General features: G+C 36.4%; 1 protein-coding gene and 1 non-coding gene across 7 annotated transcripts; both read right to left on the bottom strand.

The window, feature by feature from the left end:
- Positions 1-16,574: 16,574 nt before the first annotated feature.
- Positions 16,575-16,681, bottom strand: LOC113264175 (U6 spliceosomal RNA). Its single transcript, XR_003319577.1, has one exon. It is a non-coding gene; the product is annotated as a U6 spliceosomal RNA (small nuclear RNA).
- Positions 16,682-25,825: 9,144 nt separating this feature from the next.
- GABRG2 (gamma-aminobutyric acid type A receptor subunit gamma2) lies at positions 25,826-121,815 on the bottom strand. Of its 6 annotated transcripts, XM_044388488.2 has the most exons (12): positions 121,709-121,815; positions 96,494-96,645; positions 94,928-94,995; positions 92,213-92,433; positions 89,130-89,212; positions 86,239-86,376; positions 84,951-84,953; positions 56,311-56,346; positions 41,232-41,384; positions 29,595-29,800; positions 27,560-27,583; positions 25,826-26,186 (listed from the first exon to the last, which is right to left on the bottom strand). In XM_044388488.2, exons 1-12 carry the CDS (start codon positions 121,813-121,815, stop codon positions 25,911-25,913), a joined length of 1,467 nt encoding a protein of 488 aa, XP_044244423.1. In that variant the 3' UTR covers positions 25,826-25,910. The 6 variants fall into 6 exon arrangements, with proteins under 6 accessions (XP_044244423.1, XP_044244424.1, XP_044244425.1 ...); XM_044388489.2 differs by lacking the exons at positions 56,311-56,346; positions 84,951-84,953; XM_044388490.2 differs by lacking the exons at positions 56,311-56,346; positions 84,951-84,953 and having other exon boundaries at positions 41,232-41,381.
- Positions 121,816-144,179: the final 22,364 nt, after the last annotated feature.

Raw genomic sequence — 144,179 nt, 5'->3', positions numbered from 1 at the left:
TACTGCATAGTCTTCACATTCATTTGGCATATGCGTGCTCTGGAAATAAGGTCTCAGGAAGAGATAGGAAGGGGATTCTGCATATCCATAGCCTGAGATAGATATGTGCAAATACTATTTTTCTCTGGCATTTTAAATTATTATTTTTAGACCTTTCAACCTTAGAATTAATACCCACTGGTCTACTCAGCATAATATCATGGCACTCCTTCTGTACATTGTGCTCTGCCAAACATAGGGAATTTTTTTGTCAAAGAGTCTAACTCCATTTTTGGTGCGTGACTGCTGAGGGCTTTTAAGCCAGTTCTCTTTCTGCACCACATCTGGGAAATGTGACGATAAGCTTGGGTACTCCCTCCTTTGGGGACAGAGAGGGTTAGAATCATACAATACTTGACCTCTGCATCCCCCAGCCTCACCCACTAGCCACCATTAAGCCAGTCTTTCCCTACTCTCATTTTTGGACCATTTGGGAATCTACTCCTATTCTCCCCCAGAAAGACCCATTATGTGTAATAAATCTTTTCATACCATTGTAGTGCATGTGTCACATTATCAGTCTCAACATCCAAACCAAGTTCGGGGCGGGGAGGGGCTCCATCCTATCTCTGTGAGATAATCAGAACATCTTGTAGGTTTTAGTTATAAAATATGACAGTAATATTTTTTGAAGTTATTAAGAAGGGGAATAGGAATTCAGAAGAGATTAACACATTGGCTAAAAAGTCCTATTTCTTATTGCAAAGTGGCATGGACACATGCAAGATCTTTGGTCTTTCAGATAATGTTCTCTTAAAAGTAAATTACAAAGAAATCAACAAAGGAAAGTGAATATTTATTAAAAGGTTAACTGAAAAGATTAATAGTACAATTATAGACTATTGCTAGTTCTACTTTAATACCACAGAATAAGAAGCAAAGGAAAAATAATATGCAAATTTCCGAATTTTGTCTCCATATTGATCATTTGTGAAGCCGCAAATTCTAGTGGTTGATTTTGGCCTTTCATTAAATGGAAATTATGTATGTATGCTACTGTTTTTCCATTGATTTAATTAAGGAACTTCATGAAAAACTCTCTTGTTAAGAAAAGCACTAGGATGATATGAAGGAAAAAATAACAACCAGATTCCCATAGCTAAAAAATTAAATCCTATACTTCCTTTTTATTGCATCGTATTATTTTATTTTATTTTATATTTTACATTTTATATTTTATTTTTATTTTATTTTATTTTAGTTTAGTTTCAGTATAGCTAACCTACAGTGTTATATTAGTTTCAGGTGTACAATACAGTGATTCAGCACGTCTACACAACACTTAGTGCTCATCACAACAAGTGCACTCCTTCATCCCTATCACCTATTTCACCCACCTCCATTCTGGTACCATCAGTTTGTTCTCACTAATGAGTCTATTTCTTGGCTTCTCTCTCTCTCTCTCTCTCTCTCTTTTTCCTTTGCACATTTGTTTTGTTTCTTAAATTCCACATATGAGTGAAATCATATCGTGTTTGTCTTTTTCTGACTGACTTATTTCACTTAGCATAATACTCTCTAGCTCCATCCATGTTGTTGCAAATGGCAAGATATTCTTTTTATGGCTGAATAATATTCCACTGCATATATAAATATACCACATCTTCTTCATCTATTCACCAACTGATGGACCCTTGGGCTGCTTCCATGCTTTAGGTATTATAAATGATGTTGCTATAAACATAGGAGTGCATGTATCCCTGTGAATTAATGTTTTTATATTTTTTGGGTAAATACATGATAGTGTGATTACTGAATCCTAGGGCAGTTCTTTTAACTTTTTGAAGAACCTTCATATTGTTTTCCACAGCAGTTGCATCAGCTTGCATTCCCACCAACAGTGTAAAAGGGTTCCTATTTCTCCACATCCTCATCAACACTTGTTTCCTATGTTTTTGATTTTAGCCATTTCGACAGATGTGAAATGACATCTCATTGTAGTTTTGATTTGCATTGTCCTGATAATGAGTGATGTTGAGCATCTTTTCATGTGTCTGTTGACCATCTGGATGTCTTCTTTGGAGAAATGTCTGTTCATGTCTTCTGTCCATTTTTTAACTGGATTATTTGGTTTTGGGCTGTTGATTTATATAAGTTCTTTATATACTTTGGATACTAATCCTTTATTGAGTGTGTCATTTACAAATATCTTTGCTCATCCAGAAGATTTTATTTTGTTGTAATCTCAGTAGTTTATTTTTCTCTTTTATTTCCCTTGGACCAGAAGACATATGTAGAAAAATGTCGCTATGGCTGATGTCAGAGCCGATTGCCTGTGTTCTCTTCCAGGATTTTGATGGTTTCCTGTCTCACATTCAGGTCTTTCATCCATTTTGAATTTATTTTTGTGTATAGTATAAGAAAGTGCTCAGTTTCATTCTTTTACATTAGCTGACCAGTTTTCCCAACACCATTTATTGAAGAGACTGTTTTTTTTCCCATTGGATATTCTTTCCTGCTTTGAAAATTAATTGACTCATATAGTTGTGGGCTCATTTCTGGGTTTTCTATTCTGTTCCACTGATTTGTGTGTCTATTTTTGTGTCAGTGCCACACTGTTCTGATTACTACAGCTTTGTAATATAACTTGAAGTCTGGAATTATGATACCTCCAGCTTTGCTTTTCTTTTTCAAAATTGCTTTGGCAATTCAGGATTTTTTTGTGGTACTGTATAAATCTTAGCATTTTTTCTAGTTCTGTGAAATGCTGCTAGTATTTTGATAGAGATTGCATTAAATGTGTAGATTGCTTTGGGTAGTAAGACATTTTAACAATATTTGTTCTCTAATCCACGAACATGGAATGTCCTTCCATTTCTTTATACTGTCTTCAATTTCTTTCATCAATGGTTTATAGTCTTCAGAGTACAATTTTTCTCCACTTTGGTTAAGTTTATTCCTAGGTATCTTATTATTTTTGGTGCAGTTGTAAATGTGATTATTTTCTTAATTTTTATTTCTGATGCTTTATTATTGGTGTAAGGAAATGCAACAGATTTCTGCACATTGCTTTTTACATTTTGTAACTTTACTGAATTCATTTATCAGTTCTCATGATTCTTTGACAGAGTCTTTAGGGTTTTCTATATAGATTATTATGTCATCTGGAAATGCTGAAAGTTTTACTTCTTTATTGCCAATTTGGATGACTTTTATTTCTTTTTGTTGTCTAATTGCTGTGGCTAGAATTTCCAGTACTTTGTTTAACAAGAGTGGTGACAGTGGGCATCCTTGTCTTGTTCCAGAACTTAGGGGGGAAGCTGTGAGTTTTTCATCATTGAGTATGATATCCACTGTGAGTTTTTCATAGATGGCCTTTATTATGTTGAGGTATGTTCTCTCTAAACTTACTTTGTTGAGGGTTTTTATCATGAATAAATTTTGAACTTTGTCAAAGGCTTTTTTTGTCTACTGAAATGATCATATGGTTTTTATCCTTTCTCTTATTGATATGATGTATCACATTGATTGATTTGTGAATATTGAACCATGTTTGCATCCCAGGAATAAATCCCACTTGATCATTGTGAATGATTTTGTTTAATGTGTTGTTGGATTATATTTGCTAGAATTTTGTTGAGGATTTCTGCATCTGTGTTCATCAAAGATAGTGGCCTGTACTTCTCTCCTTTTTTTTTTTTTTTCCTTTTTTTGTGGTGTCTTTATCTGGTTTTTTTATCAGGGTAACTCCCACCTACTTCTTAACACTCTTGGCAAAAGTATCATAAACTGCTAAATTATACAATGTCTTTTAACAGTTATCCCTTTAGAAATCATGTACTAATCGTGCAAGACATATACTAATGATGCAACATAGTTGAATTAAGAAACTTACAATCCATATAAAAAGTGGGCTTGAGATTTTACAAGAAGCCATTTGGTAATCATTAAAATTTAATGCAGTGGATCACCTGTTATTATATAGTTTATAATGCCAGGCAATATAGTTCACCCTTGGACAACACAGAGGTTAGGAACACTGACTCAAATGCCCCCCCCCCCCCCAACACCATGTAATGAAAAAATCCATGTATGGGGAGCCTGGGTGGCTCAGTTGGTTGAGCATCTGACTCTTAATTTCACCTCAGGTCTTGATCTCAGGGTTGTGGGATCAAGCCCCATGTCGGGCTCCACACTGAGCATGGAAGATGCTTGGGATTCTCTCTCTCCCTCTGCCCCTCCCCCTACCACCCCAGTTGTGCTTTCTCTCTCTCAAAACAAAACAAAACAAACAATGTATAACTTTTTAATACCCCAAAACTTAACTAGTAATAGCCTGCTGTTGACCAAAAGTCTTACCAATAACATAAACAGTTAACACATATTTTGTATATTATATGATTATATATTATATTCTTACAGTAAAGTAAGCTAGAGAAAAGAAAATATTAAGAAAATCATAAGAAAAATACATTTACAGTACTCTATTTAAAAAATCCACATACAAGTGGACACACACAGTTCAAACCCATGTTTAAGGGTCAGCTGTTTATTTCATGCTTTATAGCTTTAAAAAGCTAGGAAAACAACCAGGTAAGCAGGAAAAATATTATAAGAATAGCAATATTTTTATATTTATTTCTCTCATTTAATTAATATAGTCTGGTTTAATTGTAACAGAGATCTACAAAATTATTGGATATATGGTTAAATTAAAAACCAAGCACATTGCAATCTGGCAAATCAAAATGTGCCTTGCTTTCTTGAACTCTTCATCTCTGAAATTGCTTTTCTCAATGAAATTACATCTAATCAATCAATTTGATTAAGCCATCTGGTGTCACATTACTTGGGCTGAAATGAACACAGTTTTCTTCAAGGAAGTTAACTCTTGGTTCTCTACTTCCAAACTGGCATAGTTTTCTGAAATAGGTGGTTTCTTGCAGGTGGTATGCAAAAATCCCAAAGTAATCATGCCATATCTTCCTGAAAGTTCCAATTCCATTCAAACAGTTTTAGAAAAATAAACAAAAGAACCAGAAGGAGATACCTTCACTAGAATGGTAAAAATTAAAAGAAATGACAACAACAAATGTGTCATGAATATAGAACAACTAGAATCCTCATACATTTTTTATGGGACTGTTAAGTATTACAACATATTTGGAAAAAGTTCTGATGGTTTTTTTTTAATAAAATTAAACATATATCTATCCTATGACCTAGCAATTCCATTACTAGATATGTACCCAAGATGTATGAAAGCATATGCCTACAAGTGATTTAAAAAACAGTGTTCATATATGCTTTATTGGTAGTAGCCTTAAACTAGAAAAAAATTAACTTTTCACCAAAGAGTAGATTAACAAACTTAGGTATATTTTTACGAGAAGATACTACTCAGAAATATGAGGGAATGACTGATGTATGCAATAACATGGATGAATCTGAGAAACATTATCCAAGCGAAAGAAGGCTTACACAAAATAATACCCATGGTATATTTCCTTTTACATAATATACTAGTAGAGGTGAAATTCAACTATGGTGGAAAGCGTCATAAAAGTGATTGTCTCTGGGGAGAGGATGGACAGAATTCCCTGGGCAGGGACACGAGGGAACTCTCGTGGGATGATAATGTTACATCTCTTGAAGTTGGTTTGCATTACACAAGTGTATACATTTGTCATATAATGGCACACTCACAATTTGTGCATTTCCCCGTTTAGAAATTTTACCCCTGAAAATGAGTATGGATTAAGATAGTGATGGATAGATGAATTATAGGTTGAAAAGCAAATACAAAAAAATATAAATCATGTTAATGTACATTTTAGAAGGGGAAAGACTATAAAATAAATAGTTTTCAACATGAGATTACATAGAAACATTACTCAAAGTTCTGTCTTTTGTGATCTTAATATCAAATTAAAATTTAAGTACAATAATTTCAAATTATATTTTCAACTGAAAACATGGGCCAATGGTTTGATACAAAAAATTGGGGACTATTAGCTTAAAACCAGCAAAAAAGGAATAGTTAAATATGCTAGGAGAAAATTCAGATATTCTCAAGAATTTTGATGAGATTCTCTATTATAAAGATGAATTGAGAAGAAAGGATACCATAACAGTGTTACACTAACACAATAAAATAATTGGTCTTAGTAGCACTAGTTTAAAACAAAAAAACAAAACAATACAAAAAACAAAAAAGCTACGTTGTCCTTGCATGCTTAATTACAATTTGATTTTAAAACACTGCAAATGAACCTAGATTTTTATGTCCCTTGTATATGAGAACATACTATTCCTCAGTTGTACAAACTCATTGACTTCTGACATGATCATAGCTACAAACATCTAGCAATTCTGAATAACATAAATTATTTTGGAGGCAAAGTTGGAATTAAAAAAAAAGAAAAGAAAATCTATAGGTGACATAGATAAAGAGTAAACAATACCTACCCAGCAAGAGGGGAATGCGGACCAGGGTTATCCATCATTTCAATATAGGAGTTTAGAATTAACAAATGACCTGGGAATAAGAGAGAAGCCATTGGTCTAAATAGGAACTAAGACCCCTGCTTAAAATCATGTCACACTGTGATGGACTATTTTTCCTAGTTGCTTGGGACCCTCTGTGGAAAATATGTAGTGCCTGAATAATCTTAGACATGCTAATTTTCCCCCTCTGAGTTTCCCATTTCCCTATTTACAAAATGGATATTGTAGTTACCAAAGCCTGGACAGTTTTTATCAAAAGAGGAATCTATTATGTTGGAGGATAGAAATGCACTAGATTTAATAGGTAGTCCTAGAATAGTAAGAAGTAAACTCAAGAAAGCTTAGGTAGAGAAACAAAAGAAGGCTGGACAGAAAATTGAAATCTGTATAACCACAAGAGTGAGGTAAATGAGAGTGCAAACAAAAGGCTGGTTCTTTTGAGTGTCTGGTCTTCTATAGGCTTCCGATCAAAATTGGTGGCTTCGTAGCACCTGCCTCTGCCAGTTACTTGTTCTCGTATTTTAGTCTCCTATTTTATGCCTCTTGAATTTCCTACCAGTGTCTTAAATATTTTTGTTCATTAATTTTTTTTATTATCTGTTTTTCCCATTGCATCACACTTGTCCAAACGTATCAACAAAAGATTAAGGTCTAAAGTCCTAATGGGTTCAAGTCCCTTCCTCATATAACTAATGATTGCCTGCCCGCCTTACCTACTGTCCCCAACCATACTGTTCCTGGAGTAGCCTCAGTCACAGACCATGCTCTTTTTGTTCCCTCTGCCTTTAATACTCTTCCCATGATTTATTGCAAGACACTCACTCCCACTCAATACAGGTTTTTACTCAGATGTCACCTCATCAAAGAGGACATTCTGATCACACCAGCTTAAATAACATCTCCCTTGCCTTTCAGTACAGTTCTCCAAAATTAACGCCATCAATGTATCAACATGTGTTCTATTAACATGAGAGAAGAATTCATCTTTTTTGGTTTTTACTTGATAATAGATAGTTATGGCCATGAGTGTGATTATGGAAATTGAGATACACCCATCTAATTATATAGATGGTTCCTGTCTTTCTTATGGTACAAATCATGCTTGTTGTATAATATTAAAGGCATATGTACCAGTAGAAAGAACAAAGTGAGCATTCCTCTTCTCACTGTACTTCCTCCCTCACGCCCATCTATCAGCCCTCTCGTCCTCCCTGCCTCTTTCCTTTTTTCCTGTCTCTCATTTGCCCTTCCTGTCTTTCTTCCTCATACCTCAAAGATGACACGTAGTGCTGAGATCCGCATTCTCAAGAATTTGTGTGAACCCTTCCTTATAGGTATTCTTTTTTTACATATGAAATATACACACCAAATGCAACTTTGTCACTAAATCTATATGCCTATATAATCTTGCAATGTGCTTTTCTCACTTAGCAATATATTATGGATTTTTTATATCAATGAGCTTAGATCCACATTATTATTTCAGCTGCTGCATGGTAATCTATTACATGGATGTACCATGCTTATAATAATTAATTTATTTAATGGTTGTTTCCAATTATATCTATATCTAACCTTATATTAACAAAAATGCAGCAGTGCATATATTATATATAATTTTACATGTCCTTTATAAACTTGTATGGACATTATATTATGTTTCAGTACTACAATAAATGGATCAGAATAGAGATTTCTGGAAAAATCAGAGAGATAGGTAGATAGATAGATGGGTAGATAATAGATGAATTTATTTTATGACAGAAGTAGCAGGCACTTTATTGTGGCAAATAACTGCTTAGTGAATAATTTTTGTTGGGTTAAGTTTAAGCAAATGAAATAACATAGGTCTTCCTTTAAATCATATAAATTCCAATTAGAATAATTAATGTAAAAAGAAAAGTACAAAATTATCATAAGATATACAATTGTGGCTTTTAACTACTGTTTAAGGAAAACTTTTTGAAGGAAAAGTACTCAAACAACAATTGTGAATTAAAAACTTCTGTATGCTTTAGAAATCATAAAGTTTAAAAAACAATGTATAAACAGAGAAGGTAAATATAACATCTGCGCATTGACAACAGAGGCTAAATATGCTTACCACAAAATAAACACAAATAAGACCGAAAAAGAAAACAAAAAGAAGAATGAAAGAAGAGATGAAGGGTGAAAAATATACAGAGGATATGAAGTCAATTCACAAAAGGAATTTGAATGATCACATAGGTAAGGAGAGAGATTGAACCTCATGAACATAAAGAAAAATGCAATTTAAAACATAGCAGCACAATTTCACACCTAGAAGATTAGAAAAAGTATTAAAAGTCTTCAAGTAATATGTATCAGCAGGAATAAGAAAAACATTTTTCTCTCATATTCTTTCTGGTGGGAACCTAAACAGATGTAGCCACTTTGGAGGCAAATATTAGTAGATAGGAAAGCTCAGAATAAGAATAGGATGAACACAGCTACCCAGCGTTTCTTTCAGATGATAGACACTGCATGTAGGTTCTTCTTCGATTTGAGGTGGAAAAAAATATATGTAAATTCACAGGATTTATAAAATCCCTGATATTTATTCACTAATATTCTAGGGTGTCCATTAACTTCTGCACCAATGACCTCTGCTGTAGGACTTCCTTGTTTGCAAACTAATATCATGTAATAAATATCCAAAGACTAGCAGAGACCCTCATAAGAGATGGAGAACAATTGAGACATCTCAAAGCTACTTGTAGAGCAAGAAATGGGGCTTTCTCTGTTATAATTTCACCCTTGGTGGAATTCTAGCTGAGAGGCAGATGACTGACTTATTCCTGATGTTTGTGCCCCTCCAAAGTTCGTATGTTGAAACGTAATCCCAAATGTGATGGTAATTGTGGGTGGGACATTTGTGAGGTGATTAGATCATGAGGATTGGAGCCCTTAGGAGTGGGATTAATGCCTTTATAAAGGCATTAGGGGTGTGTGTGTGTGTGTGTGTGTGTGTGTGTGTGTATAACACCTATTCTTTAATGCCAACTAGGTCACTGCTTCTCAAATGCTCCATAAATTGAATCTACTTTTTTTTTTTAAAGATTTTATTTATTTATTCGACAGAGATAGAGACAGCCAGTGAAAGAGGGAACACAAGCAGGGGGAGTGGGAGAGGAAGAAGCAGGCTCATAGCGGAGGAGCCTGATGTGGGGCTCGATCCCGTAACGCCAGGATCACGCCCTGAGCCAAAGGCAGACTCTTAACCACTGTGCCACCCAGGCGCCCCTCTACTTCTTTTTCATACAAATTACTTGGGAGGTTGTTAAACATAAAATCTTGGGCCCAATATTCGGAGATTCTGATTCTACAGATCTGAACTGATATCTGGCAATCTGTATAATTTAGATGTATTCTGGACTTTTCACTATAACATAGACCTTGGGGTCCATCAGTTACATTATAGTCTTCATGACAGACCACCTTCACATCTCACCACCTCTGCACCAATTTTTTGCTCCTTCTTTAGTCATGATATTAAAGATTTTTTTCCTTCACCTATGGATCTCATTGCATTTAGTCTCCTTAAGAGAGACATTAGTGATACAACTTATTTTGTCTTCAACTTTTTCTTTAGGACTCCTTTCCAACAGTATTTAAACATGTAAAATTTTGTCCCATCTTTAAAAGATAAAAACTTCCCTTCACCTCTTTTAGACCCCCTGGAGCTATTCTCTTATCTCTCTCCTTCCATTCACAACCAAGTGTCTTAAAGGAGTTGTCTGCAATTGCTGTCTCCATTCTTTCACCTTCTATTTGTGCCTTAGACAACTGCAGTCTGACTTCTGCCACCTCCACTCCGCTGAAACTGCTGTAGATAAAATCACTATTGACTTCTTTGCTACTAAATTCAATGGAAACTTCCCGATCCCAGTTTTAGTTAAACTTTGTACGGAACTCGATCTGTTCATTTCCCTCTCCTTGCATTGCACTCTATTTGAGAGGAGGTGAGGTGCTGTGACACCACACACTTCTTGCTAAGTCCTTCTGAGCCTCTTTATTGGATTTTCCTTTCATTTTCCTCGTATTTATATCCACTTTTTTTTTTTAATTCCGAACATCGTCCCTAAGTAATCCTACCCAGTCCCTGATCTTCATGTACTGTTTTCTAATAATTTAGACAATATTTCCAGTCTATATATCTCTCTTTGGCTCCAGTCTAAATATCCAAGTATCTATTACATATCACAACCTGGATGGTAATACTACTACTAAATATAAGAATCAGAATAATTGAGAAATAACTCCAAATCAGGCTCTCCATTAAGCCCATTTCATGAGTTATTGCAGCCTTATAAAGTAGGTTCAAATAAGGTCCCCATTTAAAGATGAGTAAACTGAGGCTTAGAGTTATTTAATTACTCAACACGTACAACTAGAATCCTAGAATCCAGATGTGTTTAATTCCTAATGCCACACTGCTAACCATTTTTTATACTACACCTAAGGTTACATATGCAAGGGATTCTCCACAAAAACTCAAATCCAGTGGATCCTAAACTGAAATCTTCCATTTGGTTTACTACCACAATGATTTTCCACTTCTCCTTCAATTCATACAAGCAAGAAACTGGACTTTCTGGCTTATAGACCAAATCTAATAAATCACAAACTTTACAACTTCTACTTCCTTAATATTTTCAAAATGCAGGACTTTCTGTCTATCCCCACTGTTCAAAACACGATTACCCCTCCCCTGAATCAGCACAGTAGCTTCCTAACTGGTGTCCCTGATTCAGGTCATGACCCCTCCAATCTATTTTTCACAAGGCAGTCTGAATGATTTTCTGAAGTCAAATCCGATCATGTCACTTCCTTGCCTACTTAAAGCCTGTCAATGCCATTCCACTGCCCTCAGGATGGACTCCTTACCAGGGCATGCAAGGTCACCCGTGACCTAGCATCTCTTTGCATCTATGGCTTCTTCCATCCAAACTACTCACTTTATTCTAAACTCCAACCCAATTAGGCTATGCTTCATTTCAGTTCTAAAATTTTAAAAGATTTTCTTCTCCCACCTAAAAATTGTATCCTTCTTCCCCCATTCAACGGGTCCTTCACAATTCAACTTAGACGGAGCTTCCTCTTGTAAGCCTGCTCTCTCCCACCAAGATCCTCCTATGTTCTCCCAGAGTGCATAGCTGTTTCATTATAGAATTCATCACACTGCATTATCATTACTCATTTTCTTACCTGACTCTGTCACTGCCCTTCATATCCCTTCAATGGTGGCATCATGACATTAGTTTTGTTTTCCCAGAAGCAGAGCCTGAGGGAAGGATTCAACAAATAATTTTGGAGGTGATCTCTGGAAACACTGGAGGCAGAGTAAAGAAGTGAGAGAGGGAAGGGAAGGTAGCCAATGAAAAGCTCAGGTGCATTACCACTGTAGGTTAGTAGAGTTTAATACACTACCAGTGTAAAATCTGCATCTCAGAGTTACCCCAAGCTAGGAGAGAGTTTGCGTATTCACATACAGTCGTGGTTGCCCTGAACATTAAGTTGTAGCACTGATTAACCCCTCAATCCCAGAAAAACCAGAGTGGTTAATCTTCCTAACCACCAACTCCTACCAATTCCTAGTTGAAGGCATCTAAGGGAATGGCAAGTGAGTGGAAGAGTAGATATTAACTCCCTGACACTTGTAGCCTGTTGTGTAGACAACAAAATTAATTCCAGTGATCCAAAAGCCCTCAATCAAAGAAATTTAGGAGCTGGTGATTGAAGGTAGGGTCATTACCCACCGGATGTGGGTGATGAACATGAGTGTCCATAGCATTTGCTACAGCCTTGTTTTCTGTTCTAGACGTAAAGCCTCCCAGGGTCTGGCCCATAGTAAGTACTCAAAAGTATTTATTAAATAGGTTTATATATAAATAAGTTACATATATATATTAAGAAGGAAACAAATTTCTGTGATTTTTTTATTGTTCTCTCTGTCCTCAACATGGAGCATTAATTCTAGCTCTTAGTAAATGATTAATATTTTGAATGAATGAGTACTTAAATAAAGATCTTACTGAATGAAGTTGATGATCCTTAAGGTCCTTGTAAGCTGTGAGATTCTATAATATTTAAAAAATCAATATGTACCTTCCACAGTATCCTCTTCAAACACATCACGCTATTATCTGTGTGGGTACTTTGGAGAGCAAAGCACACTATTTAATCATCCTTAACCAGTCCACATTAGGGATGAGGAATGTTGCAGTGTTCTTTCACCAGCCTCATAGCGGAGTGACTGTGACTAATTGGACAAGGGCCACCATGACCCAATTTTTGGCCCCTGTCACTTCAGAAATATTTAAAACCCACTGTGGGATGGTGGAACATAGATCGACTATTGCCACCTGAGCTCCACTAATGACAGAAGTATAAAGAGAACTCCAGTCTCCAGAGCTATTATTCTGGTGCTTCCCATGAGCATTTTCTGTATTAAAGAAAAAAATGGAATTGAAAGGGAGGTGTGGGTGTGGAAGAAGCTGAGTCTTCAAATAGCTTTCTGAAATGCCATCTGAAACAGGAAGGGCTTTGAGGAAAGGACTGTGGGAATGTGTTTAAACAACAATGGAAAGTGGATGCACTCTATTTCTGTTTTTTACAACATTCAGCATTAAAAAAACCTTTTTGTTTATTTGTTTGTTCTGGCTAAGTGGTAGAATTTCTTCTCTAAGAAAGCTCTTTCTTATCCAGACCACATATAATGTATTCTAAAAATCCAGATTTTTATCACAGCCATTTTCTAATTTAATAACATATCCCTTTCCTGATAATGAAATCATGTGCACAGCTAGGGATTTTAGAAAACTTAGAGGGTGATTTTTATTGGCACTTTTTTTCTTATATCTATCATCTACCTATCCATCCATCCATTCATAATTATATATTCTGTCTACCAAATTTGGAAGTTATCTTCATGATTTTCTGACTTAAAATACACTAGGGTACATACTAAAAATTTATTTTGGGGGCCAAGAGTTAGAATCTCAGAGAAGTTGCAAGTCGTGATTTGCTTTCAGTGTGTGTGATTTTTGTAGATGGGTGGCAAAGGACTTGATTCCTATTGGATAACTCTTTTGGGGAGCTGGCTTTCAAAGCATCTGAGATCTAGACACAGCTAGAGGGTCAAGTGACTCTGGTCAGGGGAGATGGATCCACAGGTACTAGAACAGTGAATAGAGAAAACAATGATTTCAGGTCACATGTCACAAAGGCAATTAATTTTTATGTACCTAATTCTCTTTCAGCAAATGGGTACAGCACGTATCAGGGAAAATAGCATTTAGAATTTCCTCATTTGGTGGTGCTTGGCTGGCTCAGGTGGTATGTGACTCCTGATCTTAGGGTCATGAGTTCAAGCCCCACACTGGGGGTAAAGATTACTTAATAATGTAGTTAAAGTGGCAAAGGTTATGTGTACTTTACCCCAATTTAAAACAATTTTTAAAAAAGAATAATTTCATTTGGTGATTCTCTCTCTCTCTCTCTCTCTTTTTTTTTTTTTTTTTAGATTGAGAGAGTGCACGTGCTAACATGCACATACACTTAGGGGAGGGGAGGGACAGAGGGGGAAGGAGAGAGAGAATGTAAGCAGTCTCCATGCCCGGTGTGAAGCCCAGTGGAGCCCTGAGGCAAGACTCTATCTCAGGTCTCTGAGATCATGACCAGAGCCAGAATCAAGAGTCAGACACTTAACCAAGCCACACAGACACCCCCATGATTCTCTTATATTAAGAAATGAAGGCTGCTGTATGGGTACGGATATACTGATAGGTATATTTTCCACAACAATTGGATTATTCTGTTCAGACATCTTACAGAATATTTTCCAACCATGAACATATTACTTTGTTTTTCTACTTGCAACTACATAGTTAAAACTTCTTGTGCACTCACAAAATGCATTTTGTAAAATAAACTAGTATAAACCTAAATAAACATAACAATGGGTCTACTGATACCCCAGAAACTATATCCATTCCCTTCATTTCTTTTTTATAGGCGGTGTTTGTACTTGGGATGTTTATGTGAAATTCTACTCATACCTTATATAAGTTATAAAAAGGTAAACCTGGAATTAATGTGGTCCAAAGTTCTCATGAGAATATTCTGAGCCTGCTCTCTTTTCCTTGAGGTCACAATGCTGGGTAGTTGCAAAAACAGAGTTAGAATAAAATTGATTTGGTTTTCTTTTGAGATTCTTTATGGCTTAAAAGCCAACAGTTATATTTTATTTTTATGGTAGATTAATATAGGTAGATATAAATGAATGTAGAAAATGTATATACGTAATTATAACCCTTTAAGTATTTTTGAGTCTTTTTAAAATAGATATATATACTGAAAATGACACTGATCAAGTAATTTTCACAAAATGACCTACCCATGTACCCGGAATACAGATCAGGAAATGGTATTAGCAGTTCCCAGATGCCTCTCTTGTGCTCAGAAATCTTCTTTCCCATCCCCATAAGAATTCTCCTTCATCACCATAGATTAGTTTTGATTCTTTTTGAATTTTATATAAATGGAACTTAAAATATTCTCTTTTGAGTTTGGTGTTTAGCTCTACATTATACATGGGGATTCATTCATGTTATTGGTAGTTTATCTGATTGTTGTAAATTAGGTAGTATTGAATATGCTGTTGTGTGAATATCCTCCAGCTTTTTTTATTCATTCGGTAGCTGATAGGCATTTTAATGGTTTCAAGACATAAGCTCTTACAAAATAGTGCTCTGAGGGGTGCTTGGGTGGCTCAGTTGGTTGTCTGCCTTTGCCTTGGGTCATGATCTCAGGGTCCGGATGGAGACCCGTGTAGGGTTAGGGTCCAAATTTCTCACGAGAATATTCTGAGCCTGCTCTCTTTTCCTTGAGGTCACAATGCAGGGTAGTTGCAAAAATAGAATTAGAATAAAATCGATTGGATTTTCTTTCAAGATTCTTTCTATTGTGCCTCTGGCTTAAAAGCCAACAGTTATAGTTTATTTTTATGATAGGTTAATACAGATAGATATGAATGAATATAGAAAATGTATATATGTAATTATATCCCTTTAAGTATTTTTGAATCTTTTTTAAAATAAATACATATGCTGAAAAGGACACTGATCAAATAATTTTCACAAAATGAAAGCGGGGAGTCTGCTTCCCCTCTCCCACTCCTCCTGCTTGTGCTGTCTCTCTCTCTTTCTCTGTCAAATAAATCTTTAAGAAAATACTGCTCTGACTAATCTCTTTCAAAATTACAAATATATACATTTTTACATAGATGAGTATTTTAAATTAAAATTTCGCAAGTCATAGTAAGGGGCATTCATCTTACAGATTTTATTTTGAAAGTTCTCTTTATCGCTCAACTGCCTATTATGGGTGAGGATTTTCTGTGCTTTGATAAAAATTCAGAGGTAAAAACTGTAGACCCCACTTTTAAGATGTTTATAGCTTTATAAGGAAGGCCATATCATGTAGACGTTTTGCAACTTTGGGGAGGGATAAAGATTTTGTGACCAGATTTTTACCTCTGAGTTAACGGTTTTTACTTACCTAGTAAATTTCCAACTTAATACTTTTTTGTCATAATTTTATATGTGGCCCTTGTGCATTAGTTTGTAATGTAAAATAATTTTCTGCACAGCTCAACACAAGCCTGAAACCCATAGGTTTCATGGCAATAGCAGGAATTTTTTTCCTTTAATAAATATTATTAATTCTCAGCTGCCAAACTAGGGAGGTGAACAATTTATTTTTGTGTTTATTTACTATTTTTTTTTTTTAGTTTTTATTTAAATTCTACTCAGTTCACATACAGTGTAGTATTAGTTTCAGGTGGACAGTTTAGTGAGGCAACTCTTACATACGGTGCCTGGTGCTCATTACAACAAGTGCGCTCCTTCATACCCATCACCCATTTAACTCTTGACCTGCTCACTTCCCCTCCAGTAACCATCAATTTGTTCTCTGTAGTTAACATTGTTTCTCGGTTTGCCTCTCTCTTTCTTCCCCCTATGATTGTCTGTTTTGTTTCTTAAATTCCGCATGAGTGAAACCATAAAAATATGGAACATTTCACAGATTTGCGTGTCATCCTTGGATCGGGGCCATGCTAGTCTTCTCTGTATTGTTCCAATTTTAGTATACGTGCTGCCGATGTGAGCACAAGAGGTCAACAATTTGATAGAAAACACCTTTCAGGGCACTTTAAGATTCTCTACTATTTAGTTCCTAGGTAATGTCACTGTGCCTAAAAACCAATACATGTTCAAAAGAAATGCATGTTGGCTATGTAACTTCATATAAATGACAGAAATGACAATTTTGAGAGAAAAACTGATTCACTACTCTATTAGGTAAAAAAGCTTCTCTCCTTGACCAAACTTTGTTTAGCTTCTCTGAGCCCTTTATGTAAAATAGGCTCAACTTTTGGACTCATGCATTCCTATTTTCATTGCCCAGTTTCAGCAAGAATCCTGTTGAGTCAGTCTAGCAAAAATCCCTAAGCCTTGAAGTGTCCTTTTTGTAATTTTCCATCCACTGAGCCCTACTGTACTTCATGGCCTTATGGGAATTTATATTCCCACTTGTCCTTGTATTTGTGGTTGAACCCAATTTCTTTTCCCCACTGCAAAGCCTCCATTGCAGTAGTCTCCCTTGAGTAGTCTTTCCTAATGCTATTCACAAGTGTCCTGAATAATTACATTCTAGTGGGGATTTTTTAATGAAAAATGTATTATCCTGAGGAAACCCAATGATCCACCACCTTCTAGTCTTGTTTTCTATCTATAGCTTACAAATACAAATAGATTTAGACAGAAAAGATATAAATACAGTTGAAATTGGAATAATACAAGTTTGTACTGTTCTTATCCACTTATACACAGATTTTTTGATACAGTTCTGTAAATGTGCTCTTATGATTTTTAAAATAACTTTTTCTAGCTTACTTTACAGTAAGAATGCAACATATAATACATATAACTTGCAAAATACGTTAATCAGCTGTTATGTTATCAATAAGACTTTAGTCGACATTAGGAGGCTGTTAAGTTTGAGAGAGTCCAAAGTTATATGCTTATTTTTATTTGCACAGAGCGTCAGTACCTAAAACCCTGAATTTTTAAGGGTCAACTGTATATTAAAATTAATGAAAGAAAACCAGATTAAGTCATCCTCCCCATATATATATACACACACATATATATGCATATAATATATATTATATATAAAATATATAATATTATATGTATATGGGGAGGAGTAAGGATTTGGGGAGAAGTAAGGATTTGGGGAGGGGTTAGGATTTTATGATTAGATCTTTCCTTTCACATTAATAATTCTCACACCTATTGAATTTCAAATACAGTACTTTGTTGTTGTTGTTGTTGTTGTTGTTGTTGGCAATACAGTGTAAACTCTGTAAGGAAAAGCTTGTGACAATAGTTTTTGCCATGATATCTCCAAAGCACAGTGCAGTGCTTGGCAGATGGCAAGTACTCAACATATTTATTGAATTGAATCATATCTTCATTACTTTACAAAAGCAACAAGTGTTTTGGGGGGAAAAATTAAAAGATTAATAGGGGAGAGGCAGAGTCAGTAGAGGCTTAAAGGAGAAAAGGAACTAAATTTAAGTACCAAGTATAATTGCGCTACTATTCAGCAGGGTTCAAATCTGGTCTTCACGAGGACTCAGTTCCTTCTCACTTTCAAGGGAGCCAGAGCACGGTTCACTAAGGAAGTCATAGTCTTGTACCCTGTTGGGCGCTGAGTTCAGAGGGTGTATAAATTGATCCATTTTCCATCTGGTTTTATTTGTGGTTGCTTTAGCTTAAATTGTATCCAATAAAGTCTCAATTGTCCCTATAGTCATTTTATTTACAGAAATAGGACTCTGGCTTTGCTAATTTTAGCTTCAACCCAGTATAGAATTGTACCCTTGGGGTACCCCTAACTCAGAAGCCATGTTTCTTTTTAAACTGAGCAATAGCAGATGAGAAATATTGCCTCAGAAGATCCACATTTTGTTACAATAGCTCCAGGCTGCTTTACCTTATAAATCACTTACTGACTTGGACATTTGCCATAGGACTCACCAGAGGGCCATAGCTATTAGCCCACATTAACTCCCCAAAAAGCAGTTTTCTGAAGGCATTTCCTTGACTATTATAAAGCCAATTGGAAAGTTGTTCATGTTGAACAGAATATATGGTGTAAAATATCTCAGTTTTTAGTACTCATGTGATTCCCTTTAAAGACTACTTTTTTTCATGGATTAGGCATCAACTGACAAGACCTAAACCTTTATAATCAGAGTCTTGATGACTATGAGGCAAATGAAGAGGCATGTACTAATTTTTGAAGATTTACTGGATAATTTCTTTTTCTCTAGACCCATTCTCCAGCCTTCCTCACCATGAGGTATACCCCATAAGGCTAATCTCTCTAGCCCACACTTTCTGGGTTTCCTTGCCCTTCTAGTTTCCATTTGGTTTGTCCAGTGGGATGCTTTAGGTAGGAGAGGAGAGATTTCTGGCTGTTTTTGCCCACCTCCCTCCCTGCCTGGCCACTGTTTGGCGGTGGCTATATCATTGATCTGAAATCACAGCTCCTGTTGTGTGGCTTCTATTCTATGGCATTTTCTAGGCTCCAGTACTCCTTTCTCTTGCACTTTCAGGACTAGAGTGGTATAGAGGCAGAATAACGACGCCCCAAAGATGTTTAGGTTCTAATCCCTGGAACTTGTGAATATGATGCCTTACTTATTAAAAAGGACTTTGCCGATGTGATTAAGTGTAGATCAGAGGATTATCCTAGATTATGTAGGTGGGCCCAGTGTAGTCACAAGGGTCCTTATAAGTGGGAGGGCAGGAGGTCCGAACTAGACGTATGGTGGAGGAAGCAGAGGTTGGAGTGATGTAATTGCTGGCTTTGAAGGTGGAAAAGGACCACTGGCCAAGGAATGAAGGAAGCCTCTAGAACCTGGAAAAAGCAAAGAACAGGTTCTCCCTTAAAACCTCCAGAAGAAACTCAGCCCAGAGAATATCTTTAGCCAGTGAGACTACTGATTTTGAAGTATGATCATGAATTTGTCCTGTTCTAAATAACTAAATTTGTAGTAATTTGATACAGTGGCAATAGGAAACTAAAGCAGACGATAATGGCTTTCCCATGGTACTACACTATCCTTTCACTGGTGAACCTTAATATTGCCTACATCTTTGTGAATAACCCCTTCATTCATTTTTCATTTACCCCCTGAGTGTACCATCTGATTTCTGCCAGGACTCTGTTAAATGTGTATACTTTATTTAGTAAACCACTTTTAGAGATTTATTCTATTTAAATAGCGGGAGATAGACACAGTGCCTGAGGTAAATACAGATATTCATTGTATCATTATAACAATAAAAAAAGACATAACGTAAATTTTCAGAATAGGGACTGGCTAAATAAATTATGGTACAGCTGTATGATATAACAATAGAATGCCAGAAAATGTTTATTACATATGTACATACATACATGTATAACCGTGAAAAAAAATCAGGCTACAAAATAGATCTATATCTATACCTATATCCATATCACGTTTATACCTCTATTATCCATCTATCTTACTAGATAAAGAAAAAAAATAAATGATGCTTTTAGTGGTTAACTCCTGCTAGTAGATAAAGGATATTTTTTTCTTTGCAGTTTTTCATATTTTCAAAATTTTTAAAAAAGTTTTCATTGGTGTTCAGAAAGTTTTAAAGCAGCAACGGGTCCTCCACACATATGGTGGAATGCTTTGTATTACAGAGAAAATCTTTTTGGGTTTCACCCAATTAGAATAATTTCTTTTACCTGCAACTATGTAGTGCAGCTCCATTTTAGGTACTTGTATTCTTATCTGACTCCTTTATCATATTATGGGCATTTTGAATCAGAGAATGCCTTAAAATTTATTTCTTCCCATACTCACCGTACCCTTTGCGAGGCTCTTGATATGTGTTTACTGAAAGTTTTATATTAAATTGATTTTACAGATGCTTAATCAAAACTTCTTTGATGAGGGACCCATAAAAAATACAAGTAACAGAAAAAATTAAAAGGCAAATTTATATAGCAGGGAGAGAGAAGATAACCTGATTTAAGATGCAAATGGTGCTGAATTATTTATATCAGATTCTTGTCACAGAATTGTTCATTTAAAATTTGTTTACTAAGAAGATTGAATCAATATAAGTACTTAGCTGAGGTAAACATTAGGATTAGGCCACTCAACAATCCCATTAAGTACTGGAGGAAATAAAATGGCCTATCATACTTTAGTCGGATTGGAAAGGCTTCATGGACTAGGTAGAATCTTTAATTAGCAACTGTTCATTGTGTGAACAGAGAAAGGCATTCCAGTAACATGGCACCATTTTGGAAAAGACTCAAGGAGGAAATAGGACAAATGAGCCAAGACAACTGTGTGGCGATATCACACAGTTTCAGAGAGTCCAAATGTTAGATGGTATCAATAACATTAGAGTGATAGAATTAAGATGGGTTAGAAGGGACCAAAATAGGAATAGTCAGGTAAATCCCCAGATGTGGGACACCTGGGTGGCACAGTTGGTTAAGCATTGGACTCTTGGTTTTGGCTTAGGCGGTGATTCCAGGGCTGTGAGATTGAGCCCCGCTTAGGGCTCAGCCCTCAGTGCGGAATCTAAAGATTCTTTTCCCTCTCCCTCTGCCCCTTCCCACCAAGTTCTCTGAAATAAACAAATCTGAAAAAAAAAAAAATTCCCCAGATGTGACTTGAAAATGTCCAGTGACATTTTTTTCTTTTTTATGGAAAGAGTCCTAGATTAGGAATAAAAGTCCTCGTGTTCATTTCATTAAGGATCTTATAAATTTAGCTACAAAATAATTAGTTATATTGGAAAAACATATTATATTAAAATGCAATTACACAGCTATTGATAATGTCACTTATGTTCATTTAGCAGTCCAATTAGGCATTTCTATATTTTTAAGGAAAATCATTATTTTTTTTTTACTTTTTAAAAGATATCTACATGTATATCTTTATTTGTGTCATCTACGGCAATTTAAATGATACTATTCCAACTGGGAGTAGTTACCAGTACTTGGCTCTGTAATTTTCTTTATGTACACCAATTTCCCAAGCATGGTATATCAGTAAAGATATTTATTATTATTTGTTTATTCCCACAAAGTGGGAATATATAGTAATTCACTTCACAAATGATTAATCATTCTTAAGCAAAGTAAACTGTGATCCTGTGCCCTTTCTTTTCTGACCTTTCATATATGTGCTGAAGAAAATTATTAATATTCAGTCCTTCTTTGGTATTAACCCAGTTACTCCTCTCCTCATAATAAAACTGTGAGTTATAAAAACCATTATTCCCATTTTCAGGTATAATAGCTCTCGACAGGGCCTGGATTTGAACCTCGGTAAACTGAAACGAGAACCTCTGCTTTGCCATTTTATTACACAAATAAGGGAAAACCTTTATTTATATCCCAAATATGGCAGAAGAAAGTTACAACTGGATTTACAATTGGTCTGTGATTTTTAACCTCAGAACAAGTAATAAATAAGTCCTACCACTTTCTTGATATAGTAGAAATAATGAGCCTATAGAGATGAGTCATGGGAAACTCTTTGGTTATCTATTGTCTCAAGCCATGATGGACAAAGGCCAACTCTGGGTCTGGAAATTTTCAGATAACTGGAGATCTCTTTTTTCAAACAGAATTCTGAAAGCAATAGGTAACATTGACCGTCGATTGATCATTACATTAGGTAGAGAACAAAAGAAATGCAAAATTTATCATCTTATCTCTTTTGCTGGGTATTCTGTCTCATTGCAATAAAGTAGAGCGAGGTCAAGATCAAAGAAAGAAGGCATCTTCAAATATGGTGGATCCTAAAGCATTAATAGAAAGATAAAGTATTCCAGAATTTTACTTCCAAATCCTGAAACGCAAAGACCCAATAGAAAGAAAGAGCAACAGTCAGATAGATGCCTCTCCCAGGTTTGTCATCAACTGGCTGTGTGACCTTTGGGCAATTAAACCAGCACTAAAAAATACAGCAGAGCTTTTGGTCTAGGTCATTCTCCCTTTCTCCTACACATTTGACAAAAATTCATAGTGACAAAGCATAGAGCTAGCAATTTTTGACATAATCCCCAAAGACCGCAGCATTTGGTTAATTTAATTTGACCTTCATCACAGACAAAAATTGTTGTTACAAGTCAGAATAATATTGAGACTTACTTAAAAAGGGGGATGAAGGCCATACAATGAATATGCACTCAGCTAAAGATAAGGGCATTGGGTTAGACAGAAGACAAAACCCAAGTGAAAGCTATTTTTTTTTTTAATGTCTGGAAGGTGAGAAAGAGATCTTTAAATTGGATGCAAGCAGCCACGAAAAGCCAAGAGAATGACAGGCAGAGGAAGGTTAGGGCAGCTGTGCTTGCAAAGGCTTACGCTACTTTCAAGAATTTCAAAGGACTTCAATAAAATATGACACTGTCTTTGGAGCATGTCTCCGTATGTTTTTTTTTAAGTTTGGGGGGTACAGAGAAAGGTTCTTTGGCCTTAAAAGTAGCTAATGCGTAAGATTTCCTCAACAAGAGAGTCTCAGATCTTCAAATATAGTTTAAAGGAATGTTTGCAATACAAATACTCCTGAAAAATGAAACCTCATTCTGTAGAATCACTTTAAGACAAACATGAGCATTGCTGGATTTTTTAAGGAAAACTGATCTGACGGAGGTGGGGGGATCACGGCAGCAGAATATCAGAGGCCCTGGAAATGAAGGAAGACACTTCTGACCACTTGTTGAGTGCTAAGTGCCACTACATGGGGTGGCATCATTATACCTTTTAGCTGGTAAAATGGAGGCTTATAGAGGATGAATTAACAATTGTCAGACAACAGGTAAATAGTAGAGTTGGAATCCCAATTATATCTGACACCAGTGCCCACGCTCTTAACCACACCACAAGTTTTGAGGTTTGAGCTTTACTTATTTGGTGACATTTCTTCCTTCCATTTCCATTCCTTACCCCAAATATCTCTCTTAATTTCTTTGAAGTGGGAATGCATAATAGGATCATACAGCTCACAAATCTCGCAGAAAGGGAAGGCAGCATTGGAGAACGCTACAGGAACCAGGGGTCACAATCTTTACAACAAACAAGTCCAGCCAGACCACTGACGTGTCACCATCAGTTAGAATGCAGCATTTTTATTGTAAAAGTCCACATATTAGGCAATTCCCTTTGTGAAAAGGTTTTTTCAAATACATAGATGGGGAGCAGCTAATAATTAAGAATTAGATTACATATAATGTATATTCATATTGCCAGTACTATGCACACATTGGAAAGCTAGCTTTTTTTGAGTGTCTCCATTACAGAATACATTTCAAGTTGACAATAATGTATTTCTTACCATTGAAAATTTGCCAACAACTCTCCCAAAGAGTCAACATTAAATATGTTAACAATTCAAAACATGAAAATAATTAATTCTATTTACATGTGTTTGAGGTTATATACTAGAGCACTGATATATTAAAGGTTTGTAAAATTGGCAGCTAAATGTGTTTCAAGATTCATCCAGATGACTCAATGAGGACCTTACGTAGTTTTATAACAAAGCTTTCTTTTCTATTCTTTTTAGATTATCAAGTTAATACTGGCTGTGATTGAATTATTCTTAGAGAAATGATTGCCATAAAGAAGAACTGACAACGGGTGCTATTTTAGAAAACTAAGGTTTCAGTATACGTACATGGAGGTGGAGCTCAACTCCTCATGTTTGAAGTCTGGGACAACCACTTCATGTGGTTATCACATAGCTGAATGAGGCCACAGTCATAGGTTCAAACTCCATGTAAGTCACTGATTGATTTGTTCTTTCAATTTTTAAAAATTAATCTTTAGTACTTTTTTCCTTTTTTTTTTAAACAGAGCATAGAATACAACATTCTGAACACCAGTCAGGTATGAATCCTGCTCTTGCCTGTCATGTCTTCAAGTGAAATTGTGGGTGGATGGGTCAAAGCTAACTCATCCCCAAACCTGGAAAAAAATATACAAACTCTAATTATGCCTTAGTAGACCCATTTCTGTGCATAAACATAGGACTTAGTATGGACTTTGGCTATTTTTGTTCATTATCAAAAATTTATTTTAGGCAAAGGTCTTTGGATCCTTCTGTTAATTTTCACAAGACCAAATAACAGTTGACAATGCTTATGTGAAAAGATGAATCACTGGTTCCACCTGGCTCCAAGAGAGTCACAGAAGCATATGAAGCCAGTTCACTTCAGACCTTATCTGTTGAGCACCAACTATGTGCCAGGCACTATATAAGGTGCTGAGGACCCAAAGAGGAAATGACAAGGATTCTGCCCACAAGGCACTCACAATCACTAGAAGCAGATCTTGAGATGGAGAATAAATTCTGTTATCCTAAAAGGAAGAAAAAATAGCTGCAAGCACATACAATTACTTTATACTCTATGAAATTGGGCATATGTAGAGGTGGCAAATGTCAATTATTTAGTTTCTATTTTACTGAAAGTGTTTTAATATGTCCTACATGGAAAAAAATAAGCTGTTCGAATCTTCATGCGTGAGGGAGGAGGTAGAGAAAATTCCTCCCTCCATTTCCAAACCCAAACCCTTATAATTACATTCATGATCCTTTTATAGCCCAAAGACACAGAATAAAAGACAATGCTTTATGATGTTAACTTCATTCCATTTATTTTGGCTCTAAAGAGATGCATGCATTAAACTTGAAGCATTCTACGCTATTGAAATATTTACATCATTGTACATGTGATGTGGAGGAAATTTTCTTCCTATCTTGGGATAGAGGTGTCATAGATTTCTAGTCTAGGCTTTTATAGTTAAAGTGACTTGTGATTTTTTTCAAATGAGGGAGATATCCTACGGACCAAATTTACTACAATCTGCCCCCAAATGAACATAGGGTAGTTTTGGACCTTTGCATCTAATTGTAATTGGAATTGATTAAGGACACCACCACTGTAAGTAGTCATGGCTTCCACTATTCCAATCATTGTAGCTGAAAAATATCTTGTTTGATTTCAGTGTTCTTGCTCTAATTTCACTTTGCCTTGCAGGTTTGAAACACAGCAAACATTAAAGTTCAAATTACACTTACCACAGGAGAGTTGGGCGCAAACAAGATGACATTAATACAATTTAGCAGGTTAGAACATAGAAACAAACTCAAATGATCATAAACCACACAGGGGATTATTTAAGTGGACTTAGGAAGGACATCTTCTCTCCATGAGATTTAGTGAATAAGACCCACATCAATAAAACCCATACCTCTTTCACAGGTAAAGGTAGGAAACCCAATAAACCAGATTGAACAAGCAGAAGGCAGTGGGGAAGAAGATCCGTGCATATGAGTCCATTTTGGCAATTCGAATATGTATCCTCCCGTGTCTCCAAGCTCCTGTTCGGCAGTCTTCAAAACAGCAGAAGAAACTGGCACAGTCCTTGCCATCCAGACACTCATACCCATATTCTTCATCTCTCTCTTGAAGGTGAGTGGCATTGTTCATTTGAATGGTTGCTGATCTTGGGCGGATATCAATGGTAGGGGCCTGAGACAAGGGTAGGGAAGAAGAGTTAGTTATACTTGATAAATCCTAGACTAGGTCTCCACAATGTCACCAAGGTGAATGATGAATCTGAAAATGAGTACTCAGGAATTGCTATGAAATTGTGATCTACAATGGTAAAATTGAACTTAGAAGGATAGCACATTTGCAGATTTCAGATTTTGAGCTTAAGCAGTGCAGCTGAAAATAATACCATCAAGCTAATAGCTATAGCAAGAAGATTGAACACCAAAAGAACTCAAAGTTTAAAGATTTAAATCAAACAACTACATGGAATCTTATTCTAGTAAATATTAGATGTGAGGTTGGTTACATGAAGGCATTTAATGGTGTTGCATGTGAGTAGAACAGAGAAATAAAATGCATCAATTTTGAACTCAAATTTTATGTCATGCTTACCTATAGGCAAATAGTAAACCCCATTACACTGAGCAAATGTACTAAATGCTATTAAAAGAAAATGTTAAAACATATATAAATATAGGAGTTTTATAAATATAGGAGTTTTCTGAGTTTATACCACAAATGGTATGGCTTATGTTTTAAAGAAATCAGTGTTCTGTCTACCATTCAGCATCTAGAAGCTTCAGAATGTCAGCAATGCTTACCTAATGTGAGTGAAAATTCAGAAAAAAAATGCTACTACCTTTTTACTATTTGAGAAGAAACTAATACCAACTAATTGAATGATAATTTAATCTTTGCTGCCATATTATGAAAGTACTATAAATCTCAGTGATTAATTTAATTTGGAGAAGTTAATTTTAGGATATTATAAATATGAACTCCAAGTTATTAGAATTCAACTGGGAAAATAAGTATCATTGCATTATTGCATGATAGAGCCAGAAGGCCCCTGGATTACCGTAAAAGGAAGGGATGGATATTTTAACTTAAAGCATTTCAAAGACAGTGTTAATTTTATACAATTGATAGGTTCAGAATTCAGAAAAATGGAGATTATTAAAGTTACTTATCCAAAAACAATCCTGTTTTGAATTGGGATTTAGCGAGTTACATTTTAAGAGCATTTATGGTATATATGGTAGGTACAGTCAGTGAATTTTATCTGAGAAGAGAGGATAAGTTTTGGCTTTGATATTTAAAGAAGCCCTTTTTTCTAATGACATGTCCTAGAGCATATAGCTTTATAGGGTCAAACCTCTGCGGATTAGTGTAGGGTTGATGATTCAACTCGAGAAATCTAATCTATAGAACTTTCTTCTTAAAATGCTCAAGAATGCTTAAATATCTACTCTCTAAAAAACAACAAAAAAAATCGAAACACCATGTAAGCGTTAATAATTAAATTCAGCAGTTGCATGCGGTGAATTTTCATTCCAAAAACATTATACCTTGAAGGAAAACATCCGAAGAAGCTTTGGGTTTGTAGACAGAAAAGAGAATTGCATTTTTTTTTTTTTAATTAAAAGAAAAAAAAAAAGAAAAAGAAAAAGACAAAATAAGATAAATTAAAAATACATTTCAAAAACATAGTAAAATGAACTGAAATTATAAACACAGAAGGACAATTCTGGGCTTGGAATAAAGTACATGCCTAAAGTTGGAAAACTGAATTTGGGGATTTCAAGAAATTAATCCACAATTATCAAACTGCAAAAGTCAATGTTGTTCACTTGTGAGGAAGCTTTCCATTGCCTGGCTTCCCTGTATAAAAGTACTGATTTGATTTTCTAATTAACATCAAGGAGGCCTTACTAGGTAAGTCTTAACACAGTGAACCAAAGGGCATATTTAATGAAAAAATGAAATTTCATCTTCTCATTCACAGTTTAGGCTCTTTCTAGTTGTGATAAATCATCTAATTGGCTTACAAGAGGGAAATCCATAAAATTTTCAGGTAATTTGATTTTTTCAGTTTCCGTAATCCCCTCTGCAATGATGTAGCTGTTAGAAAGAGTGTAAGGGCTTTTTCCGAAGGACTCTTGTTTAAAAGCTCACCGTCACATCCTTGTTAATGCTGGCATGTAATAATGCTGAGTGTCACAGACCCCTCTTCTTGGGGAAAAATGTAATGGAAAGTGAAAGATGGGGAGAAATAATAATTTTAAAAAAATAAGGAAAATAAAATAAGGATAGAAAAAAATGCAAAGATAGGCAAACAGGGAAGAAAAGGACTGCATAAAGCATAGTGAATATTTGGGAAATTAAGGATAAGCATTTCTTTTTGTATTAATCACCAAGAATAATGATGCTTTTTTCTTTACCTGTTACAGACTCTTACATTCAGATGTAAGAAGGCATACAAATATGCCATTTGTAGAACTTCATCAGGGTTCCTGGAGATCATCAGGATACAACCTAGAATCAGCTGTATTTCCTCATTAAAATATAGTACCCTCCAAAGTTGGTGGGTCAGAGAGCTAGCCACTATCAAGGCCCTCATGGCCCCTATGACAAACCAAGAAGGTATAAATTCAGGAAGCTAGGGTGACTTTCTTTGCCCCTAACTTAGAAGGGAATGGACCTTAACTTCCATGGGGCTTCCTAGAAGCCAGACAGCCACTATACTCAGGTGCATAAACGGGTAGCTACTTGCTCTCTTCAACATCTATATTAAAGGACAATTGCATTAGGCTTGTATATTTGTGCCTTATCATCTCTGTTTAAAGTTTGGTCACAAGGCGAAGTCATCCTACCTTTTTCCAAATCATTGAAATGAATCCAGGTTCAAAACTGTATAAATCATCAACATCAACCATCATCATCAACTATTAACGGTAAAGACTTTCATTTGTAAGGCACCATTAATGCTTTTTACCTTCATTACTACAGCAGCCCTTTAAGATAAGTATTTCTTATATATGAGAAAACAAAGACACAGGGAGGCTAAGTAACTTGCCCAAACAATAGATGGTCCATTTCATTTAAAAACAAAATGAAACATTTTGAGTATGAAACCAGTCGTAGTCCTCTGGTGGTAAAACACACACATACAATTACTTGCAAAAGTGTGGTGATCTTTGAAACTTCAGGAACATTGTGGCTTCCCAGTGGAAAGCCTTGAATGAAAATGTTAATTTAAAACATGAATAATTTAAGAATGTTATAGTAAGTAGCAGAAAGATGACAATCAATGAAACCCAGAGTAACAGCAACTAGAAAATAAATGCATGTCTCAGCAAGGTTTATAATCCCCATGATATGAAGAGAATAAGAGTCTGCCTTAGTGAATCAATCAGGTCTCTCCCAAGTAAATAATGACCAAAACTAATTCTTATGGCCTGGCCAAACTCATACATTCTGCTTTCGTTCTGGAGCCCAAAGTGTTGAGGCTTAACCTGCACACAGGCTAAGACCAAGCCAAAACAAAACCAGGTGGCCTTTTACATAAAAATTTCAGTGATCCCAATGAGAAATGATACATACAGGGTTTTTCTTCTTTTTGTCTTTATCCTTGCTTGGTTTCCGGTTGCTGACAAAATAATGCAGGGTGCCATATTCCACCAAAGCAGAGAAGACAAAGATGAAGCAAACAGATACAAAGAGATCCATTGCTGTAACATAGGAGACCTTGGGGAGTGACTTCCGGGCAATGGTGCTGAGGGTGGTCATTGTCAGGACAGTGGTGATACCTGAAGAAAAGTACAGTAAAACAGCTCATGTGACCTCATCAGCAAGGTGGGTAACTGAGTCACTACTGAGACCAAATTTGTTTTGTGACTTTTGATAAGCAACCTCAGTAATGGGGAAGGAAGCATAACTGTAATCCATTCACTCTGACCACGAATATTTATTGCCTGCTTACTTATCAATTACTCTGATAAACACTGACTACATGCTGACAACTAAGACATGTTCCCTGACCTTATGTACCTTATATTTTAGTGATAGAGAACACTATAAATCAAGTGAGCAAAGAGAAGTATAATTGCAAATTATGGCTTATGTGATGGAGAACAGCAGGGTTGGTGAAAACCTAATTAGATGGAACACTGAGGAAAGACATCTTTGAGGAGGTGATATTTAAGGAGAAGTTTAGAAGACACCAACTTCCGACTAATTGCAAGGTAATTAAAGGAAGATACTGAGGAAGGGACACATTACCTTTTTTAAAAAATTTAGAATACCTAGCATCTGGGGAGAGGCAAGGGTAATGAAGGTGATGTTGAGATAACAGAAGTTATACAGAGCATGCAAAGAAGGTCACACTTTATTTAAAGTACAAGGAGAATCCATTAAGGGTATCAAATAAAGGAGATGACCTAAGTGACATGTTCTGATTAATGAACTTTTTAAAGACTATTAGAGAGAAAATGGTGCAGAAGGATCCTGAGCTCACCACTCCCACAGATATACCAAGGTGTAACAACTACAAGTATTGCAACTCCCTCTGAAAATGACCTGAAGATTGGCAGAACATATCTTCTTTAACAGCTAAAGTCATAAAAAGAAAGCCACATCAAGAAGGGTAGGAGGGAAGAGGCATGGTTAGGAACCAAACTACTGCTGTGACTACCCAGAAGTGGGAGGGACAGCACAAGCATGGAGGAACAAGGGGATGGGCACCCCCATCCTTGGGTGCCTATACTGAGATGGGCCCCCATAATGTCTGGTTTTAAAAATCAGCAAGCCTTAACTCCAGGAGAGCCAGAGTCATAGGAAACCAAGTCTCTACTTCTTTTAATTAAAGGGCCAACATGCTATATTACTCAGCATGTATTCCAGCACAGAAGAACCAGTTTGATAAGTGCCTGGGTTATACATGATGAAGATTTATTGACTGATTTTTTAACATGTGTCAGAGGGGCAAGAATCTGCAGAAGCTTTCTCCAGGAACAGAAGTGCTGATGGGCACCATTTTTCTTACCCTATTTCAGCCTAGATGGCTATATGCTTGCAAAATCCAGTTCTGAAACTCTCTACTTGCTAGCAGCACTTGCCCCATTCCATCACTCAACAGATCCATCTTACATAATCCACCCTCCCCAGTCCCCTCCAAAAAGACTCCTATCCTGCCATAACTGGGCAGGTGGCCCTTGCCAGAATCAGTGTTCCCCCAAAGCAAACCTTGCGCCAGGGACTGGGGAGCTAACCCCACACACTAGCATGCCCATAGTAGCTATAACTAAGCCTCTCAGCTCATTGTTCTAGGGGCAGATCCTACCCACCACTGTGCCCACAGCAGTCACAGCCACAACAGGAGGGTGTGCACAGCCACAACAGGAGGGTGTGCACAACCTACACAGAGGACATCCCTGGAGCACCGGGTTCTGGTTATCAGGAGGGGATTGTGCCACAGGGCACCTTCAACATCAACATAAGGCTACTACTTTCAAGGTCAGGAGATGTAGGACCCACCTGATAAATGAGGAGACATAGGAGTATGTTTCAACAAACAAAAAACAAGACAAAACCACAGAAAAAGAGCTAAACAAAATGGAGATAAGCAAACTACTTGACAAAGAGTTCAAAGTAATGGTCACAAAAATACAGAACTTGACAGGTGAGTGAATGAACTCAAAGAAACAGAAAATATAATAACCAGTAAGAGCCAAAAATACAAAAATTAAAATTAAAAATACCCTAGTGGAAATCAACAGAAGATTAGAGGATGCAGAATGAGCTAGCTGGAAAACAGGATAATGGAAAGCACCCACGCTGAACAGCAAAAACAAAAAATAATTTTAAAAAATGAAAATAGGTTAAGGAATCTCTGAGACCACATCAAGCATGCTAACATTCGTATGTTAGAGGTTCCAGAAGAAGGAGAGAGAAAGAAGAGGACAGAAACTAAAAACATCCCTAATCTGGGGAAAAAAAAATAACAGACATCCAGGTTAGGAAGCCCCTAGCAAGTTAAACCCAAGGAGGTCCACAATAAGACACATAATTAAAATAGAAAAATTTAAATAGACAATCTTAAAAGCAGCAGGAGAGGGACGAACAATTACATAAAAGGGAAAACCCTCTAAGGCTATCAGCCAATTTTTTTTTCAGCAGAGACTTTGCAGGCATCATATTCAAAGCGCTGAAAGGAAAAAAACCTACAAGCAAGAGGACTACATTTGGCAAAGCTATCATTCAGAATTGAATGAGAGAGAAGGTTTCCCAAACAAAAGTTACAGGAGTTCATCACCATTACACTGGCCTTATAAGAAATGTAAGACAGACTTCTTTAAGTGGAAAATGAAAAGCCATAACTAGAAATAAGAAAATTATGGCAAGAAAAATACATTAAAGGTAGCAAATTAATCACTTATTTAGCTAGTATGAAGGTTAAAATGCAAAATTAGTATAATTGATTATATCTACAAAAATTAAGGAATACATAAAATGAAAAGATTAAAATATGGCATCATATACATAAACATGGAGAGTAAAACTAGTGCTTTTAGAATGTGTCTGAACTTAAGCAACCACCGACTTAATATAGACTGCTATATACTTAGGATGTCATATATGAACATCATGGTAGCCACAAACCAAAAATTTATACCCCCCCCAAAAAAAAACCAAAGTGAGAGTAATTGAAGCATAACCCTAAAGAAAGTTCTCAAACTATAAGGGAAAAGAGCAAAAGAATATAGGAAGAAAGAAGAACTATAAACAACCAGAAAACAATTTTTTAAAATGTCAATAAATACATACCTATTGATACTTTACAAATGGACTAAATGCTTCAATCAAAAGACAGAGTGAACAGATTAAAAAAACAAGACCTATCTAAATGCTGCCCTAGAAGAGAATACTTCAGACCTAAAGACATACAAACTGAAAGTAAAGGTATGGAAAAATATATTCCATGCAAATGAAAGAAAAAAAAGCTGGGACAGAAATACTTAGAAGGGCATTACATAATGATAAAAAGACCAATGCAGCAAGAAGACATAACATTTGTAAATATCTCCACACCCAACATAGGAACACCTAAACATATAAAGCAAATATTAACAGACAAAAGGGGGAAAATTGTCAGTAATACAATAATAGTAAGGGATTTTAACAGCCCATTTACATCAGTGGCTAGAATATCCAGACAGAAAATCAGTTGAGAAACAGTGGCTTTAAATGACATATTAGACCAGATAGACTTAACAGATATATACAGAAAATTCCATTTAAAATTAGCAGAATACACATTCTTTTTCAAGTGCACATGGAGCATTCTTTAGGATGGAGCACACATTAGGCCACAAAACAAGTCTCAATAACCTTAACAAGATTGAAATCATCATTTTCAACCACAACGGTATGAAAGTAGGAATCAGTTACAAGGAAGAAACAGAAAGACATGGAGTCTAAAAGGCATACTACTGAAGAACAAATAGTCAAGGAAGAAATCAAAGAGGAAATTTAAAAATATGTGGTGGGGTGTCTGGGTGGCTCTGTCATTTAAGTGTCTGCCTCAGCTTAGCTCATAATCTCAGGGTCATGGGACTGAGCCCTGTGTTGTGTTGGGCTCCCTGCTCAGCGGGGAGTCTGCTTCTCCCTCTCTCTCTGCCCAGCCCCTCTCTGCTCATTCTCTCTCTCTCTCTCGAATAAATAAATAAAATCTTGAAAAAAAATATATATGGATACAAATGAAAATGGAAATACTATGGTTCAAAATCTTTGGGATATAGGAAATTTATAGCAATACAGGTCCACCTCATGAAACAATCAAGCAAAAAAATCTCAAACCTAACAATCTCAAATCTAACCTTATACCTCAAGGAACTAGAAAGAGATGAACAAAGCCTAAGGTTAGTAGAAGGAAGGAATAATAAAGATCAGATTGGAAATAAAAGAAATAGAGACTAGAAATAAAAGAAATAGAGACTAAAAAAGAAAAGATGAAACTAAAAGCCTGTTCCTTTAAAAGATAAAATTGATAAATCTTTAGTATCAAGAAAAAAATAAAAGACTCAAAATCAGAAATGAAAGAAGTTATAAGCAACAAGACAAATATAAAAAACAACAATATAAAAAATTGTATGCCAACAAATTGGACAACCTAGAAGAAATGGATAAATTCCTAGAAATATACAATCATCTAAGACTGAATCAGGAAGAAATAAAAACTGAACAGACCAATTACTAGTAATGAAATTGAAGTGGTATTCAAAAAACTCCCAACGAACAGAAGTCCAAGACCAGATGGCTTCACAGATGAATTCTACTGAACACTGAAAGAAGAGTTAATAGCTATCTCTCTCAAACTATTCAAAAATGGAAGAGAAAGGAATGCTTCCAAATTCATCTTATGAGGCCAGCATTACCCTCATACAAAAAAGACACTACAAAGAGAGGGACACAGAGAATTGCAGACCAATATCCCTGATGAATACAGACATAAAAATTCTCAACAAAATATTAGCAAACTGAATTCAACAATACATTGAAAGGATCATTCAACATGATTAAGTGAGATTTATTCCAAGGATACAAGGATTGTTCAACATGTGTAAATCAATGTGATACACTACATTAACAAAAGATAAAAATTGTATGAACATCTCTATAGATGCAGAAAGACACTGGACTGAATTCAAAATCCATTCATGATATAAATTCTCAACAAAGTGGGTATAGAAGGAATGTACCTCAACAAAATAAAGGCCATATATGAAAAACCCACAGCCAACATTATACGCATTGGTGATCTAGATCTAAGATCAAGAACAAGACAAGGATATCCACTCTTACCACATTTATTCAACATAGTATCAGAAGTCCTAGCTACAGCAATCAGACAAGAAAAAGAAATAAATGGCATCTGAACTGGTAATAGGTAAAACTGCTATTTGCTGATGATGTGATACTAATATATAAAAAACCCTAAAGACTCCACCAAAAAAAAAAAAAGAAATGGAACGAATAAATGAATTCAGTGAAATTGTAGGATGCAAAATCAATATACAGAAATCTGTTGTGTCTATACATTAACAATAAAATAGCAGAGAGATTAAGAAAACAATCCTCTGTAATTTCATCAAAAACAAAATACTTATGAATAAATTCAACCAAGGAATTAAAAGACTTTACTCTGAAAAAGATAAGAAATGGAAGACAACACAAATAAATGGAAATATATACCATGCTCATGATTTGGAAGAATTAATATTGTTAAAATGTCCAAATTATCCAAAGCAATGTACAAATTCAGTACAGTCTCTATCAAAATACCAATAGCATTTATTGCAATCCTAAAATTAGTATGGAACCCTAAAAGACCCTTAATTGCCAAAGCAATCTTAAGGACAAAGCTGGAGGTATCAAAGTCCCAGATTTGAAACTATACCAGAAATCTATAGTAATCAAAATGGTATAGTACTGGCACAAAATCAGACATATAAATCAATGGATTGGAATAAAAAGCCCCCAAATAAATGCACGCTTATATGGTAAATTAATCTATAAGAAAGGAGGCAAGAATATGCAGTGGGAAAAAGTCAGTCTCTTTAATAAATGAGTGTTGGAAAAACTGGACAGCTACATGTGAAAGAATGAAACTGGATTACTTTCTTGCATCATATACAAAAATCAACTTAAGATGGATTAAAGACCTAAATGTAAGACCTAAAACCATAAATCTCCTAAAAGAAAACATAGCTAGTAAACTCAGGAACCTCAGCGTTTGCAATATTTTTTCTGAATATGTCTCTTGAGCCAAGGAAAACATAAGCAAAAAAATAATTGGGACAGAATCAAACTAAACACCTTTTTCCATAGCAATGGAAACTATCAACAAAACAAAAAGACAACCTAATGAATGGGAGAAGATATTTGCGAATGACTTACGTGGTAAGGGGTTAATATCCAAAATACATAAAGAACTCCTACACCTCAACACCAAAAAAAAATAAATAAATAACCTAATTAAAAATGGGTAGAACCACCTGAATAGACATTTTTCCAAAGAAGACTCACAGAAATAGCCAAGAGACTCATGAAAAGATGCTCAGCATCACTCATAATTAGGGAAATGCAAATCAAAACAATGATAAAATATCACCTCACACCTGTCAGAATGGCTAGCATCAAAAAGATAAGAAATGAAAGTCATGGCAAGGATGTGGAGATAAGGGAGCCCTTACATACACTGTTGTTAAAAATATAAATGGGTGTAGCCACTCTGGAAAACAGTATGGAGTTTCTTCAAAACACAAAAAATAGAAATACTATATGATCTAGTAATTCCACTTCTGGGTATTTACCTGAAGAAAATGAAAGCACTAATTCAAAAGTTATATGCACCCCTACGGTTATTGCAGTAGTATTTAAAATAGCCAAGATATGGAAGGAACCCACGTGTCTACTGATGGATGAACGGATAAGTATGGACTATTTCTCAGCCATAAGAAAAAACAAACAAACAAACAAAAAAACCAAAAAACTTGCCTTCTGTGACAACATGGATGGCCCTAGAGGGCATTATGCTAAGTAAAATAGATCAAAGACAAATGCCATGAATCTAAAAAATAAAATGTGCAAATGAGCAAGCAATAACAAAAATAGAAACAGAGTCATGAGAACTAAGGGAGATGGGTAGGGGTATAGGCAAAATAAGTGAAGGAGATTAAGAGGTACAAACTTCCAGTTATAGAATAAATAAGCCCCAAGAACCATGAGGCTCTCTTGGGTCATTATATCTTAGTTTAGTATCAAGTTTCCTCGTGTATTTTCTGTTATGAAATTCCAAGAGAGGAAAGATTGGTGTTGGTTGAAATAACTTCGCAGAAAAGAATAGCCTTTCATAGACAGGGATGATCAAGAAAACTGCAGTTATAAACTACAATCGTAGCCTTTTTCCTATATTATTATTAGGTAATAGCCCGCCTCCCTTTCTAATCTGTAAACTATGTGACAACAAAAGAGAACTCTATCTTAATGTCCTTTGTCACTTCATAGACAAGTATAGTGTTGGGACTCAATAAATACCCTTTGAACATATAGATGAAGCAATCAATGAATAATGTATCTATGATAGGTCAAAGAGACTCATCCTACATGACTTGTGGGAGAGAGTTTTAACTATACATAACAAGAGCTAACATTTATGGATCTCTTTCTTTGACCACGTACTTTATATTATTCCACAAAATCCTCACAATGAGGATTATCAGTTATGCTTTTTTTACAGATGAAAAAAACTTGAGCACAGAAAGAATAAGGAACTTGTCCATTGTAAAAAGTGAGAAAGGTGAGATACAAGCCTACAAAGTCTGACTTAAAATGCTATGCTCTGCCCCACATTGTTCTATTCCCTCTCTATGAATATGTACCTAATATGCAGCGTGAAGCACCAGACACTTGGGAGCTAGTGTATTTTCCTAACTCAGGATGATATGGACTGTGGGTCTTCCATATTGACATGGTAGAACCTTAGCAATGGTCAAGTTTCTCACCTACAAACTGGAGGTGGTGTGGGGAGGGGCATACCTCATAGTGTTCTTGGGAAGATTAAACTGAGTAATGTTCATTAAGTGTCAATTCCTAGTAAAATATCAATAAATGTGAGATTTTTAGAGAAGAACAGTCTGCTTCTCAAACTAAAAAAACTTCACTCAAGCTGTCCATGCAATAATTCATGGAGAAGTTCGTGACTAGACGTGATGACAGTTGGTATATATTGAGGAGAGAATTTAAAAACTAAATTGGCACCTTGGCCTTCACTTCACATTCAGGCCTCAAGCCACACTTGATCTATGGAGGAGTGACAATGTCACAATTCACAGTAGATACCATAGACAAGTTCACTTAAGAAAATCTGACATATCTAACTTGTAAGTTAAACACTTATCTAGCAAGTTGGGAAGACGTTATTTAGGATACATGGAAGTTCATCACAGCCATGTAAAAGAAGACTCTTGAAGAACCGCTTATGATATTTTCAGGTTTCTGGCTGGAGCCACAGGGAAGAGAACAGTGGGTGGCAGACAAGTGGTAGTTTGAACCGATCCACCCACCAACAAGATAGCTGGGGGTGGTTTTTAAGTCCAGTTATGCTAAGCAAAGAATCAGACTTACCTGGGATAGACGAAAACTATCCATGCTTTTATCAATCCCTCCAGTCTTGCATCAGGTAAGCTCTTCAGGCATGCTACCTCACCTCAGATTACTCGGATGAAAAGTACCAACTGGTGTTTTTATTGTTTCATCCGTCGACACTGAACCATCATTAAGGCTTACCAGCTACCACCTGTGTGCCAAACTACATTCAAGTGTTACAAGCCCCAAGATGACTGCTTCCCACGCTCTTGTGGTCTGAGCTCAGAAAGCAGAGTCTGAGCCCCGTAGGTACACTTATCTCACTCATCCAACAACTTGGCTTTGACTATTCTGTGACAATAAACTTAAGGTCCACAGGTGTTTAGGGTCATCTGGTTTAACTCTTGACTGTAAACGTTGGAAAAGGTAATGTGATCACACATTAGAATCATCTGGGGAATTTTTTTTTTTTTTTTAATCCTGACATGTGGGGCAAGCTCTCAAAATTTAAATAAGCATCTTCTGTGATTGGACAGAGGCAGCTATACACGTAAAGGCACCCTAGCGATGTAAACGTGCAGTTGGATTTAAGCACTGATCTAGAGAAGTGAGACAGCAAAGTTAACACAAATCGTCGTAGCTCAGCTGCCCCCCTTTCCCACAACTGGCCTTCAACAAGGCCTCACGCACAGAGCAAATCTAGACCCCATTAGCCAAGGTACAGATAGACCACCTGCTGGCCCTGTGACCTTGTGAATGTCATTTAACTTTGCAGCACCTCGGCTTCCTTAGCCCTACAAAATGTGTTCATAATTTTTATTATCACCACAACTTCTATATGAAGTTGTGAAGAGTAGAAAAGGCATGGGGACTCTATTACACATGTGTGACTTGCAGTAAAAGATCAGCGAATAGGAGCACCTACCTGTTATTTGTTCAGGGGCCTCTCCCTCATTCCTCATTCTTTAGCTCACTCACCTTGATCCTTTCTCCTACAGCAGTCTTTTGCCAGTGAGCACTCACTTAATGACTGGTTAAATGAATTATCAAAGTAGCCATTAGAGGCGTTTTGACCAGCAGAAGTCTGGACTTCAAGAGAAGAGACTGATCTGAAATCTTTCCCTTAAAATACTTTTGGTGTGGGTAGATGGGAATGTATTAATGCATTTGTTCCATCCATTCATAAGAGCATACGTTACTTGAATCATCAATGAAGTATCAGCTATATGCCAGGCACTATACCGGGAATGAAAAAAAAATCTATATTCTGATGTGAGAGACAGACATATTAACAAATAATGCAATACATTCTACTTACAGCAACAATAGGCTCGACATACTTTGGGTTTGTTTCAGCTGGTAGCATTAAACAAGATATTCTCATTGTTGAATAGGACTTGTTACAATGTACCGCATATAACAGAAAAATCCAAACAAAATTATTTTGCAACAGATGGGAGACTAAATTAGGTTTGGAAAAGGACAAACATGCAAATGATGTCTTCTTCCCAGTAATCTCTTTTGCCCTCAGTTTTAATAACCTGGTACAGAGCATTTTGTCAGAAAATGATCTATAGTTGACCCTTGAACTACATGGGTTTGAATTACATGGGTCCACTTATATGCAGATTTTTTCAATAAATAAAGCATAGTACAGTAAATGTATTTTCTCTTATGTTTTTTTAATAACATTTGCTTTTCTCTACCTTTATTATAAGAATACAGTATATAATACATGGACATATAATACATGTGTTACTGGTAAGGCTTCCAGTCAACAACAGGCAATTAGTTTGGGGGGAGTTAAAAGTTATATGTGGATCTTTGCACAGGTGGAGTTAGAGCTCCTAACCCCCATATATTTCAAGGGTCAACTGTAGGTGCTAACATTTCTAACGTCTTACTATGTTTCATGCGTGTTGCATGGAATACCTTATTTTCTTATTTTCTGTACCTAACTTAGGGTTTTATTAGATTAATTATTAATCTAATTAATTATTAGATTAATCTAATAGAAACCAACAGAAAATGATATATGTTTTACATTTGAGGAAAATATGATTTATAGAAATTAAGGAGCATTTCCAAGGCCATACTCTACATGTGGGACGAAATCCAGATTTATTGGATTTTAACACCTGAGCTCTTAACTACTGCAATTATATTTACTCACTAGCCAAAGAGTGAGCAAGAGATGTGGTTCTAGTTTCCACATAAAAAGGACTGTGATTGTAAAACTCATCTTTCAACAGCTTTATTCTTAGTTAAGTATTTAAATTCATGGACCTAGACCATGAATTTAAAGAACTAGTCCTTGTGAGTCTGTGGCTGTGTAATAATCTATGTGAACCTTCTTCCTCACATGAGGAAAAAGATATGAAAATCTAAGGTAAGTTTCTCTATATACAATACATCAAGCAAGATGCAAATAATCTTACAAGTGTATGTGTTTGTGGTGGGGAGGGGCGGTGTTCCCAAAACGTCACAGGTATTTTTCCAAAAATATTTCCAATGGTTAGAGCCAATTGCTGTGTATGCACATCTTCAAATGTCATGATGATAATTATGGATGTTGGAATTAATCAACAGCCAGTCATGTGCTGGTAAATGTGTAACAGTTGACTCTAGGGGAAAAAAAAGGCAGTTCTGATTTGTAGTGTTTGCCTATTTCCATGATGTTAATAATTTCACCTTGGCTGACTTCAATCTACCAATGTGACATCTCTCAATACATTTGGAAAGAATAAACACAGCCAGCTCTCATGAGCTTGTGTGAACAGCTCCGCATATAACTGCCCAGAGACCAAAACACAAAATCTACTGAAATTAGAAGTTTGGGCTTTTTTCCCCTAGTCAAACTTAAATTTATTAAGAGAATTTACTAAAGAAAGTGAATTGTGGTAATTAAGGAAAATGAGAATTGGCAAACTTGTAAACATTTTTTAATACGCTAGTTTTCTTTAAAATGAAATAATGGCATTTCTATGTAATTGCTGACTGAATTAAAAGCAAATCAACTTAGAAAGGGGAATGAAGATTACTGATACTGGATACTTATCTTGGAACACTAAAGCAAAAATAAATGTGTCTCACCTAAAGAAGTTCTGGCTGGAACAGCATCCTTATTGATCCAGAAAGATACCCAGGATAGGACAACGATGAGTGTGCAGGGGATGTAGGTCTGGATGGTGAAGTATCCCATCCTTCTGCTCAGGTCAAAATAGACAGACATGACCACATAATCTCCTGGAACAGAACAAAGATAGCATCATGCAAACCCTTATCAAACTTGGAAACCATTTAGAATAGGGAGCCCAGATATAAACCCATGCTTATATGGTCAATCAATGACAAAGGAGGCAAGAATATACAATGAGAAAGAGACAGTCTCCAATAAACGTTGTTGGAAAAGTTGGACAGCCATAAGCAAAAGAATGAAACTGGATGACTACCTTAAACTATATACAAAAATAAATTCAAAATGGTTTGAAGACTTGAATGTAAGACCTGAAACCATAAAACTCCTAGAAGAAAATATAGGCAGTAAGCTCTTCAACGTCGTCAGGCTTCATATATTTTTGAACCAGTGTCAGGCAAGGGCAACAGAAGCTAAAATAAACAAATGGAATTACATCAAACTGAAAAGCTTTTGCATAGTGAAGGAAACCATCAACAAAATGAAAAGGCAACCTATTGAATAGGAGAAGATATTTGCAAATGACGTATTTGATAAGGGGTTAATATCCAATATATATATAAAGAACTTATGCAACTTAATATAAAAAAATCCAATTAAAAAATGAACAAAGGAACTGAAAAGACATTTTCCAAAGAAGACATACATATGGCCAACAGGCGCAAGAAGAGATGTTCCACATCACTAATCATCAGGGAAATGCAAATTAAAGTCAACTCATACCTGTCAGATTTGCTATTATCAAAAAGACAAAAAATAACAAGTGTTGGCAAGGATGCAGAGAAAAGATAACCGTCCTCATGCACTGTTGCTGAGACAGTAAGTTGGCACAGCCACTATGGGAAACACTATGGAGGTTCCTCAAAAAATTAATAGAAATACCATACAATGTAGCAATTCTACTTTTAGATGTTTACCCAAAGAAAAAACACCAATTTGAAGAGATCTATGCCTCCCTGTTTTCATTGGAGCATTATTTACAATAGCTAAGATATGGAAGCAACCTAGGTGTCCATCCATAGGTAAAGATGTAATATATATACAATGGAATATTACTCTGCCATAAAACAAAGAATGAAACCTTGCCACTTGTGACAGCATGGATGAACCTAGAGGGTATAATGCTAAATAAAAGGGTCAGAGAAAGACAAATACTATCTTCGCTTATATATGCAAACTAAAAAACAAAACAGAAACAGACTCATAGAAGAAACAAACTATTGATTACCAGAGTGGGGAAGGGTTGGGGGTAGGTGAAATAGGTAAAAGTGATTAAGAGGTACAAACTTCTAGTTATAAATAAGCCATTGGGATGTAGTCAATAATATCGTAATAATTTTGTATGGTAACATATGGTAATTAGACTTATTGTGGAGATCAATTTGTAATGTATAAAAATATCAAATCACCTATATATATCTAAAACCAATAGGATACTGTATGTCAATTAAACTTCAATAAAAAACTGCAAAGCATGGAAAAATAAGCCTATATTCAACCCTCATGTTCACACTATACAAGGGGTATGTTGAAAACTATCTTCTACCCTTTTGATTTAAAAAACAAAAACCCAAACTAAACTGAATTCTGATCCTTTTATAAGTAATGTGACTACCAGATGAAAGCAAACATTTTGAGTATATTGATAATAATTTCTTCTTTCAGGTGTTCCTGGAGGGTGCCTTCTCTGGCTGCTTCTTGTACACAAAATAAAACTCTTTGGCGGGGGTAGAGGGAAACAGTTGTTACTATGTTGTGTTTCTCTCACCTGCAATGAACCCTAAGGTTTGTAACAATTTCCTCCTGTTCTCAGAACCTTTCTCCATACAAACCACAGAGGAATATACTGGTGCCTGATGCTAGTAAATGCCCGTTTTACTCAATTTATAAGCAAATTCCTATGCTGAGACATTTTCCTAATGTTTTGATTGAATCATATGGTTTTCCTTCATGGCAAGTGCAATTCTTAATTTAATTTCTCATTTGTGTGGCTATTTTCATAATCTCTCTCCTGTTAGGATTTATCTACGAGTTCACAAACAGTGCCTATTTTAACATACCACTATACGACCAGTACTTAGCATTCTGTATGACTCCCAATAGGTATTCAGTAACATTCGTTGAATAAATGATCAAATAAATAACATTTATAAATTTAAACAAAGAAGGGAAAAAAACATAAAATCAAAAAGCTGTATTCTGAAAAAGTTTATGTAAATAATCCTGATAGAGTAATAAAGGAATCAAAAAATACCATATGGCTATGCATGAGAACAATTTAATGCAACACAACTTGAAGTCTCTAATTTTTTTAAAATTCTATCTTTTTCATTTTGTATGATTCCAAGTGAAATTTCAGGAAAGTAAAAATTTTAAAAAATATCCTATGGAGGCACATCCCGGGTACTATGATTTATGCTTTCTTATATACTCTTAGGGAATATTAGTGTCAAAGACTATATCTGCTATGGCAACATGAGATGAACATGAGACCACTCTTCAAATGTTACTTCTTTTATTCTTTACCAAATTATAATTTGTCCTAAAACACATGAAGAACAAATACAAATCCTGTGCTTTGGTTTAATTATTTGGCTTCGTGCCTATGTTTCTCTACTTACTTGGCTGATTTAGATTTGATTTGAAAATCAAGTACTTTCGAAGCCACATGCACAGAAGACTGACTTAGCAGAGACGTTCTCACTCCTCAGTCCAGGTCTTCCTTCCTACTTGCAAGTGTCATCCACAGCCTTCCAAGCTGCTGAGACAGAAAACTCTCCATTGGCTACTCTTCCAAGGAGTCAAGAGTCTCCCGCTAACCCTGCAGTGTTTCCTAAGTGGAGTTATGAAAACCTCCTAACAGCCTTTCGGCAAATTGATGCACTGTCACTTGTTTGAGCCCGCTTACGACAGCGATAGGGACCCAGAACTAGGGATTCAGCTCCCATTCGAACATCAGTTCCCACTCAGATCAATAAGTAGCCATTATTGAGCAACTATCCCTGAAAACTTAAAAGGTGGGAATTTCTTGTTGGGAGTAAGTAGGTTCTGATTAGTTCTCTGAGATTATGCTTCTCTGTGTTGATTTATCTGGACTTAAGCTACTTAAAATCATGGCATTTCATAAATTAGTTTGGTCTCTGCTTTTCTTCTGGTTGAGAATATAATAGACACAGGCTATAATTGTGGAATAAAGACATTTCATTTAAGATGATGCCTATTAATGTCTGTTTCTTTCCTGTTTCTTTGATCTGAATATTATAGGCAAATGCAAGTTCTCATATACTAGATAGGAAAAACAAGGAGAGGTTTTCTTTTTAAATAATAATATTCAGTGGCGCTTTTTCCCCCTATTTTCAGAGTCCTTGAGAGTTTTCTGCATATTTTAAACATGTGTTTAAGTGAGACTTTACAAAGTATAATATTTTAAATCTAGATAATTTCAGTAACTTCTTTTTACTTATCATGTAAGTGAATGAGGATCTACACTTTGGCATTAATGATCTGACTCTTTAAAAGGTGAACTTTAATTTTGTCTCAAGTTAACAAGATAATTATCTCAATTCAATACTCCACTTCCCTTTAGGTCAGAACCTAAACTTCCAAAGCCTATTTATCCATCAATTTCTATTTTAAGGTAATAGCTTCTGAGCATCTTTCATCTTTGCCAGCAAATGCAAAGCTCTTCTACCACTAGGTTATGAATTCCAACTTGGAAACAGGCCATTTAAAAGCAAAACAGCTTCACAGTGACAGCCTGATGCCTGTCTTATCTCTAAGGCCACATCCCTTTTTGTATTTTTAAAAACTCTGGGCCAAGGAGCCTATAAAATCAAATCCCCTGAAAGTGCCACATCAGTGATTCCTAAGCCCAAAAAGTTTAAATGCCAACCAAATCAAAAGTGGTTATTTCAGCCACTTCAAATATATTCCTTCTATTGATTTAGTCTAACATATGATATTTAAAGTCATAGCATTTAATAAATTAGTTTGGTCTCTGTTTTTGTCTTAATTTAGAATGTAATAGATACAGGCTCTGATTGCAAAGAGAAGATATATAACTTGAATAACACCCGCTAATGTCCATTCTTTCTTTATCTTTTATAAGCTTCTCATGTCTGGTTTTAGGAAGAGACTATCAACATTAATGAACAATGAATTCCATTTTTTTTTTTTTAACTGTGGTGTGAAAGTATTTCCTAAAAACTTTAAGATTCCAATGGTAGAAAAGTCTTCTACCCGGTGAACACCTGAAATAATGACAAGAAGTATTTTCTGGTTACCTGGAATGAGAACTAGTATATACAGAGACTGGGGTTGAATGGTTTGCATGTATTCTTTTTTTTTTTTTTTTATGAAGATTTTATTTATTTATTTATTTGGCAGAGAGAGAGAGACAGCCAGCGAGAGAGGGAACACAAGCAGGGGGAGTGGGAGAGGAAGAAGCAGGCTCATAGCGGAGGAGCCTGATGTGGGGCTCCATCCCATAACGCCGGGATCACGCCCTGAGCCGAAGGCAGACGCTTAACCGCTGTGCCACCCAGGCGCCCCAATCTGTGCTGTACTTCTATGAGGTTGCTTTGACCACAGGAAAGCAGGAGAGTTGACGGACTACATTTTTATTTGGGGAAACATAAAAGCATAAAGGAGGGGCGCCTGGGTAGCGCAGTCCTTAGGCGGCTGCCTTCGGCTCAGGGCGTGATCCTGGCGTTCTGGGATCGAGTCCCACATCGAGTCCCACATCGGGCTCCTCCGCTGGGAGCCTGCTTCTTCCTCTCCCACTCCCCCTGCCTGTATTCCCTCTCTCGCTGGCTATCTCTCTGTCACACAAATAAAATCTTTAAAAAAATAAAATAAAATAAAAGCATAAAGGAAAAATATTTACACATTTAGCATGTAAAACTTAGAAATCCTATATGCTTTAGGGGTGCCTGTCTGGCTTAGTTAGTAGAGGTTGCAACTCTTCATCTTGGGGTTGTGAGTTCGAGCCCCATATTAGGGATAGAGTTCACTAAATAAATAAATAAATAAATAAATAAATAAATGCACAGCTTTTTCAAAAGTTTAAAAAAAGAGAATGCTTTAGGTAATTTTAAAAGGAAAATACCACACTTAAATACTATATCTACAAAATAAGAATTGAAAGGCCAATATCACTGATATATAAACAATTGCCATTAATCATTGAGAAAAGAAACCCAAATTTTTAATTAGGCTAAACAAAATGAATGGACAATTAATGGATATATGAAGATTCTCAGCTTCGATAGTAATCAGTAAAATGCCAAGTAAAAGAATAGTATTTCACTTTTAGCCTATTATATTAGCAGAAAGTACAGACAGGATGTGGACAAAGAACTACACACTCTTGAGAGGGGTCTACATTGACTTTTTGAAAGATAATCTGGAAATATCCTTTTTTTTAAGATTTTATTTATTTATTTGAGAGAGAGCGAGCACAGGGGAAGCAGCAGAGGGAGAGGGAGAAGCAGGCTCCCCACTGAGCAGGGACACCAACAGAGGACTTGATCCCAGGACCCTGGGATCATGACCTGAACTGAAGGCAGACGCTTAACCAACTAAGCCATACAGGTGCCCCTGGAAATATCTTTTTAAAAATATATTTAACTTCAAGATATATGGAATAAACACTGCCCCAAAAACGCTTTGTAAATATTGCCTTTTAATTGGTACCACATTTTTCTCCAGTTTTGCTGTTGTTCCCAAAAGAATGAGTAGAATACCTAGTCCTTGGGCAGAATCATAATCCCTGAGCTTATGGATTCTAGAGCATTACGGATTAAGTAATGACTTTCAAGTTAAATCAGTTGCTAACTTCTATACATGCCACTCCCATGTGTGTCTGCATCCATCACCTGCCTACCATTCCCAACGGTGTCTGAGGCGCCTATTAACTTTTCTGGAATTACATTCAACATTCTTCCAACAGCTAGGTCCTGTGAGTTTTGAAGGAAAAACATAGCCAAACTGTATTTCTTGCCATCAGAGCGTCCTCAGGCTAAGAAAGACATAGGGATATACCATCAATACTCAATGGCACAAGGGCTCTAACAAAAAATATACATGCTAATTTATCTTACACCCCATAATTAAATGAAGTTTCTCGTAAGCACATTTCTGAAAATTCTGCTTAAATAATTCCAATCTTTGCAAACCTTAAAGAGATCATGTTCCTCTTCACCAAAAGTCCAAGACCCTTAGTCTGTCATTATTCCCTTCAGGTAGACAAAGTAAATTAAATATTTCACTTCACACTTGTATGATTTTTCTGTCTTTATTCTTCCTGACCTCTCTTCCCCAGATTCCTAGCTCATCTGCTTTTCCTCATTCCAACTTCCAAATGTCCCTAGCACCACACACTACCACACACACATACTCTGTACGATGCCTAGACTTGTGCTAAGATGGTAGTTACCTTAAGTTAAATGCAAAATTAAATAAAATTTAAAAATCTATACCCCCAGTTCAAGGGCATTTCAAGTGTGTGGCTAGTGAGTACTATATTGTGATGGTACAGGTTACAGAAAAGCTGCTTCATCATAGAAAGCTCAGTTGGACAATGCTAGTTTAGACCAATCTTTCTAAAATGTACCTCTACTCATACCATTCCCTTCAAGTTTCTCAGTATAAAATCCATACTGCTTAACGTGTGTTTCTGCTCCATTTTACCTTGATCCATCCCCACTGTATCTCACACCATTTATTATCTCCCCCTTTAATGCCCACCCAACCTAATTTACTTTCTATCATCCTAAGGGGTACTGCTCATTCTTTTGTCTTCATTTGCCATGTTACCTCCAATTTCAGGAATACCCCGTGTTCCTGTATTCATGTCACACACATATATATTCCTCCAAACCCTTCAATAAGTGTCCATTGATATCAGGACACACTAAAATCCTTTAACTTGTCCTCTAAGACTTGGTATAGTCTTTCTCCTGACTACATCTCTAGCCTCATTTTAAATAGTATTTCTGCACACTCTGACTGGTGTTCTTGTGGTTCCCTCAATATCTCTGCTACTTCTTGCCTTAGGACCTTTTCACATGCTGATTCTCTTGGCTCAAAATCTAATACCCCCATCTTTAACTCCATACTTTCTTCCGATGCCCATTTAGTCCATCATCAAAGATGTCCTTAAGAGATCTAACGTCTTCAGTAAAACTTCATAGTATCATTTGACAATTAGAGAGCTGATCACAATTTAAAGAATATGATTGGTGTGAATATTAGATAACAATTTACAGTTGGTTCACGAGTTCCATGAGGAAGTAGCTATGCTTAGTTAACTATTTTATTCTCAGCATCTAGTAGAGTGCCTGGTACACAGAAGGAGTTCAACAATTATTTGTTAAATGAATGTTTTAGCTTAGAAAACAATTAAGAAAACCCTGGCTAAACCCTATAGCAAAAACATTTAAGACCAAGACAGAGATCAACATGGGCTTTTGAAATATTAAAACTTCACTTTAGAAATTATTGCTTCTGGAAATATTTTTACTGGATAGCTTGCTGAACTTAATCGCCAGAGATGTGAATATAAGGTCACAGTGAGCTGTTAGCAATCCTAACTGCTTGCCAAGAAGAAAAATCAGCTATATCAGAGTGCCCACATTATGCTTATTAAAGAATCGATTGGTGATTTGAGTTTCTCAGCCAGATCCAATTACTGAGAGGAGAGAACAAAGGGACTTGGCTGCTGAAAGAGATCAATCAGTCTTTCACCTTAAGTCTAATAGATAGGTGTGTTTTTATTTCATCTGTTATTTCTTTAAGCTCATATATTGGAAAAAACAAAAAAACAAAATAGCAATTGGATAAAGTACAATGGAAAATTAAAAGTATAATTTATAATTTTTTTCTAGGCTAAATCTATCTTTTAAAGACTCCCTCTGACTTTTCCACTGACCAAAGAGAGCACAGAATTGTGGTGAAGACCAGGAACTGCTTCAAGTTAGATTTCCTAGAAGCAGGGATAGAGTCAAGAATTCCTGCAAGGGTGATTTACTGGGGTTTAACTGTTAGAAAAAAGGGAGTGAGGGAAGGAAGCAAGAACTGGCAGTGGAAAAAAAGCTAAGCATAAATAGGAGAACTTCTAAGAGGTTCTGGAACAAACCATCCCACAGAGTAAGTGCCACCTTAAGGCAAGAGCAGCAGTCATTTGCACTCCATAGGCTGAGATGGGGTGCTCCTAATCTCCTGGCTGGGATGGTTCTATTTCGGTCAAAGGCAATTCTGTAGAGAAGGGGACAGTGGTGGGCTGTCAGCAGCCACCTCTTATGGCACCTGGGGAGTGGATACACCAGTTCACAGAAGACGGGAAGGAGGGATCATCAAAAATGTCCACTACAGGGGCGCCTGGGTGGCTGCCTTCGGCTCAGGACATGATCCCAGGGTCCTGGGATTGAGTCCCGCATGGGGTTTCTCCGCTGGAAGCCTGCCTCTTCCTCTCCCACTCCCCCTGCTGTTTCCCTCTCTCGCTGGCTGTCTTTCTCTCTGTCAAATAAATAAAAATAAAATCTTAAAAAAAAAAAAAAATGTCCACTACAGGGATGCCTGGGTGGCTCAGTTGGTTAAGTGTCTGCCTTCAGCTCAGGTCATGATCGCAAGGTCCTGGGATTGAGTCCCACATCCAGCTCCTTGTTCAGTGGGGAGACTGCTTCTCCCCCTGCCAGCCACTCCCCCTGCTTGTGTGCTCGTGCTCGTGCACGTGCACACGCATTCTCTCTGACAAATAAATAAAATCTTTAAAAAAAAAAAAAAAAGTCCACTACAAAGACTGTGATGTCAAACTGGCTAGGTTCAAAAGTCTTCTGTCACTAACTGGTTGTGTGATTTGGGGAAAGTGCCTTAATTCTCTGAGTCACAGTTTCCTTATGTGTAAATAGGGATAGTAAAAAACCGCACCTCACAGAGTTATTGTGAAACTACACTAAAAACAGTCAACATATGTGAAGTGCTGGTATAATTCCTGGCCAATAGTAAAAGGCCCATTAATGTCATATATTATTACAAAGTAGCATAATCTTTGTAATATTATTAACACCATTCTGGCACATATAAACATAGAAGAAATAGTACTCCACATCCAAAAGAGAATTGGTTAGAAAGGGTCCTAGAATTTATCCATATCAACCAATTTTATCCTCTTAAAGACCCATCAAAGAAGACAGTGTGTTAGCCAAGGACACAGAGCTGCCTAGTGGCAGACCCCTGTCTCCTTGCCTCCCAAAGCAATACTCCTTTTGGACTAAATAGCCTGTTCATTTTGAGCCAGTGGTTAGGATCATGGAAATAAAGGGGGGGGGAGGAAAGCAGAAAATTGAGCAATTACCGAATGTAGTAATATAGAAAACTGGTTTGGATAACTGCAGGCCCCAACCACAAAGAGAAAAATTCCTTTCATTTGCTCTTGAACCTATCGTGATAGGCATGTTACCTTTAGGAGGATGGAAACAATCATACTAGAGTTGTCCTCCTAGAGAATAGCTTTAGATAGAAGAAAGCTTAGTATTTGTAAAGCCTCCAGAAATTAGCATTTTTCTCTAGGTTTACACAGTGAACCTAAGTGCTTGCTAATATCTTAGCCCTCTGCATTTCTGTACTAGAAAATTCTCTGTACTAGATTTACTAGTGTAAATCGCTTCTCGTCTTCACTTGCTTTGGAAGCCAACCAGTCTCTTAGCTCATTGTGACCTTTTGCAATACAATTCATTATTTTGGGTGCATTACCAAATTCCAACAATGTTGCAAATAAATTCACCTTGGGACTTATATAAGTAAAGCAACTCTGGCTCGGAAATCTAAAGCTGAAGATACAAATGAATGCCTTTGCCACTTTGATCCATCAAGGAATGCAATTTCTCAGCATAATTAAATCTAACTCCTACAAACATCTGACTAGACACTAAACATGTTTTATATAACTGCGGAATAGGTTGTGGTAGCAGAAAATACACAGAATCCAGTCCCAGAATTCAAGTACTAGTAATGACACAAACAGGGTCCAGAGAGTAGGGCGAGTTGTTTAAATTCTCCTAGGAAAATAGGGATAAACATTCCTATTGCTAAGGCTGTTGTGAAAAACACATTTGCTAATGGTAGGCAAAGTGCTGTGTAATTTTTCAGAGACGATGTATACATGTCATATATTCTTACAAAATAGCATAGTCTTCATAATATTATTAACACCATTCTGGCGCATATAAGCATAGAAGAAACAGTACTCCACATCCAAAAGAGAATTGGTTAGAAAGGGTCCTAGAATTTATCCATATCAACCAATTTTATCCTCTTAAAGGCCCATCAAAGAAGACTGGTATGGACAGTCTATGGTATTGGTAAGTAAGCTTCCTCTTGAGTGCAATGTGTTTACCCTTTGTTACAAGGTTACCTGCAACCATCAGGAATAACAGTAAAGCACTCAGTCTTATTTACATGAACATCAGTGTATCCATGAACAACATTAAGACTATCATTTCAACATAGGTCACAGATTTGTGTCACAAAAATCATCTCCTCTGTTCAACGTGACACTGAAATATGGACTAATGACATATCAACATGGCTTGGTAGTCAAAGGTGACAAAATATCGTTTAATGTATGGTTACTCCTCACGTAAAGTATTACTGCAACACCACCAGAGCTCCTAATTGATCCCTCTGAGAAGTCCCATTTCAGGGGGAGTTTTAAAACGTGAATTCATATTCCACTCTTTGCTCTCTTGGCTCTAAGTTGCTGACTGGAAGTATTTTCAACGGCTCAGGAGAGAGACCAATAAGAAGCATGTACCACAGTATAGTTAAATCTGTCACCTTTGATAAGAAAATTAAACTGGCTTAATAGAGGTATGGCTGGGTATTTGAGAAATCCTAAGAAAAATAGGAGTTGTTTACTCCCAGTCAACCACAGCTAAGTGCTAGATAAGGATTTTTTTTTTTTTTTTTTTTTTTTTTGCTCCTTGTAATTACAGATTACAACTGATTTGTCACAGTTGTAATTCCAGAGCCACAGAAAAGGAGTCAATATGTTACATTTTGCCATTCTGACATTTACATGAAACTGCACTTCACAGAGGAAAAGAAGAGAAATCCTACTTGCAACCTGCAGAAAGAAACAAGATTTCCCAACATGAAAAGGCATGGTTCTGTCCATGAAAAAATGGGAGTCTTTGGCCATGGGCAGCCACAGTTCCCTCTATTTCTCCTCACCTATTATACAGGAATTTCCACCCTTTTAGAAAGTACCGGAAAGAAGAGATTCCACTCTGACTTTCTCCCACTTCATTCATTCTGTTACCTGATAGGCAAAATTGAGATGCTTGCCCACTTAGGAGTTTCCTTACTAGATAGATCTAATAATTTTTTCCATCTGTTCTCCATTTGGTAACATCTGAATCAGGGGGCGCCTGGGTGGCTCAGTCATTAAGCGTCTGCCTTCGGCTCAGGGTGTGATCCCAGAGTCCTAGGATCGAGCCCCACATCCCTCTCCCTGCTCTGCTGGGAGCCTGCTTCTTCCTCTCCCACTCCCCCTGCTTGTGTTCCCTCTCTCGCTGGCTGTCTCTCTCTCTGTCAACTAAATAAAATCTTAAAAAAAAGAAAAAAAGAACAAAACAAAACAAAAAAACATCTCCTGAATCAAGTCTGGACTAATTCTTAGAGGTTAGTCTAGAAGTTTGTTTCACCCAGTCCCTACTTTAGGTACTCAATTGTTGCCAGTCTGCTATTCTAAGCGAGTACTTGGTCTTGTATACCAACTTCTCCTCTGAGTTGGGTAATAACAAAAATTAGATTTGGATGAGAAATAGTACGAATCTTCCAAATCAATGCTACCAGCAATAAAGATGGTATTTGAATTCTATCTGTTGGATTTATGAATGTATTCTCACAAATGGTTTCAAAATCAGGAGGCAAAGAGAAAAATGCTATTAATGATTTTAATTCAAACCCAGAAAACTTTTCTAGAGAAATAACCATGTCAGTAAAAACACTGTAATTTCTTGTTTTTGTTCATTTGATGGGCCTGGCATAATTTTGTGTTTGAAGCCAGGTCTGATTAATCTAACCTAGGCACTGACATTTTCTTAAAGAAAAGACTCCACAGAAGTTGAGAAACCTAATGTTATCAGAATACCAGGCTTTCTAAAACAGCTTTGAAAGCAGCTGGAAAAAGAACATCCAAATTCAGGCAACTGCAGGCAATGGCTGGAAAAGGTCAAATCACAAAATGTTCCCCACGACGTCAAATCACTCCTGGGGATACTCTGCAAAATTATAAGCTTAAAAACTTGACCTCACTTGCTCTTTGCTCTATGCCCAACCACTCAATTTTAAAGCTTTCTTCCCCCTGCTGGAATTCTCTCCCCCAGGAAGTTTTGCATTTTGTGATATTCAAGATAATTTTTAAGATGTCTGTTAAAAATCATTACTAATATATTTTTTTAAAACTCTGTGAATTATATCAAACTACATAGAGTTGGTTTTAAAAAGCTCAACTTCTCTGAAAAAGGAAGCTGCATTTTTGGTAGGGAAAGCACTGGGCTCAAAGTCAGCAGACCTGTGCTCTAATTCCTGCCTGTTTATGATCTTCTTGTGTAATCTTGGGTAAATCCATTTTCCTTTCTGGTTCTTTTTGTCTTTTTTATAAAATAAAACTAGTTCACTTAGATAATGGGTCTTATGGGGACCCTATGTAAAATGTTAAAATATGATTTTAATATTAAATTTATTAGTGATATTATTTAAATCTACATATTTGAAACACATCCAAATTTCACCAAGAGCTCTAAAATTTATGAAAAATGAAATATATGACCAAAAAAAAAAAACCAACCTGGTGATATCTTAGTTTGACATGAATTCGCTCTATGACCTTAAGCAGGTTACTTAACTTGCCTAGTCTCAGTGTTAGCACATAGAAAAATAGGGATAATAGTCATCCTTCCCTACTAGAATTCTGGTGAAGTGGAATGATTCCTGTTGAGTGTTTAGAACAGGGACTGAGACAAAGTAGGTGCTTAATGAATGTTATTGAACATTATTACCATTATTTTTTTCCTTTTCCTAACATTTCCCCATAACTCAGAGGATCTTATGACCTTGAGAATCTAGTTTCTATCAGAGCTGTTCATTTGGATTTGTATCCACAATAAGCATCCATTTTTCTCCACCTGTCAGGAAGTCAAAGCTTATTCCCATTCCTTCCTCCCCTGATTTTAAATTTAAGGATTCTATAGCTGTACACCTTTTCTTATACTGCAATGACCTTGGAGTCAAAGACAAGAGAGCAGAACAATCTATCCTTTTCCTTCCCCCAACAAGACTCCATTACAGACATAAAAACATGAGAAGGTCACAGCATAGTGGGGACGCAAGAAGGCCCCCTACTGCGGGGCTACAGATCTTGTACTCAATACGTGATACTGCCACTCAAGAGCACCTCAGGGCTGGTGAGATGACATGTGTCCTGCCTCTACTCAATTATCGGACACAATCACCTCCTTTTACCCACCACAAAGCCCTTGTTGTAACTTGAGTAATAAAGGAAAATTACATAAAGATTTGAGAAAAGCATGCCACCACATCCATTTGCTGATTATATTTGGGATTCACATCTCATGGCTTTTTGATTTATATGTCAGAGAATGAATTCTAGCATCCACCTGTTTGCCACATGGAGTCTTGTATCTCTTTCATTTGCTAAAGGACAGTCTAGATCAGGGGGCAGATGCTCAGCATTCTCTGTCCACAGGGAAGATAAGGTATTGTGTTTTTGAACAAAATGGACCTCCAGGAGCAAGTGTTCTGGGAGAAAGATCTTGTGAACCAAGGTATGTAGGTATCTGCCTCATATCTGGCTTCTGCTATTGCAGAATTGATATAGGAGATTATTAAAGGCTCTCCAAATCCTTTTTTTTTTTAATTGGCACTTGCTTTCTTTCATAGATGGTATTCCATGTCTAATCAGCATCAAGAACAATGGTTTAATGCTCTGCTCACCAAAACTGAAAGTGTCTTTGGCCTCATTATATAGGGAATTTTCAGTACTTTCATTGCTGAATTTGGATTTGATCCTAGGGTGTCATAGCTGAAAGAGAATTTAGAGATCAAGCCAGTTTCTTCATTTTCCTGATGAGAAAGTGAAGCTCTGAGGAATACTGGAGCTTGCCAAAGGTTATACCACAGAACCTTCCCCAGAAGCTAGGTCTCTCAATTTACCCCTGAGAGCTTTTTTGTTTTCATTAATACTGTCATTTGAATAACTAAACTGTGAGTTGGAAAATTGAAGTATAGTTTTATGCATTAAAGATTTAATTAGATGTTCTCTCTCTTTTCCCATGCTTGAGTTCCTAAATAAACTTCAGAGTTAACCAATTCTTTCTGTGGAATAACTGCATTTATGATTTGCAAATAGAAGGGAAAAATAATATTAACTGTAGAGAGCTATTATTTGCTAAGCACTATTGTTCTCTCGGCATTGAGGCAACAACCTCTCAGCAGCTGATCACAAGAGATCTCTCAAGGAGGATTTGATGTTAACATCATTAAAATTATAGCCTAGTTGGAATCTGGTGTTTAAATAATGGCAAATCGAAGTGCCTTGCTTCCCCTCTACAGCCTTCTTGGCAGGGAGGAAAAAAAACCAAAAAGCCTCTCTTCTTTTTTTCAAGCAGTTTCTAAAGGATGTGCGCTATGCAGAACTCATTAACGTCATTCTATAGCCCCTTGGGCTCAACCAGCTCTTTGACGACATATTGGATTTGGTGGCATGAAGTAGTAATTGGAAAAATTTATAAAACCTGGTTTTCAAGGCTATAAATTTTCAAAGATATTGAAGAATTGAAAATAGCTGCTTTAAGTTAAATATTTAGTATATTTAATCTTTACAATGCTAGGGAAGAAACTCTTGGTCATGTTCTAGGACTTGTGTCTTTGGTGGACAATCTGCAGTCAAGCCCAAAGTCAAATTCACCAAGCTTACATGTAGCTCGTCTTTTTTTTTTTTTTAAGCTAAAAGAATTTAATTTCGTTAATAATTAGGGGTATATTGATATGTCTATCTCAAAGACACAGAATTATTTAAGACATACTCCTATAGTAGTCATACAATTAATAGAGAGGGAACAGGAACCAGCCTGCTGGACTAACACATCTGTATTATACACCAACATCAATGGCAATTATTTCTCTAATTCTTCTTAAGAGAAAAATGCCAGAAAAGTTAGAAGTAGAAAAGGTTTGCTTAAAAAAACCCTGCATGGGGGCACCTGGGTGGCTCAGTCGTTAAGTGTCTGCCTTCGGCTCAGGGCGTGATCCCGGCGTTCTGGGATCGCGCCCCACAACAGGCTCCTCCGCTAGGAGCCTGCTTCTTCCTCTCTCACTCCCCCTGCTGTGTTCCCTCTCTCGCTGGCTGTCTCTGTCAAATAAATAAATAAAATCTTAAAAAAAAAAAAACAAAAAAACCCTGTATGTATAGGATAAGTGTAGACCCTCAAAAACCAGATAAAAATTGTCAAAATAAAACAAATGAGAAAAACTGGTTAAACTTCTCAAACGTACTAAATTATACCAAATATATTATACCAAGGCATTTTAGCAAAATAAAGCATTAAACTGTACTTAGTAGACATATACATTTGTTTTCAACGCTACTTCATTATGGAGTGATTGACTTTAATCTCCTCGAATAAAGAATGATCTGAAAGCCATGCTGACTAAATATAAGGTTAGGAAAGCAAACACCCCCAACCATTTTTTGCATGAACATGGATTCTACCATTTAATGCAGACTCAAGGCCAAAAATTTTTAGTGGGTATGTTTTACTTCCTGTACAGATTCTTTTCAAGTAAGCTCATAAAAATGCAATACAATGCGATGAGCCCAATTTAGAAATTACGTGAGGCAGCTCCTATTAACACAGGCAGCTCCAATGAGGGAAAAGGAAAAGCTAAATACGGTGTCACTGGGGCTTATTATGGGAGGAGAATAATCAAGTACAAGGAACTAGAACAGACTGAAAATAGGAAACATCATGCCCTAACAGTCATTTGATCAAGGTTGATTTGATTGTTTTGATGACCAAAATAATCCATGTGAGAACTCCACAATGAGTGTGAAGAGTTCAGTGTCCCAAAAACATACAGAGTGCTCAAAGATTAGCAGCATGACCTGTCTCTGCAAAACTGAAGAAAACATGGCTTGAAATGAAAGATAGGGGAAGATCTGTTTTCAAAGAACATAATTTTAAAGGAAATGTTGACATTTAACTTTCAAAACTGAAATTAAAGATGAAGTAGAGCCTGGTACAGGATATGTCTGAAGTGAGTAAGAGCCTTGATTTCCTAGTGGTGTAACTGAGACAGGACTTGCACTTAAAAACTGTTCAAGATTTTATGAGTGCCCTAAAATTATGAACAGAATGGCAATCCTAAAATGACTTTGGCCAAAATGAGCTACCAAAGACCTGCACTAAGAGAGACCCCAGTGGCCTGGAGCTGATGTATAGATGGGAGGGGCTCAATGACTGCCCAAAGACCCCGACTGCCTTTTGACCTCACTATCCAATGAACCTAGAACATTTCTAGTAGGAAAGACATATCAAAGTCTTTTAATTATTGGGCAATACAGAGACAAAGTGAAAATATGTTTATGACTACAGTTTTGAGATCTTTTAGACATTTAGGGCCATTCCTTTACTTATTTTTAGCGGTTTACACAAAGTTACCAAATTAGTATCTCTGGAAGAAAATAATAGATTACTACAGTTCAAAAGGTGTCTCCTATAGCTCATCTTTTTTTTAAAGATATTATTTATTTGAGAGAGAGCAAGTGAGCACGAGTTGGGGGGGGGGGTTGAGGGTAAGGGAGAAGCAGACTCCCCACTGAGCAGGGAACCTGATGCAGGACTCAGTTCCAGGACCCTGAGATCATGATCTGAGCCAAAGGCAGATGCTTAACTGACTGAGCCACCCAGGCACCCCTATAGCTCATCTTTTGTAGAAAGACATTAACTGTGGTGACATAAACCTTCCCCACATTCCCTCATCACTCCTCTATATAGTTTGACCATTATTAAGAAAAGACAGTGATAAAGAATAGACTATAAGCACATTCCCTTTTCTCCTAGTTCTAAAGTAATTTCTTAAAACAACTATCACTTTAAAGTAAGTGAAAGATGCATTAATAGAAAAAGAGAATGCATATAACTCAGACTTTAGAATCAGAAGAAATGTCAAGGATCATCTAATCCAGCTGTAACTCAGAGTTACAATGATACACCCAGGGCCACACAATTAGTTAGCATCAGATCTAAAATGTAGAATTCCAGTAGCTTGATTCTCGATTTGGAATTCTCTCATGGTGAATTTTTACTAAAAGTGTTACACCTATTTTTTGTGCACTGACATCATAACTCAATAACCAAAACCACAGAAATATACAATTCTAGATATCAACCTGTTCAATACCTGCATCTTAGGATGAAGAAAATGAAGCCCTCAGTCCTCAACCTTCCTCCCAAAGAACTGGAAGCTATCAGTGTTCTGTTCTAGGTCACCACGTGCAATGTGGTGTAAGAGGGAGAGGAGAGGAGAGAAAGTGACTTAGTGATGGAGAAAATTGATTATCTGCCAGCTGGGAGCTGAGCTTGGAGCAATGTTTCCTCCCTACGTGTCACAAGAAGGGAAACCAGGGCAGTTTCTAGCATTGTTCCTTGAAGAGCTGTGGCATGTTGTTATGTAAAACAAACGCAGACAAGGGAAGAGATGCCAACACACAGTCTGTCCGCACTTAGTCAACTGTCCTCCAGGGAGACACTGACAGTGTCTCTCTGCCTCCAGGAGTAAAATAATGCCACTTGCTGAATGTAAGTTGAATGACTGAGATGCAAATCTGAGCCGAAATCAATACACCTCCTCACTGTATCTCTGCCAGGGAAGAGGACTCAGGATAACTAAGCAGGAGAGACACGTGGCTTGGCATGTAGCCATGTTCTCTAGTCCCCAGGAAAGGAAGAGCTTTCAGAAAGTTGGACCAGCAGTTACAGGAAAACACAATCCCCACCCCCTCCCCGCCGCCTTTCTTCTCATTAATTATGAGGATATAAGCAAAAGCATGGTAAAGGCTGAAATTATAGCTCATGTTTTCCACTTCTCTGGTCTTTTCCTCCTGATGCTCTCTGACCTGTGTGACCAAAGATCTCCTTCCCGCCCCCTGCTTAACTTCACACAGAGCCTCTGCCTTTCCTGCTTGCCCTGAAGAACAACACTCTTTGCTCTAAACAAGTTTATGCAATGAAAAGAGTGTGGGCTTTGAGATTCAATCTGGATCCGCACCTTGACTCTAATTCTTACTAGGTATTCAACTTTAGGTGTGCTACTTAACTCCTTGGAACGTGTTTTACATCTACACTCAACTCTCTTCTGTGTCACATTTCCTCCCTTCTGACTGATCTGGTTGAAAGGTAGACAACATGATAGACCAGGTATCTAATGATTATCTTTCCTAACAGCATTGCATTTTATAGGGGAATCCTGTAGACACAATGCTTTAACTCAGTGGACAAGATTCTCAATATTGTGATTTTTGGTGTTAAGGCATTTATGAGTCTAGCATCATATCCAGAGCCACTAAAACTACCCTGAGAAGATGGTCTGATCCACCACTAAGGCCAAACTTCAGTTTTGCTCATGTTTGGTGATGTGAGCTTCCAATGATGGTTGGATTACATGATAAATAAGGGTATTTCTAATCCTATAATCTTACGAAAATTTTAGATTAAGTCTTAAACCCTAAAGCAGATCATATAGATGATAAGATAGAAAAGATAGGCTAAAACATCCTAATATCAACCTAGAATAATCTTAATTTTTTTAAGCATAGTTTTAATTTTGGAGGAAAATTCATTTACCCCCAAATATCAAAAGTACAGGCAATAGTGAAGATTTTCATGACAAAAGAAATGATTTATATTCAAAACACACACTTTGTCAGTGTTGGAGATTTGATAACTTAGCTAAAAACAATTCTTAACACAAATCAAGGAGCTTCAGGCAATCATGGTCTCTTAATCTCTATTTCTTATGTGTCTGTACTTAACTCTTTTTTCTCTCTTATCATCCCTTAATAGTGCCACTGTTGAATTCTAGTGATAGTAGGTTTGCAAAGGTAATGATGTCTGGGAATTTCCTCTGAAATTTTAGAATTGTAAGTTTTAAAAAGTTAAGATTGATTATCAGAAACTAGATTTATAGTAACCAATGTTTATTGATCATCTGCTCTAAGACACTCCCAGTGGGAGGAACTGAAGATACAAGGGTAAATGAGAAATTCTCAGCTGACGAAGTGCCACTCATGTACAATGAGAGGTAATTAGGCAATTCATAGCACTGTTACAAGTGCCATGAATGAGAATAAAGGAAGAGAGGTGCAAACATTCTCAGGGGTTGCTTCATCTCAACTGAATCATGAAGGAGAGAAAGAGTTATCAGGTGAAGAATGCAAGTAAATGATACGTAGAAGAAACAGCAAGTACAAATTTCCTGAGGCACGCAAGAACCTGAAATATTTGGGAAATTACAAACAGTTCTGTGGGTATAATGTAGAGTGTCAGGACTGAGTGAAGAAAAGGCAGAGGAGGAGTGCTTGGAGAAGTCGACATTGAGAATCATGTATATGACGCTAAGGAATTTGGAATGCAACCTGGGAGCAATGCAAAGCATTCCCTAGGCATTCTACCAGGATTATCAGGGTGAATAGGGAAACCTCATGATAACATTTGCCTTCCTCCAAAGTTTCAACTCTATTTAAAGGTATCAGAGTCTCAAACTTGGTATAATCTCATCTACTCATAACAGAGGTCAAGAGTGAATCCACATACTAGTCTAAGACAATAATTTCCCTAGGCTTTTCCAATCATCAATTGGGGAGGGGCCTGGATCACATACTGGGGTAAGCATCTGATTCTGCAGAATGACTTTTCTCATCTATAAGGGTGAAGATGGAGCCACAGATACCCTCAGCATATCCTCCTCACCAGCCATATTCTCAACAACCCCAGCAGTGGCTGCCTTGAATGTTGCAAGTCTAATCCATATGCTCAGATCATTTTCAACTAATTAAAAATGTTAACTCTTGGTTCACTATCACACTCTCTGACATCCCTTATATAAATTCTCAGAATTTTCAAAGATCACTGTTACGATCTTTACAAAACTTTGTTCTGTGAGTTCCTTGAATTCCTCTAGTCTGCTGATACAATGACATTGACTTCATTGCTACTTTATTCCCTCATTTGTGTGGTATATGCAACGGTACTCCTTTAATGAATGTCAACAAAAAATTATAAGGGAAATGTATGAAAAATAATAAAGGTAGGGCCTAAAAGCATCAAAGATTGAGGACAAGCTATTATTCAAAGCTAATTTTGACTTAACTGCAATTGAAAAAAATTCAAAAATAAATGTTTAAGATATGTTAGTAATGGTTAAGAGTAAGAAAAAAAATAATCAGACGTGCATTTCAAACTATAAGGAAGAAACTTATATCACACAAAACTTCCTGATGAGACAAAAGTATAAGACCATTTTTAAAAAGGAAATAATAACAGTCTTCTTATGTAGCACTAAGTAGATGTGTCAACACCTTGATTACAATTTTACCTCCAAGATTGAAACTGGACCACTTTCTTATACCATACACAAAAATAAACTCAAAATGGTTAGAAAACCTAAATGTAAGACCTGACACCATAAAACTCCTAAAAGAAAAGATAGACAATAATCTCTTGGACATTTACCTTAGCAATATTTTTCTGGATCTCTCCAGGTAAGGGACACAAAAGCTAAAATAAACTATTGGGACTAGATCAAACTAAAAAGATTTTACACAGCAAAGAAAGCCCTCAACAAAACAAAACAAAATGGGAGAAGCTATTTCCAAATGATATATCCAATAAGGAGTTAATATCCAAAATAAATATATTTTTAAAAATCATACAACTCAACACCAAAAAACCCCCCACAAATAAGCAATTATATGGGCAGGCAGCATGGGTATTTTTCCAAAGAAGACATACAGATAGATAAGAGACACATGAAAGGATGCTCAACATTACTTATATATGCAATCTAAAAAACAAAACAAATGAACAAAAAAACAGAAATAGACTCACAAATGCAGAGAACAAACTGGTGATTGTCAGAGGATGGGCAAGATAGGTAAAGGGAATTAAGAGGTACAAACTTCTTGTTAGAGAATAAGCACGGGAATGAAAATTACAGCAAAGGATATATAGTAATATTGCAACAATTTTGCATGGTGACAGATGGCAACTACACTTCTTATGGTGAGCATTTCGTAATGTATATAATTATGATAGGGTCCCTGTAGTGAATAGAACACCGTATACAACATAAGAGCATGTTGTTTTATCCTAGCTCTGCCACTATTAGCCCAGCATTCATTAGGCCTCAACTTCCCCATTTCTATTGAACAGATCGGGCTTCAACTCTAAGAATTCAAAATACATACATAACATGGTTATGAAAGAATGTTAAGACAAAGACACAAATGAGCAACTTTTGAAATTGGACACTTCAGAATTTTTTTTAAAGAATTTCTGTCTTACACTTCTTAGCTTATACATTCATATTTTATCATTCATGTTGCTGATTTCAACAGTTTACAAATAACCAGTTGGATAAACAATTTTATTCTTTAGCCCACATTCATCTCCACTTCACATTTCATGCTGTCACGGACACGCACAGATGTTACTCATAAATTGTTCAGTAGTTTCATTTTCTTGGGGTAGAAACTTACCTTTGAGCTTTGTATGAAAACGCTCACAAGTGTATCCCAGTTTCCTATCTGCAGCTATTTTCCTAAGAAAATTATCCAATTCTAGAATGGGTTGAAGAGAGTCTTCTGTTAAATAAAATACAAAATGCCAAACACTATATTTTGCCCTATTATTCATGTAGTCCAACTAAACTTTGAGGTAAATATTTTTTGTTTCCATTTCATATATGAAGAAATGGCCATTTAAAATAAACAACATGAGTGACTCACTAAACCGCCAATTGTGGGTTTGTGGCTTAAACCTCCATTTTTCCAACTATTGAGCGCATATTTTCCCCATACTTGTCTGAAGACCCAAGGTCAGTTTGAAGTTATAATTCTAAGTTAAATTAGTGTCTTCCTAGATGTTGGTCTTTGAAATATTTGAAGCTTTATAGTATTACTTGACCATTGAGACTCCCATATCATCACACGGCTCTTAATTATTTTGGACAGATGTGTAGTAAGAAAGAAGCCATACCTTTTGTTACATTCCTGCCATTTCTAAAAAAAAGAACAAGAGTTTCCCCAGTATCCTTGCTCTGTTTGGACTAATTTTCTGAAGAAGGTCAATGTACTCTCCTTTTCTAGGAGCTATTCCAAGACCTCTACTTAGAAAGCCCCGGTGGTAACCATAGGCAATAATAAAGACACAGCTAAGTATGCCAGGGGACTAAAAAGCCTATCAAATATATTAGAAGGGACTTCAAATGATAGCAAATGGGAGGCAGAAATACAGAATGCATTACACAATCAATGTAATATGGGAAGAAATGTGTTAGGGTTGGACTGAATCACTTATGCAATAGGAAAGAAAAAGGCCAGCTTATCCTTAGCATCTGAGGCAGCACTTCTCAGACTTTGTTATGCCAAAGAATCACCCTGGGATCCTGTTTACAATGATGAGTCTAGGGCCACACTCCTGGAGATTCTAATTCCACAAATAGGGGGAGGGGTTCTGGAAGTTTGTATTTTGAGTACGTAGCAGGAGCAATGCTGGGGTATTGATAATGTACTGTGAGAAATCAAGCCCTAAAAAATCAGAGGAGTAAAGGACAAATTAACAAGACAATTCTACTTTATTTCAGAGCGCTTACGTTGCTGTAAAAGGAGAAAGAACCAGTTGTCTTTCTAAGTCGTCTTAATGACTGACATATGAGAAGCACAATCATCTGGATCAACTGCAGAGATTTAAGTAAAGACGTAAACCACGGACTTTCCCCCACACCTCTTGCGGATAAATGTGTTCCTGAAGCCATTTTCTGAAAAGACTTTACAAAACGAACACTGTGCATCTGACGTGGGTTATGGAACAATTCAGAAGGGACTGGAGCAGTAGCAATGATCAAACATGTTTGTTTCTGCAAGAAAATATATGAATATTTGTACTAAATAGGACATGGTCTATACCAAGTCCATGTCTTTTCAGGTCAGTTCTTACAGCCAAATGAGTTGAGATCAAGTTGCATTACCTTTGCGGTAATGAAATAAAAACTTCAACTGTCAAATTAATACTGTAACTTGAGATCAAATACTGTGAATAAGACACTGTGAACTTTAAAAGCTATACTTCATTGAATACTTAATATTTGTCTGCCATTGTATCTAGTGTATTACATATGATTTTGTTGTTTTTTTCACTATTTTCCTATGAAAAACATCTTAGGGCTCTTATTGTAAAGGTGAGGAAACTGAGACCCAGAGGGTTCAAGTGATCAGCTCAGAGACAGGCAAGTGAGCAGCGGAGCCTGGAGAGGAATAGGGCTGCCGCTCTAATGACAGTATTCTTTAGGCCATGCTATATTGCTTTTCTTAAAGATTCTCTCGTTCACAACTAAATTAAAAAAGAAAAATGTGCTTCAGTGGCCATGTAAATACAACTTTGAAATCCTTCTTCATTAATTCCTAAAATGATTTACTAAGTGTCTGTTATGTGTCTGCATAGTTTTTATGCAGTTTACAAATATTCCCATTTCCCTTTCTTTCTGGACCAGGGTAGAAAACCTCTCCTTCACCCGTTTGAAGTTAGACATGGCCGTGTGATTGCTACTGCAGTATAATCTAACCTCTCTGGATGGATACAGCACTCAGAATCTGCTCTTACCCAGCTTTATTGCTTTGTATCTATTTTATTGGCTTCAGTTTTCATTCCTTGTTTAGACAATGACCAAAGTAAATGTTAATAATGCTGTGTGATAATTTTGCTACTGACAACACTACTCTTTCCTACCTTGGACCATTTCACCAACAATGCATTTTTTAAAGAATACAAGCAAATACATTCTGTTTAAGATGTGATACCAAAGATCGTTCTTAATCTGTAGGTTTAACAGTAAATGAGAAGTAGTAAATTTGGTGCTAGCACATTTTAAACTGACTTTTCTTTTTACCTATTTTTCTTATTACTAGGATTTTATTTGAATAATCTCTAGGTTTAAGAAAAAGAGCATCACTGTAATGGATGTTTACTGGTCTTTTACTCACTATCTCTTCCCTCCCTTCTTCTTTGACCAAAGTGCCTTACTTTCCCTTTGGGAATTTACTCTTCTTTCTCAGCCTCTGAATTTGGGTGATACTCATCCCATTAGATCCTAAAGTGGGGATTAATGTGTTGATCCTATCCTCATGGCTAGAGCAATTGGTTCAGGGATGTGAATTTGACCAAATTTAAAGTTAATAGAAGAGAAACATCAGGAATTCCAGGGAGAGATTCTGTCTTTGACAGTGGTGGAAAGATATGAAGTCTGGTCTCACTGCAGGCATTTACTCCTACAATGTGAGGAGTCAGATCTCCATGGCGGCACCATGTTAAATCTGAGGGTGAAGCCAATGCCATGGATAGAAGATGGAAGACATGAAAATAACCCAGATCTTTGGCAAACATTTTTTTTTAGTTACTGTATTTGATACTCATGACTTAAATAATCCTGCATGACACATATTTTTTTTTTAAGATTTATTTATTTATTTGACAGAGAGACAGCCAGCGAGAGAGGGAACACAGGCAGGGGGAGTGGAAGAGGAAGAAGCAGGCTCCCAGAAGATGAGCCTGATGTGGGGCTCGATCCCCGAACACTGGGATCACGCCCTGAGCCAAAGGCAGACGCTTAACAACTGAGCCACCCAGGCGCCCCATGCATGACACATATTTTGATCATAAAAGTAAATTTTACTTAGACTACATTGAGACAAAGGGAACATGAGTATCATTACATAACTTGGAAATACGAATTGAATAGAACCAGTATCTAATGAGGCTTTAGACATTCCCTAAATATCCACTGAAAATTGTGCCACAAGGGGAGGTCATTTAATACATTTGTGTTTTTGATGATTTGCAATCCTTTTGGAGAGCCAGGAAATGTGTGTCATAACTAGACACAAAGCACTTGGCTGCATAGTGGTGAACTTTAAGTACCATAAAATTACTGAAGACAGCAATATGTGCAGCAATAATCAGGGAAAACATCATGCACATAGTATCACTAGATCTTGGGTTTGAAGGTTGTTGTGGTTTGGCCATAGAGAAAGGGGCTCAGTACTTCAAGAAGGGGAATAGAATTGCTGTGGAAGGAGAGTGGAAGAAATGGATAACTCATCATTCACTCGGTCGGTCATGGGCAAGGCCCATTTCCTATAGTGTAGCCCTTTGCATCTTACAATAACCATGTGATGTAGACAATATTAACTTCATTTTATAGAAGAGTTGTCCAGTTAATTTAGTTTGGGTTTGACTTGACTTGATTCTTAGCGGCACGACAGAGCAGCAGACGTCTAACTCAGAGTTATTAGGATATCGGGTCTATGAATTACACTTAACTATTCAACTTCCCCCTTAATTTTAACCAACACAACTTTCTCTTAACACTGAATAATTCAAAGTTACTTCAAAATATACAAGTACACACCTTGTCAGATTTTAAAATAAGCATACGCATCAGTGTGATTGTGTCTGTATGTTCCTCATAAAGTCAGCAGAATACTCCAAGCTCTAAGCTAGTGGAATAAGGAAAGATGTGTATTCAACTCAACCCACTTAACTCCACAAATTCTATTATGCTTCTTTACATACTTTTAAAACTTTTTAAATTCTGACTTTTGCCTTCGAGAACACTAAAATATTTCGAAGTTAGCGAGAACATTAATTTATCCGTGCAAACGTGCATGTTTCTACGTGACTCTTTGATTTCTAGCTCTTCCACATTTTACAAGTATAGACGTTCAAATGCCAAACTAAGATCTTTCAGCAAAAATAGGAATTAATTTTCCTGATGTCATACTCACAGTCTCTGTTGAAGGCCAGTGATTCTGAGTACAAGCCCAGAATTCTGAATCATTTTCTAAAATGTGCCTACAAATCTTAAATTACATTGAGCCACAATCCTTTGCTCTCAAGAAGATACATTCATATTCTTTCTGTTCTGTGCACATCTTTGTCAAACCTAATTTCTCCCTGGTTTCAAGTTTCAGTTCAAACGCTCTGTCTCCATGATTCTTTTTTCTAGCTGTCTTCCTTCAATTGTACAACAAACATTTATGGAGTGTCTACTCTGTGTCAGGCCCAGGGCTAGTTGTTAAGATGACGACAATGAAGTTGGACTTTCATGACATTTTATCCGTATTCACTCTTCTTCTTCTTCTTTTTTTTTTAAGATTTATTTGAGAGATGCAGAGAGAGAGAGAAAGAGAGGCAGAGAGAGCTTGAGCAGGGGAGCGACAGAAGGAGAGGGGTTGATCCCAGGATGCCAGGATCATGACCTGAGTCAAAGGCAGATGCTTAACCAACTGAGCCACCCAGGCGCCCCTGTATTCACTCTTATAAAGGAGAAGCCCTCTCATCAAATATAAAAAGCTTGTGGTAGGCTGTCTTAAAATGCATTTTAAACTAAAAAATCTATAAAAAGTACACTTTATCTACCACTTAAGAAAAATAGAGCCAAGCCTCCTTTTCTCTGAACAAGATTCTGTCAATTGTTTATCAAACTTTTCACACATAAATAAACCCTAAATTTATAGACCGTAGATCTAAATTCACCTACTTTAAAAATTTGAAGTGTAAAACTTGTCTTAGTATCTCTTATGTTTATAATCATTCGCAATTAGCCCACACCTAAATATATGACTTCATGTAATATCTAATATATCATGAAAATAGTAGTTTGACATTCATAAACATATTTGGGCAGAAACACATTCTGAGTAGATATTAAATTCAGCAGAATTATATGGACACGTATTAGAGCAACCCATGAGGCTCAGTGTTCAAATTGCCAAGGACAACAGAGGGAAAGGAAAAAATAGCTCTGCCAACTAGTTTGAAGGGGTTTAAACAGGAGAATAAAGAGTTCCTCTGTAGTTTTATAATTATTAGAATTAAAATAACTAGATTTTAAGCTTCTTGACAGTGAGATCAATGCTTCACGTAATTTTGAACCTAATATCCCTCAGTAAAATGTTTTGTTTACCATATGTGCTCAGGAAATACGAAATGAACAATGGACAAAGTAACTAACTGAACTTGTATCATACTGTACAAATGATCCTGCAACAGTATATAGTGCTTCGAATTGCAAAGCCATTTTTATATACTTTAATCTCATTTAATTATTAGAGAGATTCTGTATGGTTGACTAAATAGAATATTTTAATCCTTATTTATAGGCATGGAAACTGTGGCTCAGATAGGCTAGAAACTTGCCCACGTCCATGCGGCCTGCAGAGATGGTGCCAGAGCTCAGGTATTCGGACTCCTCTTCCAGAATTCACCCAAGTCATGAGGCTAGAAAGATGCATTTTTCAAGTGAAAGCTATAGTCTGGAGTGCTGACTGCAACTTCCCAATATATATCACCACTGTACAGAGAATTCTAGTAGATACGATGCCATGTTTAGACATGAAATTGCAATGCTAGAGCTCTGGGTCTCAAAGAGAGCTTGAGACTCTTCTTGCTGTGGTCTATTATATTCTCCTAGGCCACAAAGAGGAATCCTGAGGGACTCACCATGGATTGAAAGGTTAGATACAACATCGAATGACTATCCTATCTGGAGCTGCAGACAGATCAGATTTTTTCTGGTTGTGAAGTTCATGACCAGTACTTACATGGGCCAAAAATTTAATGAAAAAGACAGGGGAAGGCAAATAGAAACCATACAGCATTTCGCTCAGCACTAAGCCAGCATAGCTATAGAAATACCATAGTGGCTGATGTGTTAGCAACGGCTCCCAAAAACCACTCCAGTTCTCAGAGTGCTAGGCTGTCAGTTAGCCTCTGCAGACACCTCTCTCCCACCAGCCTCTGCCTGGGAGGCGCTGAGCATCACAGGCTTGGGGGCAAGCATCCCCCAGAAAGAGGGGTGGGTGGAGACAGGCAACTCGCTAAATTAAGCCCTGGAGCAGTCACAATTAAGAACTACAATAGCTCTTAAACGAGATAATAACTGTACTGGTACTTTCAAATTATATTCCAAACATATACTAAGGTATTTTAAGATTTGAGATTTTTTTTTTTTAAGTTAATGGTTTCTTCATTCAGGGAGAAAAAAACAACAACTAAGGCTGACATGCTATTGAAGCATGTATACATGAACGTGTTCTGATGTAGTAAAAATATGGATTGTTGTGTGATATTTCATCAGTCTTGTCACATAGAGGTTCATGTAAAAATTACTTAAAATTCAGTTAGATCCAGCTCATTGTCAGTCCATTGGACTGCGGGCTGCTCCAGGGCAAGGACCATGCCTCATTTATCATCTTGAACCCTATCAATAGCGCTGGGAACATTGGAGGTCCTGAATAAGTAAGCAATACACGGAACTTAGCTGACCGCAAAGAGAGGAACTAACCAGATCTGAAAAGGAGCTACCTCTTGGGAGAGGATGGCAGCATCACACAGATGTGCACAGGCGGGCTGTGCCTTCTCAACTGAGTTTGAATACCAGCTCTTCCACTCACTAGCTGTGTGACCTTGGGTAAGTTACCCTTTCTAAGCCTCGATTTCTTCATTCATAAAATGGCTGTATTAATATACCCACTGCATGGGGTAATTGAGAGAGTTAAATAACACTGGTACTAGGAATCAATTATTTCAATAGCAAAAAATGTCTTTTTGGGTTTTTTAAACTTTTCCAAAACAAAATGAGGTACAGTTTCTATAAAGGATCGAACATCCCGGGCCAATTCAAAACAACAACAAAAACCCAGTAAAACCATCTTTCTAGGCAATATGTTTCGAGTGGATTTACCCACTAATTTGCATGCATCCCTCATCTACATTGTGTTTCTGACTATTCCTAGTGTTGGTGAAATTCACTAGAAAAGAGCCTTTAATAAAAGAGGAAGCTGACACATTCAGGGGCCTGGCAGGTGACCTTTAACATTTTTTCTTTTCATCAGATAGCTCGGGGTGAGGTATGCTGCTGAGAAACTCAAGCAGCGCTGTTGAACTTGCCTTTGGCAAAATCTACTGGCATTTTTTTTGGCAAGTGCCCCCGAGGCATGCTGGTCTCAATTTACACTGATTTCTAAAGTAAATTTTAACTACAGAATTAGTTTTCCTTTTTTCTCTCTATCCCTTACCCCTTCCTTAAAGTATTCTCCTAAGGAATTCCACAAAGCAGAATGTTTAAGAACCTGGGATATGTGGCCTTTTCAATCTGATTCCAAATCCCCTATTTCTCTTACTGGTTAAGGGTTTGGACTAGTTACCTAACTTCCTGGAGTTACAGTTTTCTTACCTCTGAAAACAGGGTAGTAATCATATATACTTGGAGGTTTTCATAGGGATCAAAAGAGAAATTTCATAGAAATTGCCATGGGCAGTTTGTTGTACATAGTATGTTTTCAATAAATAAATCATGTTCTTAATTATCACAGTGAATAACTGTGATGTCTTAAAATAAACAGCAATTATCCCAAGAGAAACGTTCAGTGAGGATATTAGTTCATTTTTTTGTGTTTTTTTAAAGATTTTATTTATTTATTTATTTGACAAAGAGAGCACAAGGGGTGGGGGGGAGCAGAAGGAGAGGGAGAAGCAGGCTCCCGCACAGCAGAGAGCCCGACTTGGGGCTCAATCCCAGGACTCTGGGATCATGACCTGAGCCCAAGGCAGATGCTTAACCATCTGAGCCACCCAGACTCCCCAGGATGCTAGTTTTTAAGAAGAAATAAGCTTCTGTTTTTCTTAGCCCCAAGCAGAACGGAGACTACCATTAATGCTGACTTTCGTCATTTTTCTCGCATCCACACTTAGAGTCAAGAGACTGCATTGAATAGTTTGAAAGGAAAAGGTAATTTTTTTGAAATATGTTTCTAAATTTCTACATGAATTTTAATTTCAAAATGTTTCCCATCCTACTTTCCCCATCTAAAAGTTTAACTTTTGATCCCCAGAAAAGTGAAAACCCTGAATTTAGCCTGCTCTGCAATCTCGCAAACCCCCAGCAACTCCAAGATTGTCAAATGCTGCCGGTCTCTTACTGACTTTAGGTGAAAATGCATTAATCCTAGGGAGCAACCGAATTCCATTTTCCTGTGTCTTCCACTGAGTATAACTTTCATTACCCTTTCATTTTTATATTTAGCCTTGATCTTTTAATAGCAGGATCCCCCCAAGAGTAGCCAAAAAAAAAAAAAAAAAGCCAGAATTTTGCCTTTTATGTTGTTTTAATAATACCCTTAATTTTGAGCAGCTTGTCATCTTCATTAATTCCTGATGACAAAATCTGATCACAGGGACCCAGGAGTAAGAGGCAGGAACTTGAGTCACACTCCCAGCCTTGCTCTGTCTGGAGCTGAGGTCAAGGATTCAATTTTTTTTTATTCATTTTTTTTTAATGCTTTGGTTTCGTTACTAGCACAGAGATTTATATACCTTTAAGCCTTACCTTCAAGCCATGACTTTGGAACTTCAGATCTAGAGGGAGCCTTACAGGTAAATGTTAAAGACAACGATGCTTTGGAATGTGCTGCACTCTGAAAATGTTAGGAAGCATTTCCACATCCATTAGCGCACTTGATTCTCCCCACACCTCTCTGAGAAAGGACTGCCGATAAAGCCAGGCACGTCTTACTGACAGAAACTAAAGCACAAAGGGATGAAAGGATTTGATCACGGGAATGCAGCAAGTCAGAGGCGAGCCTGCAAGTGGAACCTGGGTTTTAAGATTCTTATTCTAGTTTTTCTGGCCCCACTCCACGATATTCCAACTAATAATGTACCATCATAGCCACTATCAGCAATGCTAAGCCACATGTGACTTCCTCCTCAGCACCGACTGCAACATCTTCCAGCCAACAGAGAAGTAGAAATCGCTCAGCTAGTCAACTCAGTCATTCCCTCCCTCTTCATTTCATTTTACCTCAATATCTGATAAAAGGGAAAGGACCTGTCTGTAAACTTTTGAGTTCTAGAACTTTAAGGAGAGGCTTGAGACAGGTCTGTTGCAATGAAATCTGGAAACTCATTATTAGATGCTTCATCTCCTGTGAAACTAGTTAGAGTTTACACCAGCCACTTCACTCCCCTGGGCTTTTTTTTTTTTTTTTTTAACCTGGGAAATAAGGGCCCTTGACTAGGCAAGTCTGAAGTCTCTTTGACTTGCATGTTTTGTCTTTATTACATAACCGCAGCACTGAGTATTGCTAGGAGTGTGGAATGGAAAATAATGAATTGCTCTGACATAGCTAGCAAATGTGTGTGTGTGTGTGTGTGTGTGTGTGTGTGTGTGTCTGTGTCTGTGTCTGTGTCTGTGTCCCCAAGCTGGTCATGGTCAGTCAACAAGTCAACTTAATATCCCTTTCTCAAATTCTTCCAAAGTCACTTTATGGGACATCTATTAAAAGAGTATTCCCACGCACACATCTGCCCTTTTTGGACAAATTTCAGCTTTCTTCTCCTTTTTTAGTCTAAATGTAAGGTTACAAACCAAGCAGAAGTGAATCACTGCATCAAGTACTATCTTCTATGAACTTTCAATCAATTATAAATCACTTTTCTTTTCTCAGAGTCATTAAATATGCCTAAAATCTTCGTGTCTGTGTGTGTGTGTCTGTGTGTGTGTGTGTGTGTGTGTGTGTATTTTAATTTCAAGGGTTAAGGAAAGGAATAAGAAAGAAGGGAAAATACAATTATATTATGATCACATTGTCATCTACTTCCAAAGCTATTCACAATTTCCTAAGCATTTTCAGATACTCATAGCAACTGTGGTAGGGAAATTATAATTCTTCCGTTTTACAGATAAAGTGAGGTCTGAGAGGTTAAATGACTTGCCCAGATGTATTCACCTATTAATAAGGTCAGCTAAAATGTAAGACCAGCTCACCTCATCCCTAGCCAAGTATTCTTTCCTTTCAAATTTTACTAAAAAGTCATGTCTTACTAATACACTACACATGTAATTTTATCCAAAATTTTATTTTGAGTCATAGATAATTCTTCTAGTAATAGAAAGCATTTTAACTAGCCTTGTTCAAGACGCTTCTGTTACTTCCTCATTCTTATCTTGTAAAAGAAAACTGACTCTAACTTGATATGTCCGGTTATCAACACTCTCAGTGTGCCATCGACTTGAACAACATAATGTATTAGATTGTTGTGGTACACCAGTGGCATGAAGTCTCTTGAAAACATGTGTTCTTTATTGTGTACTTCACACAATACACACACACACACACACACACACACACACACACACGCACACACACACACCTGTTCATGTGAATAGCCTTTTTCCCTAATCAAAAGAAAATCACTATTTCCTGCAAATGAGACTCAACAAAGATGCTATGGCTCAGTCTCAGAGCACAGGTTCAAATCCTGGCTCTGCCCCTTATCACCTATATAATCATGGAAATAAAAATACTATCTACCTTTTAAAGTTGTTGCAGGTTTATATAAATAAACCTTGTAAAACACTTAGCATTGTGGCTGGCATACATAAAATGTCCAAGAAAAGCTGACTTTAGCATCTCGTCATCCTCCTCATCCTCACCACCACCACTATCACCATCACCATCACCACCACCACCACCATCACCATCCTCACCACCATCACCATCACCATCACCATCACCACCACCACCACCATCACCATCCTCACCACCACCACTATCACCATCACCATCACCACCACCACCACCATCACCATCCTCACCACCATCACCATCACCATCACCATCACCACCACCATCGGCTCATCGTTATCAACACCACTTCTCTGTGTACAGATTAGTACTAGCAGACCGTCAGGACCAAATACCACTAACTGATTCAGCTTCAGCCAATGAAATGAAAATTTCTTTTTATATTAGCTTAGTCTTAGGCAAGTGGCCAGGAGGGAACAGTAGATTGGGGACACAGACGCCTGTCAATTAGTTCTAATTCTACAATAACGAGCCACGCAAAACCATTTTAAATTATCGGTAGCACTATAGTTCACGTACTTCACCTACAAAACAGAGGGACGGAATAAATTTTAAGAATATTTCATAGAGTTTCGAAAGGGTTAAAATTATAGCTTATTGTTAAGATTAAAAAAAAAGGAAGGATTGAAATTTTACTTGCAGCCACCCTCTTTACACTCTTTTCTTACGCAAGACTATTAGAGACATTTTTTTTTTCTCATGAAATAGTAACAGCAATCAAGACAGCCTGACCTTTTCATTATTTTGTGGCCTTTCTTTATTAAATCATGTTCAATTACTTCCTCCTGGTGACAAGAGGATGATGCTGGTTTATTGTTGCTTAGAAGTTCCACTGCCTAATATCTGTAAAATTTAATTTAGTATGGGACCAATATTTACTGACTTGTTTTTCAATGTAATTAATAAAGCTGTCCCAGAAGTATATCAGGGAATATCTCGCCCATGTTTATAAAATGTGACAGTTCCTATCACCCTACAATCATTTTCATGTTAATATTGGGTCTTTTCATCTGCTCCTTCTGATGACAATTTTACATAAATAGGAAATCATGGCTATAGGTCATTGACAAAGCAAGTAAGCTTGACCCAAAACAGTCTCTTTTAAAGAGAATAATGCTCAGAGTCAGAGACATTTTAATGACTGGCTTCTGTTTTCTTTCAGAGAAAGTCGTTCCTTTCCCTTGATAGTGGTGCTTTTCTCTGACCTATTATCGCAAGCTGTACTACTAACTAGGCCAGGTAGATGGGCCATGTACACCATAAAAGATTATACTAATGGTAAATTTTGAGTATGATTTTGCAGTTCCAAATATCTGTGTCTCTTCCTACCAAGTCCGTCCCTACAAAGGCCTTTCCCAGTGGCCCTTTGTGTAAGACAAGCATGCACCCCCCTCCCCCAAGGGCAACAGGCTTCTCTGTGTGACTTGCTTTGGCAAATGCAATGTGAGCCAAATGACTTGTGCTTTCAAAGAAGAAAGTTTAAGAATCATTTTTTTCTTCTACTATTTCTCCCTCAGCCATAGGAATAGCATGCCATGGAATGCAATATAATTTTAATTGAGTTTTAAGTTACTGATATTTAAGGGCTCTTCGCTACCATAGCACAGTCTAGCTTAAACTGACTGACACGGTCTGATTCTGCCATACTAGTGTGCAACTGTCCTTGGATAGAGGAGAGCCGGGTAGACAGCTAGCAGCAAGGTAGATAGATATTGTGCTGTCACAATAAAGAGAAAACAAATTACACAGTAGATAAAGAAATGTGGCCAGGAGCAAGTCTTTCTGTAAACACAAATTCAGAAACAGCCCTCGTCTTTGAGTCACCACTGCATTAGAAAATGAGCCTGTCGGGACACACGGGCGTCTGTTCAGTGACTTACTCTATGATCCTGGACAAGGCCTTCGCCCTCTCTAGATACTTTTCTACAAGGCTGGTTGTACATGATCATTGTACCTGGAAAATGAGTATCACATGCTAGAAATACTGAGAAAAGTGAATGCGATGATTCATATATAAAGAGCTTACAAATGTTGGTACATTATATTATTATTGTAGGAGTGGTTCATCGGTACTATTTTAACGGACTGCCAATTCTCAGCACTATCCATCAGCCCAATTTATATAATTAAGCTATTCAAAATATAATAAATTGAGGTCATACTAGGTACTTTTGATGCAAGTGTTCTATTTGAAGATACAAAGGGTCTTTTCTTTCTCCTCTCTGAAAGCCATGTCAAAGCCACTGTCCTACCTTTGCCCTCTCCTAATTTCTCATTTAGTATAAACGCAGTTAGCATCCACCCCCGTTCCTCACACCCACCACGGGCCTATTTTTCCCATGCCAAATTCATTTTTTCAGACCTTAACTAACTAACCAACCAACCATCTCTATGGCAACACTCTGGGCCTCTTGTCCCCACAGTTGCCACTGAAGTTCTCTGTACATGACAGATAAAATAGATTTGTTAATTTCTATATTTAATAGAATAAGAAAACATGAGGAAGTTTCCGTTAGGAACTTGTGGGGACATAGGAAACCTAAATACCCACCAGAAGTTTGTTTTGTAACAAAGCTGCCAGGTATCAGAAAATATCAGGAAATGTAGCACAGCATTTTAGAGGTGAAAGGAGTTTCAAATTCAATCTAGTCTTGGGGCGCCTGGGTGGCACAGCGGTTGAGCGGTTGAGTGTCTGCCTTCGGATCAGGGCATGATCCCGGCGTTATGGGATCGAGTCCCACATCATGCTCCTCTGCTGTGAGCCTGCTTCCTCCTCTCCCACTCCCCCTGCTTGTGTTCCCTCTCTCGCTGGCTGTCTCTATCTCTGTCAAATAAATAAATAAAATCTTAAAAAAAAAAAAAAATTTCAATCTAGTCTGGTTTTTTTTTTTTTTGAGACAAAGAAATCAAGGGTCAAATCGAAATATGACTTGCTCAAGGTCATTCAATTATATGGCAGCACAACCACAAAGGCAACTCTTAAGGAAGAATCAGGTTTTGCTCTATATCAAGCGCTCACCTCATCAAAGAAAATAAAGAGCGAGCTTTATTGCAGAGCAACAATTGTATCAGTCTTCGGAAAAGTACAACAGGAAAAAGTGTCAATTGGCTATGCAAGACTGCTAATCAGTAATGTGCAGGAAAATTGCAACCACGCTTTTGCCTGCTTAGACGTGAGCTGAAAAAGACAGATACAAACAAGACTAGATGCACAGATGTCTGCATATATAACTTCACAATTTTATGTTCATTGAAAATCCATCTTCCATGAAAGTGGATCATAGAGATAAACCGAATAAACCTAAAATCGATTGGCCCTGCATATGCTAGATACTTATGACAAATAAACCCAGTTGTAGAACGTAAAAAGCAAGTGAAACGTAGGTTGGCCAGGTTCTGGCACTTTCCTACACCTCACTATTTTCAAGCAAAGCTTGGTTGAGTAATATTCACATTCTTTTTTTTTTTTTGCCTATAAAAAAGTAAAAAAAGAAAAAAAAGTATGCATTTCCACACATACATATGTGCTCTCATTTGGGGATTATCTTTCATTTTCCCCATTTTCCACAAAGATACAGATGCACGTAGCTTTTCAAAATAAGGAAACTAATTCACAAAAAAAGACATATAGCCCCAAAAATACAATAGGAAGTGGTAGGGACTTTGGTAAACTGAAGATTATGTGCCTCACCAATTCAGAAATGTCATAATTCAGCTCTATCCAATCATTTTCAAAAACGAATGAAGACCCAGATATTTAAGATGTAAAGATATTTTTTTTTAAAGATTTTATTTATTTATTCGACAGAGATAGAGACAGCCAGCGAGAGAGGGAACACAAGCCGGGGGAGTGGGAGAAGAAGAAGCAGGCTCACAGAGGAGGAGCCTGATGTGGGGCTTGATCCCAGAACGCCGGGATCACGCCCTGAGCCGAAGGCAGACGCTTAACTGCTGTGCCACCCAGGCGCCCCAAGATGTAAAGATATTTAAGATTTTCATATGGAAATTTTCAATTGTTCAATATTGACTAAAATAAATAAAATTAAACTCATCCATGTCTAATGACCCATGCTCTACTGGCTCCCAAGTTTCAACCACTGACTACGTCTTCAGAGTAATTTCCCTGTAAGTAAAATTACAATTGGGCTTGATCTTCAAGATTTAGCCCTAAAATTTTATTTTTCTATGAATCTATTTTCACTCTCAGTCACTGATACTGATAACAAGAAATCGCCAGCTCAGAAAGTGCAATCCTTATGTGGTTATAATTCATATCCACGATTGCAATGCCTCTTTAACAAGGAGCTATTACACAGCTCATGAATTACACATGTCTTTTATATCACATAGCTCTTCACCACTTAGCAATCAAAACCAAGGTGCATGGTGCTGTAAGTCATGTGAGCACAAGCATACCAGAAATCATGCTTGGAAACTACTCCGGTAAACTCCGTTGTCTCAGCTGCAGCTTTCCTATTCTCAGCACTGTCACTTGTTTATTGTACCTCAGTGTTCTTACAGAGCTGGCAGAGCAGCATTTATGGGCAATACAATTAGGTTTGTGATGGGGTTGGGAGAACAACTCTAATTTTAAGAAAATGCTATTTTTTAGTATTTCTTTTTGTTATTATTCTGAGAGAGAACGCATAGCAAGGAGAAGTTAATTCAGGGGTAGACAAATTGGAAGACAATTACGAAAAATTAAACATTTATGATGTGACTCATATGCTAATGAGAAGCACTGTCAATTTCTTAAAGAGCAGAGATATCCATATATAAAAGTAAACAAAAGTAATTAGGTCATGTTTAACATACTTGTCAATTCTCTTTTCCTTGGGCTTTTCTGTCCTTCTGGAATGGACTAGTAATACTAGCTGTTCTTGCTTTTTTTCTAAGCGAGTTAGATTATATGAGATACAGGTGAGAATGGTAAACAACTTCTGGTCAGCCCTAGCTTGTATGCCCAGCAAATTCTTTTCTGGGTTGTTATGTACTGCAATGTGCTGTGACCTTCATAATAACTTCCTTTTGAAAAAAAAAAAAAAAAAGAAAAGAAAAGAAAAGAAAGTTAATAAAAAAAAAATCTTTTTCCTCATTGCTGTTTGCTTCCCTTTTCAGTCTCTGACAAGCTTAAATTTGTGTATCTGCCAGGCTGAATAGCATTGTTTTCTGAAAATGCAAAAATAAGATGAAGAAATTATTCAATTGCATCAAACAGAGTGAAAGGAACTGTCAATGAGTTTGTATGTAGAGCGTGTCTGTCAGCTCAGTCTCTATTATCTCACACTTTTATATTTTTAAAAATTATTTAATGTTTTACATTTATTTGGGGCAGCAACTCGGCAGGAGGGCTTCATTAGTCATATCAGTCACACAGATGAATGTGTCTTTTAAATATAGCAAAATAGGATTTTCAATTGAATTAGGAAACGCCAAAGACTTGGATAAAAATTAACGTCTTGACCTGGTTGGTTTTGATAGACTGTCAAAATAAGGTACTAATCTCCAAAATTACTGTAAATAGTAGTCATGCAAACCTTTTATTAGGTTTTCTTTCTGATGAGAGTTTTATGTGAGGAACAAATTTATACAAATGCACTGGATCTGACAGTTTCTTAATTAAGGCCATATTTGGATGGTGACCAATAGGTCCACTTAGCAAGTGTATAGTATTATATCGTAGGCAGTAAATGTGTTTTAGAAAAATGAAAGGATATCAGTTTCTTACTTGTTGTTATTGCTATATATAAATATAATTGCTATTCATACAGGTTAACATTTTGTTGATACATGTATAGGGTTATATTAAGTGATATTACTTCATTGAGTTGTGTAATATTACCCATTATCAAGCTTAAGAATTAAATTTCCTTTTAATTAATTCATTTCTTTACCTAATATGTTTATGAGAGGCAATAGGGTAAAAATTTGGCATCTGGCTAAATAACTTTATTGACTATCCTTAAACAAATTACTTAGCCCCTCTAAACTTCAGTTGCTTCATCTGTCACATAGCTGAAGAATGTATTTCTCCGAGGCTTATTGTGAGAAATAAAATGAGATCATGCATGATCTAGAGGCTAGAAAGCCATAAAACCCACTGTCCCTTCCTAGCACACAACTGAGCTACATTTCCCAGCCTCATTTTATCTCCACGGGAACATACAACATTCTTGCCAATGGAATATACGCAGAAACAAAGCACGTCACCTTGAAGCCAAACAATTTTCCTTAGATTTCATATGACTTCTCTATGCAACGTCTCTGTCTCTCAAGCCCTATCTCCCCACTAGGTAATGTCAGAGCAACCTTGGAATTTAAAATTCTGATGTGGGATTTTTAAATGTAATATATAAATATTCCACTACTACAACTGAAAGAAAGTAACACATAAAATTTTGAGTTAACATTGTATATAACATCTATCACTAAAAACAAATACATGGGTGGAACTGTCATTCCCCTTAAAAATATAAAGGAGTTTGTTTTTGCGTTTGACTTGCTTTGAAAACATACTGAAAACCTGATGAAGGAAAACATTAATTTATAAAGAAAGTCACTCCTGCATTAGGACATCCATAATGTAACCGTGGTTACATCAGAGGTTCTGGATAGGTCTCAGAACAAGGACATCAAAGGAGCATCTAGTCAAAAGGATTCATTTTATAAACAAGGAACTTTCATCCCAGGGAATGCAAATGACTTCTCCATGGCTACTCCTGGCCCAACTCTCTTTACATTATTCATACATTTTCTTCTCTTGAAACCAATCTTTTTTCCTAAATCGAAGCTTAAAAACAAATAAAAATCAATTATTGTGAAGTCTCCCACTGATTTATTTTAAGACTCTGCATCGCTTCAAGTAGTTTGAAAGTTTATTATTGACTAAAATGAGCTCAGAACCTACTTTGACTCCAAAGTCATGAGAGACTGTGGGATGAATGCCCAGTTGTTTATTTCTCTCCTCACACCTAGGTTTCTTAATATTTTTGTTTCAACCTCTTCAGTGAAAAAAAATAATTACTGTTAACTTGTATCTTTTATTTTAATTTTCCCTTAAAATAGTTCACCTCCACGATGAGTAAAGTTTTAAAGAGTCTCCCTGGTTTGCCAAAGACATCTAAATTAAAACACAGACTGGAAGGTGGGAGCTATTTCTTTTTTCTATTTGGAGCGTTATTTGACCAGTACATATACACTGATAAATGTAGAGAAGGTTCGAGTTGAGCTTGGTATCAAATAAGAAATACAGGATACAAAGACATGAAGTAGGTACAACCTATCCAGAAAACCTCAGGGAGGTTAAGAGTATGGTGGGAGAACTGTGGGCAAGGTTTAATAAATATTTTAGAAATCAAGCGAGGAACATGGACTTTATCCACAGAGCTGGTATAACTAAAACTGTGATCTGCCCAGTACTATTGGAAAGTAAGGTGAATTTAGTGGTACATGGACTTTTTATTTTAATATTTGTGCATTTCTTATCATAGAAATCAGGAAAATATAACTAGCACCTGGAATCCTAGCCTAAAAGGTGAGTTAAAGACAAAAAGAAAGTAAATAATATTTAATGTTCATGGGTTTACCAAAATCTTTTGGGGATATTTCATGAAACACTGATTTTGCACTCCTAAAGAAAATATGGAAGCTTTAATGGTATTCTGACAGAGGAAAAATGTGATCTATTCTTTTCATTCAGGATGATAGCATTTGGATCACAGGTTCCCCTACAAAACTTATTTGCCCACTTTCCTAGCCCACATTTCAGGATGAGAACATGAAGGAACAAAGTTCTGCTTGATACTAAAAATCACGTAGATAATTTGGTAAACTGGCAATGGCAACATGATCGGAAAGAATGAAGTCTTCTACTTGAGAGTAAACAATGAGTAATGGGAACATACATAATAGAATCCGGCATTGCTTATTAAATTGAGAGAAATGTTACCGTGTTATCGATATAATTGTCACACGCAATCAATTCTACAATTGCTGCTAGTCAACAACTCTAAGCAAGCCACCATCCGAATATTATAGATACAAATATGATTAAAACAAAGCTTTTGTTGTGAAATTTGTGATTCATTGCAATGAGGGGGCAGAAGTAAAAAATGCAACACAAGGCAGAAATTATGTTTTTATAAGGTGGGTGAAAATGCTCTGAGGGAGAGTTAATGAAATAATGATGATGATGATAATAATAATTATTATTAATAATGCCATCAATTACAGAGTCCTTTCTGTGTGCCAGGCAAAATTTTAAGCATTTTTAATGGAGTATCTTTATCCTCAGAACAATTCTGCAATACTGGTGATATTGAGCTTAGATATATTAAATAATTAATACAAGCTACTATTCAAACTTGACCTGCCTGACTCCAAGAGCACACATAATTTAAAAATTGCTCCAAATTGTTTTGGTGGTAAGGTAAGTAAAGGCCTCATTGAAGAAGTGCTGTGCTTTTAAGCCCTAAAGTCAAAGAAGGTAGAGATGAGTTGAAAAGCCGTCCAAAAGAGAAAGACTAAGATTCAGTTTGTGTATAGGATTGGCTTGTTATATTTAAGAAAACAGAGATGGATTAGTTATGTCACCAGGTGTGAAATTTTAGAAAACAAAGCTGGAAAGTTCCTGAGATCAGGTGCTTGCATATTAGGAACAATAGCTCATGCTAATTGACCTACTAAATTCTTGAAACATGGTGAAAGTTGTGTGTCCAGAAGACCCACTGGGCCACGGTGGGAATAAAATCGTGTAATAATCAAGAGCACGAGTCCAGGAGCGAGCCATGTGAACTTCCAGCCCAGCTTTTGCAACTGATCCCTGCAGTAAATGAGCCTCTAGAAGTCTGTTTCCTCATCCACAGTGACACCTTGGGTATTGATGTGTAGTAAATAGGATCATAGTTACGAGAATTCAGGTAGGTTGTTTAGATAAAAGGTTGGCTACAGTGCATGTAGTTAGTGCTCAGTAAGTGCTAACCTTTATAATTAATGTGTAAAAGACAGACTGTGGAAGAGAGAGACTGACAGCAGGGACGTAACCTTAATAAGCTACCAACACAGTCCAGATGAGAACAGACAAAATCCTGAACTAGGACAGTGGTGATGGCAAGTAAAAAGAGGACAGTTACACAAGATGCTTCAGAGGCATAAGCGCCTTTGTGATTCATTAGAGGTGGGAGGTAGAGACATGACTCTGAGTGTTCACGCCTGGCTCCCTGGGACAATGATGGTGCTATTCCCAGTTGCAGAGAATTATAAAGACATGATGGTTCGCAGGAGAAATCATGGATCCAGAACCTGTTTTGATCTACTGACTACGAACTAAAAGTGTCCTTCAAGTCTTATCAATGTACCACCAAGGCAATATTTTCCTCAAATATGATACAGATATGACTGGTGGTAAACGAGATGATTCAGGTGGTGGATGCAAAGACTGTCAAATAGATTTACATGGTGAGAAGATTCTTTCCTATGAAATGATCATTCTACTCTTCTGTTCACATCAATGCAATGGTTTGCTTTGGTGACAGCTGCACTTTCCCATTTCTCTAATACCTTCCTTTCTCCCTTTTTCAATATACTCAATCTGCAGAGCACAAATATACGCACTTAAAATTTAAGAACATTTGTTTGCTTTTCATTATATTTTTCTATCAACTTTAATTGTGTCAGATGCTTCTGCTTTTCCCCATTATGGTCCTAATATAAGGAACCAGCAATAGAGTCACTACTTGGGTATAACAAAGTCATGAGAGGTGGCCTTAGATGAATGAAGGTTAGAAATCCCTGCAGATCCCTAGGTCAGATTTTAGACAATATTTTCACTCAGCTTTGACCAAGGCTTTTTAAAAGGACATACATTTACTGTAAGTCGAGGAGAAAAATCACATTGTAATAAGGCTAAGATTTAAAACAAATATAAATTTGATCTTCTGACAATTTCCCAAGAAAGTTGTTTTAAAAACTTCCTAGTAGGTATTAACTACTTATGGAGCTCTATTTTGAAAGTAAGAACAGCATCAGATCAAACAAATGGTCATGCAGAAACTACCATTCATTACAAAATCAATCACAAGAATCAGGCTGCCTCTTAGCATTGGTGTTAAGTTTCGGTTCGGTCCTTTCTCTCTGCAGATGCAATTGAAATGGTGCACACAGAAAATACAAACCAGCAAGAGCAAGGAGCGAACAAGAAGACCAACATGGAGGCTAACCACCATATTAAAATTCACAGAGTTGATGCAATCAATTAAATGATATTACTCAATACCAAATCTGATATCAGTGAAGCTTTGCTTTGATTTCCTCAGGAAGATTAATAGCTTCACGACACCTTGGTAGTTTTTCTTGCCATGCTTTAAGTAAGTAGATCATTTCCTTCTGGAAATATTTCTTGATTGACTGTAAATACTCTAGATCATTCTCAGTATGAGTTATTGGGGAGTTAATGATGTTAGGCCCTGTGATGTAAAGCCAACCCATCCCTCACCGCCATTTGATTTTATTGCCCCTCTGGGATCAAATGACTAAAAAGACCTGCTAGTCATCAATTTTTGGGTTCTGTTTTAGGGTGCTGGAATAATTACAGAAATATGAATATACAACACAATTTAATGCCCAATTTCTCATTCTGGAAGCATGCAGACTTAGAGATTATTTTTACACATGTTCTTCCTTTCACAGATGGAAAACCAGTTCTAAGGCAATCCTGAATCTTTTTTGGGGACCAAATAAAAGACTGTTCTAGTACTTGATGTTCAGGATTTGCAGTGAATAAGGGAACAGAAGGCCACTTTTCAAAAATATACTCAAGCATTTCTTTGACCTTCTTTTATATTCTTTTTGTAAATTAAGAGAGTTGAGAAATCTGCAAACACTGTCGATAACAGTGTTAGGACCAGATAGCTCTCACTTGGAGGATGATGGTTATGAAGATATAATCTTAAATTTCTATTTCTGTGTAGATCCTTAATTTGTTTCTCTAAGTACAATGGACCAAGGCCTTATTCCAAATCCGTCAACACAAAAATATGTCCTATGAATTTCAGGAAAAATAAATCAGGTATGTGCAAATAAGTCAACAGAAAACAACCCACAGAAACACATCATCAAAATACATGTCTTGATAGTAAGTTGAGAACACAATGTTTATATTTGAACAGGGACATAATTAGATTCACATAATTTAAAAAAGAGTAGCTAGAATAATCTGTGTGGAGGGTTTTGTAGAGGGTTTATATTGACCACCCATGAGACAGATCAGGTCTGGAAAACTGTTTAAATTACACCACATGGATTGCTAAATCAATTCAATTAATACCATTAAAAATCATACTTGCTGATATAAAGATTTTTAGCTTCTCTTAAGAAATCTGAAGTCCTGACCACATTAGGTCCCATGCACACCTGAGAATTATAATTAATGTTAGTAAAAGCTACTATTTATTGAATGCTCACTAAGTGCCAGGTATCATTCTAAGCATTTTCCTTTTTTTTTCCCCCCTTCATACACATAGTTTGCCTGTGACACAGGTTTTTTTTTGTCTACATTAGGTATCTGGGAGAGTTGATCCCTGAGCAATACAGTAATTTTCTCAATATCTATAGGTGGTAACTGATAGAGCTAGGATTTGAAACCAGGCCTGTCCCATATCCATGACATAGGCAATTTAAAATGTTAAATTACTGAATGGCGAATCAGTCCATATCCTTTATGATCACATTTCTGCATTGGTAGAAAGTTAATTTTCCCTGTGTGATTACTTTAAATGCTATTATTTCAATATACCATGAAACCTATTTCCTAAAAGAAACATTACACCTATACCTAATATTTTCTGCTTTTAAAATAATTGCTACTCATTTTTGCTTAAAGAAATTACACAAATAATTTACTAATCCAATTTTACTCCATTTTGCTTCAAATTGATTGAATCCATTCATATTTATCTATTACGCTAAAATACCAATTATAATTTTCTCTGGTAACTTAAAACATTTCATTTAATTTTGTGTGTATCATTTGCAGACAGGTATTGAAAAGCCTTCTGAATTATATATATCCCAGAATTTTAACTCTGGAAGGGGTCACTTAAAATTCAAGGGCATCTTACCGGAAGTTGTCTTCACTACTTCAGTGGTATTTCTCAGTCCAACAAATGAAAATTGATAAAGCCTCCAAGATCTTGTGTCACCCACTTCAACAGAACTACGCTTCCATTGGTAGACAATTTCTTCACGTGGATAGCCATCTGCCATGAGATGGGAAAGCACACATTTAAAATTATTTATAAATGAACATTTGTAGCAACCACCTTCCGTGAACAAGACACTGAGGCAGGTGTGAAAGAGACTGATTTATAAATTAGAAGAAGATCCTGAACTAAAGAGCATCACAATAGAAAAAATAAATACAATGACATCTTCTCCCAACAGGAAGTTTAAAAACTATGAGGTCAAAATTACCCTTGAAAGTCACTTAATTTGCATAGAAGGTATACTATACATGGTTTCGTGTATACTACATGCATACTTTGCATTGTCTAGGGTAAGATATAAAAAGTAGACAGTATATAAGCAATAATACATATGCAAGGCATTATTTCACGATGTAGGGGAGTTAATGGGGCAAGGTATTGACAGTCATGCAGAAACAGAAAATAATAGGAGAGGAGCAGACTCAAATGCCGCTCCAGGGCATGCCCTTGGAGTGGAAGGTGACTGGGAAAAATAACCTCAACTTACATTATTCTCTCTTTCTCAATTTGTTGGGACTTCATCTTAATATATGCAGAAATTCTACTTATTGCAATTAAGACTAGTAAGTAGAAATGCCCCAGGGAAGATACCAATGAGCATTATGTAGATTCTGAAGAAGTTATCATGTTCAGCCAGGAGAACAGAAAGCCTTCATGAAAGCAGTATTGTACTGATAATGTAGTGATTATCAGTACAATTTGCTGGCCATAATACCTTAGATAAGTTTCTTCATTTTTATCCCAAATTATTTGTTTCTTTATGGGGATCATGGTAGTACTTATTTTATGAAAATGATGGTCAATGTGTATTTGTTGAATGGATAAACATTATTAAGTTAATTGTAGAATAAACTCAAGTATGGGTGCCAGGCTGGCTCAGTCAGTAGACCATGTGACTCTTGATCTTGAGATTTTAAGTTTAAGCCCCACGTTGGGGGTAGAGATTACTTAAAAATAAAATCTTAGAATAAACTCAAGTAAAAATATATAGATAGATGATAAACAAAACTAGACATCATTTAAACTATTTATCTAGTAATAATGTTATATAAACCTAAGTCTTAATTATGGAGGCTGATTGACTACTTGGAATAAAATCCCTATGGGTCTTCCTTTTCTCTTCTTTCGGTCCAAGTAGTTGTGTAGTATGTGTTTATTAACTAAGATGAAAGAATAAGAAAGCATGATCCTCAGATTAGCATGGAGCAGCGGTAGTGGGGACAGGATGTGCTGAAAACTGAGAAAAAGAAGGATGATGTTAGGGAACTTCCTATGGAGAACATGTTGGTGATTTAACTACTTTGAGACCAATAAGGAACATTAAATAGTGTTGGGTTCAGAGGACAGTTGTCCACCAGTGATCTAAAGACACAGAAATCATCAGTTATTAAATTTTAGCTGACTCAGAAGAGGAGTAGTCCTAGTTGGAAATTAATAGAAATGAAGTCTAATCTCCTAAAGCGTGGGGAAGATTTTACTTAAAAATATTCCATTCTTGGATAAAGTAAAACATATGAAATAAGATTTATAACGGGAACTTTTGTAAATAGATGATATACAGTGATATTTTTCCTCTGGTTCACTCTGGAATTGATGTAATGATGAACAGATGATTGTTTTTCTCATCATTGATTTTTTTTTAAAGTATAGCTATTACGACTTAGTTGACTTTTATAAGTCTGTCAGTCCCTGCCTGAGAAATTCTATTTATAGAAACATAAACTTAAAATTCATAAGCAGTTTTTCATTCTGCCTAGTATGCATAGTTGGCAGACCAAAAATAAGTAAGAGGTGAGCAACCTAACATGGGTGCTGAACAAATAGTGAGGCAAACATCTGGGGGAAACTGAAGCTTGGTTTTGGTTCAGGCAGAAAATACGAAGGTTACTAAGGCTTAATTTGTTTCAGAATCATCATGGGTCCTCTTGGTATATTGTCTATTATCTGATAATAATAATAATGATGATAAATAAAAATAGAGCTTTTTACTGAATCTTATTGTGTGTGAGGTAGCATACCAAGCATTTTACATATATTACATCAACAAAACAATATTGTAGTGAGGCAGGTCTCCTAATCTTTATTGGGCACCTGAGAATATGGACTCACTGCAAGACTTAGTAATTTGTTCAAGTCCACAGTGATGGAGTAGGGATTTCAACTAGACCTGTAAGACACCAAAAATTAGTCTTCCACTCACTTGTAGATAAGCAGTTGTAGATATTGCTTGAACTCCAGATGGAGAAGGTAATTTTCAATTTTGCTATCTTTAACAGGTGTACTAAAATTGAAATAAGCAAATGACACTGTTGAATCTATGTACCTCCTGATGTGTAAGGGAGAAAACAAGTAGCAAATATTTTGCTACTCTTTTCTCCTGCACCAATGGGGGTTGGGGGGCAGTGCGGGGATAGGGCAGGGAATAAGGATGTAAAATCCAACATTATACCTTTAATGTCTTTAACATTATACCTGAAAATGTCTTCAGGCAGCCACTGTGAATTTATTAAAAGTTTATACACCAGTGAAACCTACCTGTAATTTCTGATAAAATAGATCCTTTTGCAGGAATCACTCTAATAGGGATAAAACTGGTATTATGATGAAAGTAACTGTCAAAATCTTCAAAGTCAACAAATTGCTTGATTATGAATTCTCTCTGAGTCTCCCAATTAGTTGGCATTGCAATTAGAAAACTGTTGGTGAGAGAGGATACAGAACACAGAATACAGAATGAGATTACTTACAGCTGGAGAACTCCAAGGGGCAGGAATGTTCATCCATCGGAAAATTGTGTAACTGCAGTTGGCATTCTGCATCAATTGTCAACCTAAATAGAAAGATAGGAAACCTAAATGGAAATCGTTTAGACTTAGTTTTAAGAATGTACATTGGTACAATTTTTAATGACTATTCTTCATCTTTATTCCTCAAGAATACATCTGATATTCTTATTGATAGCACAAGGTGATTCTCCCTGAAGAAACCCACCAAATCCAGGAGAAAATTACTTAAGACTTAATGTAGACCATTTTCACAGACCAAGCGATGGATCTCATTGACAGCAACTCCATTTTTTCCAAAATTTATGATCACATAATTTTTTTGACAAATTAATTGCACTCATGAGATTGTTCGGTGAATATATTTAACTTAACAGAACAGTATTAAGAACTTAAGCTCATTTATTGTTTGCATGTAAATGAATAATGATAAATTCTCAGATCTTATCTGCTAATTAAAGCAGAACCTTCTGTTTATAAGTACTTGTTAGTTGTTAGATTTAAATTACTATCTGTGACTTCTGAAATACTTATATTTCACAATGGAGTAGTATGCATTCTTATAATGGAACACTATGAAACCATAAATAGGATGTTATACAGTAAAAGAATATTTAATGGCAAACAAGAAATGCTAAACACACATACACAGACATTAGAAAAATGTTTGCCAGTGAATCTCAATTAGATTGCATCTGGTGCTTATTAAAGATACAGACTTTCTGGATTTCAGTATGGGCTGGGACTCTAGGAGAGAGAAATTTAATGGAGTTCCAGATGTTTTGACCATCTTTGGAGAAGTATGAATATATTCTAAAATTGTAATGGTGATGTGCTGATGATTTTTAAGATTTCTTATTTGTTAGCTATATATCTTACAGGTATTAATCTTGAGGTAAAAAAATATTTTATAAACATTTTAAAAAATTTTACAATTCAGCATAATTTTTAATTGGGGAGATTTCATTTTTCTATGGTATAATAGGACAGTTACTGATCTTAAATATAAGTAATAATAATATTGAGACTTTAATCATCTATGTGGTAGTAGGTATGGGAAATTGTTCTCTAATTTAGTAAGAGTTATTATGGCTTTATTGTATTTGAGCTTGTCCAAAGTCACAAAGCTAGCAGCACAGCTGAGATTTGAACTCAGGATTATTTGTCTCCAAAGCCACAGGCTTTAATCATTGTCACTCAGTAATTATATGCTCTTCCAAAGGAAAGGTTAATTTTATTCGTAAGTGAAATTATAATCAAATTTGATATTTTACTATTTTCAAATTAAACTGGAATTATTAAAATTAAAAATAATTCAGAGAGATTACAGATACAAAGATACATATATTATCTCTGCACACACAAATATTCATAACTTATTATAGATTAGCTACAAGAATAAAATCATCTCTCTGTATAGATTCTCAACTCATTCAAACTTTGAATCTCATGAGTGGCATTTTTGAGGTGGTTTCCATAATTAAATATTGTACAGAGAGTCTACAAAAGAAAAGAAGTGAAAAAATGAGTGTAGTTATGAGAACAATCGTGGGACTTGGGATAGTGTGAGTGACTTAATATTTCAAAAGCAAAACTGACTCTGATTTCCACTAGATTCTAATCATTACCTTATCTCTCACATATAATGAAACCCATGATGAATACAAACTATATGCCATGGATTTCTTTTGTAATTATGACCATTTTTCCTAGTTGCTGACATAACTCTGATAAAGGTTTTTGAGCCATTTTAAAGTATTTTATTTTGCACGCCAAATGTTATATAAGGAATAAAGTATATGCCACAAGAGTTTTTAAAAGGAATCATTTTGAAGTGAGAAGTTCCAGGATACTAAGATCTAGAAGAATCATATTATTCATAATATCTTTTGTGATTCTATATCTCAGGCTGCATGTGAAGCACTTCACATATTGGCCCATTTAGTCCTTATAGTAATACTAGAAGAATCACTCTATTTTATTTTTTATAGAAATTAAAGAAATGAAAAGAGTTTGCTCAGACTGTCTTGGGTGGGGGCAAGAACCATGGGGGTGGTGGGTGCCTCCTTTCCAATAATCTCCATCAATTCCTACCTAATTTTTTTTTAAATAAAGATGTAACCAAGTAAAAACATCAAGCTTACTAATAAAACTTTGAAATACATCTTCTAGCACCAAGACCCCTGCAGCTAGATAACTGTCTCTAAGTCCTCTACATACAAATTCTGGAGAGTTGCCCTAATTCATATAAATAGTAAGATACTGGTCTAAGAACCAAAGCCAGATTTGTCTGGTTCTTAAGTCTATGTACTTATCTATTATGTTGTTTAATAATATACTCTCACCCATGAGAAACCTCAACATCAAAATATTTTAAATGAATGTAAGTATTAAGTGCTAAGAAAATGGCATAGAGTAATTTAAGTAGAAAATCTCCCAACTGTTACTTAACATTTAAGTTCATAAAAGATACCCCCTCCAAATTATCTCTAAAGAAGTACATTCCCAAAATAGCCAATAAATTAAGTCAAATAGACTATCAGTGTAGTGCAGAGTGGGTGCTGGGAGATAGAACTCATTGTACTTGCTATCGTGCAGCTGGAAGAGAAGGAGGTACAAGAGACCTCCTCATCAAAATTTCTACTTTAGCAATGGTTTCCTTGGAAACAGACATTTCCTAGCATAAAAACTAGTGGTCCCAAGGATAACTGACTGTGTTTTCATTTCCTTATTTTAAAGTAGCAAGACACACATGCAAAAGCCAAGACTGAGGCAAAAACCAGGTAACCTTAAAGACAAGGGAAATTTCCTGGTTTGCAAGAAAACTGAGTTCTCACCTCAGTCACAGAAAGTAAGTTCTACCTATGACTTTGAAAAAGCTCATTGATAAGAGAAAGAAAAACTAATTTTGTACTATCACATACTATTTTGATCACACGTGCCCTGATGTAGGGTTGAAATTTCTTTCATTCCTCTTGTTTTAAGAGTGTGTAGTTGATCTTTGTTTTACTCCCAGAGATTACTCCTTTCCTTTTTCAAAAGCATACCTTAAGGTGTAGAGGACTCGACCATCATTCCAAATCCTCAGCATCCTATTAGGGGTAGTTATCCAGTGTGCATCAGCCTTTTTGGAGTTTCTGAAGAAAGTGTCTGGAATCCAGATTTTCCCTACCATGTTGCTATTCAATCGGAGGACTTTAATGGTGCTGTTAAATTTCAGACGTCTGTCATACCACGTTTGGGCAAAAAATATGTCAATTGTGTATTCCTGTTTTTTTTTAAAAAAAGAAAAATGCGAAATAGAACATTTTTAACACACAATTGTATTATAGAGCATTTGTTTATATTTATCATTTGTATTCTCACTGCTGATACAAAGCAAAGCTCCTTTAGTTCTGAACAATCCAAAAGAAAACAAAAGCTTTGCTAAGGAGACTCACCCATCTTTTGTAGACAGATTGATAGTTTTATGAAAAACTAGACCTGTTTAGATGAATTCTAGCAAAAGATCATAGTTGTGATATAATCATTTGCACTGAGTGTCTCTAGAGCAGCTATTCTTGTTCCTTTGGGCCAGCTCATTCTTTGTTGTGGGGACTGTGTTGTATACTTTAGAAAGCTTAGTAGCATTCTTAGCCTCTACACGCTAGATGCCAGTAGCACCAACACCACCACCACCACTCCCAAGCCCCTGCATTATTGTGACAGCTAAAAACATCTCCAGACATTGCCACATGTATCTCTAGGAAAATAATCAGCCAGGTTCAGAATTCACTGCTAAAGAGTGAAGAAAGTCCATAATATTCAAAATAGTCCTAAACTGGAGCTCTGGAGGCTCAGTTGCCTCATAATAAAATTGGGATCTTTAAGAACCTATCTTGTTGGGACACCTGGGTGGCTCAGTCAATTACGCATCTGCCTTCCGTTAAGGTCATGATCCCAGGGTCCTGGGATCATAGTCCCACATCCGGCTCTTTGCTCAGCAGGGAGCCTGCTTCCCCTTCTGCCTGCTGCTCCCCCTGCTTGAGTTCTCCCCCACCCCTCTCTCTCTGACAAAAAATAATTAAAATAAAATAAAATAATAAAATAAACCCCGTCTTGTTAGGCAGTGCGAAGGTGGAAAAGGGGAACACACATCAAGTAGTCTGTGTGGTGTCTGGCAGATAGCCAACACCAAATGTCAGGTAACTTTTCAAAATTTGTTACTATTGTAGTTGTTCTTTTCTCCACACAAGAGGAAATGAACCAATTACAAAATAATCTTTACTACTGTACTAACTACATCACAAAGCACGTTCGCGAAGTGCTATGATAAGAAATGAATTCATAATGATTACCCTCAAATATATATCACTGAAGTGCCTGACTTCAGTCAAAAGAGAAGTGAGTGTGATGTGAATTCAGACCATTAGACCTGGAGTCAGATATTCTTTAACAGTCTCTTATAACTTGATTTTAATGGTGTCTATAAATGAGAAAATTGAAGAAAAAACCTCAATGTACTTAGAATATGAGAGCTGGGCAATGAGAATCATCCATATTTCCTATTCAGTCCCATCGACCCACCACTATTTCATAATGAAAAACACAAACAGGGAGATTATTTATTTGCCCCAAAATACACAGCCTGTCAGGTTCAGACCCAGAATTTCTTCCTTTGCCTCATTTGCATTGTTCTGTGTTCTTTCTTTGCACCCCCTGCTGTGGTATCTTATTGTAACTAACTACATTTCCGCGAGGGTAAGCGTATCACTTAGTTCACCGCGTAGTTCCGTATTTGCAGTCTACAAGCAGTAAGAAGGGAACCTATTTTATGAAATTCTTTGTCAACTAATTAGTGATGTGCCAGTAGATAAAGTGATTAAATAACTTCTGATCTACATTTTGGCAAGAAGGAAAAAAAACACACACAAAAATAAAAGCGTTAAGCTTCATTGAACCAGCATTTCATAAAATGTGGTCCTGGGATAGCAGTTCTGGGAACTAATATTCCTGAAATTAAAAGTTCTAATTAAATAAACCATCCATATAGCTTTTTCTTAAATATTTATAATCTGTATTAGAATGCTAAATATACTGAAAATTTTAGTTATAAGGAAGACCTGTGTTGGTATTTGTTTAATGGTTAAGCAAGCAAACTTACTTGCACGGAGTAGGCAGGTGGTGGTAGACTTTTTTTTTATCACCCCAAAGGAGAACACTTAAAGTTTCTCATCTCCCTGACTCAACAGAGTGTCTTTACTGCTAGCTTGGTAAACACTATTTCAGAATTATACTATGACTATGTTATGTTTGTTAATGTTATGTTATGGTCAGGGTATGTTCTACTCTATTCTATTCTAGACTCCAGTCTAGTTTCTTATTTCAGATTCAGACAGAAAGTGCCATACAAGAACAAAATTACATTTATTGTTACATCTAATCTATTATTTCTTCTGATAAATAATTCCAATTTGAAGCAAACTATGCCCTCTCCACACCATCAAATTCTAAAAGTTAGTGGAGTACTATATTTTATTTTCTAATAAGCTATGATTGTTGAATTTTAAAAGTATACCATTTTTACAAAAAGTAGTTTATGTACATAGGATCACATTTAATTCTCATAACAAATTACAAAAAATAATTATCTTCATATTACAATAAAGAAAAAAGAACCTGAAAGATTGTTTCTCCCTTACGATTATTTTTGGTGGCATATTTTTGCAATTTTATGATGGCACGTCTCCTACTGTGTTAACAATAGACAATTAGAAACTTACCATATTGATAGCGTTCACGGGACCGATGCTATTCACATACATGTCTGTGTGAATTAATGTTGGTTTCACTGTAAAGAGAACGATAGATACGTGCATGTGGAGACGCACAACATTTTAATGTTTCAGTCTGTGCTATTCTAGAAATAAATTTATTTTGCTACATTAGAAGTGATTTATTCACAACTAATTTGGTGTCAGTAACTAATTCCCTACATTTAAAGAACTCTTTGTTTTCCAAAAAATTCTCCTTTTAAAGCACGTAAATGCAGTAACTAAGCTTATTAGAGTTTGAAACTGATTATCCTTTAAAATTAAATTAAAAATAAGAAACAAATAAAACACTGCTCAGATTTTCTTCAACCTTCTCTCATATATCTCAGATATATCTTTGAGCCCTGGAATCTATTTGGGTGTGGTAACCTGACTTCACCCATGTAGAAAAAAAACTACTTAGTGATCTAGAAAAAAATATGCATTAGAAACACGAAGTAGACATGAAGAGCAACAAATATTGTGAATTGTTTTTGAAACATTGCCCTCTGTTGATTCCTTTCGTAACCACTTTATCCTTATACACCTCAACCAACACAAAATCAATCTTCCTCAATGACTAACTCAATTGTGTGACTCATCAAATAATATGAGGAAACCATATGGAAACCCAATACACACCTATTTGTCAAAGAGGACTGATTAAAAATCATGTAGTATTACATCCATGACCAAATGAACGTACTCCATTTTCATTTAAGATTTAATGAACAAGGATTCGTAGTATCCTTCTGTGCTTCAATTCAACAAGTATGTTTTTCTCATCTTTATCCACTCTCCCTGATAGTGCCATGCCATCATTTTCTGTGTTGGATTGAATTCTTCACTAGTCCCTGCACCTATGCTCTGCATTCACCCCAGTGAGGCTACTTTACTTCGGGCTTGACCATCTGACTTGTGTTGGCTAATACTACATGGACAAGTGACTACGCCAGTTCTAATCTCAAGCATTAAGCCCTATGTATGAGGCTCTACTTTCTGTCTTGCTCTTTGTTATTTTCATGAAAAGGATACTCCTAGCTAGACTGCTGCTCCCAGGAGTAGAATGAGAATATAGGTTTCTTAAATGAGCAGCCCCAACCTGGCTTAATTTAAACTAGACTGTCCCTCGCAAAGTGCTAAATAAATGCTTATTATCATTATACGCCACTGAGATTTGTGATGTTTTGTGACACAGCAGTAGGTAACTAATATATCCTTTATTTACCATTATTTACTAGTTTGTTTTTGATGTTACTTCATAAAGAAGTTGTCACATTCCTTCTACAGCCTTTGTCTGTAGGTAAGATATCTAGGAGAATTTGAATTTCCAGCTCTCACAGCTCACTTGAAGATTATCAATCCTCTTTTCTCATTTTGCATTTATCAAGGGCCCTTCCACCCCGATGCCTGAATGCTACTTACACATTCTTTATTTTTAGAGCATATAATGATCATTTAAGTATTTCTGGTTATTGAAACATACTAATGTTTTCTTCTAATGTGGTAGGCATGTTTTCTTCTATCTCTACATACCTCCTATGTCAGGCCGAAGTTTATTGTCATATCCTTCCAGGAGATTATTTAAGATGACAGTGACATCACCTTCAGGAACTTTTGGAGTCAAGACCCATGTTTTGTTAGAAGCATAATCTTCGTAGTCATCATCAGATTTTTGGCTAGTGAGGCTAAGAAAACAAAAATATTGTTCAGGAAACATATAGACTATATCCAAGAGGACTTTTTACTCACAGACCACTGGGGAGAAAGGAGAAATGAAACAGGATTACAGGAACGTATTACAATGGATGATAGTGAAATTTTTCGCTGAGGCTCCATCTAGCTAATTAAACTGCACAGATGTAGATTCAAATTTATTAGTGTACTCTCCAGTGTTCCAGAATGCTCTGTCTTCCCATCTATAAGCATACCATGTTTTTCAAGCGATTTTTCCTTTCCCATAGTTGATATTCTTCCTGTCCACCTGCCCAACCTCATGAAGGATTCATTAAGAAAAAACTATTTTTGTGAAGGTGCTGCTTAATGATAACGTAGTCTCAGAATTCAGACAGAATGTCTACTTCTTCCTCCCCGAAGAAGTTAACTTGCTTCAACCTGTTAATGAAAGTAAGAGACTGATAATTAGATTCACTCCCACAAACCGCCAGACAAGCCTCTCCCCTCTCAATTGAACTACTAAGGAGAACTCAGTCTTGCTGCTTTTTCTTCCCCCAGGGTGTGTGTATGTGTATTTTTTTCCCCTCACTTGCACTGAAAGCCAGGGCGGTTCATTTATCTTCGATTGTTAAGAACCTGGTACTATGAAGAAAAATGTAGTTGTAGACTTTAACCCACTCTTTATTACAGCAGAAGTTCCTAATCCAGAAATTCATGCCAATAGTTAATATGCTATAATTGTGTAATGGAAATTGCCTACTTGTGGTGATTGAAAAGCTACATAATACCCTGTGATTCAGTTTCCGTGCCCAAACCTGTCATAAAACTCCCACAGTTAGGGCCAGAAGTGACGGCTGACTTTGGAAAGATACTGGATTCTACCTTGCCTCTCTCCCTGCCCCAAGTTCCAACCCCACACAAGAGGATCCTGAGAGTATATTTTCCAGATCTAGGGGCAATGCAAACCTTGCAACAGCTGCAATTTCCATCAGCATTCAGTGATCATTGGCTACTTCTGTGGTTTATGGTAAAATTAAAAAAAAAAATTTAAATATAAAGTTTCCCATCCCCATTTCAGTTCATTTTCATAAATTTATGCTACAGAAGGGATCTTGTCAGAAATCAAACCACTGCCACATTACCTTAAATATATACATGCATGCACAAACCATATTTATCATCTTTCTACAATAATATTCATTTTACATATATACAATATATGTATGTATACGTGCGCATGTATAGATAAATAGATCACTCCACATGGTAGATAACAGCTGATTGCATGATTAATCTGGCTTGAGGATGAGCATGGGAGATGAAGTTTTAAGAGTAATCACTGGCACGGATCAAGCAAGTAATCTCCTCTTTTATTCCTTTAAAGCTTTATAAAGAGGAACCATTATAAAAACCAAGCCACACGTCTGCATCAAACCTCACAGAGCCAGTCTTACGTCTGGCACTTCAATTAGCAGAACGACTTTAAACAACATTTAAATTTCTTAAACCACCCATACAGGGTATGATGGACTGGACAAAACTTCGAAGAGTTCTCAAAGTCCCTGGTGTCGGCAGAGGCCAGTTCTCTGCTAGGAAAATCCTTCTTGGGCCTCAATTCATCATTTCTCTAGAGCATTGCTGCACACTGCCTAAGAGAGTTCTCATTCAATGGCCTGAATCTCACTCGTTTAAGAACAAAAAACAGCTCTCTGACCAAGAGATTTTCAAGTCCCTCCAGTAACTCTGAGAAAAGAATGTGGTTGGCCCCTTGGATACCAGCACTATGAAATGTTACCACCATTTAATTCGTTCATGCAAAAGTGTTTAAAAAAAAAAAATCTCTCCCTCTTCTTTCCCCTCCTTCCTTCTGAGTCTCTCTGTCTTTCTCTCCCTCCCTCAGACAAATGCACTCTAATGAAGTTTCTTTAAGGGAAAGGAAAATATATTAAATCATTTGGTTCACTCGCTTATAGCAGCTCCTCATACTAACAAGTAAATAATCCAAGCACGATGGTGCTGTCTTACTGTTGTTACCATCATCTGGCAGACTAGGAGGAAAAATACATTAAGTGAAAATACAAGGGATACTTGCTTAGAAGGAAGACGACTTTCCAGAATTGCATCAATAAATCTTTTAGAAGCATCATCTATTAGAAGTCAAAACAACAAATGGATTATTTCATATAAAAGTATCAGTGATAGATTCTGTCATAAATTGAGGTTGCCTACTTAGCCAGAGAGAAATTAAAAAAAAAAAAAAAGTTGAGGGGCGCCTGGGTGGCACAACGGTTAAGCGTCTGCCTTCGGCTCAGGGCGTGATCCTGGCGTTATGGGATCGAGCCCCACATCAGGCTCCTCTGCTAGGAGCCTGCTTCTTCCTCTCCCACTCCCCCTGCTTGTGTTCCCTCTCTCGCTGGCTGTCTCTCTCTGTCTAATAAATAAATAAATCTTTAAAAAAAAAAAAAAAAGTTGAGAAATTAAGAGTATATACTTCGGAGTTAGAAAGTACTAGGTTTGCTTTCTGGATTCATCCTGTCTTACCTCTAACATTTACTATTTTATGACCTGGGGCAAGTTATTTAACCTTGCTAATCTTCACAAAGTTTTCATCTTCAAAATAGAGTTAACGCTAGTATTCTTATTTTTATGTAAGGTTAGGATAATGGTTATTAAGTGCTTCACACAGAGCCTGACACATAGCCCTGAAAATAGGTCCATTATGATTACTGTTATAAAGTGACCACTGCTAGATTTATAACAACAGCTCCAACCATGTAATTAAAACCCGAATCTATAGATGTTGCTTTCAGGCTTCTATCTAATATGTGCTGAGAAAAAACTAAAAACAGATGTTTTCCAGGAAGAAAAATAATGAACCCCTACATTATAAATAAATGAAGTTTTTATTATCTAGAGTTTTCCCAGCTGAGGTCTAAATTAATGGGGCTGATGCATAATCTGGGATTGTTTCCAGATTTGTCTTAAAAAAAAAAAGAAAAAAGAAAAAAGAGCCTCTCTCATTCAATGTTGGCTGTTTCTCTAGAATTCCTTGGAGTCAAGACCTCCTCATTTATAGGTAGGCTGTCTAGGAATAATGAAGTCTGATCATTACATGGCATTGTCAACCCCACAAGAAGGCCTGGGCAGAAACAGATTAATGATTCAAGAAAACGGATTTGACAGTTGAGTGCCCTGAGCACAAAGTTGAACTTCTAAAGGCACCTATCCGAATGTAACAGCCTTTACAAGTAGTTATTTCTTGTGCCCTTTAGTTTAAATAGTAATCTTACAAAAAAAGAGAACTAAAATTGAAATTACTCTTAAATTAACTTACCATAATGAAAAACATTTTTTCATAGTTTGAGTGAAAATTTGTCAAAACAGTGCCAGAAAAGGTTGTAAAGCTTTTATCTTTGAAAGCTTTTTAAAAAATGCTAGAAAGCTATCTGCCTGGGACCGTTGAACCAGCAGCATGGGCACTGCTAGGATATTGCTAGAAATGCAGAACCTGAGACACTTGAATCAAAATCTTTAACAAATCCTCAAGTGATTCATATGCATAATAACATTTGAGAATCTCAGTCGCAGAGTGTTTAACCAGGGGTGGGGGTGGGGGGTTATAAATACAGATTCCCAGGTTCCCACTTTAGCTCTTCTGAGCGTCCCTGCTGTAAATCAGATTTTTATTTTCATGTTTGCAGTTTTATGCATGATTTGAATTTATGCATGATTACAAACATGTAATAAGTTCATGTTTACAATCAGAAACAGAAGCTGATTTTATTTAGAAAAAAATGGCTTAGTAAAATGAAAAGAAATATTTGATAGATGCTCAGTGAGAGCTCTCAATTACACAGAAGAATCTAAATATTTGAATTTTGGTACATATTTTGTATGTTTGACACTGAAGATTAATCATGCAGATATGGAATTTTAAATTTTAATCCATGTATTTCAGATTCCCACAAATTCAATAAAGATCTATGTTTTGTTGGAGGAAAAATCTAGTCACTTTACCATCCCAGGGTAGTATAACAGCAAACATTTGGGTGAGATATAACAACATTTGTCTTTTCATTCAGGTATCTTAAAATCCATTGTTATCTGGCATCATAAAGACAGAATATATATATTTTTTCTTTCTCTGACATAGGTAAGTAGAAAAAAATTGAAACTCACTTATTTTTATGTTTAAACTTTTTAAATAATTAGTGTTTCATTCTTTCCTAGTTTCAGTAATATTTTGTTGGTTCAAGTTTCAGTTTCATTTTATAGGTGCAATGAGTTAAATGCAGGGTATTTTATACGTCAAAATAAATCTCTCAAGATATGTAGGTCAGCAAAATGAAACCTTTTGGATCTTTTCTATTAAAAATTCCTATGCATTGGATTTTCTGCTGTGTTAATATTACCTCTACTGCCTATATAACCTAAATCTCTATTCTTCCCTTTTACTACTTTCGCAGAGATCCCCTCTACCCCACATTCTCATCAAGACCATAGAATCCATTGAGAATTCTCACACTCCGAAAGCATCAGTAAGACAAGAATGTGTTGTTCCTCACGTCATCATGTTACTCAAGTTTGCTAAGTTCCAGGAACTAGGCCAACCCCCGGTCCGATTGCATGTATTGTCCTTCCTGCCTGCAATCTTTTCTTCTCTTCACCTCCCAAACCAGTATTTGGCGTGGCTTATGCCTTCTTACTTTTCAACACAAACATCACTCTCACGCGGAGGTCATCCCTTATTATCTTCCTTTGTCACCCACGCCACCCTTCATATGCTCCAGCCAGTCCCTTGATTGCTTCATAGCATTTGTTACCATGTCGATGTATTGATTTGTTTATTGCATGTCTCCATTACTAGACTATAAATTCCATGAGTGCGTGCTTAATTAAGATTTGTGGAAAGAATAAGTGTTCTTGCTAGCTAGTTTTCCTAAGGTTAATAATAATACCAATGATAGCTACTTTTCAGTATTCACTATGCCTTAGGAATAATTTTAAGAACTTCACATACATTCTCTCACTTAATCCTTAATACACTGACATTCCTATAATTATCCCCATTTTGCCAATGAAGAAAAACAATGATATTTACCAACAGGCATTTCAGTTTGCCAAAATCAAAATGTTTAGCCATTATGCTGCAAGGCTTTGAAAAAGAAATTGGGTGCAAAGGATCTGCTACTGTATATTCATCCAAAAATAAGATCATCCAAAAGAAATGGTTGCTCAAGCTCATTTTCCTTTAAGATAATAAATTAGTTTATGCTTGAGCTCATTAAAAGTATGGCACCTTTAGCACAAAGTTAATAACATTCAAATTTCATAAGCTTGCTGTTACAGATACCAATAATTTGATCTCCCCATACTGAGGAATAAAAGCAGAGCCCGCAATTTAACTTGCGATAAACTGTCTCACACTCTTTCTAGGCTTGGAGAACAACGTACACTGCAGGGGCAAGACATACATACCAACCAGTTCATTTGGAAGGATGTCCTCCAGCCACTGCAAAAAGCAGATTTTGGTAGAAAGTGTCAAAGTATATGTGTCAAAGAACACAGGGAACTCATAATCTGATCATGGGAGGAGGGGACTCCACTCCATATTGTCCAGGACTGGCAGCTCTCAAAGAACACTAAGGTATTCTTTTTTTTTTTTTTTTTTTTGGTAAGATTTTATTTATGTGACAGAGAGACAGCCAGCGAGAGAGGGAACACAAGCAGGGGGAGTGGGAGAGGAAGAAGCAGGCTCCCAGCGGAGGAGCCTGATGCGGGGCTGGATCCCAGAACGCCGGGATCACGCCCTGAGCCGAAGGCAGACGCTTAACGACTGCACCACCCAGGCGCCCCAACATTGAGGCATTCTGTGAACAAGAACACTGGGGCACCAATTACTCTTTCACTCAGGGTCTTCAGTGGCCTATGGGATTCTATACCTCCAGTAAGGACATGTAAGGAACCTATGCAGAACCTGTTGGGAAAGGTGCTCTCTGCTTGTGTGTACACACATGAGTGTGAATATTCAAAAAGAGGAGAGGGATAGCAAGAAAGTAAATCCCCCAGCACCAATTCTGATAGTGAATTGTCCTACTTATGACTTTCTTAGCTCTTACCAAGTTCAATTTTTTAATAGTAGATTGACGGCTATTAGTAAGTACACTTATTTGATTGAGTCAATTATCAGACATATATATCCAATGTATAAATGTGAACTATTTTATTAGCAATCACCAATGACCTATATCAAATAACTGCCTGTGGGGTTTTATTAACTAAGATAAGTTTCATTGCAAGTATAATATTCAAACCAAATTGGGAGGCACTGACATATACAATCATAAAGTCTGAGGTAGGATCAGCTTCACAGTGCTCTAGATAGCTTCACGACTATGTATTTGAAAACTCAGATTCTTTCTAACTCACCCTTCTATCCTTCACAGTGTCAGCTTCAACCCCAAAATGGCTTAACTACACAGTCAAGAGATCCTAACGACTTCTTACACCTCTATGCCTCCTTATTTACATCTAAACAGAGATAAACTCTTCCAGAAGTTCCCTCATAAAGAAGAAAAGTCCTCAGAGAGTCTAATTTTGTGCATCATTAGCCAAATACATATGAATTCATACATATGAAATTCAAATCTACGCCTAGAGGATGACATTATGTTAATTATTTTGGTCTAATTATCTATCCTACCATTAGTATCCAAGATGGAAACAGCTTCACAAAAAGCATGAGGACTTCACAGACACCCAATGAAAATTGGTATAATTAACAAAGTAAGGAGGGGAAATGCGGAAAAAGCAACCACAATGCTCATTGGGGTCAAGGGGTGTGCACAGAAAAAAGCCATCAATTAGAGGTCTAGGATTATCCCTAAAGTCCATTTTCCTTGGGTTATTCACCTCACCATACTTGGGTTGTTCGCTTGTTTTAGCAATTCTTAAATAAAAGTGGGAGAATGTGGAGCAACTAGGACTCATTCACTGCTGGAAGGAAAACATTGTGGGATTATCTGCTAATGATAATCACCCTCTATTTCATATCCCAAAAAGTCCATCTCTAGATTGATCTCAAAAAGAAGCACATGCAAATGTCTACTCTAAGACTTGTAGAAGAATGTTTAGTTGTATTATTAGAAATAGATATGAGCATAAAACAAACATAACCCAAACAGATGTGAACATAACCCAGTACAATAGATTAATAAAAGATGGTATATTCATATAATATCATACAACAATACGAATTGGTGAACTCTTGCTAAATTCAGCAACATGAATCTGAAAAAAACTTGAGCCAAAGATGCTACATGTACACCGACCCCCACACGCTATGTTTCTGTTTATATAAAATTTAATAAAAGGCAAAATTCAACTATAGAGCTGAAAGTGAGGACAGTGGTTTCTTTGGGGGAAGAGAAAGAAGAAGAAAATGAAGGAAGGGAGGAGGTTTACTAGGGTGCTAGCAATATTTTATTTCCAGTTGTGGTTGGGGGTTATATGGATTTTGTGATGATTCACTGAGCCATATTTAGGTCTTCTGTACTTTCCTACATTTTACTGAACAACAGCAACAACAACAAAGCATTTGAAAAACTAGGTTTAGGTGTGAGTGTTAAAAGTAGAACAATAGGTTCCTAAGAGCAAGAAATTGTTTTCTGTCTCCAACTGTCATTTTCTGAAAATTTGCCAAGTGCCTGGCACGTAACAAGACACACAATGAATACTTTCCAAAATACTGGAAGAATCATTGAAAGTATGGGTTATTTTTAAAAAATTTAATGTTTGTAGAAATTTACATGGAAAAATTCCCTCTCTTTAAAAATGTACATATGTAACAATTAATGGTTAATATTAAAATGTGCTGCCTATGTAACATGCCATCACTTTTTCTCGAATGCTATAATTCTTTGTAAAAACTCCAGTAACATACACTGAAGGTATTTTTGAGAGTTAATAAGAAAACAAGGCCAAGATCAGCCACAGAAACCATGTGTCTATAACTGTTGGATAAAATAGAAATAGAAGTCCTGACGTTACATTGTGATAAGAAATGTCAATGGATACAAAAATTCTTATGGTATAAATAATGATATTTATAAAGATCTTAATGATTATTAAACTGACAAATTCCTAATGTATCCCTTTATATATAAAATACTTTGAAGTGATTTTTTACTAAGTGATAAAAATAACATTCGGTTTCTTGTTTGTGTACATTTTGCCACAGAGTAGAAGCTATTGGTTTCAAAACCCTGAATGATCTTGGGAAACTGAGACAACTCACCTCGCACACTATACACTGATGTAGAATTTTTAGAAGAAAGTGGGGCCGTAACTATGTTGGTCTCATGCAACAATTTTTTTTCTATGAAGTAGCAGAACTTAGCCACTATATTTGTATTATTATTGGACTGCAACAACATGGTGATATACTAAGCCAATACAATTTGGGGGGCTGCTCTCCCTCATTCTAGAAATACACATGGAATTTGCATAGAGTTGCTATGTTCTGACTATGGAAATCCAAGACCAACTTTAACCACAGAAATATGTAAACTATAAGCTATAGTATCAGAGAAGGTTGTAATTTATATGCTGTCCAGAAATATTCTAATAAGGAAATATTTTGTATCTCTTCCTTTATTTAATAACTAATCATTCACTAGGAATGCACAATGTCCCGCATATACTGAATGTGCAATGCATTATATAGACCAGTCGTTCTTATCCTGACTGCATGTTATAATTACCTCGGAAGCTTTAAAAAAATAACGGTGCTGAAGGCCTGCCTCTTAAGATACTGAATTAATTGATCTAGGATGGGACCAAGACATTGATATTCAGCTAATTCTAAGGTGCAGCCAGAATTAAGAGCTAGTGCAAGAGAATGTGATAGAGCCCTTGGACTTTCTCCTAAAATAAGTATCACTTTGGTGAACACTCTCAAGCAAGTCAAATGTCACTTACTAGTGTTTCATTGTACACTGGATGTTCAGAATAGCCTCATCCTCAAAATTAACGTCCTATTAAAATGATCCCATATCAGTGTTTCCTGAAACTTAGGACACCTGTCCCTGGTAACCAAGACAGATTCAAGCATCACATAGGAATAGCACTGAGACACTGAAGCACATAATTTGACAATTGTTCCCTTTTGAATTTTCTTTCAATACATTCAATTATATTAAGGACAGTATCACAGTTTATTTATACTTTGTCTTTAACCACATTGTCCCACTTGTTAATCTACTTTCTAAGGAGAACATCAAGCTCACCACTTCCGGTAGAAAATAATATATAGTTAAGATGTGATAACATTGTACTGGTTTCATTGTATTTACTTTGCAGGTGTCTTGGGTTATGAAAAGTAAAACTGATTTTCCAGATTTTATTACTTTTATTATTAAATGTATTAAATCAAATAATTACTTTAAAAAGATACTGGTTTTATGAAAAATATTAAGTGAATAAATGACCAGGTGTCACTTAGATGTGGCCAGATTTGGGAAACGACACCTTATAGCTTTAGATTTCATGGTCCTTCAGCTACTTATTTGAGAGTCTTTTGTGCAAAGCACAGTTGCAGATGGAAAGAAGTAGAAGGTTCAGTGCAGATATCAAAACACCTTTGATCTACTTGATGAAACAAACACCTGAACAGCTAGAAGAAACACAGAACAATGCAAGACAAAAATAAAAACGTTGTCACCTGATAGACCGTGACTAATCTCTGTCTGCCGTGCCTCCAACTTGATGTTAAAGTTATTTCTATCAATGTGCCTGTGCATTTAATATGAAATCTCAATTTCTGTAGTAAGAAGGATAGTTTTCTCTAGAACACAAAACGTTTAGAAGAACTGTCACAACTTTTGATCCCTCTTCTAGCAAAATTCAAAGTCACACATATAAACATGCAAAATTGTTCTCAGATTTGCAAGGAGGCCACACGTGTGAATAGGAGAAACTTTGTGTACTTTCTCCCAGGGGTTAAACTGTCCCAGGTTTAGGATAGCTTAAGGGTCACTGAAAGGCAGTGTACAAAAATGAAGGCTGATTCTATTGCATGCAATATCTGCATATATTCAGATGTTTATTCAAATATATTCAAAATATATTAAAAATTCATATCTTTAGAGTCTGTTCTGTGAGAACAGAAAATGAAATATTTCAATTTTAATATTCAAATGTTTGGAAACATAGAGCTAATTTATTCAGGTGGCTGATTGAATTTTCACTGTTCTGGGGAATTCTACCCCTATGTATACATACATCTGAGTGACCATGATTCTAGGAAGTTTTCTTCCTCTTATTTTCTAAAATTGCACTATAGTCTTTAAGTTCAAGTCAACACAAATTTCAAATCTGTCTCTGTGGTCATGGCTACTTCTAGACTACTCTTAACATTTTCATTATTTGGCTCTTCCTGCCTAAAACATGTTCTCAAAATCAAGGTTTTATTAATCATTTTTAAAAAGTTAATCAAATCTTATCTTTCAGCTTTCTTCCTCCTCAGTTTCCCTACCTCTGTTATATGAATAGTCCATGTTTATCTCAATATAATATAAATTTATGTAACTAGGAATTATAAATACTTCAAATCACAGAAAGTTGTGTTTATTCTTTTTTATTGATGAATAACAGACCAGTTGATGCCAGAAGTTAAGGGAGGGGGAAAGGGGTGATTACAAAGGGTGGTAGGAGGGAGGGTTTTTTTCAGGGGGGTGGGGGAGCGAGGTGGGCTACTGAATCACAGAATTTAAGTGTGTTAAAATTCATACAACTGCCTACCAATAAATGTCACTTTTGTTCTACGTTAAAAATAAAACAAAGAGCTATTATGTTGTAAACTTAAATCACTGAACTTTTGAAGATATTCTTTGATATAAGATTTTTGTGAGATTTCCTGATACTAAAATATGAGTCTGAGCATTTAAAAATCTCCTGGGCAGGGGGAGGGGGACGTGCCTGGGTGGCTCAGTCATTGAGCACCTGCCTTTGGCTCAGGTCATGAACCCAGGGTCTGGGGATCAAGCCCCATGTGGGGCTCCCTACTGGACAGAGTGTCTGCTTCGCCCTCTCTCTCTGACCCTCCCCCCTGCTTGTGTGCTTGTGCTGTCTCTGTCAAATGAATGAAATCTTTAAAAATAAATAAATAAAAATCTCCCGGGGAGAAAGAAATTTAATACTGAAATGGTACTGTGGTTTCCTTTTAAATTGCTACATAGATGTTTGGATCTCTTTCAGCCTTTTAGATGGAATATTACCTTTCATGGCTTTGTTGTTCACAGATTAAGTTCAACAACATATTTTATGGATAGGAAATAAGTATACTTTTGTTAATGCTCTCTGAGAATCCCTTAAAATCTAAACTCAGTCATCCAAGTAATTGCTTCTAAATCATATTTATTTGTAAGAGACTGTCTTTGCCATTTCTTAGATACGAAGTACTTATCTTCATAAAAAACATACCTGTTTAAACACATTAAATACAGTGCAATAATTTCATAACAATGCCATAATTACTACACTTCAAATAATTGACATAATAGCAGAATGACTCTTGATTCCACTAAGATTTTATAGCAAAATATAGAATACTATATATAACTCTAAGGAAGTTTAACGTCAAAAATTTAATTAATTGTAAGGAATTGAGAATTGGTAGGTAAATTGCACCCTCACCATTCCCCAAATCATAGAGGCACATGTTTTAAGAAAAAAATTGATGGTATTATTATATGAGGCATTTCTCCTGACACAAACCCCTTATCTCAAAAACAATTCAAATTCTTCACTAAGGTGGCAAGACCATGTAATAGGAAGCAGCTTTCTGCCTCCCAAATCCTATATCCTGACTTTTGATCCTTGGTCACTCTCCAGCCATCTGGGCCTTCTTTTAGTTCCTAAATCACACCAAGTTCTTACTCCATTCAGGGCCCTTGCACCTGCTGTTACCTATGATGAGAACAGTCTTCATTTGAATCTTTTCAGGGCCGAATTTTTTTAATATTCATGTTACTTCAACTTCTTACCCATTAGTCAGAATGGCCTTTCCTGACCATGCTACCTAAAGCAATTCTTTTCTTTTCCCCATCACTTTTAATTATTTCTTCAACTTTTATCTCTATTTTAAGTTTGTTTATTGTTTGTCCCTAGACTGCAAGGTCTAAGAGGATTAAGAAGATGGAAGTTTTTCTCACTGTTTCAACTCCAACCCCCACAGTGCCAAACAAGTGTTAGGAATGCAACAGATATTTAATTAAGGCAGGAAGGCAGGAGACAAGGAGGAAGAAATTTGTCCACTTTGCATTTATTTTCATTCCACATTTAACATAGCACTTCAAAGCTCAACGAGAGTCGAATGACATCCCACGTTAGCCTATTTCCAGGAGAAAATGGACAGAATCACATGGATCTATGAGTTTAAAAAATGATTGAGTGTGAAATGTACAGCTGGTTACACAATTTCCTTAAATCAGAGGCAGTAAGTGAAAAATCAATATAAAATAGAACACTGTCTATAAGTCAATTTATAAGAGTATGATTATAATATATAGTATATAGAGTTTTGCTTTAAAAGCACATCTTTATTTTAGAAAATAACTCCCACAAGAGCAACAACTAGGTTTGCCTAATTCAATGCTTTTCAGCCTCCAGCATAGTGCCAGGAACAGAGTGACTAGGAACTAAACAAAAACGTGATTCCCAAAATAAATATGAATTAAGAAGGGCACTATTCAGATCACCTAAACCAGAGTATGTAAGCACTATGTCCAAACTTCTGTCTTATGCCCATTTTTCTGATAAATTTCATTGATACTTAAACATCTACTAAGCAACGGTTTAGGAGATTACTTGGAATCTGAAGTACAAGAATAAAATGAAAATCTCTCCCTCCTTTTGTGATTCTCTAAAAAGTTCACTTTGATACTCATTCAGAGAAATTGAGCTGCATATGGAAATGGTAGCAGGTCTACAAAAAGGAGCTCCCATCATGTGAGACACTGCTAATGGCCTGTTGACCACAAGAGTACTTGAAAAATTGTATGTTTCAAGGAATATTTGATGGCCAACACAGTCCTGGTTTTATGGCACTGAGTTGATTTTATTTGGTGTTTATTTTATTATATAAAAGATTCTGGTGAGGTCACCTGGTATGACTGGAAAGTTTGTTTTGTTTTTCCCTTTCAGTAGGGCTTTATTACTGAATATTTTTTCATGTTTTCAAATATAATAATCAGCTTAGTTAAATATCATTCAATATGACTGCTCCTTTTTATTCATGAAATAGAAAAGATTTATAATAAAAACGTCTCTCAATCCTAAAACATCTCTCTGATGAAAATTCTGTATTGAAGAATTTCAAACAAATTTGAAAATTTTCTAAAGAAAATGGAAGAGAGGTAGGAAGCTCTGAAAGTAGTACCTCAAAAGGAGGTAGGAAAATGAAGCCAGCATTTGAAGGAATCTAATAAAATACAGTGTGACAGTCGAGTTGGGTCCAATGAAGGATCAGGAACTGACACTGGAGGGGTCGTCAGAGATCAGATCATGAAGGACCATATTAGGTCATCACATGCCCAGTTTGCCTGAGAAAGTTCCAATCCTGGGATCCTGACACAAGTATTAATAATTATACCCTCTTTCACTAGAAAAATGTCTCCATTTTGCATAACAAATATATGGTATATTATCTACAAGGCTAGTTAAGACAATTGGATCTTATGGTAGAAGGGGAGTAATTGCAAATATTTAATATGGCAATAAAACAACCATATTTGTATTATAAGAAGTCATTCTGTAGTAAAACTACTTTTATTTGCAGATAACAATATTGTATATAAAAAATCATAAAGGATCTACGAGAACTACCAGAATAAGTTTTAGAACAAACACCACAGGGATATAAAATATACAAAATAAATTGTTTTCTGTAAAATAGTAACAAACATTTAGAAAATAATTTAAAAGCATATAATTTGAAATAAGACACAAAAAACTTAAGAAAAATGTACAAAGTGCCTACATTGAAATACACAATAAAATAGAAAAATTTAAGAACACCTGAACATATGGAAAGATAAACCATGTCCATGGATTGGAAGACTTAACATTGTCAAAATGTCAATAATTTCTAGTTTGATTTATATGCTCAATACCATTTCAATAGACACAGCAAGACATTTTTGTTTTGTTTTGTTTTTGTAGCAGTAGACAAATTTACTGAAAATATGTAAGGATATAAAAGATGTAAAATAGACAAATCAGATCTTGCAAAATAAGAACACCTATGATTGTATTTCCTATTCATTGCCTGGTTTCAAGATTTACTGTAAGGCTACAATGATCAAAGTCACATAGACTGATATACAAATAATCTAGTAGCTCAATGGAATGGAATACAGATTTCAGAAATAGACCTAGACATATGTTAATAACATTTTGACAAAGTTCAAATGAATGTCAAGAGGAAAAAGAAAAGCTCCTCAAAAAATGGGGCTGAAGCAACTAGATAAATGTAGGGGGTAATGAATCTCATTCTCTAACATATTAAATGAAAATAATAAAACACTGAGATGGATACTAGAGCTAAAAGAGAAAGCTGTAAATACAAGCCTCTAGAAAAAATATGAAAAGATTTTTTTGCAATTTGGAGGCGGCAAATGTCTTAAGACAGAAAAAACACTAACCATAATGGAAACAATGACAAATCATACTTTAAAATTAAACATTTTGCTCACCTAAATAAATTAGTAAATAGTAGGGGCAACTGGGTAGCTGTCGGGTGAGTGTTTGACTCTTGATTTCAGCTCAGGTCATGATCTTGAGCCCCAAATCAGGCTCTGTGCTCAGCGGGGAGTCTGCTTGAGATTCTCTCCCTCTCCTTTTGCCCCTCCCCCCTCAAGTAAATGACTATTTTTTAAAAATAGTAAATAATAAACCCAAAGACTGGAAAAATATTTTTACTACCTCTGACAAAGGATTTTTATACAAAATTCATAAAGTACTCCTACAACTCAACAATAAAATCAATCAAAACAAAAAAACCTGAGGTGCACCTGGGTGGTTCAGTTGGAAAGCATCCCACTCTTGATTTAAGCTCAGGTCATGACATCAGGGTTGTGAGATCAAGCCCCACACTGGCTATATGCTAGGCATGGAAGCTGCTTAAGATTCTCTCTCCCTCTCACTCTGCCCCTCCCCTCACCTGTTCACACACAAGAGCCCCCCACAAAAACAAACAAACAAAAAAAAAAACTGAATAGGTACAATTTTACTCCCACTATAATGGTTTAAATCCAAAAGACTTTAGTTCAGTCTCTGCAGTGTCCCCAGTGATCCTTATCTTTCTGGTATTCACACATTCACCTAAACCTTTCCCACTATGTATCAGGATTGTTCTGTGTTACTAATACCACATAGCAGTAGTGATAGTACACAATTACAAGATTTTATTACAAAAGTCTGTGGCTTCTATCTCAAGTGCTCTCTCTCTCTTCCTCCCTCTCTTTGTATCTTTCTTTTCACTCCACCTCTCCATCACCATGGAGTGGCCGCCGGTGAAGGAAATGGAGATTCCTGCCAATATAGTGGTGAGCTTGAGAATGGCTTGTCCAGCACCTTCAGAGAACTAGAACCCTGTTCAACAACTTGATTACAACCTCATGAGAGGTCTTGAACCAGAATCATCCAGCTAAGTCACTCCTGGATTCCTGAGTCTCAGAAGCCTTATAAGATATGGCTTGGCTTTGGGGTTTTTTGGGTTTTTTTTTTTTAATGTTTTGGATAACTAATGCAAACGCAGATAATACCTAAAGTTTTAAGGATTTGCAGCAACTTTAACTGTCATACATTAGAAAACTGTTCTGATAATTTCTTATAAAAATAAATTAATTCTACATCCCAGCAATTCCACCAAGAAAAATGAGAAAAGGGCCAAAGAAACACTTGTACAGTAATGTTCATGTCAGCTTTGTCCAAACTGCCTCAAATTATATGCATCAAGAGGAGAACGGGTAAACATGTTATTATTCATACCGTGGGATTCCCAAAAATAAAAAGGAACTCAATATATGCAACATTATTGTGTGTCAAAAACATTATGTTTAGCAAAAGAAGCTAGACACAAACTGTTAATTTTGTCAATGTAAGCTCTAGAACAGAAAAAAAAATAGTCTTGTGAGAAAAATCACAAGTGAGACTATCAGGAGAAGCGAGGAAAAGGAGACTAGAGAGGTAGTTAACTGGAAACGAACATAAGAAAACCTGCAGGTGTGACAGAAACTAATATATATTGAAAACTCTGTGTGTGTGTGTGTGTGTGTGTGTGTGTATGCATCTGTATATAGAAGCGGTGGTTATACTACTGCATACATTTGAAAAAATTTCATCTAATTATATACCTAAATTCTGAACAGTTTACTACATCTCAATTATGTCTTTATTTAAGAATATATTTGAGGGATGCCTGGGTGGCTCAGTTGGTTAAGCGTCTGCCTTTGGCTCAGGTCATGATCCCAGGGTCCTCCTATGGAGTCCCGAGCTCCTTGCTCAGCGGGGAGCCTGCTTCTCCCTCTGCCTGCCACTCCCTCTTCTCTCTCCCTCTCTCTCTCTGACGAATAAATAAAATCTTAAAAAAAAATATTTGATAGGAGAAATGTCTCTCTGCTGTGTGGTAAATTAATAAGACAGCAAAACCAGCATCAGAAAGGTAATTTCACTGACTGATTTAGTAACCTAGGTGACAGATGATGTTGATTTTAATTCTATGATCAGACCTATTAGGCACAAAGGAAAACGAAGTTAGTCATGACCTTGAATAATAAAATATCAGCTTGGATTGTCTCCTTCCTTTTTACTCTCCAGATTCAACCCATTGCTTCCATTTCAAATCTAATATAGATGTTGCCATTGAGAGTAACAACACAGGTTTGCTCTGAATAATAGGTTGAGTTAATTTTGCTCAGAAACTCAGAGACAGTGGTTTCACACTATCTCTGGAAAAGATCCTTATTTGCATATCATTAAGGATGCCGTCTTGAAGAAGTTCCATGTGTCAGCATTTATTTTCTTATTATACTGGGATCTAATCTACGTGTTAGAAATATTAAGTTTACAATAATGATCCAAAATGAATGACTGGTATAGGGATTCTAAAAACTTAGGTAACTTTCCCCCATTTTCTTATCTTATACAACTCAAGGTAGGGGACTGAAAAATTAGAGAATTTTTATTAAGAAACCCTCTCCTGGGGCACCTGGGTGGCTCAGTCATTAAGCATCTGGCTTCAGCTCGGGTCATGATCCTGGGGTCCTGGGATCAAGCCCCTCATTGGGCTCCCTGCTCAGCGGAAAGCCTGCTTCTCCTTCTCCCACTCCCCCTGCTTGTGTTCCCTCTCTCGCTGTGTCTCTCTCTGTCAAATAAATAAAATCTTAAAAAAAAAAAAAAAGAAAGAAAAGAAAAAAGAAAAAAAGAAACCCTCTCTTGTACTCTCCCAAAATTCTTATTTTAACAGGGGTGGAGAAGATACTTCTGCTTCTAGGACAATCCCCAGGAAATAATGACCTCATAGTAGTAACAAAAACAATAACAACGACAACATATAAGGGATACTTACCATGGGTAAGGCCCTTATCATGTATCCTATCAATTACTACTCAAACTTCTGAAGTATTATTATCTTCCTTTTTATTTTCTTTTTGTATGAAAAGACAAAGGCTATATGAAGGTAACTGAGGGCCAGAACGTAATGTTAGGGATAGGAATTTAAATTCTGGTCAAGTGTGGCTCCATAGCTTATACTCTTTAAGGACCACACTCCACTGTAGGACCTGTTTCTTGGCTTGTTTTTGTAGGCAGCTATAGATGCTAAACTTAGAATGAGATACTGCTCGGAAGATAAAAAGGTTTTTCTTTCTTTCTTTTTTAAAAGATGCCAAATTTCAGGGAAAATAAAACACAATTTTCATTATTTAATTAAAAAATAATTATTAAGCATTTTTAGAGGCAAAGCACTTCTCTAAAAGCCTGGGTTATATAAGTAGACAAAACAGTGTCTCTGCTTTCATCGATCCTGGCTTCTACTGGGAGGAACAGAAAATAAAAAGTAGAAATAATAAACCAGTAAGCAACATAGTATAAAATTATCCACTTAATTACGAAAGCCCAAAGTATAAGGAAGGATAAAACATAGATGAGAATAAGTGAAATCGTTGAGTGTAAGGTTGGATGTTGTTTGGAATATTACACTGAATGTTCAGTATAGGCCTCATTGGGAAGCTAATATTTGAGCAAAGACTTGAAGTGGGTGAATTAGCCAGTGGGTATTTCGGAGAAATACATCGTAGAGGGAACAGAATATTAAATATACTTTCCCTGTTGTTATCATAACCAATGTCTCAGAACAGGGAAAAAAAAACAGGTGAGGAGTGTTAGACTCTAATTTAGTACAAATGTGGAAGGCTGCCAAAAAGAGGCCGAACTTTCTAGAGAAGGCTAAAAACCAGTTGTGGTTTTCTTTTCTTTCATCCACCTTGTCACCACATAATTGAAGTTTAAGGATTCGATTAGAGAGGCATTCTTGTATAAGAAGTTTATTGGCCTATGAGTAGAAAGAGTTGTACAATTTCATATTCCCTCCTCCGACAGATACTTGCACCACCTCTAGCTCAAGACAATTAAAAAAAGAAGTCAAGAAATCCACTCACGGATGTCTACTGTGATGGAAAACTAACAAGCGCAATTGCTATCTTTACCCCAAATAGAAAACTTCCATACCTGCTTCTTAGTGCTCTATGAACACAAAGTAGATAGAGAACCCTTAGGTAAATATGCCCTGTATTCTCTATAATCTGAGCAGTCCAAATGACTACTGTAGCCTGATTCTTTCCTGAAAGAATCTAAAGGTAATAGGCTGGTTTGAATAACACTAATAGTGATTCTGAGAAAGACCTTCACTTCCAGAATCTGACAGACAGTTCTGCTGAGTCCATCCGTCAGTCCGTGCATGCTTCTTTCCTTCCTTCATTCCTTCTCCTAAGCTAAATGGATGTCAAAAAACAGTTACGTTGGAATCATCTTTTAAAAATTGTCTATTTAGTGAAATAATGCTAGCAGAGAATCCAGGTGGATGTATTTTGGAGTGGAGCTGAGGGGTGTCATTCTGACATCAGCCATCATATAGCATGACTCATGTCAGGGAATAGTGCAATGCTGGAGGTCCTCGAAAGTGGAAAGGAGAAAGAGGGCTATCTTCATGGAACCCATCCAACACCCCCATGAAAGAATAACTCAGCATTTAGGTATCTGTCACCCAGATAACACAACTTAAGATCTTTCTGCTCCTTTAATTATCTTCTTTCCCTCCTTCCAATCTCACAAAAAAGTCAAGAGCAACATAATAAGAGAGAAGGAAAGGCCTAACAAAAAAGTATAGAAATAGTGTCAGACTAAAGAAATCTTAGGTTAAGCCTGATCAGAGAATAGAAGAAAAAAATAAAACAAAACTCAATGGGAGATTGAAAGATGAATTTAGATGAGAGTTTAATACCTAAAAATGAGATTATTCTAAACACTCAAATGAATAGAAAATTTATGGGATTTACCCTAGATATTGTCCAAGTATGGGGAAAAGAGATTCAACAGATGAAATTTGAAGAGAAATGTATTTCTAGACTAAACCTAAGTGCAGCATGTTCAATAAATCCGTATCATCTAATAAAAGACATGAAATTGAAGATCTACAGAAATCATTAGAAAAAAATGGAAGATGTAATGGAAGCAACTATACTAAATATTAAAGTAAAAATAATATTACTATTTCAATATCTGGATAGCTCTATCTTCAGTATATGTATATATATTTTAAAGATTTCATTTATTTATTTTAGAGAGAGATAGAGCACAGGCATGCATGCACACACACCCACAGCCCTGAGTGCGGGCAGGGCGCGGAGGTGGCACAGAGGAGGAGGAGAGGAACAGGCGGACTCTGCACTGAGCATGCAGCCCCACGTGGGGCTCAATCTCAGGATCCTGAAATAATGACCTGATCCAAAATCAAGAGTCTGAGGCTTAACTGACTGAGCCACCCAGGCACTCCTATCTGCAATATGTAAATATTTATAGTTGACATTTTTAATCACCTCAATCATACAAGCAACTGCTTGATTAACTTTGGCATGCGATAATATCAAAGTACATAAGCTTTAATTTTAAAGGAATATGAAGTTACAACTAGAAATTGGGGATTCACTTTCTTCTGAGAATATTTGCTTGCACATTCTTATTCTCTCTCTAGTCTCATGAGTTTGATAAGGAAGATAGGATGATAGCTGTAGGAAATGAGATATGGAGAAACTAAGGCACTAGTTCAAGTCTTCTTGAATATTAGTTGTAGAGCAGGATTAAGCCTCTCCTACCCACATTCCTAGGGCAATAATCCAAACTACACAAGTATAACCAGCCCTGTTCTCTCCAAAGGTAAGAAAATACTTGGATTGTTCTGAGATATAAAAAGCCTCTACAGTTGACTTTACTGGGAGGGTTGTTATTCATTTCTCCCATATTCTAGAGAATAAATATCCCTTACAAAAAAATAAAAAGCCTTCTTTAAGTCACACATTAGTGGCTTAGAGTAAAAATAAGATTTAACTCCCAATCATATTAATCCCTATAGTATTATGATAAGAGTGCAAAATATGGTAATAATTCTATATCATTATAAAAATTGTATAACTCTATAGATAAAGTGCCACGTAAACGCTAAATAAGTAGCACTGATATTACACTCTCCACCCATTCATAAGGAAAACCATATGAATACCAAATAACATAATAGTGGGGAAAACAAGAGTGCTTTTTAAGGAAAGATCCTTTATAGTAATTGAAACCCTGCCATGAACTCAAGTTTGGTTGTAGAACCGAAGACTGCGTAGTGAGACAAAAATATATTATCTGTTCCCCTTCAACCACAAGTACGTGTCATTCTAGCAAAGCCTACCTGTATTTAAACTGTGAAAATCCTGTCTTGGAATGGCTAGGAAATTATGACAGTGACAAGAAGCCATAGACCTACTATCATATTTACAACAAAGATTAAGTTAGTCTTAATTGCAATTTGAAAAATTCTTGACATGGAAGCAAATTTTCAAGTGTGTAGAACAGAGACCTCAATCATTAAATAGTCTGTAATTCAATTATTTTGAGAAGTTTATTCTAAATGAAGTCTAAGATATCTGAGAGACATTTCCATAACTACGCTAAAAGCCAATTCTTAAATTCCTGCCTACAATCTAAATGTCTTGTCTAGAGGGTGGTGGGCAGCTGGATTCTGAGAAACACTGGGTGATAATATTTCTTTTCTCCCCCCCACCCCAGGTGGATGTTTACCTCAGGGTAGATTATTTGAAATGCTGTATCTACAACTATGCAATTAAGCATGCTGAGGAAATTATTTTTTTCTAGATAAAACCAAGTGGAGCATTTGGAAAGATAGGACAGAGTCAGGTTGTATGTAGAGATTAATTCTGTTAATTAACAGGGTTAGAGTGAAGAATCACAATATCCCCTCTACATGAAAGAACATAAAAACTATGAAAGAAATTGGTTATGGGATAAAAAACTTTAGCAGCTCACAAGAAAAGTCTCCTGATGAATTTCTGTTCAGGCAACAGCTAAGAACAGAAAATATTTATGAATCTTTAACTCAGTTTTCTTTTTTAAAATTCAGTGCTAGCAAGTGAAAGTAAGGGTTACATTGAGGATCAAAAAGTCAATCAAATTCATCTCCACTCAATCTATCCTTGAAAAAAAAAATTCTTTGTTTTAAAAATCTTTTATTCTAATAGAAATGAAAATACATGTACTTTTAACACTTCCTATTTATTCTGAAAATTTTTCTGTTGTATCTCTATTTCTTCTTGTTAGCATATTTTTACTGACAGAATGTAGTTACATTGAAAGAGTTTATAAAATTGTGAGATTTGTTTTAAAACCTGTATGGATAAATAGTCGTACATGGAATGTATGTAGTTTGTGAATATAATTACACATTCATACGTATATACATATTTTATTTTTTCAGCCTATGTTCCCTCACATGAGTTGCATTTATTAAAGTTCTTTATAGGTATTCCTTATCCTTTAGTGGTTGTATAATATGCCCACTGACATTCAAATAAAAAATTCTATATGTGAAATTGACTCACTATGCTCAGTTGAATAATGAAGTAGCAATAATCAAAGCACTTGTAAATATTAAATTTGGTGAAAAATAAACTTTTGAAAATCAGCAAAGTAAATACCACTTTTCTTCAATGTGTGGTCTAGGGTACTTGTCGAAAATGAATATTCCTGAGTTCCATCTCAGACATAATGATTCAGAATCTTTCAGGAATCTCCATTTTAACAAGTGTTCTGGTGATTCTTTTGATAGCACTATATACGAGATACAGGACAGTTTATATAACTTTGAGGTTCAGAAATTAATATTTCACACATAAGAAGAGATATTAGCTATTAACGTCCTCACTTCAATGGTATATATCTTTCCTTGTTTTACTTTTGTATAAACACAATATAATAAATTTAATCAATTTAGTAAAGGAAAAAAATTATTCGTTGCAGTTATGGAAATGAAAAAGTCAATGAAATGTTTTTTTGAATTCCTCTTCAACTTTCTAGGTGCCTCTACTGCCACTATTTACCCAAAAAGCCTCTTTCAAACTGGCTCCCAGGATCCCACATTTTCCCAGATGATTTTTGTCCTTCTTTAGAATCAGCTTTAGACATCAAAGCTTCTATTTCCATCCAGCCCTATTCAGCCACTCAATTTTTTTTTTTTATGGGATTGCAGCAACTGAAACTCTGATCACATTCTCTGCACTAAACTGCAATGACTCCATTCCCTCTCATTACTGAGAAAACGTGAAAATCCTATTGGAGAGTTTACATGACACATAGATCCCATTATTCAGAACTATTTACAAAACTCACCTAGGCTAGTATGCAAAGAATTAAAAATTAAAATATATCACTAAGTTTTACTTTTTACATAATACTGGAAAAGTCATGTGGCAACGAAAAGACATCTTAAACATGATACCATTATGAATGATAAAATTACATATTTTTCATTAAAACAAGGACACTGGAGATAAATAATAATGTATGCATCTATTTAGCCAAAAAGCTGTTTACTAAGATAGACATGAGTAGGAAGGAAAGACCTATTTCTCTATGCCCTCCCTAAATTTCAATCCACAGGTTTCATAAATGCTAAGAATATGAGAATGATTTTCTATCCATAAGCAACTACCAACTCACTAACTTCTGAAACAAATTAAGAGCTACACATAACATTAAACAGAAAAAATATATGTGCAAATTTTAAATAAACAATGCTTTTCCTAAGATTCCACTCAAATGTACTGCACATGAAACATTTCCAGGTAAAGGCTGTTTCCACTTTTGAGAAAACTATTTAATCTCATACTCTTAATGAAAACACATTCTATTTTAAAGTAAAGGAGAAAGGTATAAAAAGTGCTGAAAGAATTAAGCAGATCCTGTCTCTGCTTAGAAACTCAAAAAAAAAAAAAAGCTTTCACACCTTATTTTCCCTGGGTCTCTTCTTAATCAGAAATCTGCATCTCCTGTTACCTACTCTACAGAATGGAGGACCAGAGAAGGGAACTAGAATTTTTAAAATAAAATAATAGTTTAACCCCTATCCCTTTTATCTCCTTCTGTTACAACTACTACATAAGAGTGTCAGCTCCCATGAAAACCTTAAGGCAATGGCTTGACTTCTTCTATAGCTAGTTTTTTATCTTCTTTTTTGGGGATGGGGTGGGGGGTATGAAAGTAATTCTTCTAGAGTTTATTTCAAAATGACAGTATAGAAGAAAGCAAGAAATGTAAATACTCAACCTCTAACTTGCCACTGGTCTTGGCTGGACATCCCGAGGGACTGTGTCTGTGTGGTGCCACGGGCTGTTTTGTGTAGATAAATAATGACCTATAGGTGGAGGAATATCCCCTGATACTTTTGGTGCAATGAAGTTCAAGAAAATTTAGGTGCAAAACACTTCAGAGCATACACTGGCTCAGGGTTTTGGGGAATTCATCTCCCCCCTTCCCATCTTTTCCATTTAGTGCAGCAAGGCTTTAAGGCATCAGTGCATAACTTGACAATTCTGGCTTAACATTCACCTGGTTCAGCTTATTTTTTCAACCCTGCAGCAAGACCAAGTCTTTTCTAGTCATATACCCTCTATGCATTCATCAACTACATTCTCACCCCATGCCCCCTCCCATCTTCAAGGAGGGGGTAGGGAAATCAGAACAGGGTTCCCAGAGGTCATTAGTGCTCCTTGGCTCCATTGGCCTTCTGCCTGTACTATAGGGATGTTCTGTATAGAATTAGATATCCTATGGGGTTAGATAAGCCTCTTTCCTTTTGGCCCTAACTGAAACTGCTGTCCCTGGTGCTGAACCATGTTTGCCCATCAGGAAACCTGCTGCCAGGTCCAATGGGGCTGAATAGAAAATCTGGCTGACTGATCTAAAGAATGCCCAGGTACAGGAGCAAGCAATACTTTGCTGTACAGGAACAGAAACCCTCACCCCCCCTCACACACACACACACACAAACACACACACATCTCCTGGGTGTTCTCCAGGATCTCATTTGCAGTTTTCTCCTCCAGACCCCCACCCAAAACGCCTCCAACATGGCCTCAAATGCCGGCTTGTATCAGCACAGCCCACTTCGACATTAGATTGCAGTATTATCAAAATGCTACTCCCCAAACACAAAGTCTTTATGACGTTAGCTTTTTCTACTTTAAAACAAAATAAAATCCAATAAAAAATAAATAAATGAAAGTGACCTTCCTCTTTCTTCCCTCTATTTTCTACCCTATATTTTCACATTCCCCTAAATTATAACCCCATATCCTAGACCAGTGTTTAAAATCTGGGTGGTCTCCCTAGTTCCACATCCCCACCCCCTCCCCCACCCCTCCGGAACAAAACAACGCTGAAAACGGCAGATCTTACCCGGGGTAGAGCGATAGCAGGAGCAGAATCCACACCGTCATTTTCTGTGAAAATACAGGAGTCGAGTAGTCTGAGCTTCCTGTGCTCCATATATTTGTCGAACTCATCGCTTTTTTTTTTTTCCTCCTCTGCCTCTAGTCTCTTGGTTGCAGAAGAATCCCTCCCCTTTGTATTATTATTATGCTTATGATCTGATGGTGGCTCCCCCCACCTGCCTCTAGTAGGTCCCGTCACTGGGGAGCTGTATTGCCAACAGCTTTGGGAATTAATATTCAGGGGGCAGAAATAAGATCAGCACAAACGCTTGCAGATACCATCAAAGCGTCAGCTCTGGGAGCGGCTTCCAAGTCTGGGGGAATAATGTATTTGAGGCAGGGGGAGGGTACAGGGAGAGACGCACGCCGAGACAAATAAGGGAGAGAGAGATGCGCGCACACTCTACACATACTCATGACCCTCACGCTCACACATACTCTCCCAGGTCCATCATTTTAGGTCTGTTTATTTGTTTGCTCTGTTTTCTTTTCTTTTTTTTTTTTCTTTTCGAGTGGGAAGGCAGGGCTAGGTGTGTGTGTGTGTGTGTGTGTGTGTGTGTGTGTGTTTAAAAGAAATTTTAAAAAGCTCAAGGAGTCTCTGCGCGATTAACTACCACGCAGATTAACTATGAGGTCAAAGTGGAAGAGATGCTCGCTGCTGCAGCGCGAATTAACACATGCGTGGTGTCTTCCCAGCGCTTTTAAACTCCTTACTGCACACACAAGCATGGAAGGACCGACTTTCATGGGGACAAGAGATGCCTTAACAAGCCAGTAAACTGTATCACCAATGACAGAAGGTTTGTCTCATCAGATCTGCCAAGAATCCTTATTAAAATCATGCAGTCTTAGAAATCATGGTTACACTGTGGGGGGAGGAGGGGCAGACAGTGGGGGAGGAATGACTTTCTCTGTAACATCCTGTAGGGAAACAGATATGATGAATTTTCAATTTGAATGAAAGGAGAAAATATTGATAGAATTAAAAGACATGAAAAAATTCCATGCTCCTCAGGGTTCAGGCCTCCCTTTGCTGTTCCCCATCCCCAGTGAAAATATAAAGACACAAACTACTTGAAGGTTGAAAAATATAATTGCACTGACAGCTGCTGGAGAAGAGAATACAAACCATAAAACAGGGGCTGCTTTTTGAAGAGAGTTGGATGAAGGGGGGATGCTCAAGAGAACATTTAACAATATGAGGAGATTTCTATTTGCTGTGTGAGGATTGACTTTTTTTGTTCTGCTTGGTGACAATCCTGAAAATTTGTGGGGTGGATGAGTCGTGTTAGCATGCTTCCTTCTTGCTTAGAATGTTACCATGGATACTGATACATGGGAGATATCCCTCTGTGCCATCCTAGTTCATCTGCCACTGAGGAAATCCCATTACTCATCATCATAAAGAAGAAAGTGAAAGAGTGTTTCAAGTTTTCTGCAGAATCCAGACCATAGCAAAGATGTACATGGAGAAATACAGGTGAAGAGGACAAATCAGACCCCTTGCTGGTACATAGCAGGGAGTCATTTTCAAACCTGTGCCTTTTCTACAGGAAGAAAGCCTTCCAGGTAGGGAACTTGGGTATGGAGTCCAGGAGGCAAAGAGAACATGAAACCAGTAGGTCCACACTCCATTCACAACCCAAAAAACTGCCCAAGGACAGCAGAATTACTAGCAGCTCCGGCTAATGATGGAAGTTGAGGAGACTCATTCAGACAAGGAAGCAAACAAGGCCAAACAGACACACCTGGAATCCTGCACGCCTTTAAAAATCTGCCTCACTTTACGGCATTTGAACAAAATCCAATCAAAACAACACTATTCACAGGCAGCAGTCAATGGACTTCTTTCTATTGTGATTAAACTAGAGGGAGAACAAATGTAAATCCCTGTCTTTGTAATTCTCTTGCTCCTTGCTGCAGCTGTGAGGAACGTTGACCCTCCTTCATTTACATTTATTTACAAAAAGATGCTGGGTTGTTAATAGCTGTATCTTTGTTTTTAGTGAAGGTATTCTACTGTATTTGTGTAGGCCAAGGCCCAATGCCTACCAAAACCAGGCCAGGGTGATAAATGAAAGAAAAGGGCTATTTTTGAATCAGTAAAGTGGTGGAAACCATACACACTTGCTGAGTGACTACACCCCATCGAATGGAGTTGCCACTGCTCCGTTCCAGTTAGAGTTGCCAGAGTAAATGGGAATAAAATTATGTGAAATATCCTAGTTTATAAAACACAAAGGAGGACACACCAAACACAGGCAGGCCATTAGGTTACAAATACTGTTTCATACCATGTAAAAAGTTGATGTGACAATTCTGTCTTCTACCATACAGCACATCTCCAATTTTGCAACATAAGTTTTTTTTCTCCAAGTTTAGTGACATGCATATTATCCTGGAAGAATGAATGCTATCACATTCACAAAGTAGTAATTCATATACTGATCCCTTACCGGTATCACGATGATCTCCATAAATTCGAATCTATTTTAATAATGGAATACCTCTCCACATATTAAGACAATCCATGGAGGAAATTTTACCGTTTATAGTTATTTGGGTACAATTTTACCTGCACTATTTCTGGCTAGACTGCAGCTTGCCTCTGTGGACCTTTCCTGTCTAGTGGGTGCTCTGAAAAAAATTAATGTATTTTTTAAGGTTTTGCAATACATATTAAATTTACTGGTACTTCTAAGACATCTTATCCACTAATTTTTTTTCTAATTTTTTAAATTTTTTAATTACCTTTTAGTTACATACTTAAGAAAGTATGTTTATAATGCATATTTAAATAACCGTTATGTGGTTATGTATGATGCTTATACTTTCCTTGTAAATAATATATGTATTCATGTGCATGTATTTATATTAAAATTTAAAAATTATTATAAAATAGAAAGGAAAAAACTACCACTTGCATCCTGCCATCCAAGCAAGCCATTCTCAATATGCTGGAGATTCATTTTGCAGTTCTTTTTCCTGAATAAAGTTTTATTTTTACTTTTAATTTGACATATTATTTCTTTTATTATATTATTACTATGCTCAAAAGTGAATTATGAGGTCAAAATTGGATCAGTTTGGTTGTTGATACCAAATCTCTTATCACTTGGGGAATTATAACATATTACTTAGAATCTAGTTCTGATAATGATGAAATTGGCTAGCCATCCTGCATATAATAATTTTAAGTGGTGGACAAAATATAAAATAAACTGTGTAAAGTACTAGAAAACTACCAAAAGTAAGCAGAGAGTGTTGAATATTTGACCACAGAAAGATAAACTGAACTGGAAGAGATGTAAGAGTATGTGGCTTTTCCACTGAGGGCAGTTAAAGGTTGACCAATTTTTCCCTCTTTGCTGTGAACTTGCCTAGTATTAGCAGGGGAAGTCCCAGCTTCCAGCAAAACCCTCAATCCCAGAGGGACAGGATGGCTAGAATCCGAAGGCAGCAATTTTACTGGTTTGAGATTTAAAAGGAGGGTGTGGGGCTGCCAGAGCCTCTCACACTGAGGGCAGAAATCACAGAAAAGAAGTAACAGCAAAGGGAGGTAAGACTCTAAATCTGTATGCAAATTTCCCTTAGATGTTTGTTTTTGGGTGGAAGGGGGAAAAGAAGCCAGGAAGCCTGGAGAAAAGCAAAAACTGAACGACTAAAAAGGCTGAACCAGTATTCCAGCTGCCACTCATCACAGGGGACACCGAGTTTTGAGTCAGAATCCACCAAGTTAGAGGATCATAATAAATACCTTACACTTTCCTTAAAAACCCTAGAAGGACCATAGCCCTTCTCTATTCTAGGACTAAGGCTTTGCTCTAAACCTAAGGACAAAACTGAAACTAACCTGAAACCAGTATAAGCTAATCCGGCACCAGATGACAGTCATTTGCTAATAACTTAACTCCTAAAAAAAAAAAAAATCAACATTCTTTAGAGGATTAAAAATCAGAATGTCAATAATATATAAATTGTATTGATACATGGTAAAATTCTTTAATGCACGGTAAAAAAAAAAAAAAGACACACGAAGCACAGGATAATAGGACACGTATTTTTTAAAAAATAGCATTCAATATAAACCAACAAAACCTGAGATGCAATTAGCAAATAAGGGATATTCAGTCACCTATTTGAAATAGTTCAGTGACTTAAAGGAAAACATGGTTATGATGTTTATGTGGTCAATGAGTGTAGAGTAGGGACTTTCAGCAAAGAAACGGGAACTCTTTAAAAATGGAAAATTCTAGAACTGAAATGTATGACTGCAAGGAAAAGCTTATACATGAGTTTTAATAACAGATGGCAATTGCAGGATAGATGAAATAATCAGTAGACTTGAAGATAAATCAATAAAAATTATCTAACATAAAAATCACAGAAGAATGTTGAAAAAAAAAAACTTAAAAGAGCTACTAAAAACCTGTGTGACAATATCAAGCCTCCTAATGAGGTAGTGTAGAAGGAAAAGAGAGAATAAAGCAGAAACATATTTAAAGTAATAATGGCCAGAAAATTTCCCAAAATCGGTTAAAAATATTACATTAGATCCAAGAAACTCAGTGGACCCCAAGCAGTGTAAATATAATGAAAACTACTTCTGGGAACTTTATAGTCACACATCTAAAAACTAAAGATTAAATGAAAACTTTAAAAATATTCAGAGAATAATGAAAAATTAATTGCTAAAGGCTAACAATGCAATGATGGTTGACTGATCAAAACAATTAAGGCCAGGAAACAGTGGGTGCCATCTTTAAAGTGCTGAAAGAAATGTATACATTGAATTCTATATCTAGTAAATGGATCCTTCAAAATTAGAAGGAAAAAAAAAAGACATTTTCAAATAAATGAAGGCTGAGAGAATCTGTCACCAGCAGAGCTGAGATAGAAATACTAAAGTAAATTGTTCAAGCTGAGGGAAAGTGATACCAAATGGAAACCCAGATCTATACAATTGGAAAGCATTGAACATGGTTAATATTTGAGAGAGAAAAAAAAACACATATTTTAGTGTGTTCCCTTCAAAAGAGACCTGGCTTTTAAGTGCAAATAGTATATCAGCTCTTTTTAGAGTTTATAACACATATATGTGTAGTAACACGAGGTATCCCAGAGCTGGGGTTAAGTTATACTGTTCCAAGTTTCTTCTATTTCATGAAGTCACATAATAGCAACTCTGAATAGACTTTGATAAATTAAAAATGAATATGGCGATCCTTAAAGCACCACTGGAAATAACATAGAAAGGTATAGCTAAAAATCGTTAGAGAAATTAAAACCAAATACTAAAAAATAATTCATAAATGAAAAAGGCATCACGAAAAATTACAGAATGGGGAGAAAACAATGAGCCAAGGATACAAATAGCAAAATGCTGGCTGAAAACAGATTAAATAAAAGGAGTATTAGAAAAGATAAAGCGCCATTTCTTATGACAAAAGGATTGATTCATCAAGAGGACATAAATATTATAAAATTTTACACACCTGATAATAGAGCTTAAAATGAAATGAAGCAAAAACTCATAGTAGAAATAGATTTTCCCACAATCACAGTTGGCAATATTAAAAGTCTTCTGACTTCTCATTCACAGAACACTATACTCAATAATTGCAGAGTAAATTAACAAATGTACATACTTTTCAACTGTTCATAAAATAACCCTCAATAAATTTCAAGTTTTGAAAGCTTACACTGTATATTCTCTTACAACAGAATTCAGTTCAAAATCAATGATAGAAAATTTCCAAAAATTTAAAAAAATTGAACAGTATACTTCTAAATAATTCATAGATCAAAGAGGAAACCACATTTGCCTCAAAACAAATGAAGAAAATACAACATCTCAAAATTTGTTTTGTGGAGCTAAAGCACGACTTGGAGGAAAATTTTTAACTGTCAATATATAGAGAAGAAAAATTAAAATCAATTATCTAAGCTTCTGGCTTTAAAAGCTAGAAGAAGAATTGAATTAATGAGCTCTACATATACGTAGTCATTTGATTTTCAATAAAAGTGAGGCATTTCAAAGGGGACAGCTTAGTATTTTAAAATGGTGATGTTGGACCAGATAGGTAAATTTTATTTTATTATTTTCTAAGCAGGCTCCATACCCAACATGGGGATTGAACTCACGACCCTAAAGTTAAGAGTCACATGCTATACTGACTGAGCCAGCCAGCACCCCTAAAATAGGCAATTTAAAAAACAAACAAACAAAAAAGCAACCAAAAAACCTTTGTCTTTTATTCCATCGTACATGCAAAAGCTAAAAATTACAGGTTTTGGAAAGAAACACTATCATCACGACTTTGGGGTAAGCAAAAATTCCTTAGAGAAGGTATAAAAATTTAGCATAAACTATGACATTGATAAATTGGGACTTCTGTTCATCAAAAGATTCTACTAAAAATAATGAAAATGCAAGTCGCACACAGGGAGAAAATATTAACAATGAAAATATCCAGTAAAAAACTTGTATCCAGCATACATAAAGAAATCCTACATCTAATTAGAGAAAATGCCAACAACCTAATAAAAATGGTCAAAATACTTGAATAGACATTTAAGGGAAAAATGTGTATCTAGTAAGTACATGAAAAGGTTCTCATTGTCAGCATTCATCAACAAAATATGAACTGAAACCACAATACCTCTTCATATTAACAAAACTGGCAATACCAAATTTTTGAGCATAGAGAGCAGCTAAAATTCCTACATTTTCTGATGAGAATGTAAAATGGTACAACCATTTGCAAAAGATCTTGGCAGTTTCTTACAATGTTAAATATTCACTTGCCATATGACAAAATGATTCCACATCAAGGTATTTATCAAAGAAAAATAAAATGTGTGTTCCCCACCCCTCCAACCAAAAAAAGCCCTGTACAAGAAGGCAGTAGAAGATTTGTTAGATTTGGAGCAATCCAAATATCAATAGGAGAATGGATAATCAGATTCCATGCCATATTTATAAAAGGAAAAATGCATTATTTAGCGATATTCTCAAGAGTAACTGATTTACATACACGTAAATATCTATACACACACACGTTATACATATATGCATTCAAGAACATAGTTGAATGTCAAAAGTATTATGTTAAGCAAAAGCCATAAATAAATAAATAAATAAATAAATAAATAAATGAGTCCAGTTGTATGATCTCCAAGGGCAGCAAAAGAAGTCTATGTGACTAAAACCAGAATGGAGCTTCCCTAGAATAGATACGAATTGACGGGTTGAGGCACAGGAGAGATTTCTGGGATGAAGGCAATATTCTCTATCTCGATTAGGAAAGTTATTAACCATAGGCTTAACTACTGATAAAACATCAAAGTTACACTAAGATCTAACCATTTCACTGTATATTAATTTCACTTTAATATATTAAATTTTATTGATAAAATTAATAGCATCCTTATCAATAAGCATAATTTGCGTCAGGCCCAGTGCTGTGTGACAGGCGTTATTTTATCCTCCTTGAAAAACTACGAGGCAGGTACAATTCCCTTGCAATTTCCACATGGAAAGATTAAAGTTTAGGGAGGTTAAATTATTGCCCGAGATAACCCACAGAGTTACTATAGAGTTCATGGCAGAGCAGATTTAAACACAGGCAATATGATTTAAGAAAACTGAACTCTTAAGCATGAGTATACAGTTTCTGAGTAACATGATGGTGGTTTGAAAGAGTTATTGTCTTCTCTAATTATGAGCTGTAAGAAAACTTTAGAGGCAACATGATATAATACAAAGAACAGAGTCCAGCGTCAGGTTCTGTCATGAACTCTGTGACTTCAGGAAAATTACTTCATTTCCTCAGGATTTATTTTCTCATCAATAAAATGAGGGATGATACAAGTGATACAGATGGATCCTTTTGGTTCTAACATTCAGTGACCTATAATTCCAATAGCATTTTAAGGGTAGTGGAGTGGATGCAGTACCTATAGTTCCTCCAAATAGGTGAGCCCCTTTCAGTACAGCGTGACATTAACAGGGTTGATGTCTATGTTATTGCCCCCTTGGCTTGGTTATCTCAACCTCGGTCTCCTTCTGTCTCATGGGAAACTCAAAGCACCTCATTGCTCAGGGTACTGAACGAGACAGATTCACAGGTGGAGTCTTTTCCCCATAATTGAATCTGGGTTGACCTCGAATTTGCTTTGTCCAATAGAATGTACAAATATGTGAGTTCTGAAGTCTGGGCCTCAAATTGCAGGCATTCTCAACATTTACTAAGCATGGCGCACGGTGTAAGAATTTGATCAATGCTGTGAATTACCTTGTAATGATTCTCAGATGTTCCAGGCAATCATGACACAGTAAAGCAGACTTTTCCCAGGCTAATGATGTGCCTCCCAGGGAATTTCTTTCAGACTTGAGTCACAGGAGTGTCATTTAGTATGACAATGTTAGTGGATGGGACTGGTGGGACAGACAGGCCTGGAGCTGTAGTATGAGCTCCCCCCTACTGGTTCCAGAATCAAGTACCCCGTTCAAGAGGATTGTAAACCACAGGGGAAAATAAGAACAAATGAAAATGACAATAAGAACAAATGAAAATGACAGCAAATGATTATAGTGACAATTTATGACATTCTTCAAATGCATTTAATTTCCTTTTTTTTTTTTGTTCAGTTGAAAGGTCAATCAGCTTTTAAATGATTTCATTTTTAAAAAATTTTAATTGTGATAGAAAACACAAATATAAGCACAATAATTATTGAAACATCGCAGTTTATTTGACACAGTTTGCATCAGCAGAAAACAAATGTGAAAACCTTGAAAAAATTCAGTATGGATCTACCAAACTGTAAAAACATTCAGCTTAAAATTATCAGACTATTTTATTGAGGAAACTAATTTCAGCACCTCAAAATTAATACCTAAAAGAAAACATGGCTTCTTTAAAGCTATAGAAAATAGGTGAAATTTTCTACTGCCTTTGTCAAAAAGTGAGAGATTTCAGCAAGAAAAATTAATCCATGTTTTAAGTCTTATTAGAAATTTTACTAATATGCCTAGGGCACAACTGATAGTTTTGTTTTTTGTTGGTTTTTTTTTTTTTTTACATTTATCTCAATCTGCATATGGGCTAACAATAATGCTGTGTGGGTTACATAAATTAGTATATAATTAATTTATACAATTTATGGCCTATATTTTAAGTTCAATAATTATACTTTATTATCATTATCTATTTTCCTAGTATTTAACAACATTCACCAAAATTTATTAGTACCTAAGAGTTACCAGGCCTCAGCGTGGGCATCATTTAAACAAGGTTACTTTAAACCCATTTTGTGCCCTTGGGGAGATTACAGTTTAGCCAGTTAACTTTCGACCATGCTCACTCTTGGCACACAAAGCAAGCCCTTTCCCTTGTCTCCTCTCTGTTTCATAGTATCCAACTGCCTTATAGAACAAGTTCAGTCTATCTAAGACATAGGTTCTTACAAGATCTTTTTTTTTTTTTTAAGATTTTATTTGTCAGAGAGAGAGAGAGAGAGCACAAGCAGGGGGAGGGACAGGCAGAGTAAGAGCAGGCTCCCCACTGAGTAGGGAGCCCACTGTGGGACTTGATTCCAGAACCCTGGGATCATGACCTGCACCAAAGGCAGACGCTTAACCAACTGAGCCACCCAGGCGTCCCTACAAAATCTTTTTCATAAAAATTCATTTCAAGTCTCTCTATGCACTCATTCTTCTTTCTTCCCCATGAAATTCCAGGCACATCTCCCAGCTTTTTCCCCGCACTGTCAACTAACAAATGAATATTTACCAGTTATTAACATGTACAATTCAACTTTACCTAAAACTTTAAACAATTTCCAATGTAGAACATTGCTGCTGCACTGAAAGACTTTTTTCAGGAAGAGAAATCTGAAAAGGGCAGGGGGAGACTAATGGACATTTCTGCTTTTTCTTGGTATACCTTCCCTCATTCTGTCCCTAACAGGGAAACCCACATATAAACACAGCAAACACATGCAAGCATGTACACAACTTATGACTGTTTGTTTTTTTTTAACAAGGAGTGGGGGTGGAGATATCACTCAGTTGGCATATTAGAATCTGGTGCAAGGGCTTTAGATACACAATTACTATCACTCTCTTATCAAGCACTTTCGAGGGTTCTTAAGAGATACCCCACCAAGAGCCACCAAAGTTTTCTGGGATAGACAACGCATCTGAGTGGTGGTGATGATTCCCTCAGTTTGTGCTTTGCCAGGTAGGTCTCAGTCTCTGTACCGATTAGAACTGCTTTATGTGGAATCTTTCAAGACAGCCCACAGCCAGCCCTCTTTCCTGGGAGCCATATCTGACTCATGGAAAACACAATTTTGTTGCCAAGCTCTGAAAGTACAGAATGTTTCCAATGCACGCAGTCTCTTCCTCCGCTATCAGAAAGCTCTAGTCATAGCCTCTTGTCTTCAGACTGTTACAATTCTGAGTCATATGCAGATCCCTCTGTCCCCCTAATTTACCAAGGAACTTCTATCATTCTCTTTGACTCGTTCTTTTGAACTCCAGCCCTGTGGCCTAAAATGAAGGGAAGAATTCATAATAGCTAAAATGTGGAGGCAATCCCAGTGTGCATCAATATGTAAACAGATAAGCAAAATGTGGTGCCTATAATTAATGGAATGTTTTCAACCTTAAAAAGGAAGGAAATTCTGACATATGTGACAACATGGATGAACTTTAAGGACATAGTGCTAAGTGAAATAAGCCAGTCATAAAAAGACACACACACAAAGTGCACGATTCCACCTATATGAATACTTAGGGTCATCAAAATCGTACAGACCAGAAGTGGAATGGTTGATAGGGACAGCAATGAGGAGGAAATGGGGAGTTATTGTTTAATGGGTATTGTGTCAGTTTTAAAAGAAAAAGTGCATTTTGGAGACGGATGGTGGTGATGGTTACACAACATTATGACAATAACTAGAAGAGAGAATTCCTTTGACATTAACTCAATTCATATTAATAAAGCAACTACTTATTTCGCTTATTTTTAAAGTTTATTCCAACTCACTTGAATCCTTTTTCTAATAGAAGATTCTTTCGAAGTTAACTCTCTAGACATCTAAGCAAACCAGTATGTTTCAAGTTAGTTTATCGATTCATGCATTCATTCATTTAACAAGAACTTTTGATTGTCAATTAAGGTGTCAGACCCTGGGACGTCTGGATGGCTCACTAAGTGCATGACTCTTAATTTCAGCTCAGGTCATGATCTCAGGGTTGTGAGATCAAGCCCCACATCTGGTTCCATGCTAGGTGTGGAGCCTGCTTAAGATTCTCTCTCTCCCTCTCCTCCTTTTGCCCCTCTCCTCACCTCTCTCTCCCTCTCTAAAAATAAAATAAACTAAGGTGTCAGACACTGCACCAGGTGCTGGCAATATAAAGGTGACTAAGCCATGATATTTGTCCTTATCCCCATTACAGGAGGGCAGCCTGGTGTTCACTTTCAGGGTACTATATGTATATTTTGGAAAAATGATTTAAGAAGATGAGTATTTATTGACATTCTAAGAGATTACACATGGCTGGTTGTGGGAATTTGATACTGAATAGAACATCCATTAAAACTTTTTGAAATTACTGTAGTTCATTGATGTTCTATTCATAAAATTAGATACTTTGATACTTTTTTTTTTAAAGATTTTATTTATTTATTCGACAGAGATAGTGACAGCCAGCGAGAGAGGGAACACAAGCAGGGGGAGTGGGAGAGGAAGAAGCAGGCTCATAGTGGAAGAGCCTGATGTGGGGCTCGATCCCATAACGCCGGGATCACGCCCTGAACCGAAGGCAGACGCTCAACCGCCGTGCCACCCAGGCACCCCGATACTTTGATACTTTTATTACCTTCCCCATATTTGCGTTAATCGCTATCAAATTACTCAATGAAAAAGTCATGGAATATAATGTGAGGCCTGAAACTGATTTTAGAAAATATCCAACCAACATTTCTCCTTGTAAAAAAAAAAGAGAACCTAGGCCCAGAGAGGTTTTAATGACTGATCCAAAGTTACCCAGCTAATTAATAACAGAGTCAGGATAGGAAATGCTGATATCTAAATGGCAAAACCTCATCTTCCTCTCCCAAACCACAAGAAAACAACTTGTTTATAGCTTAAGACGAAGGTCGAGATTGTCACCATAAAATATTTGTGTTTCAGTACTTCTTGAATATGCTGCAATATATGAAATTCTTTTCTATTTTACCCAGTCTTCAAAGGATAACTTACTTTTCATTGAGTCTTGCCATTTAACTCTTCAATTACAGAAGGCGGCTAGTTACCACTTACGACACTGGGGATGCAGAAGGAAGGAGTGCTTACGATGGAAAGGCAGGTTGTGGCGGGTATTCAGTTAGGTAGTTTCGGTTGGTTATAAGTATAATTTAATGATACAACTTGGTTTGAACCACAGTGTTGGTAACAGTCTCTACCTCCTACTCTTCCCTTCAGATAGTCTTATTTCTTTCTTGGAATCTTGATTCTACCCAGGTAATTACCCAACTGACAACCAACTATTTTATTTTCATGACTTTTTAAAAAGTACTTTGTATACCTTAAGTCTAAAGCAATGTAAGCAGTGATTATAAGTTTTATTTCTATTTGAGACAAACTTGTTCGTTTCAACTAGGCTAGCATTAAGCTCTTAGTATGAGCAAAGAAATATGAAAAACAAAATGTTCTTTCTGAACATAAAAATCTATGCTTTCAAACATTCTTCATTTTCCTCTAGACCATATTAACCTTGTCATCTCTAGATGCTGGGGGAGGACCCATGTGGTCATTTATCATTTTACTTCAGATTTTGCACTTCAGTCTTTAAATGAACAAAAAATTCCTGGAAAATTCAAACTCCAGTGTGATATGTAGCTACTTAAAGGGACTGTTTTTGTTTTGCTTTTCTTTGTTCTTAAGCATACTTAATGAATACATAATTATATTCAGAGCCACATTTTACTTATTTTATGAATAATTTTTGAGTAAAATGCCATGCTTCTTGAATTTTTTAAAAAGCTCAAGATTAATTTATATTGAGGCAGAGGTTAAGTAACAAGAAAATAAAAATAGCACAATTTACATTTGATGAAAGATAAGACAATGTTAAAAACAAGGAAATATATGTTTCAATAAGACTATATTATTTAGTGACATGGAAAATATTAGTGACATTTTGCTAAATAAGCAGGATTAAAAGGTATGTAATAACATGATTTTAGTAAAGTTAAAAATTGATAGTTGAGAAAGAGAGAGAGATGAGTGGATGGTAGACAGACACTTAGAAGGAATATATTTTGGCTATCAGAATTAACTGATTGGATATAGGCTGAAAATTCACTAGCTCTGTATTATGTTTTAATACCTATTATTTAACCTTTCTGAGCCTTAGTTTTCTCATCTGTAAAAGGTAGATAACATTGCTAACTACTTCACAGATCATTAGGAATAAAATAAGATAATTTCAATCAAGTACTTAACATAATACTAAGCATATAATGAGCAATATCATAATAGTGAACACTTCCTGCTAATATTACAATATATTTTTATACATGATTTGCTGTGTGCATTAGACATTAGAGTCTCACTGTAAACATAAAACATTTAAATTCTTTTTTTTTTAAGATTTTATTTATTCATTTGAGAGAAAGAGAGACAGCCAGCAAGAGAGGGAGCACAAGCAGGGGGAGTGGGAGAGGAAGAAGCAGGCTCATAGCGGAAGAGCCCGACATGGGGCTCAATCCCAGAACTCCAGTATCATGCCTTGAGCCGAAGGCAGATGCTTAACGACTGAGCCACCCAGGTGCCCCTAAAACATTTAAATTCTTAAATATGATTTTTGTTTAACATTTATCAATCACCTGTTATTATGTGTAGGTTTATGTGAAAGATACAGACATGTATATCATCTATACATGGAGAATGGTAATCACAGTGGGTGGAAAATGTAAATAAGAGAGTGAGCACAAACTTGAGAGCCAGAGAATGAAAGCTCAAAAATGAGAAAGTAAAGACCAGGTGATTTTTCCCCATGATTCTATTGTTAAGCATACTGTACACCCAAGAGGAAGCAGACGAAGTAAATGAATTCTTTATGGCTTTATTTATCTTCATTTCCTACATGCCACTAAGCATGTGAACATTCTACCAAGTCTGATGTGACATTTTTGTTGAGTAAAATGAATTTCGTGGACTATTTTGGTATTTTCAAGGTTATTTTAATTATTCTCATTTTTACCTTATATGCAGAATTGAGAATCTAATATCCCCAAAATTAAGGAGAATGATTCATAAAATATAGAGTATTGTTTTCAAATACAACCATACACAGTTATTTGTTGAATGAATCTTAGTGACAGATAATTCAATCAAACCTCTTCATTTCACTAAAAATAATTTGAAGTCTGGAAATGCTAAGTGACTGCCTAATATAATGAAAGGGCAATAGAAGCAGGCCAACAGCCTTCTAATATTTCTGTGTTTTTCTCTATTAGGAAAGATATATTTCTCAGAGGGAGAAAAACTGGTCCAGTGTGTATAAGATATAGGCCTTTGTTAAATCAGCTATGACCAGAGGACAAGGTCCCAAGGTACAGACATGGTCACTGACATGGACCCCGAGGATTACTGAGTGCTTTGTGCCAAGCCCAAGGTACAGACATGGTCACTGACATGGACCCCAAGGATTAGTGAGTGCTTTGTGCCAAGCCCAAGGTACAGACATGGTCACTGACATGGACCCCGAGGATTAGTGAGTGCTTTGTGCCAAGCACCAGCTCAGCTGGGTCACGTGTGTGATTCTCCTTCAGTCTTCACAACTCCTTGAAATAGGGAGCAGTGTTTTGTCACTTTCACAAATAAGTAGAAAACTAAAATTTAAAGAGATTAAATTGTATTTACAAAGTAACACAACTGCTAAGTGTCAGAACTTGGCCCAGGAGCTCAATCTTCTTGATACCGGAGGCTATATCCCCATACATTATTCCATGCTATGAGAAGAAGTTCTCTCAGATCCTCTTCCACCCTGCCATGTCTCTTTTCTTCCTTCCCTCCTCTACCCTTTCAATTATGGCTCAAGTTGGCCCTTAAAGAAAAACTTCAAGTCAAAAGAAATCCTTGTGTTTCTCATTAGATTCATGCACATCTACTATGGATTAAATAAATGGCCATTGTAAAATTAAACTGAGTCATCAAGGTGTTTTTTATGCTCTGTATACTTTAGTATCTTATCTATGTCATCAGAAATTCTATAAATACACTCAAGAGGGGCACCTGGGTGGCTCAGTCCATTAAGCATCAGACTCTTGATTTTGGCTCAAGTCATGATCTCAGGGTTGTGAGATCGAGCCTCATGTGAGGCTCCATGCTCAGTGGGGAGTCTGCTTGAGATTCTCTCCCTTTTCCTCCACCTCTTCACATGCACATGCTCTCTCGCTCTCAAAGAAATAAATAAAATCCTTAAAAATATAAATATACTTTAGAAAGATACTTATTTGCAACAGCTTTCAGTCAAATATTTTGGTACTTACTGGACATTACACAGTTTAATAGGGTATTAAATTCTAAATCTCCAGCCCAGACAACCGAAAGGTTAGTGCACTTATAATCTTTCAACTTTTGAATTCTGTTTTTAAAAATTCTATGCTTTGTTACATATGGAATGTACCCCCTTCAATGAAAAACCTAAACTCTGTGTAACTACTTCCATACTGCCTTAGGTTATTTATCGCCCCCTAAAGACATTAACAAGTGGCAAAGGTTATTTTTGAGTTAAATTCCTACACAGAAGTAAATAGGACAAGACCAGTAGGAAAACAGACCATTTGTGGAGTAAATGACGTTGGATCCAGTTCTGATGAGAGGTTTACTCTAAAGGACTTCCTCTACTGTTGGATCAATACACAAGAATCTTTTCAAGTCTACCTAGTATCCAACTCTCCCTCTCTCTTGCTTTCTTGTAATCTCTACACCCAATGTGGGACTCAAACTCACGACCCCAAGATCAAGAGTTGCATGCTCTACTAACTGAGCTGAGCCAGCCAGGTTAGTGCTATGAGCTGAGCAATGTGCTCTATGTGTCCTGAAGATATAGCAGTGAATAAAACAGGGGTGGTCTTTTCCTTCTTTGAGCTTATTTTATAGCTGAGAAGATAGATATTAAACAAAAAACCACATATTAAAAAATATGAACTAACCAGCGTAGTAACTGGTATACAGAAACTATGTAAGTTGCAGTGAGAAGTAGGAACACAGAGGAGAACACATTTGTATTGAGATGGAGCTCAGGGAAGGCCTCACTGAGTCCTTCACAAGTCCTGCCTTGTGATGCTTCATTTATTCTAATAAATAAGTTCCTCATGGCAACTTGCTCTCCTCTTTATTATAATACACTTATAGCAAAGTAAATAAATAGGTGGATTAGATTTTATTTGAAAAGTTACAGGAAAATATTTTTATAGCCTATAGTCTCTTAAGACAAAAATCCAAAAAGGTGGGCGTCAGGAGAATGGAAACCTTCATAATAAAAGTGATCCATAAAAGACATCGAAGTCCAACTTACAGACTATGAGTTTTTAAAAAATTATTTTACTCAAAAGTGTTAATATATTCTTCTGCCAAGAGATCCTATAACTGTAAAGTATTTCATTCCAACAGAATGAAAAAATGACATAATAGTTAACAGAAGATGAATTACAAAAGGCCAATAAATACATGAAAAAAGAAAAAGACAATCACACTGGTAGCCAGGAGAATTCACATTAAAACAACTATGTGATACCCTTATGCCTGTCAGATTAGAGCAACCTCTGCCCTTCCAAGACCGAAAATAACAGACTTGCTGTTAGCCTAACCACAACAAATTGCCTCTTTATTTCTAAAAACAATCAAATTTATTTAGTTTTTCATCTTTTTCAGCATACTCAGACACTGTGGAATATGCTGGCCCTACTTGCACTTCCAGGGTTGAAACTTGTTGAGCCAATCCATTTCCAGTGCTTGGTTTAAGCATGGATTTCTCACACAACTCAGGCCAGTACGAGGAAAAAAACCTGGTAAAATCGTGCAGATTTGCACACTCTTTAAAAAACAGATCAAGAAGTCCATTTCTAATCTTTTGCACAGTGAAGGAAACCATCAACAAAAGAAAAGGCAACATACTGAATGGGAGAAGATATTTGCAAATGATGTATTCAATAAGGGGGTTAGTACCAAAATATATAAAGAGTTATACAATTCAACACCAAATCATCAGGGAAATGCAAATCACAACCATGATGACCTATCACCTTACGTCTATCAAAGTGGCTAAAATCGAAAAGACAAGAAATAACAATTGTTGGTGAGGATGTGGAGAAAAAGGAATCTTTGTGTGCCGCTGGTAAGAATGTAAATTGGTACCAGCCACTGTGAAAAACAGTATGAAGGTGCCTCAAAAAATTAAAAATAGAAATACCATATGGCCCAATAATTCTACTACTGGGTATTTGCCCAAAGATAATGAAAACACTAATTTGAATAGATATGTGCACCCCTATGTTTATTGCAGCATTTATAATAGCCAAGATATGGAAGCAACTCAAGTGTCCATTAATATATGAATGGATAAAGATGTGGTACACACACACAGAGGACTATTACACAGTCATAACAAAGGAGATCTTGCCATTTGCAACAACATGGACGGATCTAGAGGATATTATGCTAAGTGAATTAAGTCAGTGAAAGACAAACATCATATGATTTCACTCATGTGTAATCTAAAAGACAAATGAATAACAAAAAGCAGAATCAGACCTATAAATACAGAGAATAAACCAATGGCTGCCATAAGGAAACGGGATAGGGGCATGGGCAAAAAGGGTGAAAAGGAGGAGATACAGGTTTCCAGTTATGGAATGAATAAGTCATGGAAATAAAAAGCACAGCATAGATAATACAGTGACTGTAACAGTGTTGTACAGGGACAGATGGTAGCTATACTTATGGGGGCATAGCATAACATATAGAGATTTTAAATCACTATGTTGCATACCTGAAATTACTGTAACATTATGTGTCAACTATATTCAAAGAAAAAAATTTTTTTAAGATGTCCATTTCTGCATCTGGATGGTATCAGATCTAGAACAGACACCTGGAAGAGCTGCAGCCTCTTGCAATACCTTAGAGAGCTATATAAGAATGGGGGAGCAGGAGAAGAAAGAGACATGAAGACTACCTTTTCATCCTCTGAACTTAAAGTTGGGCAAGATAGTGGATCTTTTTATTGAATAAACTAAATTGACACTTTCTGTTCATTGCAGCCCAAAGTAGCCTGATAAGATCTCAAACACAGTCAGTGATAACATAAATCATTGCAATATGTTAGATAATCACCAGTAAATAACTGTCAATAAACTAAAATGTGTACTTCATTTTGTCCCAGTTAGCAATATTAGAAATCTTAGAAATATGTCCAACTTAAATAAAGTATATATATCGCAACTTTATTTGTAAAAACAAAAACAAACAAACCAAACACCCCTGGAAATAGAAAGGCCCCTACACAGATGTAGGACTAAACGAACTGGGTGCATTAGAGAATAGCATGGAGTTCTATGGAGTACTATACAACATTTAAAATGGATAAAAAGTAGATCTATAATATTTAGGTTGGAAAGTGTTAATGTCGCAATTTTATTTATTTATTTTTTTATTTACATAATCTCTACACCCAACGTGGGGCTCAAACTCATGACCCCAAGATCAAGAGCTGCGTGGCTTTTTGACTGAGCTAGCCAGGTGCCCCATCATAGCAATTTTTTTATTTATGTATTTAATTAGTTATTGTATGATCCTGTTTTATGAAAGAGTTAAGTATTGGCAAAGTTTTAAAATCATATTCTCAGGCATCAAGAGAAAATTGTGGTGGTATTTTGAACAGTGTTCAACCTGAAGGACCTTAAAGATCATCTGTTACAATCTCCCTATTAAATGAAAGGGGAAACGGAGTTCTGAAAGGGGCTGTGATTTGCCTCGAATCTTCCAGGTAGAAAAGAATACCAGCATCCTGAATTTCACACCTATATATGGTTTAATTTGTGCCTGACGGTAAGATAAGTAAGTGGGGGAGCAGTGCCAAACTGACTGTCCACAGAGGGTAAATAATAATATCCCAGGGCTTCAGAAGAGCCGTCTACATTAAGAGATGCTCCTGACTTATTTAGGGGCAGCATGCTTTAACGTTTAAGATATTCTGGAGTCAGAAACGTTTTAGTCAGAATTCTGAGTTTGCCATTTCAGGTGTTTAATCTTGTTTAGTTTACTTAATCTGTCCGAGATATGGCCTCCTTATCTATGAAATGGGAATAATTATCAGAGTAGTCTATAAGAACTGTCTCCAAGGCTTAGGAAACACAAACATGAAAATACTGGATTTACCATTCTACAATTTCATAGTGCCAAAGGTCACCTAATCTTTTTCAGAGGTATATTTTACCACCAAAAAAAATGGCTTCCAGTTCTCAGTCTACAGAGCGGTTTCAGCACAAGATAAGGAACAAAGATAATTTCTCTATATTTTTCTATACTTCTGCTGATACTTCATCTCAACATCTGATTATCCCTCCCATGCTCTTGTATACAAATAACCCATGGGGAAGTTCCAAGAGTCATTACCAAATATATTTGCCATTGAAGTTCACCCAATAGTGGACATTACCACCAAACTTCATTTTCTGGGGACTTCAAAGCACAAGCTTGAACTAATAATAAAATACAGAGGAGCCATTTTGAATGATAGTTTTCTAGTTCTACAAAACTATAAATCTCATCCAGTCAATGGAACAGAAATTATGGAACCAAAATTATTTACTTTGTTTTGTGTATTTAATTTCTTTAATCTATCTAACCTCTGAATGCCCTTTTGTCTTATGTACTAGTAACAGGAAGGATTCCACCTTCTTTTACTGGAGACTGAAGGCCTAGAACATCCCTCTTCACATGCCTGGGGAAGTGCACAAGAAATGGACTCCAGCTCAGTCAGCACATGCTAGCCCACTTGACCCAAAATGAATGGCTGATTTAGAGACTAATCAAGGTGGTACATGGGGCTAGTATCAAGTATCAAGACTATTCCTGAGATATGACCTTGGTTGTGTTCACTCTTGCCATACGCCCTTGATGTTCTAGAAGAAAATAATGACTAGAAAGAACATCGTCACAGTATAGAATCAAACAATGTTAAGTCTAGAACCAACTCTTAAGGTTCATTTAATCCAACCCTCTCACCCCCTGTGACTTTATACAGGTTATCTATATTTGCTGTGTCTTGCACATTTCTAATTATTATATAGAAACAAAAACAATAATTCTACCTATGCACAACCTTGGTAAAGCTGTGGTAGAAATTGCTCTGTGTGAAACAACTTTTCAAATTCTGAAAACCCAAAAGGCACTAACAACAGCATGACAGGCTATTTTTCTCCCAATTTCACACTTGAATAAAACATAGTTCCATATGGAGTGTTAACTTTTTATTCCATTCCATTCAGAACATTCACCTGACTTCTCTCACCTCTTGGTCTTATCCTCTTATGAAGACTAAGAATCTAAAAACAGCCAAGTAGGATGTGGGCTGGAGGATATTTGTAGAGAAACTCGAGTGAGACCCACTTCTATATTTAAAGTGAAAATTCTTTGACCTGATTAAAAAGAAGGTGAACTTAGCCAGAGACCTCTGCTTTTATTTATTTATTGTTTTAACTCTAGAGCCCAGATTACTGTTTCAGGGTTTAGATCAGGGTGGGAGGTAGAACAGGACGAGGAGAAAATATTAAAGGCAAAGGAGGTCTTCAGTAGCACCTAAAGGGTCAATAAATAAAATCTAAGCTTCTATAAAATATTTTTCTAATATTTTTGAAAAGTATAGTTTCACTTCATTTTTCTTCTCTGCCCATTCTGTCAGCCCATAATAGAAATGAATATCCTACTGGAATATCCTAAATTTTCTAATTACTACACCTTTCTAGGAAAAGGTAGAGAATAGAACCATCTTCAACAGCATCTCTCAAAGTCTATTACACAAGTCAATAATCCCATGGAATGATCCTCCAAAGGGGTAAAGGCATCAGAACCAAATACATTTGAGGAAAAATGTGTACCAGGTCTCTCACTCAGGAGAATCGCACAGCTAAGTGTTCTCCAAAATATTCTGTAGTAAAGAAACCTATTACCTTTGGCAATGAATTTCCCAAACTTATTTGCCCACGAAAGCTTATTTTGCCGAACTCCTGTTAGGTGGAATCAACTTTATGGCAGTTAAAGAACTGAACATTGCTTCAATCTCCAGCCTTAGGCTAGATATGGGGTGTTGAATTCGAGCTGTCACACAGGAAGCAGAAAGCTGTGGGAGTGGACTGTACTGTTTTCTACTTTCCATACCTCTCCTTTGGAGCCTGACCACATTGACTTCCCTTGTGATGGACAATTCACTGTGTAATAATAGTGAGAGATCATTAAACAATCAGGTTCCATTCAATTCATCAGAAATACTTCACAGCTCTTGAATGGAAAAATGGTGTCTCGAATGGATGAAAGCACTGAGCGGGTTCCAGCGCCTTGCAAGCGTGCGGCGTGTGTGCCTGTACACAAACACAAGCACACACACACGCACATCCATTCCGAAAGAAATACAGACTTAAATTTGGCTAAGAATGTGGCTTCTGTGAGAGTCAAAATGATATCAATTCTAGTTCTTACCAGTGAGCAATTCTAGTTCTCACCAGTTTTTGCTTTTGTTTTTTAATGTTCTCTCTGCCAGAAATAAGATCTAGGGAGAGGAAAAGTTCGATTCCACAGCTCAGCCACACCGCAGGAGACAAACGGGAAATGAGAATAACTAATGCCAGGGATCTCAAGTAATAATGTCAGTTTTATTCTCTTTTTAAATTTTGTTCTGAGTCTTAAGAAAAAAATACCTATTTTAAACAAATATTACACAGTTTTCTGTCATTCTTCTAAGTTGAATAGTCAGTAGATAACAAAAGGATATGTATGCAATATATGTAAGGGGCAAATAACAAAGGTAGGACAATCGCCTCTGGGCACAACCCTCATTTTAGTTAAAAGATTATTAGCATTAACCTGAAGCTCTCATACGCCCAATCCCTTTAACATCTCTACATCCTCGGAATAGACACTGTATTGAATTTATTTGTTTCTTTTCTTTCCTTTAGCTGTTTCTGTTTATATCCCTAAAAGTTTTCTGTTCCATTTGAAATATAGCTTAATGGAATTACAATGTTATCCTTCACTTTTTTCTCCCTCAATTTACATCTTATGATTTATCCATGTTGTTTTATCTAGATAAATAAATACATATATATGTATATATATTTACTGTAGAATAGTCT

Source organism: Ursus arctos, unplaced genomic scaffold, assembly GCF_023065955.2.
Source record: "Ursus arctos isolate Adak ecotype North America unplaced genomic scaffold, UrsArc2.0 scaffold_15, whole genome shotgun sequence".
NCBI lineage: Eukaryota > Metazoa > Chordata > Mammalia > Carnivora > Ursidae > Ursus > Ursus arctos.
This window is presented reverse-complemented; position numbering and strand designations above follow the sequence as displayed.

What these genes read in the sequence shown, in the direction of transcription:
- GABRG2 (XM_044388488.2), bottom strand. Translation starts at nt 121,815, where the DNA reads ATGAGTTCGACAAATATATGGAGCACAGGAAGCTCAGACTACTCGACT. An exon ending in ACTTCGGCCTGACATAGGAG is followed by an intron (nt 94,996 to 96,493) that starts GTATGTAGAGAT and finishes TTCTCTTTACAG; the next exon opens with TGAAACCAACATTAATTCAC. An exon ending in CGAGTCCTCTACACCTTAAG is followed by an intron (nt 89,213 to 92,212) that starts GTATGCTTTTGA and finishes CTTTCTATTTAG; the next exon opens with GTTGACAATTGATGCAGAAT.